Source organism: Pinus tabuliformis, chromosome X (genome assembly GCF_031772625.1).
Source record: "Pinus tabuliformis cultivar Carrire ecotype Pingquan chromosome X, CPIR1, whole genome shotgun sequence".
NCBI lineage: Eukaryota > Viridiplantae > Streptophyta > Pinopsida > Pinales > Pinaceae > Pinus > Pinus tabuliformis.
The window spans coordinates 310,984,030-311,128,208 of NC_142308.1; the positions used below are offsets into that span (position 1 = coordinate 310,984,030).

General features: G+C 38.0%; 1 protein-coding gene across 1 annotated transcript; it reads right to left on the reverse strand.

Moving 5' to 3' along the window:
• Positions 1 to 96,475: 96,475 nt before the first annotated feature.
• LOC149139662 (uncharacterized) lies at positions 96,476 to 97,225 on the reverse strand. The gene has a single exon (XM_089450790.1). It carries the CDS (start codon positions 97,223 to 97,225, stop codon positions 96,476 to 96,478), a length of 750 nt encoding a protein of 249 aa, XP_089306916.1.
• Positions 97,226 to 144,179: the final 46,954 nt, after the last annotated feature.

The following is a 144,179-nucleotide window of genomic DNA, read 5'->3' on the forward strand; positions in this document are numbered from 1 at the left end:
AAACTATCCATATGAAAATATATACAAATTACATTATACACATGAATATCCACAAACTGAAATACTGAGCATCCATAAACTTTCCATGTATGAAATAATACGAATTTTGTACATCACATGTGAATGTTCTCTATGAAATGAGTTTGAAAATATAAAAACTATCTATGATCCACTCTAAAAAATATCACTTCTAGAACTGTTATTTGTGTTCCACTGCATAGAGTGAGCATCCATAATTTGGCACTGCAATACAACACATTAAAATTAAAATTAATTAGAACATTATTTGTACACAACAAACAATATGGAAACAAATGATTTTGAAGTGTGCATTTAAATAGTCCCCTACCTATGACTCATTCGAGTGAAAATGGAAGTCAAGTGTGATGGGGGTTTGATCAATCTAGGTTTGGTGCTCCCCTACCTATGGCTGAATTCCTCCATACCCGTCATCCCACTCATGTGTCCACATAACTGTAGCATCAACACCCCTCTGCATCTGGGCCTATGTACACAATGCCAAAGAAAAATTATAATTAGTTGACGAATTAATTAGCATTCATACATGTAACTTAAAAAAAGGAAATGTTGAAATATTAGGAATAAAAAAAATCACCTCAACTGTTAGTCCATTAATGTTATGAGGTGGAGATGGAGGTGGAGGAGACTGAGCCATGGAAAAATGCACTAGAGGAGGCTTCTCAAACTGGTGAACTACCCACTCATATGACCTCAGAATCTCATCTGGGTAGTTGGGTTGTGCATGCATGTTATCATGAAATTATTAATATAAATGTAATCTAATATGAACTTATAAATACATAAGTAATGTATAATCTGACGATAAGAGTCAAAAGTTCCGTATGTATGTACTTGGATTGTGTCACGTGGGTCGTGCACCCTCCAAGTGCCATAGATGGTATCATGGCACCACCATGGCACGTACATGCATATGACAAAAGTTGGTTATGCCCTAGACTCTTGAGATATGAATCATCATGTAATGCAACTGGTGGGCCATGAGGAAATGAAGATGGTTTTCTCATATCTCCATGCAATGCGACATGTGCAATGGCCAATGTCCTATACATGATATCTATAATGGTATGCCTAATATTAGTGTGAATATGTGATGATTGCTCTAGATATGTTGGAAATACCACGCTCTAAGATCATTGTGGCAATAATCTCAGAGGTGGTGCTACATGCACAAAATCCATATGAGCCCCGACATGTTCATAACTATGTCCTAAGATGAGTCCATAAAACTTAGATCTGGTGTTGGTGTAAGTCGACATCATATATAACAAAAACTTAGCATATATATGATTTTCAGAGTAAATGGGGACCTAGTGATGGTTGGGGAACTGGCCCGAAGCTCCAATGAATCAATCATAAATAAAAGGGGCTGCATCAACATTCTTAAAATATTTTAGTGGAATCAGACCAACATGTCTAGCATGACAGTTTAGAGGGCTTTCAAACAACTCCCCATGAATATCAATGTTCTTGGTGGTATCTTTCACCACCTTCCAAGTATGTTGACCTCTAACCTCAGCATCCTAATCCTATGTATGGAATAAGAGACAAACTAAGCCTAGTAGGGGAACTAACATATGTTTTATCCATCTCTCATGTGATCCATGTTTGTTGAGCCCTAACATCCTCAACTATGATACTGGTTATAGGTTCGTTCCACAGAGGGATCGACACTTCACTTTGATCCTCGTCTTCACCCTACTAAGGGTCTGAAAATATTAAACATAATTTAATATATATAACAAATTAGAAGCATAATAACATATTCCTTAAATTCAAATACATCAATTGACGGTGATTTAAAAATTAAATAAAATTTCAAGACATAAACACATAAAGTTTAAAGAGGATTTAAAATGCAAGATGTATATCTCCAATTGGTGAAGAAGGTCCACTATCTATAGCAAGATCATCAATAGAGACAAAAACATTGCCTTTGACACTTCGACTGGTGTCAGAGGGAGGATCTATGAGTGGAACAAACACTCTAGTATGGCTACCTGATCTAGATAGACCATCTATAACAAATTCCCCAACACTTTGACGAGTTGCAATTGGGGGGATGTATGGGAGATCGCTTTGCAAATTACATATAATATATATAAACTAATCCGTGAAAAAAATGTCAACATAAAAAGAATGTTGACAAGAAAACCATTTATAAACTCAATTAGAATAATTTAGGCTAAAGTCCTAAACTAAATAGAGTGTCTTTTTTGATAAATTATCAATGGAAGTATTGAGTTCCATATAAACAAAATAAAAAAAGTGGTTGAAAATCTAACTTACACAATTTACCTTTTATAAATAATGTATTTTATTCATAGAGTAGCAATATGTAAATATATGTCAAAAATTTAAATAAACCTATTTGCAAAACTAATATAACTTCATGCCAACCAAATACTCCATAAGACAAGTTTTTATAATGTTTGATTTTGACACATGACACGTATTAGGTGCAAGCACATGAAGAAAATGTTTCTACTATGACACACATCATAATGAAACAATGTGGTACAAATTATAAAAGGGTCAAAATGCTTATATATTCACTTTAAATGCACTTTTCATCTTGGATTTATTATCAATGATGCATTGTTGAAACTCTCTCTCTCTCTCTCTCTCTCTCTCTCTCTCTCTCTCTCTCTCTCTATATATATATATATGCATGCTATGTTGCGTTATATAGTTAAATAAAAATATAGGAAGTGTAACTTACAAAATAATTACTCAACTAATAAATTTAATAAGGGAAGGAAGTAAGAGATATATAGTTGCATATCATTATATTAAATAATTCTACAAATATGAGTAATGGAAATTTTAAGGAAAACTACAGTTTATAGATCAAGTCAAGTCTTAAAAATTTGTTGAGCATCACCCATCTTATGTTATTATGAAGAGCACATTATGTTACATAGTTATAAAATTGTGTTAAATGTTTTATATATGTGTGTGTGTGAGAGAGAAAGATGTTATAGCTATAACTATGTTATATATAGTTATATAGTTATGTTACAAGCTATGTTATGTTATAGAATTATATATAGTTATAGTTATGTTATACTGTGTGTGTGTGTGTTAAATTCTATATGTTATATTTATATATATTTTAGTTATGTTATATATAACTTTATGTTTCGCTATATTATTTTTAGCTAATAAAATTTAATTAAATTAAAAAAAAAGTTCCATTTTGGACTTTTAATTTAGTTAATATTTTATTTAAGTACAACTAATTTTATAAAACAAATTACTATATATGTTATTAAAAAATATTTAAAATATAAATTTATTTAAATTTAAAATAAAAAATAAAATAAAATTTCTTATTTGATTTAATAGAGGTTCACCATGAGGAACCATATTCATTATATAAATTTAAAGCTCCTAATATATTTATTTATTGGTTATAGCTTAATTATTTTATGTTTTGAAATTTTTTTGGGCATATTTCTGGTCAAATTTGTTTGATTTTTTTTTTTAAAGCTTGGCACGACTACATCTTCATCATGTCCAATATATCACCCTAATCAGGGAGGGGATTTGAACCAAATAATTCACATCAAGGAGTGTCTTAACAAAGCACTTAATTACCATCTATCCAAGACCCAATGAACAAATTTGTTCGAAATTTAAAATTCATTTTTAATATAAAAAAATCATTTTTTTAAATTTTATTTCATGAAATTCCTAAAAAAAATTAAAATGTAAATAATTAAAATAAAGTTTTTACCATAAAAATGTTTATAATAAACATGCTACCATTACAGATAACATATACAATGAAATTAAAAAAATAAATAAAACGTAAATTATAACTTATTTTTGTGCTTTTGAAGGGTTTCCTTGGTGGTTTTGTAAGTTTTTTTTGGTCTTCAAGGTTTTCTTGGTGTTTTCTAGGTTGTTTTTTGTGGTTTTTCTAGTTTTCATGGTGTTTTTTGTGATTGTCTTTTGTAGTTTTTATATGCTAGGTTTTTTTTTCAAAATTGATTTATTTTATTTTGCATAAATCTTTTTAAATAAAAGATACAAAAATGACAAGAAATCTACCTCGACTTGAGCCTCTGGGTCGTTGGTAGGGTTGATGGGTAGCTAGATTGAGTTCCTCCATCTCATTCGAGTTTAGAAATCTTCTGTTGAACTCCTTTTTCTCTCACGGTCTGAGAAAAATGACTTGCGAAGGTTGCACATGGGATTTTTTAATAAGAAATAATGTTCAATTGAGCCATAGGATCGATAAAAAAATATAGCTCGGTTTAGCCATAAATATCGTTCAAGCCTTCAATTCGGGTTAGAAAATGACTGGATTGAGGTTTTGTTTAAATGCTCAATCAAGCTCTTTTTAAGCATCTCAACAACTTGATCGAGTGGTTAAAAATTGCTCGATCGAGTGGTTGAAAATTGCTCGATCGAGTGCTTAAAATTGCTCGATCGAGCATCCCTTTTTCACTAAAACGCGCCATCATTTTGCCAAAAGTCTAACCCAGTATATGCTATCAGCCATCATTTTCATGAATATCCTTTAGATAACATTGAAATCTCTATCATTTGTGTAGAAAATCATGCAACAAAGGATTGTCTATCCTTACTAGGACTAAAGGTAGCATTAAGAGACAAATGGAGTGAATGAGATTGCAGAGAAATTTTTTTATGTCACATCAAGAAGACCATGGAAACAATGACAACTAGATAATACCCAATATCCTAGTCAACAATTTAATTCATATCAGTAATATCCACAACAAAGTTGGAATACCCCTTTAACTTGGCAAACATGGCCACCATAAACCAAAATTCATCCTTGGATATAAGTATGGTAAGGAAACACTTATGGAGTATGCCAAATTTTCCTTAATATACATATCAATTGATGAGCCCTAGTATTGCAACAAGAATGTTGCAACTCTTGAGGCTCTCAACTTAAATTATCAACCTCGTGTTCGTACAAACTTAAGAGGTGTTGACACTGTATGTGCAACAAACACCTTCCTCTTCCTAGTCTATCTCCCTTTGATGTAAGTGAAAGAAGGAAATGAAACAACTTCAAATGAACAAATATCTAAATAAGCTACCAATCCTAAGTTGCAAATGGTAAATAACAATAACAAAATCTATTCTACGAGTAAACTACATGAAGGAAATATATTATATTTGCAAACATGTAAAGCATAATAATGACTAATCAAGTCTAATCTATCTTGCTAGAAAGGAAATGACATTTAAAGTAGATCTATTCTATTTTATAGGAAATGAAATTCCTAGAGTACTCTTGCAAAAAGGAAATCACACTTTTCATAAAGTAAATTGTGGAAAAGGAATCTAGACTAATTTTCATAAATCAACATTTAAGAAGTAAGCAAACCTCAACTTAAACAAATTGTCCTTAGATCCTTCATAGGCTATATATATACTTCTACCATGAATTTGGAGTGAATCTAGGTAAGGAAAATCTTGAAAACAAATTGCTATGGGTCTGCTACAGGACTGCTACAAGAGTGAGATAACTTGCCAAATGGCCAAGAAAATCAGATGAAAATAATATGGGTACATTTTTTTTGAATTAATATGTCCTAGGACTCCATTCCAAGTGAAATCACTTTAAAATTCCCCTGTTAACGTGTGCTAAAAAATAGTTGAAAATTACTACTCTAAAAACCATAAATTCAAGAATTAGTGAGATAGTTAGGCTATCGAATTCCTAACCTAATGAAGTGATAATTATATGGGGTAATTTTTTTATTAAATTTAATGTGTTTTTGACATAATCCAAGTGGAATAAACTCAAATGAATCTCATTAACATGTTCTAAAAAATCACAGAAAATTACTAGTATTTTACTACAAGAGGCTTCCTCAAATTCTAGATTTGTGAACTAGTAAACTATTCCAAGTAGCTCAATGATGAATATTACTTTTCAAATTTATTCTAAGGATGCATCATTCTTGTGACTATGTAAATATCTTGCAAAAAAACTCACTTCAATCATTTATCCAATGTAACGTACAACAAAAGAGGCATGAACACTAAATCCAAAAATAAGAGATGCGAGTGAATAAGACATTCAAAGAAAATAAATAAATTGTAAAATAAGGTTCTGAGGATCCTGGGATGGGAAATCCAAAGGATACTCAGAGTCCTATTTAGCAAACCAAACTTTAGAGGCTAAAAATGGCACCAAACTTCATTATTTGAATCATTCTAATTACACGCCTGTTGCAAATGAAAGTGGAGTTGCTAAACAATAAGTTTTCTCCACAAGAAGACTAAGAGATACATGCCTCTAGAGGAGAATTTGAATTGGTACTTGTACAAAGTGATGAGGAAGAATTATCCTTGAAAGGAGGTAACTTTCCCCTCCAAAATCTCTCAAAAAGTGGATCTAGTTCCCAACACTACGAATTTGCATTCAATGACAGGGAACACATTCCTAGATTTTCTTATTCAGTGGAGCTCATAAATTTGTCAATAATTTTAGGATATTTGTTCATTTATTATCCAATATTGGTCCATCCTGTAGTAGGGAGCAAGTCCCTATATCATAAGCTGCCCAATATTCTCACAATATTCTACAAAAAAAAATAATATTAGGAATAGATATGCAATTATCTATAAACCTTCCTAACGAACATATTAAAGTTAAAAATATGTCATCTAATGAAAAAATAGAGGTTTAATATGCTAAAGGATGGTCATATGGGCCTTAATTTATGTCTAATTTGGAGGCCCTTCTGTAATATCCCCAAACTCGTCAATATCCAATACCTTATCCCTAATATCCTTCTCAAACTTAACATTCTTATCCAAATCAACCTCCTCTACAAACAAAAATCCACAACCATAGTAGTTACAATTTCCTTCCATGCTAATTTCTTGGAAACATAACCAACAACTTTTACAACCCATTCCAAATACAAATAATAAAATAGCTCAACCCACTTATAACATTGCGTTACAGAATTTTCCAACTTACATGATTACCCTATATATCTAAATGGAATTCACCTTAGATTTGGTATGGTACTTAATAGGGAAACCCTTATTATCATTTAAGAGAAGAATGAAGAAGAAATTACCAATGAAATAATAATAAAACAAACTTCATCTATCCCTAAAGTAAGTCAATCCTTTACATCTAAAGATCCTCCTTTTCTAAAAATATTACATGTGGAGAAACAATTAGATGTAGAACAACAATTAATACCATCTAATTTTGATATGTTGGATGAATTAAGGAATGTTTGCATTCATATACCTTTACTTCAATCAATAAAATATATCCTTATTTATGTTAAAACAATAAAGAAATCATGTCTAAAGAAACCTGGAAGAAAAGGAAAGAACCACGAAAGTGCATCTTATTGGTAGATTAGTAGATATAATGATGGGACAAACTTATATAAAAAATATCTTGATCTATGAATTTCCATTGTAAATCTTCACATCAATAATGTTGCCACTCTGGATACACTCATAGACTTCGGAGAAAAAATAAATGTAACGACAAAAGAAATAATGAATGAACTACAATTGAACAGTCTTTGTTATATACCAAGTGTGCTACAATTGGTACATAGATATACTATTAAAGGAGAAGGTGTATTAGAAGATATTCTTGTTTCATTATAGCTATGGAAGTACCTAATTGATTCCATTATTTTAACACATAAAAGAAACTTGGAAGGTAATCCATTAATTTCAGGAAGGCCATGGTTAGCCATGACCAATTCATTTATTATTTGTCAATATGGAGGTACGACTATTTATAATGGAAGCAAAACAAACAAAATTAGATTATATCCTCTAGCAAGAACAATTAATGGATTAGAAAATAATGAATGGATTGGTGATATAAATGACAATGAAATAGTGGAACTTGTATTAACAATATCAAAAGCCATGGCTTTCAATCAAGATACTAAAGAAAGTCAAACAACAAATTTCATTAATAATTATGACTTTCCTCAATATCTTGGGGGGCAAGTTTGTTATAATCATAATGTAGAAAAGAAAATTCAAAAACCTACATAATGAAGAATCTTTTATCATGGGGTTCCATGCTATCATTTAATCCTATTATATAATATAACATTATTTCTGTAGAGGTTGCACTAGGAAAAAGTTAAATATTATTTCTAATCTGGAAAAATATCAACAATTAAAGTTAATATAAATGTTGCAAAAACATACGACTAAATTTTCATGGTAATATGTTGATATGTGAGGTATACATCCTAATACATGTATGAATCAAATTTATATACAGGAGAATGTTAAGCCTATCAAGAACCTCAAAGGTGAATGAATCCTATTTTAAGAGAAATTGTAAAGGAGGAATTACCAAAAATGTTAAATGTAGATTTATATATCCAATTTTTGATAGCGAGTGGATATAACCATTGGTAATTGTACCTAAAAAGAATGGTAAATGATGAGTTTTCATAAATTACAAAGAATTGAAAAAATATATTTTGAAAGATCATTTTTCTCTACCCTTTAATGATCAAGTTTTAGATACCTTAGCAGGAAAGAAATAATTCTCTTTTCTTGATGGTTTTAGTGGATATATCCAAGTACAAATTGTATTCGAATATCGATAAGATGACATTTACCTATCCATGGGGAACATATGCTTACATAGTATTAGCCTTTGGATTGTGTAATTCTCCTGCTACATTTCAACGAGTTGTTTTCAATATTTTCTCTGACTTGATCCATGATTGTGTACAAGTGTACATGGATGATTTTATATTTTAAGGTAATTCTCATGAAGAATCCTTATGAAATTTGGAAGAAAACTTTGCAAATTCCAAGAAACTAATATTCCCTTGTGTCATGAAAAATTCCATATATTATTAAATGAAGGAATTGTCTCGGGGTATCATATTTTAGGTGAAAATATTCAAGTTTATTAAAATATGTTGAGTTTATTTCTAAACTTTCATTACCTAAAACTAAAAAAGATGTAAGAATTTTTCTTGGACATGTTGGTTATTATAAAATATTTATAGAAAACTTTGCAAAGACAACCTTGCTAATATTTAAATTTCTTGTCAAAGATAGTGAATTTTATGGGAATCCTTCATGTCAACTTGTTTTTGATACTTTGAAACAATATATTTCTAAGACACCTATTTGAAGGAGACCAAATTGGTTTCTTCCATTTGATATTTCTACCGATGCTTCAGAGACTAGTTTAGGAGATGATTTAGGATAGAAAACGATTCAAACTCCTGATGCTATTTATTATTAAGTTAAAACTAGACTTCTATATACTTAAATTACACTGTAATAAAAAAGGATTTTCTTACATTTGTTCATGCCATTAACAATTTCAAACATTATAGTATTGGGCATGGAACCCTGGTTCATATTGTTCATTCTACTATTTGTTATCTAACAAATAAATCAATAACCAATGGTAGAATTACTAGATGACTCTTCTTATTATAGGAAATTAATATTACTATATTGGATAAACCTGGGAAAGAAAATATCGTTGTTGGTTTCCTTTCTAGGATCCAATATGAAAATAAATCATTTCTTGCAGATGAAAGCTTTGTTGATGAATATTTATTTGTAATTTCTACTAAAAATCCTTGGTACATAGATATTGCTAACTATTTGGCTAGAGGGAAGTTAACCTAATAATTGTCAATAAAGGAAAAACAAATGGTTATTAGACTGAGTGCTCCACATTGCTTGATGATGGTGAATTTTTTTGAACTAGATATGATTTAATAATCAGAAGATGTGTACGAGAAGATGAGGTAATCCATACATTAAAAGCATGCCATGATGAATCATGTAGAGGAAATTTTGTTGATAGAAAAACTTCATATAAAGCCCTTCTTTCTAGGTATTATTGACCTACCATTTTTAAGAATTGCAAAGAATACATCAAAGTATGTGACGATTGTCAATGAAGGGGTCAACTTGTTCAAATAGATGCAATGCCTCCACAAACTCAAGCACTCATAGAGCCATTTAAAAAATGGGCTCTATATTTTGTAGAACCAATTACTCTGATGTCTAAGTAGAAAAGGTATATTCTTATTTGTACTGATTACTTTACTCTAAACCTTTACTTTATGCCTTTGAAAAAATTATTGCTAATTTTCTCTTTGAGGACATATTTACTCAATTTGGTGTTCCAAGAAAGATTGTTATAGATTAAGGTGTCCAAATTACATCTAAGCTTGTCTAGAAGATTATGGAGCAATACAAGATGAAACACTAGAAGCATTCTTGATATCATCCACAAAACAATGGGTAAGAAAAATCACAAACAAATTTATTGAAGAAATTATGACCAAGATAACATAATTTCATTGTAAAGATTAGATATAAAAGGTTCTAGAATCACTTTGGGCATACTGGCTAACATGGATAAATACTACTAGACATACACCTTTTGATCTTGTATATAGAAAGAAAGTTTTGATTCCCATTTAATTCCAAATAAATACCTTCAGAACAACAATCAGATTGGGATTGGATCTCTCAAAGGCATGGAAAAAAATATTAGCTCAACTCATTGAACTGGATGAAATTCGTCAATATGAAATTTGGAGAAATAATATCATCCAATAGAAGAGGAAAAAATGGCTTAAAAAATCATCAAATTTAAGAAATTTAAACCGTGTGATTGAGCTTTATTATTTGGTTCCCCATTTAAATATTTTAGATTAAATATTCATATCCATTGGTTAATTTCATATGAAATTGAGACAATCCATGATAATGGATCAATAAAAATCAAAACTATTGATAAGGAGGGTATTTCCTTTCTTATTAATGGCCATAGATTAAAGTTATATCAAAATCTCTTAAGAAGAAAAGAATTTGTTCAAAATCTAATTCAATATTCAGGGGTGGAATTAATGAATGAGGAAACTTATTCTCCTCCTCATAATTCAATTTGAAATTTTATTCCAATAATAGAAATAAAAAATAAAGTATAGTTGTGAAAACTAGGATACAGGGACAGCTATACATGAATTATGCTTGAAATCTAGTATATGGTAGACATAATTCTCTCTCTTAATAGTTATTGTTCCAAAATCTTCTAATTCAATTTCCAACCTTCATATTCAACATATAAAATTTATTAGAACTCAAATAAATTTGCATCAATCAACAACGATATTTAGAGTATCAAAGGATAATAATATTAGAACTTAATAGTTCCTTTCAAAAAAAATTTCAGATAAATTCTTTTGTATAGGAAAGTTTCAACAACTTCCAGACTTTTTGTAGCCATGGTAAGTTTTGAAAGCTACTAAAAGTTCCTGAACATGTCATATGTCTTGAAAATCAACTTGGAGGTGGATCTCATGCACTTTGTTATGAGAATTAATTATCCTTTATCAGAAGATCCATCAAACATTTTTAGAAGATGTGAATCAATTTTATAAGAGTATCTATGCTGAAATGGCTACTCCAATAACATTCAGTAGCCTTGCTGCAAAATACAACCAACCATCAGAACTCAGCTATAGGTAATACAAAGGTGCAAAACATTTAAATGCTTTTATTAAAAGAATTATGAAATATACGAAGCATGGAAAAAATACTGGGTATAACTAAAGATTAAAGGTATAAGTTATAAATCCATACTCATGAGTTTGATAGCATGACAATTCATAATTTCCCACTTAACATTTGATCTTCCTACATCCTACACTATCCATCATATTATTATGATTCAAATTGGTGCTTGGGAGTCAATGTCACCGATTTCATTAACAACTAATAAATTCAATGATTATTGGATATGGTCTTAGTTTTCCATCATTATTCGAACTTGTTTCATCCTTATCCTATATTCAATTTTATTCCATCACTTCCTCTATACATTACCTTGCATTCTATGACAAAAGAGTTAATTTAAAGGTTGAATTCCTAGTTCTATAGGCAATAAATGGAACCTATAATGTGTAATGAACCCATTGGAATTTAATTATTTGATACCTATCCCAAATGTAAGAGAAGATTTGAGAAATTGGGTTGGATGGTGTTCTTGGAAAAAATCATGGGTATGATACTGATGTGACTAGATCATTTGCAAGGTCATTTGATGAGGTTGGGGTGCAAATTGGGGATGTCTAGTTCAATATAACAAAGTCCTTCATTGTAGAGGCCATAGGATTAAGAAAATATGGTGAAAATTGGTTCAAAAACTAAAAGATAAAGGGAAAGTTGTGGAAGAAATTTTTGGTAAACCTAGAAATGACCACAAACTAGCATAGAGACATACGAGTATCAACATTGAAAAAGAAGTGGAAAGACATCTTGGTTGTCCTTCAGAAATACATAACCTGTGAATGTATGTATGGTTTAGTTTATTTTATTGTCTCTATCTACATATACAGTTTGAGAAAGTTCATGAGATCAACTCTAGATACAAACATAGAACTATCTGAACGCAAACTACAATATTCAACCTTTTGTTTCCTACAGTTTACCTTATACTCAGAGTGATGTGTGTCATCACACCCATCTCGGCGAGATGAACTTTGTGATGTGAAATCCTGCCTGCATAGGGTCTATGCCTAGGGAGATCTTCAATCTATGGGAACATACTAATTTTGTCAACCTCTTTCCCTCTATCCAATTTTCACAGTTGTAACAGTGACTGTGGTGAGGTGGCATAATAGGCCTGACTACTCGACAGACATAACTAATGCATGGATGTATGGAAGACTACCACATGGTAGAGGGAAAGAGGTTGAAAAAAATAGTTTGTTTCCTAAGATGCAAGATTTTCCAAGGTGGAGGCCCTATGGAGGCAGGAATTTTCATCACAAAGTTATCTCGCCGAGATGGGCATGATGGAAAATGTAACTCTGAGTCTAAGCTAAATTATAGGAAATAAGAAGTCGAAAATTATAGATTGTGTTCTGATAGTTGCATGTTCGGAGATAGAGTTGCACAATGTTGACCGCCCCTTGGTATGGGTTGGTGGGCCTTGGAACATTGAATTTGCATTGTTCAATGAGGATATAGCCATGTAAATTTCACATTTAATTTGTTGGATGTTATTTGCGTTAATCTACTCTTTTTATAGATCAAATAGTGCACTACAATGTCATTTTTTGTTATGTATCTATGGATTGTGTGATGTATTTTTTGTTTTGATAGGATTTTTACATGTGAATGGAATATATTAGTTATTCTATGTTTTTCTTCTTTCATTGCTTTGTGCAGAACAATGGTGGAAGGAATATTGGCACAGAAAAATAGGCGAGAGGAACACAGACTTTACGTGTTCCATCTACTCTTTTGACAGATCGAATAGTGCACTACAATGTCATTTTTTGTTATGTACTATGGATTGTGTGATGTATTTTTTGTTTTGATAGGATTTTTACATGTGAATGGAATATATTAGTTATTCTATGTTTTTCTTCTTTCATTGCTTTGCGCAGAAAAATAGTGGAAGGAATATTGACACAGAAAAATAGGTGAGAGGAACACAGACTTTGCGTGTTCCTCGAGTTGGATTTTGGGCATCTAATGTTTTTTTTGATAGTAGTATGCATGTTGGGATGGTTGAGAATTTGTGACACCCAGTTGCTAATGTCAAAACAAGCGTTTCTGGAAACAAGTGTGTAGAAAATATTTTTGTTGTTAGAGATCGTGTGTAGAGTCCCTCTCGTTAGATAGGATAGGTCCAAGTGCATTTTGTTGGCATTATGATTCAGGTGTTGTCCTTGATGGCAAACTCATTCAGGTGATAAATCAAGAAGGACGCAGGAAATATGTTCAGAAAGTGCGTCCCCGCAGGTATACCATACAGAACCCGCGTCCAGGGACGCAGGCCAGTCGTTCAGGAGGTGCGTCCGCCCAGTGCACACATTTCAAGGCAGAGAAAAGCACGTGGGGGTTTCTTGTGTGGTATCTAGCCGACGGTTTTGTGTTTCTATGGTGTCGGCTCGTGGTTTTGTTCCATGTTTTGGGGAGAAGCTTGCCTATATAAAGCAAAGGAGTTCATTTGGATTAGGTATCATCTTGGTTGAATATCTTTTGGTGAGATCTAGTCCAGATCTATGAAGGCGAATCTTCTAATGGACTGTGATCTCTATGGCGCATGATCAGATCTGTGGATCTGAGTGTTTGGGTTGGTTCTGAAGTCCTCATATCTTTTATATCTGAAGGGACGCAGGTTCAGTGAAGGGAAAGTGCGCCGGGACGCAGTACAGTAAAGGCTCAGGTGCGTCTCTGAGGCAAAGGACGCGGCGCGACTGTGTTATTGGGTGCGTCTCTGAAGCAAAAGACGCGGCGCGATAGTGTTTCTGAGTGCGCCGGTCGCAGCAAAGCATAGAGGAACAGTGCGTCGGCACGCAGAACAGTGGAAGGTAGACTGCGTCCAGTCGCAGGTCACAGAAAGAAAATATGCGTCCCTGTCTTAAGATGATCTGTTGACTGTATATTTCTGTTCATAAGGTGTTCTGGGTTATTTCTGTAATTACTGATCTGATATCTGTAGTGGACTGTATCTGTTGTATACTTGTTGATCATTTGATTCTTCATGAAAAGAAGTAGGGGGTTGTAGCTCCCTTCCAGGAGAGACTGGAAAACGAGAGAGAGTTGTAGCTCTCTGCAGGTTGCAGCCTGCGTGCTGGTAAAGGACTGCACCAGTACAAAATCATTGTAAAAAGAATTTCTTGAAAGAAGATAGAGACATATTGCAGCAGGTGGTTTTCTCCCGCATTGGGTTTCCACCTTACATCTTGTGTTCTTTGGTGTGACTGTCTATTTTCTTTATTCATGCTCATTATTTTATGGTACTGATATGCAAGAATAATTCAAAAGATCAAATAAGGAAGATTTGGTAAATTGCTAGATAATACTGATTCACCCCCCCTCTCAGTATTATGTCCAACAATTGGTATCAGAGCCGGTCCTTCAGAAAAGCTTGATCGCTTGAAGGTAGATCGTTCATCATGAGCAACTACGAGAGAGAAGCATCAATCAGGCCACCCGTCTTCGATGGGACAAACTTCAATTATTGGAAGGTAAGAGTTACTGCATATCTTCAATCTCTTGGTACAGAAGTTTGGAACATTGTAGAATCAGGCTATGCCTTTCCTTCAGCTACTCCTACAGATCCAGCTGAGAAAAAGCGGTATGAAACAAATGCAAAAGCAGTCAGTACTCTATTAGGAAGTATATCTCAAACAGAGTTCATGAAGGTCATGCACTTCAAATCAGCAAAAGAGATATGGGACAAAATGATCACTAGCTATGAAGGAGATGAACAGGTAAAAGAAGCTAAACTTCAAACTCTCAGGATTCAATATGAGACTCTCAAGATGTATAATGATGAAAGTGTGGCTAATTATTTTCTTCGGGTAGATGAGATTGTTAATTGTATGAAAAATTTGGGTGAAGAAATAAAAGAGACTATAGTAGTTCAAAAGATTCTAAGATCTTTATCCCCCAAGTTTGAATCTAAAGTATCTGCAGTAGAAGAAAAGGAAAATCTCCGTGTTCTCACTATGTCTCAGCTGCATGGAATTCTAACTGCTTATGAAATGAGAAAGGGAGGTCCATCAGACAGAAGGGAAGCTGCTTTTAAAGCATCAGGCAAAGAAGATCACTATGAAGCAAGTCATGTTCCAGAAGAAGAGGAAGAAGAATCAAATTTTGTCAGAAATCTTCAAAGAGGTTCTGGAAGGTTCAGAGGTAAGCTACCTTTCAAATGTTTTGCTTGTGGAAGAGTAGGTCATTATGCTGCAAAATGCTCTTATAAGGATAAAGGAAAGGAACCAGTTAGATGGAACAAGAAACAAAGTGCAAATAAGAAAAGCTACTACACCCATGAAGATAGTGATGGCTTATCAAACAGTGATGAAGATGAACAAGGTAACAAATATAGATTGTTAATGGCATTTGAAGATGATGATTATGAGGATGCTGTAGATGTGGATAACCTTTATGATGAAATTACTAGACTCAAGAGATGTATAGAAGAAAAGAACATGATTATTGATACTCTACAATTTCAGATTGATGAAAAGGAAAAACATCTTGAAAAATTAGAAGGTGAAATTGTTGGTCTTAGAAAAGAAATTGAGAAAACAAAAACTATTAATCTCAAGTTTGTCAAAGGATCTGAAACTTTGAATGAGATTATCAGTGTGCAGCGGTCTCCACTAAATAAGACAGGTCTGGGCTATAATGGAGAAACTTCTCAAGTATCCACTTCAAAAAGTTATCTTGATGCAGCAAGAAGAAATGAGCAAGAGCACAAGGAAGATCATCAGGTAAAGCAGGGACAAACGTCAAACAGAAACTATCAGGGGCAATCCAGCTTAAGGGTGAACAAAAGCCACAACCAGCCACAGGTAAAATCTTCCCAATTTGGTTCAAGAATAGATGAAAATAGAAATTACAATCAGTTGGCTGGTAGATTCAATAATCGCAGAAACTTCTTCAATGGACAATGCTTTTCTTGCCATAACTTTGGTCACAAAGCAGCTCAATGTGTTGCGTATAAAACAATCATGACTAGGGAAGCTCAAAAGCAAAGAAGTATGACAGGGATTACAAAAAGGACCTATAACAATTTTTCAGCTCTTGAAAATGAAGTTGAATGCTCTATTTGCAATAATTTTGGACATGAAGATTTTGAATGCAGAAGCAGGTTTCCGGAAAGAAAGGTACAAGAACAAAAAAGGGAACAAACCTCAGGCACCAAAACATGGAAAATAAAGGAACCTCAAACAGAAAGATGTGGGATAGCATTCTATGCAGAAGGACAAGAAAATCTATGGTACATTGACAGTGGATGTTCAAAGCATATGACAGGTGATAAAGAAAAACTTGAATCTTATTCTAATTTAGAAAAGGGAAAGAAAGTCTCTTTTGGAAATGATACTCCTGCAACTATAAAAGGAAAAGGTATTGCTCCTTTAAAAGAAGATGTTAAGGCTGGAAATGTTTTGTTTGTTGATGGACTAAAGCATAATCTTCTAAGTGTAAGCCAGATGTGTGATCAAAGAACCGAGGTTATATTCAGATCAAATGGGTGTCTTGTTCGTGATCTTGATACAGGTAAAACAGTTCTCAAAGGTAAAAGAACTCCAAATAATCTATACATATTTGATGAAGGACAACAACAATGCTATCTAAGCAAGGATGAAGAGCACTGGTTATGGCATCGAAGGTTGGGACATCTAAGCTTCTCACAAATAAGGAAATCTTGCAAATATCAGGCAGTTCGCGATCTTCCAGATATCAAAATTCCTGACAACACCATATGCAGATCATGTCAGTTTGGAAAACAGACCAGAACTAACTTTCCAGAGAAAGAAGGATCAGCCAGCATGCCTCTTGAGCTAGTACATACAGATGTATGTGGACCATTCAGAAAAAGAACACCTAGAGGAGAGGAATACTTGATATTATTTATTGACGATTTCTCCAGGTTTGTTTGGTTAGGTCTTATGAAGCACAAAGATGAAGCATTCGAAAAATTCAAAACCTTCAAAGCCTTGGCTGAAAATGAATCAGGTCACAAAATTAAGTGCCTCAGATCTGACAGAGGTGGGGAATTTACTTCAAATGAATTTTTCGATTTCTGTGATGAACATGGGATAAGGAGAGAATTCTCTACAGCTAGAACGCCTCAGCAAAATGGAGTTGTTGAAAGAATGAACAGAACAATCCAACAAATGGCTCGTGCTATGCTTGATGAATCAGGAACCCCCGCAACCTTCTGGGGTGAGGCTGCACATACTGCGGTTATTATTCTCAACAAGACAAATGTCCGGGTGAACAGCACTCAAACCCCTCATGAGCTCTGGAGTGGAAAAACTCCTTCGGTAAAGCACTTCAAAATATTTGGGAGCAAATGCTATATCAAGAATACTGAGGAGCAGCTTGGCAAACTTGATCCTAGAGCAGATGAAGGCATTCTTCTTGGCTATTCTCCACATAGCAAAGCATACAAATGCTACAATAAAAGACTTGGCAGAATTGTTGACAGCATTGATGTAGTGGTTGATGAAAAGGGATATATTCCTAGGCAAATACATCGTGAAGACATCGAAGAAGATGAGAGCTACCCTCAAAGACAGAATGATGAAGAAGAAGAACCTCAAGAAGAATCTCAAGAAGAACCTCACGAAGAAGCAGAAGAACGGACAAGAATAGAAGAAAAGACTCCATCCAGATATGTTCAGAAGAACCATCCAGAATCTCAGATCATGGGACAAAAAGAAGCAGGTATACAAACTAGAAGAACAGTTGCAAAAGCTTCAAGCTATTTGGCATTACTTTCCTCCACCGAACCACAAAATGTGAAAGAGGCATGCAAAGATGAATGTTGGGTGAAAGCAATGGATGAAGAACTTGAGCAAATCGAAAAGAACAACACTTGGGAGCTGGTTCCTAGACCAAAAGATAAAAATGTTATTGGAACAAAATGGGTCTTCAAAAATAAATTGAATGAAAATGGAGAAGTAATTAGAAACAAAGCCAGACTCATCTGTAAAGGGTATGCGCAGCAAGAAGGAATAGACTTTGAAGAAACTTTTGCTCCTGTTGCAAGACTTGAGGCCATCCGAATGTTCCTTGCTCTCTCAAGTTTTCAGAACTTCAAAGTATTTCAAATGGATGTGAAATCAGCCTTTTTGAATGGAGACTTGGAAGAAGAAGTGTACATTGAACAGCCAGATGGGTTCATTCTTGGAAATGATCCAAATCTTGTATGCCGATTGAAAAAGGCTCTCTATGGTCTCAAACAAGCTCCAAGGGCTTGGTACTACCGGTTGGACAAATATCTTCATCAACAAGGTTTCTAAAAGGTTCAGCAGATAGTAATCTGTATATAAAAGTTGAAAATGACAAATTACTAATACTTGTTGTGTATGTAGATGACATTATTTTTGGCAGCAATGAAGAAGCTATGAGTCAAAGCTTTGCCTCAGTCATGCAGAAAGAATTTGAAATGTCCTTGCTAGGAGAACTGACATATTTCCTTGGTTTGCAAATCCAACAGAAGGAAGGAGGAATCTTTTTATCTCAAACCAAGTATCTCAAGCAGATTTTGAAGAAATATGGCATGGAAGATGCAAAACCAGTATGTACACCCATGGTCACAGGATGTAGTCTCAGTGCAAATGATGAATCTGCAGCAGTACATCAACCAACCTACAGATCTATGATTGGAAGTTTACTATATTTGACAGGTACCCGACCAGACATCATGCATGCAGTTGGAATAGTTGGAAGATTTCAGGCAAATCCGAAGGAGACTCATCTTCAAGCAGTGAAGAGAATTTTCAAATATCTTCAAGGGACTCAAAATTATGGCTTATGGTATCCTAGAGATACAGATCTTACTCTTCATGCCTATACAGATGCAGATTGGGCCGGAAGCGTGGATGACAGGAAAAGCACAAGTGGTGGTGCGTTCTTTATGGGTCCCAGACTGGTCTCTTGGTTCAGCAAGAAACAGAGTTCAATTGCCTTGTCTACAGCTGAAGCAGAATATGTTGCTGCTGCATCTTGTTGCACCCAACTCCTTTGGATGATCCAGAATTTGCAGGATTATCAAATCACTTGTACTCCTCCAATCCCTATCTTATGTGACAACACAAGTGCAATCAGCATCTCAAAGAATCCGGTTATGCATTCAAAAACCAAGCACATACCAATCAAGTACCATTTTCTCCGGGAACAAGTACTTGAACAGAAGGTCAAGTTGGAGTATGTTCCTTCTAAGGAACAAGTTGCTGATATTTTCACCAAACCGTTGCCCAGGGACACTTTTGAATACCTCAGGCAAAAGCTGGGGGTTGTTGATGCATCATCTTACTGTTGATCATCTTCCTATTGGTGGTATAGGCTCAGGGGGAGCACATAATGCATTGTTGGCATTATGGAGAAGGAGATCTTGGAAATAGCTGCAATATGTCTCTATCTCCTTCATGATGGATTTCTGGTTACAGATCTGGAGATGCTTGAGCATAGGGGGAGCATACCCTTTGCCCTTGATGTCAAAGGGGGAGAATGAAGCTGAAGATTTTGTGGTTGCCATCAAGTCCAAAGGGGGAGATTGTTGGCATTATGATTCAGGTGTTGTCCTTGATGGCAAACCCATTCAGGTGATAAATCAAGAAGGACGCAGGAAATATGTTCAGAAAGTGCGTCCCCGCAGGTATACCATACAGAACCCGCGTCCAGGGACGCAGGCCAGTCGTTCAGGAGGTGCGTCCGCCCAGTGCACACATTTCAAGGCAGAGAAAAGCACGTGGGGGTTTCTTGTGTGGTATCTAGCCGACGGTTTTGTGTTTCTATGGTGTCGGCTCGTGGTTTTGTTCCATGTTTTGGGGAGAAGCTTGCCTATATAAAGCAAAGGAGTTCATTTGGATTAGGTATCATCTTGGTTGAATATCTTTTGGTGAGATCTAGTCCAGATCTATGAAGGCGAATCTTCTAATGGACTGTGATCTCTATGGCGCATGATCAGATCTGTGGATCTGAGTGTTTGGGTTGGTTCTGAAGTCCTCATATCTTTTATATCTGAAGGGACGCAGGTTCAGTGAAGGGAAAGTGCGCCGGGACGCAGTACAGTAAAGGCTCAGGTGCGTCTCTGAGGCAAAGGACGCGGCGCGACTGTGTTATTGGGTGCGTCTCTGAAGCAAAAGACGCGGCGCAATAGTGTTTCTGAGTGCGCCGGTCGCAGCAAAGCATAGAGGAACAGTGCGTCGGCACGCAGAACAGTGGAAGGTAGACTGCGTCCAGTCGCAGGTCACAGAAAGAAAATATGCGTCCCTGTCTTAAGATGATCTGTTGACTGTATATTTCTGTTCATAAGGTGTTCTGGGTTATTTCTGTAATTACTGATCTGATATCTGTAGTGGACTGTATCTGTTGTATACTTGTTGATCATTTGATTCTTCATGAAAAGAAGTAGGGGGTTGTAGCTCCCTTCCAGGAGAGACTGGAAAACGAGAGAGAGTTGTAGCTCTCTGCAGGTTGCAGCCTGCGTGCTGGTAAAGGACTGCACCAGTACAAAATCATTGTAAAAAGAATTTCTTGAAAGAAGATAGAGACATATTGCAGCAGGTGGTTTTCTCCCGCATTGGGTTTCCACCTTACATCTTGTGTTCTTTGGTGTGACTGTCTATTTTCTTTATTCATGCTCATTATTTTATGGTACTGATATGCAAGAATAATTCAAAAGATCAAATAAGGAAGATTTGGTAAATTGCTAGATAATACTGATTCACCCCCCCTCTCAGTATTATTTCCAACACATTTATTTTCCTCGGTTTTGTGCATTTTGATATGTATTTGGAAATTGATATATGCATGTTTTAATTCATGTTTTTTTTTTGTAGAGTAATATTCAAGTGAATAGTGGTCAAGAAGTAAATTGAGAACCACACAAATATTTTCACTTGTTCAAGTTCATCTCTGTTGGTGTAATGGGAAATAAAATGAATGTGATTTGTCTCTTGAAGTTACTAAGTTGGCACTTTTTATATGTTTCATTTTGGCATTACGATTTACAATTTGTGTAAGCAGAATGAACCAAGATGAAACCAATATAGAGGAATGGATTCCCATGAATTTATGGAAAGAAACATTCAATCCATTGCTCAAATCTGATAGGTTCTTTTATATCATCCTCAATCTGGATTGTTGTTTCACAGAAAAAGTGGAAGTGGTCACCATCATTTGACTAGAGAGCTTATTGAGGTGCATAAAAAATTTCGGTGTAGGATTGATAACTTGTCTCTTGTGGAAATGTGTCAAGTCTATAATGAATATTATCCTGGTATACAAGTTGTGAGGTGGCATGAAGGGTCCATTTTCAAAATATGTAAGAGTGACAAAGTTTCTCACCATTTCTCTCACTTTAATAACATGGATCCTGGTGAGCAACCTGAGGTCCTAAGAGTTTGGAAGCAAGTTGAAGAAATGCTAATATTCATGACACATGCTCCTGGTGGCCAATGTTGGAATTGATTTCAACAGGGTCATGGTGTTTCTTTTCATATGTCTTATGTAAATTTGATGATGATGTGTGATGAGTGTTTGGTTGTAGTAGTGGTCAACTTGTTGTTCTTGCTAGTTGGCATTGATGTCAAATTAGTTGTGGCATGACTTAGTGGAGGTGCCTCTATAGATGTTGGAGGTAGTTGGATGATTGGATGTTTCTACTACAAGTGGTTGGATTTCTTCCACAGGTATTGGATATGCTTCTACATGTGTTGGAAGCATTAGAGTTGCTGCTAGGGAAAATTGTAAGGATCGAAATTTATCTTAAAGTTTAAAAACCTTAGCGAATTTCACTCGTCCGTAATATGCAAACTATAAAATTTTTGTTGATATATTTGTAAAAATATTCAAATTTCTAATGATTTTATATAAAGGATCTATATAATTTTGGAAAATTTTAAGTTAAAATAATTTTATATTATAAAAATTAGGTAGATCATTTTTAGAAAAAGGGGGAAATTAGCGAACCCTTTTTGGAAAAATGATGAAAAATTCACCCATCTACAAATATCAGTCCCTAGAATTTTTTATGCTTGCTACTACATGTGTTGATATGTTGTTTCATGTGTTGGAGATGTTTCTACATGTGTTGGAGACTGTTCGATGGCTGGTTGTTGTTTCTACATGTGTTGAGGTAGTTGAACAGGTTGATAGTGTTATTGCATGTTTTGGAGATGTTGGATAAGTATTGAATGAGCTAATGAAGGTCATCTAATGCATTTCATGTTGTCATGAGTTGGATGACCTTGTAATAAGACTTATACTTGTTGTCATGTAATGAAATTTCTTGTGGAAGGAGAGGATGATGTCCTTAACATCCTCCTAAATTTTGGTTCGCAGACTCTGTGAGGAAGAAGAGAAAAAGTGGACTAACATAGGATATCAATGGGCCACATACTATTAGTAATGATGGAATAAGCTTGGAGAAGTGAGTTATAACACTGTCCAGGGCTTGACGAAAAGAGTTACTCTGTTTTGAGTGAATTTCCTCTAGATTCCTCACACAAATTAGGTAAATTAAGTGTTTTGGCGATGGTTTATGTCCGAAAACTTTATGGAAAAGGTCAAGAGGACTTAAACATGTTCTATAAAGTGCTTAAAGTTGAAAATATCCATGATGAAGTGGAGTGAGTGGCTTCATCAAGTTAATGAGATGAATCTAGATCAAATTAAGCATATGAACAAAGGTTTTAGAGCTCAGTAGTTCTTAGTAATTATTGATTTGAGAACCTCAGTTCGTCCATTTATTGGAGAAGGCTCAATGATAATATAGTTGATGCTCTTGATGTGTTGAGTGAGTGCGATTTTGGAGGGTTGTGTGCAAGTTGTGAGAGTTGTGTGATGCATATTTTCTAAAGAAGTTTGCAGGTGTTGCAGCAACTAGTTGAAGTATGGTTCAGTAAGTATTTTGTGCAGTAAGGAGGTGAAATAGAGGTTGATTGCAGGAGTTTTTGGAGATTTTTTTCTCCTAGCATATTCTTCTATTTATTTTCTGTGTGTAGAAGTCATTTGAGAGTATTTTTACTTGATGCGAAGAGGATTTTAGTTGATGCTTTGATCAGATTATTTTATGCAATGTGTGATGAGATTGTGTTGCAGTTTATGGTGTGGGTTTGCTTTTTTATTGTGTTCCATGATGATAATTTTTTGTAGTGCTCATGTTTAGAATTTCTTGGCTCCAGTATGAAAATGTATGAAATGAGAACCAAATAGAGGAGTGGAGTTGGAGGACTCTAGAGAATTCAATATAAGTGAGCAGTTTTCTCAATCCAATGGTAATTTTATAGTTTAGAAGAAATTAGCAAGGCTCGTTGGTCATGGTGTCTTCTAGCAGATAAGAGTCTGTAGAGTTGATTGATAGTTCAAGAGTAACCATGCAAGCATCATTGGTCATGCTGGCTTCTAGTAGATGATAGTCCATAGATCTGCATGAGAAAGAGATCTCCATTTGATAGTAGCCAACTAAATCATGTAAATAATTTTGTTAGCATAATAAATATTTGAGTAGCGTAGCAAAAATGGGTGGTTTTTATTTCCCTAGAGAGGGTTTTCCACTAGATATACTTATGTCCATGTGTTGAATGGTTTTCATGATTTCATGTGTATGTTTGATGCTATGGTCTCTATTTCTGTGTTTTAGTTTATGCATGGTTAAAGAATAATAATTTGGAGAAACATTTATGAGTTCCTTCACTATTGATTCACCCTGCATCTCAATAGTGATCAAGTTTCCAACAATTGGTATCAGAGTGGGGCTCCCGGTCACAGATTGAGTGTTGGAGAGTGGATATGAGAGTTTTGGTAGATTTTTGCATTTTTTTTTGAAATGTATCAGCAAGGAAATCTAATGCTTCAGAATAGTAAATTTGTAACATGGAAGGTTTAATTAGAAATGTATTTATTGTATTTTGTTGAAAATATTTTGTTGTGAGTAGAATATGGAGTTAGAGATGAATTTAATGATAAAGATAAAGGTATTATTTTAAATGGGATTTCGAAATATAGCATTCTTTTTTTGAGACTGCAAAATAGATGTTGGACAGGTTGCAAAATTTGTATCTTGGAGGAAAATTGAAAATTTTAAAGATGGAGAAAAATGGAAAGGATTCAACACATATTACAATGGTAAATCAAGCCTCCTCACAAGAATAAGATGAAAGTATAAATATCTCAGAAGAAGAAGATGAAATCCCTTGTGATAGCATTGATAGATTAAGCATCAACCTTGAGAGACAAAAAAAAAGTGATCAACAATAAAGATGAAGTGCGATCAAAGATATTGGCCCTATAAGGAGAGATCAAAAGGCTCACAGCTGAAAATAAAGAACAATGCATGTTGCTACAATTTTTTAATGCTAACGAGTGTGCATTTAAGGAAGAAATTTCAAACTTGAAAACTCAACTGGAAGAAGAAAGAAAAATCCAAATTGGAATGAGGAATCAGTACAAGGAGCTGGAGGATGAGAGCCAAAAACTGAAAATTGAAGTAATTTCTACAAGAGAGGAATTAAAGAGAATAGGATCGAATGCTCAAGCAACAACAAGAAAATCTGAAATTGTTAGAGCAACCGGTAGTAGCATGAAAAGTGAGAATCGACAACCATGCAAGAAGAAGAAGAATAAGAGAAGGATTCCAAAGAATCAGAATAGAATTGGAAAATGTTATAATTGTGGAATATGTGGACATATAGCAACAATCTCTAGTAGTGGAGAGATCATTTCTTCTCATCAAAAGAGAAGCCAAAGGAAAAATAACCTGAGGCATGTATATAAATAAGATATCCATCTGTCAGGTATAATAGTCCTTTTTATGGTTATTGTTTCTCATGCAATGATTTTGGCCATAGGGCTATTGACTGCAAGGCACATACAAGGAATAGAAATCAGATCAATAAAATATATCAGCCTATTTCTCTATTCCTTGGTTACATAAGATGTTTTGTGTTTGACAATATTAGCCATAAGGCCAAGGATTGCAAGTTTCCCATGTGTTATAGGAGATCTCATAAGAGTGAGAAGAATATGCAAGGCCAAACCACATAATAAGAAGGATCAACATATGAAATTTTGGAGGAGAAAAGAGCAGTAAGGAACTCCCATTAAAAAATGGAGACCTGCATGGTCTCAGGGGGAGCATATGGTTCCAGTTTTCATTGTATGCAAATCCTTAATTATGGAACCATATCGAAAGGAGTTAATGAAGAAAAATATGCATTTTTAGAGATGCTTATATTTAGGGGAAGTTCATGAATTTGAAGTGTTAATTTCATTTCTAATCTATTCTTATTCCCAATTAGTTATCATTTTAGATAAGCCTCATATGCATTTTTGTTAGTCATGGAGAAGTTGCATGTGGGTTTCCTATTGATGTTCTTCATGTCATGATAGCCATGTAGTTGTTCCTATGCACATTCTCTAGATATGATGGAGGATCACACGTCCAAAGGAAGCATTTGTGCCTCCAAATGGATTAGGAGTTTGTTGGAATTGTGTTCATTATGGAGGAGTTTTTTATGCATATATTTGACGTTGATTTGATGCAGGATGATTATTATTGTTGCTGCCACACATTTCTAGTTGGATGATATAGTATAATTCCATGGAAAACTTGGCATGCTACTAGTGTTCTCATTGCTAGACTATAGTTATGACATGATTTATCATATTTGTATAGTTGTTATGGAGATTAGTTGGTTGTACATTGGAGTTGGCATAATCTAGAGTGTGCTCATCGTTACGCTTTCCTTATTCATCTAGAGGTATGATGCATGCTTCTAATGATATGTTTTTCATATGGATGGTTGAGTTGTTATGATTCATGCACTTTTGATGTTGGATTAAAGGTATTTTGTTGTTGCTGCATGGAGAGAGTTTGTTACTACTTATGTATGTATGATGGAGATTGATATGCTAATGTTGGTCAATGAGGACTATGGCTTTTTCTATATGTGGAAAGAGTGTAATGACTTGATGGTATGAGGTTAAGGAAATGATGAAGTTATATTTTGTTGACAATGCTTTATTTCTAGATCTTATGTTGTTGTTGTTGATATCTTATGCTATTGTTATTGTTGCTACTTGCTGATTTGTTGCTATGGATTTATGTTGACGATACTATATGTTTCCTATTCTTTAGCTTCATTGATGTTTAGTACACTGATATTGAGGATGTATATGTTTATTCTTCTATGATATATTGATAGGTTACTTCTTTCAGTTGATTTTGTTTCTAATGCCTATGGGGATCATGGTGGTTGCTAGTGGTTATCAATATTTTGCTGCAAGATCTTCATTGTTAAGATGGTGATGGCCAAGGTATTGGGTGGACATGCACTACCATATGGTTGAATAATGCTTCTATTATTGATGCTACATATGGATAATATGTTATTTCTCATGGAGGCTATGTAATTTATGTCATATCATTTTTTTGGGCATTCTTAAGGAGAGCACCCTTATGTGCAGGCCTAAAAGCCATGTATTGTCATTAGTTATGTATGGGTCAATGGGTGTCCAAGTCATGTTTCATTTGGTATATAATTGATGTAGCCCCATTACATTGGGTGCAAGATGTAAACTTGGGTCCATAGTGGCATTGGTTGGTGATAGGTATGCTTATAGAGGAGTCATTTTTCATTCCTATATATTTTTCACAACCATGTAATTGCTCCATGAAGCATTGTATATGTATTGTATTTCATTATATATCTTTGACTAAAATCAGTTGGAGTCATGCTCCATGAGGAGTAGTCTCTTGCATTTAGCAAGGATGCTTATTTCAGTAAAGAGGATGTGTTTCTATTGCAGTCGAGAGAGTGTGATTGTAGCTTTGTTACATGATTAGGGGGAGCATGTTTAGTTTCAAAGATTGAATGGCATTGACTAGAGACTTGTTGGTAGTTGGTTCCCTTGTTTTACATGCTTATCTTTGAGGACAAACTTCTTTTTTTTGCATCGATATGGTGTTGAGTATGATAGGGGCAGTATTCATCTCATCCAACACATTACTTGGCATTTCACGTTAGTGTTTGTATGAATTTGGATTGATAGAGATCAACCTCAGATGTTGGATTGAAGCTGATACCAATGCCATAGGGGGAGATTGTTGGCATTAATGCCAACAGAGTCATGGTATTGCTTGTCATATGTCTTATGTCAATTTGACGATGATGTGTAATGAATGTTTGGTTGTAGCTATGGTTAGATTGTTGGTCTTTCTGGTTGGAATTTATGTCAACTTGGTTGTGGCATGACATAGTGGAGGTGCCTCTATAGATGCTGGAGGTAGTTGGATGAATGGATGTTGCTACTATAGGTAATCAGATTACCACTAACAGTATTGGGTATGATTATACATGTGTTGGAAGCATTGGAGTTTCTGCTACATGTGTTGGAGATGTTTCTACAGGTGTTGGACACTGTTTGATGGCTAGTTGTTGCTTCTACAAGTGTTGAGGTAGATGGACAGGTTGATAGTGTTGCTATAAGTTTTGGAGATGTTGGATAAGTCCTAGATGAGTTGATGAAGGTCACCTAATATTTTTCATGTTGTCATGAGTTTGATGACCTTGTAGTAAGACATATACTTCTTTTCATTTAATGAAATTGCTTGTGGAAGGAGAGGATGATGTCCGTAGCATCCTCTTGGAGTTTGGTTGGAAGACTCTGTGAGGAAGAAGAGAAAAGGAGCTTGTTGACAGTGCTAGACCCACCAACATATTAGGGGATCTCATGGGTGAGAATTCCAAATTAGATCCCAGATCGTTATGTGTAGGAGTCCCAGCAGTGGGTCATACGGTAATGCCTTGATCACGATTTCGCACAGAGGCAAGTAAGATGTCCTCATTTGTAGCAAGAGTGTGACATATGTAGTAAGCCAAGGAAGGTACATGAGAGGTTCTAACACAAAGAGGGTGAGGTGAGTGTGCCCCTTGGAAACCTGTAATAGTACTTGGCTTAGAAGGGAACACACGAGCAAAGATGCATCATCGGTTAGAAAGCAAGATAGCTGGAAATCCAAAGTTATGTTCAAACCAACAACACATCTGCAACAAGATTCATACAATTTCATAAAAAATAGCTCACACACAAATGCATAAGTTTAATAACATACATTGCTACAACAACCAGAATAGTCAAACTACAATAACAACATATGCATGAAAACATGTTGGCTTTGTTAAATTAAGAAGTGTAAGTTCCAGTCATGCAATACATCCATGTACGCCCCTAGTACCAATAGTGGAATGTTACAATCACAACTACTTGCTCCTCCAAAGAGATATACTAGCTCTGCGCAATGGAGAAGCCAAGGCTCGCTACAATATTATCCAAGATTTCTCTAAGATACTCATATCAGAATCTTGGCTGACCAAAAGCCTCGACAATGAGTTATGAGGGACTATTTATAGCAAAGAGTGGGGTGACCCTTGACATTCCCCTTTGTCACAATTCATCTACCCTCATGACTCTTCATCTACTCTATGACTGTTACATCTAACTATTGACACTTGAACTTACACTTGACAAGATGTTACATTACAATGCACATGTACCCATGTGAGACAAAATGGCTTGAGAAATCATGCAAGGCATCACTATGACTGGGACGACCGTGGGAAGTCCAACTCTTCAACATCCTCACGATGATCAATAATAGCGTAATGATGCCAAGATCATTAATCTGCGATGGTGTCCGTGTACTCTAAGGTAACATATTTTTAGAACTTGACTCTTGCCTCCATAGCATCCAGGTACACTACTCGGGCTCCTCTGTCCAACTTGTTTGAAAGCATGTGCATCATTGTCTTCAATGGGCCGGACCAGCAACATACTTGTGCATGGTGTCTGCACTAATTGGCAAGTCTGGTCTAGTGGCTATGTGCATCAACTCATCAAAGTACGAGTCAAGCTCTAGTATGACCTGTGCCTTTGTCTTCACCTGGGTGAGAATCCCAATAGATGGGATCACATGTGTGCACACGATAACATCCATATTCTTGAATACACATGCATGGGAAGCCTGTAGACTAGTGATGAGTTATAGGAGCTCTTCATAGTTCTATATCTGACTTCAGATGCATGCCTTCAGCTCGACCGCTCTGTGTTTCATCATCTTAAGCAAGTGAAGGGGGGCTCCCTTGTATCTCATCGCCCATGTTTGTATGTAATCAACAACAACATGCACGTTCGACAAGATACGTGCTCTTCTAGTACATCGATGTTGTCATCCATTGAGATGGACAACTACCTTATGTATGGTACCAAACATGAAATACAACACCCGCATAACTGTGTCAAGGGACAATACTTCATCTAGTATTTCCTTCATGAGTTCTACTCAGGTGGACGTTGTCACCAACTCTCCTCCTTGCTTGGCTGTTTGTAGCTCCTTATCCATTCGCTTATTCTCAGTGATTAGAAAGCAAACACTTGAGCTAGTGGCTTCGGCATATGCTGGAGAAGCATCGGCCAAGGTTGCTATATGTTTGCACACGTCAAACACGATCACTCGTTCGTCGTACTATGCAGGAGATGTTTGATCTTCCAGAGTTGACACTCTACAGGATTTCACAACTTTATGTTGAGACTCATCAAATGAGATGTTATGCATATCTCCTTCCGGTTGATCTCCAAGGATCTCTATGTCTCTTTGGTCACTTGGGAATTTCTCATCTTCTAGATGTGGTGAAGCTAGTGGGTCAACCTCTTGGTGGTGAGACATGAGGTCGATGTCCTGCTCTAACTCCTACTACTCCATGTCCATATACATCTGTTCAAGCACTTGCTCTATCTCCTGAGCAAAGTCCTACTCCTGCGATAGTTCACCCTATTTGCCTGATGCCAACTGTTCTGATGAGTCCACTACCTGTACAGGTGTTATTTCATCTGTCTACAGATGATGCACCCCCTGATGTACCTATTGTTGCTGTGCTTCCCTCTCATGTTTGCACAGCTCCTATTCCTTTTGGAGCAGCTCCTTCAACTCATGCAACTCCTTCTCTATTTTCTCCATCCTTCTTTTCTCCCTCTACCTTTGCATAATTTTCTTGTCATGTTGTTGCCTCTTTGCCTCTATATTCATAGTTGCTTTCTCCACAATTGGATCTACTTGGATCTTGCAACTTTTCTCTTCCTCCATGCGATTGTCAATCTTCATCTTGCCCTTGTCATGCACTGGTATGTTCACCTCTACTATTGCTACTACTTCTGGTGCTCTCTGGTATGCTGCTTCACGTTGCCTTGCTAACCATTCCACAACGAAGCTAACCTGTTCATTGGGTTTGGAAAAATTGTAGCAATATCTCCATGGCTCCTCCTCTGCCCAATGAAATGTCTCATGGATCCAGTTGAATTATACTATCGTGCAGTGATCTTTCACAAGACAATGCGGGTCATACAGATTGTAACTTTGGAGGTCGAATGGATAATTCTTCATCTACTCTTCTTCGACATCCGCATGCTTGAAACTTTGGATCTCGCATAACCCAAAGCACAACGGAAGAGTAGTCCATGGTGCCTTCTTCTTCCGGTGTAGCCTAGCCGTCAATCCTACCGAGATTTGATATGGTACATCCTGCATGACGAGTATGTCCAAGGAAAACTTTGGTAGCACATGTGGAGGCTTCTCCATGTTGTACATCTGTATGAAGGTGCTATATGGTGAGGCATGCCAATAAGCTATGTTTATCAATGCCTCCATTGCTGCCATCAACATGGAGGGTGGACCCTATTCGAATATCATCTTGTAAACTAGGGTAAAAAAATGATCAGACAACCATGTGATAACTCCTCTGAAGTTGCATTTAGACAACATCTTACAGCAGTCTCCATCGGTGACCATGCTCACTTCAAGCCTGGAAAATCCCATCAGGCAAAAAATGCATCCAAGATGTAGGAAGGCATGTAGGCTTCTATTTTCATACCTTTGGGCGGTTTTCGATCCCTTTTTACCTGTTCCTTCAGCTGATGAGTCAATATGCTAGACCAGCTGAATGGTTTTCCCTCTCTAGTCAGTTGGTCCAATGCAATCACCCAACCTTGTGGGAAGGTTTCCATGCTTTCTTGGCCATATAGTCGACATGAAAAGATGGCCAAGTATTGATATGACTTATGTAGTATCTTCGTCTTGTAGATCTAGTTGGGTGTCATCTTGAATCTAGTCGGCTCCTTTACCTAGTTCTTCAAGATTTCTCTGGAGTGGGAACTGCTACTGGGTATGCTGAAGGGAGTCTCCATGATCGTCATAGGCTCAGATAGCTGATACATCTCATCATAATCCTGTGCCTTGAAGGTTTCAATCTTCATCTGCTAAAACTACTCAAAGTCATTGTCTCAAGATCTGTGTGTGAGATGATCTAGTATATCATGTCCGTGCATGGGAATGCAGGGTATCTGCATGCAATCCAGTAAAAGCTAGACTTGTGAATGTTCACATATACCTGGCGGTCTTCGAGGTATTCCCAAAATGTGCTTACAAATGCATCATTGACCACTTTCCATTTCAACTTGATGTCCTTGTCTAGAAACAACCTGATATCTTCATATATTGGTAGACTTGAGGACACTCGCTCGACTACTGCTCCAGTTGCACTTCCGTCAGTGTATTTTGATCTTGCTCTCTTGGAGGCCGTTGATCTTGTACTGCTAAGAGGTGGATGAACACTTGAAAGATCTGGAGACAAAGCGACATGCATGGCAAGAAATCTGTTAGTAAAAACCGAAGCAAACTTGAGGAATGACACATCACATACCTGGGGAAAGACTAGCAAGGATTGCGCAATTTCTTCTAGGAGGCTAGGAGACTAGCTGTGAAACTTGCAAAAAAAGAAGTCTGGGCTATTTGGGGAGGTTGACTAGATGTTGGATTTGCACAATACACAATCTAGACTGACTGTTGATTGCTAGAATTGTACAATGCACAATTCTAGCTGGCAATGACTACAAGCTTAGTGACTACGTTGCGCAATTTTCTGGGCTAGCAGTCAGTGTCCCTTAGAATTGTGCAGAGAAATCCTAGAGGATAGTCACTGGGTAGAAATGCGCATTTTCTGAGAGGATGATAGAGCCTTCCTTCTCTAGATTGCGTAATCCTGTCTTGGTGAGGCAGAGTTCAGGCCAAGGCTGCCGAGGCCTGCCGATGGGCAATTGGAAGAAAACGTGAAAGTGAATTCATGGTGATATTGTGTGTAAGCAAAAAAAAATGATCATGCATGCAAACAGTGAATGAACAATTTAGAAAATGGAACAACATGCATGTGGGTGAAGTGGATCACCAAATCAGCAACTGTTCATGCAAAACAATTTCATGCATGCGACATCAGTGAGATGCTAACAAAAAATGAAACAGTGCTAGTATAAACTAGTATACATGTAAACAACAACAAGCTTTCAAAGAAATCAAGAAAACAACAATCACACAAGAGAAAACACAAAAAGCGATAGAAATACTAAAAAAGACAAGTTGAGACTACTTACCCATGGATAACTGATCTAGATGTGTTGTGGGATGTCAAAGCTCCAAGATTGATTTGAAGAAATGAGCTCTAAAGTGTCGAATAAATAAGTTTGAAGCTCATGACACGCATGCCACAAATCAAGGCAAAAGCAACACTAGGGGGGAAGATTCTAAAACGATCTTTGCAAGTAACCTCTAGCTACTAAAAATAGCTCCCTGAATCATGGGATGCCTTTGCATGTTGCCATTTTATATTCCAGGAAAAAGAAATTCATGCACGCAAGTCAAGTTTCCTTGGTCCCTGGTGGAACTAGTCAACCCAACTACACATGCAAGAGCCCGCTCAACTGTTGGGAGAAAATGTGCATTTCTGGAAGGAAGCTAGGCTGGATGCCCAGAATATTTGCCCAATTTCTTGCTAGAGTAGCTGACTATTGCCCAGGATTGTACAAATTTTGGGTTGAGGAGCCTTGCTGGGAGGAATTGTGTATTTTTTTGCATGAAGCCTGATAGGAAAATTTGCGCAGTTCTAGAGCCCAACAGGCTTCCAGATAGAATTAGGAAATTTTTGGAGGGAATGCTGGTTTACCTCCATAATTGTGCAGTTTATTGAGGGAGCTACTCAGCCTGTAGCTGGACCAAGTCTAGGATAAATAGCCTGTGAGGGTAGTGCAACAAGATTTGATAGACATTTTGTCTTTGTGCAAGAAAATCACTGAAGCTTGTGTACTTGACAAAGCAAGACATGTTGCTGTGAAAGCTTGGTAAGGAGACTCCAAAACGAAGCTAAGGAATTTTTTTTGAGGGTGGTTGTAGCTGCTACAACACTTGGTGAAACATTGGTAGAACTCCAGTTCTCTGAATGGACCTTTTTCATGGAAAACAAATCTAACACCTCTGGAGGTATTATTTAGTTCTTAGTTTGTCTTGGTTTCACACTAGCCTGATTGTAAGATGTAGCACCTGCCACTCTCTTGGTCAATTGACACACATTCCAGGCCAAGGCAATAGATTTGTTTTGATTAGGTTTGAGGGGTATATTGGTGCATAAACAGTATAGTCGTCAATGTCTTAGTTTCATCTCTGGTGTTTCTCTGCTGCCAGTAGGCACAGTACCCCGGTGGAGTCACATAGGAACACAAGCATGGTTTCGCTGCCAGTGAGCTTGGTCAGTACCCCGATGGAGTTCCTTGCATCACCTCTCTGCACAGGAAGCCTTTCTCTTCTTTTGCCTTATTTATTTTTCTTTTTTCATTTTTACTTTTCATCATTTCATAATTTTGCATAGCACTTATTCATTTTAGAGGTGGAAGAGGGATCCCAACTTATTGAGAGCATAAGAGGTTGTTCCTTTACAAAAGTATTTTATTATAGACCTCTGATGTGCTTGTTAATGTTTTCCCTCTCACCTTAATCTACTTGACTGAGCTGACAAGGGTTAACCCAAAATAACCGACTAGATTAGGTGACACTAGTTAGCACGCAAGTGTCATGTTTTCACCAAGGTTCAATTCAAATAGTACGTATTTTCCATCGATGTATCATGGAATAAAAGTAACAAGTTCTTCATACAAATCCAGGATGATAGAAAACCAAGTAGTGATAGTTGTACAAGGCCTCTTGTACTTTACCCAGCTTGTTTCAAGAGTCATACATGGTTTCATGCGAAACTAACCCACAAACAAAAACAAGCAAACAAGTAATAAGCAAAGCAGAGGCAGAAGTAAATGCGAAAGTAAAGTGATAAAGCAAACAAGCAAGCAGGCAAAAAAACAAGCAAAGCAAGTAAGAAAACAAGCATGCAAGAAAACAAACTAAAAGCAAACACTACTCCTACTCCTAAGCTAATGGTGCATGGGCTTAATTATGTGAAGTGATATTTCCAATGCAGCCACCAACACATTGGTTGACCTAGTTGGTGAAGGCTTGGTCCATGCGCAACCTGGTTGTGCGAACAAAAAAAAGAAAGATATAACAATGAAGACAAACACACTTCATGTTTAAAAGTGTCCATGGGACATAAGTGAGTGCAAGTGCATGACATGTTGTCCATGGACTCGTCATAGTGTTGTGCGACACTGCATGCATCTTTGAAGCATACACATACTCTTGACTATGACATGAAAGGAAATGAAAGGAACAAAGACAACTTGTGTCGTGCACACATGCTTGCAATGTAAGATTCCTCCAATGCATGACCGATGGGATCGTGCAGTTCGAGTGGAGGAAGCATGTGTGTGAGATTGATCTTCAATGTATACGGATGATTAATGAGGAGCTATGGGTGATTGAACAATTTCCTGATCGGAAGTGAAACTAACCCCAAGAGAGAAAGGGCCTGACATAACCATTAGCTCGAGCTGAAGTGCCTCGATAGTCTTGGATGATTCGAATTCATCGTCAGATAGATCATCATAAACCAGTGTCTTTGAAAAATCGACTGTGATAAAATCATGATTGTCATTGAATATAAGAGTAAATGGATCGTGATAGCCATGATCAGAAAAATCAATGATTTCATCGCATCCTCATGATTTGATGAATCAAATAAAGGGGTATATGAAAAGCAAACAAATTCATCCTCTATGTTTCTGGAAAAGGCATATGAAAACAAAGTGGATTTTCAATGAATAACTTGTCCTATTTGTTATCAGATGATGGAATGACATCCGGTGTGTCTCGCGAGTGATCAACAATGGGTACATTCGTAGATGAAGATACAAATGTGAAATCATGGATGGAAGGTTCACCAAAGACGTCAAGGAAGAATGGAGGAGGCTTGGATAGAAGGGAGTCATCCTTTGCCAAGTATTGATGCTCAAGCTCCCAGTCATACTCTTCATGAATGATAGTGCATGTTGGTTGTGCTACACCAACTCAGTTAGTGGCTTGTCCCTCATTCACAACAAGTGTAGAGTCCGGAATGGAAGAACACAAGATAGTATCATCCAGAGGATTAACCAAGTATGAAGATCGAGGTTGTGGAACAAAATTCATATGACAACTCAATGGACTCACAACCAAATCTGCATGAAAATTAAGCGAAGTTGATTTTGGGAGAATGTGACAGTTGAATAGATGTGCGAGCATGATCTCCCACATCACTTTGTAGTGGTGGAGATGTTTGATGAGGGGACAATGACAATGACCATATCTATCTATGATTGTGTAGCTCCATCACTGAAGAATACTGAGCGAGGCTTGATTTCAAACTTCTTCTTGGCATGAGTAGATTTCTTAACACAATACTCAAATCGGTCCCAAAGATAGAAAAATTTCATCTGGCTCTTCGAAGCTTGAAACTGCAAATCACGGAAGCACTGCCAAAAATCCATTGGTGATTCATGCAGAGCCTTCCATTATTTTAATGATTTTTGGTCAATATGTTCTGGATAAAAATGATAGCAAGTGTCTTCAATGAGATCACAGAAGTGCTCAAGAGAGTGCACGTTGTCATCTAGTAGGCTGCACAACCATCGATGTGGAGATTCAAGAATTGTGTATGCAAGCAGCAAACTAGCTTGATTGTCAAAACATCCATCTTCCTCATGAAGAATGGAAAGAAAGTCATGTAAGAACTCAGGCCAGGCCACTTCACCTTCACCATCATATGTGTATGTGGACAAGTGATCGAAAAACTTCCTCGTGATGGTAACAGATTCAGAATTCGAAAAAAATCATGAAGGGAGAATAGTGCAAGACTCCATGATAGATATGCAAATGTTCAAAATAGGATGAGAGGATGTAGCTTTTCATCTGACCCTCCTTCTAGCACTAGAAATGTTGATGGTGTTGGACCTGCCAACATGTAAGGGAATCTCCCTGGTGAGAAGTCCCAATTAGACCTCAGACCGTTTGGTGTAGGAGTCCTAGCAGTGGGTCATATGGTAATGCCTTGACCATGATTTCACACAGAGGAAAGTAAGATGTCCCCATTGGTAGCAAGTGTGTGATAGTTGCAATAAGTCAAGGAAGGTGCATGAGAGGTTCTAACATAAAGAGGGTGAGGTGAGTGCACCCCTTGGAAACCTGTAATAGTACTCGTCTTGGAAGGGAACACGTGAGAAAATATTCATCACTGACTAGAAAGAAAGATAGATGGAAATCAAAAGTGATGTTCAAACCATCAACACATCCGTAACAAGATTCATACAATTGCATACAAAATAGTTCATACACAAATGTGTAAGTTAAATAACATATGTTGCTACAGTAACCAGAATATTCCAAATACAATAACAACATATGCATGAAGACATGTTGGCTCTGTTATATTAAGAAATGTATGTTCTGGTTATACAATACATCCATGTACACCCGCTAGTCCCAATAGTGGAACACTATAGCCACAATCGCCTGTTCCTCTAAAGAGATATACTAGCTCTATGCATTGGAGAAGCCAAGGCTCGTTACAATATTGTCCAAGATTTCTCTAAGATACTCCTATCGGAAGCTTGGCTAACCAAAAGCCTCTACAATTAGATATGAGGGACTATTTATATAAAAGGCTGGGGTGACCCTTGACATTCCCCTTTGTGACATTTCATCTACCCTCGTGACTCTTCATCTACTCTATGACTGTTACATCCAACTATCAACACTTGAACTTACACTTGACAAGATGTTACATTACAATGCACATGTACCCATGTGAGAGAAAATGGTTTGAGAAAGCCATGCAAGACATCACTATGACTTGAAAGGCCATGGGAAGTCCAACTATCCAACATTGTCATGATGATCAACAATAGCGTACTGATGCCAAGATCGGTAATCCTTGATGTTGTCTGTGTACTCCAAGGTGACATCTTTCTCAAACTTGACTCTTGCCTCCATAGCATCTGGGTACACTTCTCAGGCTCCTCTGTCCAACTCGTCTGAATACATACACACCATTTTCTTCAATGCGGCCTTACCAACAACATAATTGTTCATGGTGTCTGCACTGATCGACAAGTCTGGGCTGGTGGCTATGCACATCAACTTGTCAAAGTACGAGTCAAGCTCTAGTCACACTTGTGCCTTTGTCTTCGCTTGGGCAACAGTCCCAATATATGGGATTGCATGTGCATGGACCAAAACATCCATATTCTTGAATACATGTGTATGGGAAGCTTCTAGACTAGTGATGAGTTGCGGGAGCTCTTCATAGTTTTGGAATTGACTTTGGATGTGTTCCTTCAGCTCGACCGCTTTGGGCTTCATCATCTTAGGCAAGTGAAGTGGGGCTCCATTGTGTCTCATTGTCCATCTTTGTATGTAATCAACAGCAGCACGCATGTTCGACAAGACACATGCTCTTCTAGCACATCGCTGCTACTGTTCGTTGAGATGGACAATTGCCTTATGCACGGTACCAAACTTGGAATACAACACCCGCATAACTATGTTAAGGGGCAATACTTCATCTAGTATTTCCTTCTTCAGTTCTGCTCGGATGGATGCTGTCACCAAATGTCCTCCTTAGTTATCTGTAGCTCCTTAGCCATTAGCTCATTCTCAGCTATCAGAAAGCAAACACTTGAGCTAGTGGCTTCCGCATATGCTCTAGTAGCATCGGCCAATGCTGTTAGATGTTTGTGCACGTAAGACATGATCACTCATTACTCATATTGCGTAGGAGATGTATGATATTTCAAAGTTGACACTCTACGGGATTACACATTTCTCTGTTGAGACTCATCGAATGAGATGTTATCCATCTCTCCTTCTGGCTGATCTCTAAGGATCTCCATGTCTCCTTGGTCACTTGGGACTTGCTCATATTCTAGATGCGATGAAACTGGTGGGTCGACCTCTTAGTGGTGAGGCATGAGGTCGATGTCCTTCTCTAACTCTTCCTGCTCCATGTCCATATCCATGTATTAAAGCACTCACTCTATCTCTTGAGAAAATTACTTCTCCTGTGATGGTTCACCTTGTTTGCCTGATGCTAGTTGTTCTGATGAGTGCGCTACCTGTATGGGCACTATTTCGTCTGTTTGCACATGTTGCACCCCCTATTGTACTTGTTGTTGTTGTGCTTCCCTCTCATGTTTGCACAGCACCTGGTCCTTCTAGAGTTGCTCCTTCAACTCATGCAACTACTTCTCTATTTCCTCCATCCTTCTTTTCTCCCTCTGCCTTTATGTGATTCGCTTGTCGTGCTGTTACCTCTTTGCCTCTATAGCCATAGCTGCTTTCTCCACCAGTGGATCTGCTCGTAACATGCAGTGTTTCTTTTCCTCCATGCGATCGACAATCTTCCTCTTTCAATTGTTACGTACTGATAGGTTCACCTCTACTACTATTGTTGCTTGATGTTGCTTCACTAACCATTCTACAGTGAAGCCAACCTTTTCTTGGGTCTGGAGAAACTATAGAAATATCTCCATGGGTCCTCCTCCACCCAATGAAATGCCCCGTGGATCCAGTTGAATTGTACTCTCGTGCATTGATATTTCACAAGACAATGCAGGTCATAAGGATTGTAACTTCGGAGGTCGAATGGATACTTCTTCATTTGCTCTACTTTGACATTCGCATGCTTGAATCTCTAGATCTCATATAACCCAATGCACAGCGAAAGAAAGGGCCATGGTTCCTTCTTCTTCTAGTGCAGCCTAGTTGTCAATCCTGCCGAGATGTGATATGTTAATTCCTGCATGACAAGTATGTCCAAGGAAAAATTCAGTAGCACATGCGGAGGCTTCTCCGCACTGTACATCCGTATGAAGGTGTCAGATAGTGAGGCATGCCAATCAGCTATGTCTATTAGTGCCTCCAGTGCTGCCATCAACATGCGGGTGGATCCTGTTCAAATATCATCTTGTAATCTGAGGTGACGAAATGATCAGAAAACCGTGTGATAACTCCTCGGAAGCTACATTCAGACAACATCTTACAATAAGTGTTCATAGCAGTCTTTGTCGGCGACCATGCCCACTTCAAGCTCGGAAACTCCTGTCAGGCACAGACTGCATCCAAGATGTAGGCGGACATGTAGATTTCTTCTTGCATACCTTTGGGCAAATGTCTAGCCCTTTTTACTTGTTCCTTTAGATGATGAGCCAATATGTTGGACCAGTTGCATGGTTTTCCCTCTCTGGCCAGTTGGTCCAGCATGATCACCCAACTCTGTGGGAAGGTTCCATGCTTTCTTGGCCATAAAGTCAACATGCAAAGATGACCAAGTATTGATACGCCTTCTGTAGTATCTTCGTCTTATAGATCTAGTTGGGTGTCATCTTGAATCTAGCCGGCTCATTTACCCAGTTCTTCAAGATTTCTCTAGAGTCGGCACTGCTGCTAGGTATGCTGAAGGGAGTCTCCATGATGGTCATGAGCTTTGAGAGCTGATACATCTCATCATAATCTTGTTCCTTGAAGGTTGCAATCTTCCTCCCTCTGACACTACTCAAATTCATTGTCTTAGGATCTGTGTACGAGACGATCTAGTGTATCATGTCCATGCATGGGAACGTGGGGTATTTGCATGCAGTCTGGTACAAGCTGGACTTGTGAATGTTCACATATACCTGGTGATCTTTGAGGTCTTCCCCAAATTTTCCTACAAATGGATCGTTTACCTCTTTCCATTTCATCTTGATGTCCTTGTCTGGAAACAACTTGGTATCTTCATAGATCGGTAGACTTGAGGACACTCGCTCAACTGCTGGTCCAGTTACACTTTCGTCAGTGCCCTTTGATCCTACTTTCTTGGATGCCATTGATCCTTTACTACGAAGATGTAGATGAACACCTAAAAGATATAGAGACAAAGCAACATGCATGGCAAGAAATCTATCAGCGAAAACTGAAGAAAAATTGAGGAATGACATAACACATACTTGGGGAAAGACTAGCAAGGATTGCGTAATTTTTTCTAGAACACTTGGAGACTGGCTACCAGAATTGCACACAAAGTAGTCTAGGCTATCTGGGGAGGCTGACTGGCTGCTGGATTTGCGCAAGGTGCAATCCAGGCTGAGTGCTGACTGTTGGAATTGTACAATGCACAATTCTAGCTGGCAATGACTGCAAGCTCAGTGACTACATTGCGCAATTTTCCTAGCCAGTAGTCACTGTCCCTTAGAATTGATCAAAGAAAGCCCAGAGGAGAGTCACTAGGCAGGAATGCACATTTCATGAGAGGAAGACAGAGCCTTCCTTCTACGGATTGCACAATGATGTCTTGGTGAGGTAGAGTCCAGGCCAAGGCTGCCTAGACCCGCCAATGGTTAACTGAAAGAAAATGTGAAAGTGAATGCATGGTGATACCTAGTGTAAGAAGATGCAAATGATCATGCATGCAAACAATGAATGAAAGATTCAGAAAATGGAACAACATGCATGTGGGTGAAGCGGGTCGCCGAATCGGCGACCGTTCGTGAAAAACAGTTGCATGCATGCGACAGCAGTGAGATGCTAACGAAACTTGAAATGGTGCTAATACAAGCTAGTATGGATGTAAATGACAGCTAGTGTTCAAATAAATCAAGCAAACAATAGTCACACAAATGAAAACACAAAAAGCGACATAAATGCTGAAAAAGAGAAGTTGAGACTACTTACCAGTGAATAGCTAAGCCAGATATGTTGAAAAGTGATCCGGATTTAAGCAGGAACGCAACAAATTACAGAGATAACCATAAACACAGATATGCAGTGGAAATAATACTTCATTTCATTACTGTAAAATATTGAAATATGCTTACAAAAAGAAATGGGAATAAACCAGCTAGGGCGATGGTGGCTTATCTCTGAGAAGAGATGTCACGGCTACATGCCTCTGAACTATTCTGAACTGCGTTACAATGAGGCTCGAAGGCCTATTTATTGTTGAGAAACAATGGAAAACCCTTAACATTCCAAAACCTAACCCTAGAAGATGAAACGCCAAATTGTGGGCCCCGTTTGGGTAAATTGGTACATCAATTTTCCGGGGTCGTAACTTTGGCATATGATCTCCGTTTGACGTGCACAATAGCTCGTTAGAAAGATCTATCCGAGCACTACCACTTTGGGAGGCAACATGGGTCTAGTCCATGGACATATGTTGCCCCAGATTTCCCAAAAAACGTCGTTTAGGGCCTCAAAACGGCTCCGGAAGTTCAGGACCCGAAAAACTGCTAAAAATAGTAAATTGTGCTACAATTTAGGAAACTGAAAAAGCTAAAAGAGACAGTTGTGGGGGTCCAAATGGGATAGGTGGGTGGCCACCAACATCCACCTGGATCATTCCTCCCCCCTTAGAAAGAAATGGTCCCCATTGCGTTGAGTTCCTCCATCTGCTGAACTTGGTCCGTGGTGAGCTGTTCTGCAATCTCTGATGTGTTTAGAAATGGTGGGAAGCATGGTCGACGACGGTCCACATTGATCACTTGGTGCAAACGAAGGAATGGAGGAATGCTATGCTTCAAAGCATTGTTACCCGTAGCCTTGGTACTAGTGTAAGGACCATGTGGGAGTCGCCTGAGTTTCTGATGGGTTCTTGTAGGCGTTCTTTCTGCAGATGTAACCAAACTTTGTCCCCCACCTGAAACTTGTGTGGTACCCCTATGGGTGAGGAGAAGTTGTTCCTGTGTTCTATCATGACCGTATCCCTTTGCTGTTGCTGCTGCATGGAGGAACCCTTTGCGGGGGTCATGGATGTAGCAACGATCTTCCCCTTACTTTGGGAGTGAGCCAGACAGATGAATTTCCTGGTCTGGGAGATGAGCTTGCTGCCTTTCTTAGCAGTGATCAAAGATGTGGTAGTAGGTTGGGCTATCTCCGGTATCCTGTATAATGAATTATTTAAAGAAATAATGACAACACGAGGCCTTGACTCATACACAACATGTCGCCTCCACAAGTATGGTTGGCCAAATAATACATCACAAACATCCAGAAGTGTAACATCACACAATACCTCGTCTGTGAAGGGCTTGATTCTGTAGGGAAGGCGGCACTGCAGGCAAACTTTGAGATCTCGTCCTTCATGAAGCCACCCGATACTGTATAGTTGTGGGTGTGGTGTAGTCGGTAAGCCCAACCGCTTCACGATCTCTACTAAATGAGGTTCTTTTGGTTGCCACTGTTGACAATGAATTGCAGCGGCGAACCCTTCACCCACATTTGTGAGTGGAAAAGACGCTCCCCCTCTTCTGGATCTTGGTAGTGGCAACAGTGGCGCTGGGATCTGCATCAATGATCTGCTTCCCTTTGCCATTCCCCTTGTCAGGTTCTGGCTCAGGGTCAGAACATGCATCTGATTCGGAAGCCTTCAACTCGGCCACGAGTGACTGCTTGGTCCGACACTCACTTGTGTTATGAGTGGGACTCTTGTGGAACTCACACCACTTTCCTATGTCCTTCTTCAGCTTCGTGGTGTTGTTCTTTTCTTGCAGCTTCGACGGGTTATCTTGGGTCACCCCGCCTTGGCTTTGTCCTTTGGGCTTCGGATTTGTGGATCCAAAGTCTCGCTTCTTTTGTTTGAACTTTTGCTCGATTTTGACAGCATATCGATATGTTGTGCCGAGTGAGGAGATGTTCAAGAACCCCATCTCTTCTTGGATGTATCTATGTAGGCAGCTGCGGTATTTGAGTACCAGATGCAGCTCAGAATCTTTGATACCCAACTGTGTGCGAAGGGTATGAAAAATGTTTGTGAACTCTGGCACATCTTGGTCTCGTCCCTGCAGCAGTGTGGTCCATTTGATGTATTTTTCCTCATAGGTCCCGACAGGGTAGTACTGCTCCTTGATGGCATCCCGGAAGTCATTCCAAGTGGGTGCGGCTGAAAATAGTGAGCCTGTACTTTCATCCTTCTGCTCGCAGTAGGTTTCCCACCAGTCCTTGATGTGGGGGGCTACTTTGAGAAGAGCGAAAACAATCTTTTCTTGACTCGAAAATTCATGAACAGAAAAATAACCCTCTAGCAGATTTAACCATTTATCTACGGCATCTGTGTATATTTGAACCTCAAACATGGGGATTTCAAAATTAACTTGTACCTTAAAGGGCGTGGCATTTCCAGAGTAGCTGCTGGAAGCCGATGCGTCTCTTCTGGGTAGCTGCTGAAGGATTTGGGCAAAGCTGTCCATCATCGCATTCCATTGTCGCTCGAGAGCTTCTTTGAGCAAGATTTTGATAGGATCTCCTGCCCCCTCATCTTTCTTCTCATCCGCCATGGGAGGTCGTCGAGATTTGCGAGGCTAGTCTTGCAAAGGTTCGACCAGTTCAAGCCCTAACTCCTTATATCCCAACCTCGTTGGGGACATGAAAAGAAAAACAGAGAAAAAGAAGACCGCTCTGATACCACTGATCCGGATTTAAGTCAAAACGCAACAAATTACAGAGATAACCATAAACACAGAGATGCAGCGGAAATAATACTTCATTTCATTACTGTAAAATACTGAAATATGCTTACAAAAAGAAATGGGAATAAACCAGCTAGGGCGATGGTGGCTTATCTCTGAGAAGAGATGTCGTGGCTACATGCCTCTGAACTGTGTTACAATGAGGCTCGAAGGCCTATTTATTGTTGAGAAACAATGGAAAACCCTTAACATTCCAAAACCTAACCCTAGAAGATGAAACGCCAAATTGTGGGCCCTGTTTGGGTAAATTGGTACATCAATTTCCGGGGTCGTAACTTTGGCATATGATCTCCGTTTGACGCATACAATAGCTCGTTAGAAAGATCTATCCGAGCACTACCACTTTGGGAGGCAACATGGGTCCATGGACCCATGTTGCCCGAGATTTCCCAAAAAACGTCGTTTAGGGCCTCAAAACAGCTCCGGAAGTTCAGGACCTGAAAAACTGCTAAAAATAGTAAACTGTGCTACAATTTAGGAAACTAAAAAAGCTAAAAGAGACAGTTGTGGGGGTCCAAATGGGATAGGTGGGTGGCCACCAACATCCACCTGGATCAAAAAGTCCTGGATGTGGTGTGGGATGTCAGAGCTCCAATATTGATGTGAAGAAATGAGCTCTGAAGCATCGAATAAATAAGTTTGAATCTCATGACACACATGCCATAAATCTAGGGAAAAGTGATACTTGGGGGAAAGATTATAAAACAATCTTTGCATGTAACCTCTAGTTGCTAAAAATAGCTCCCTAAATCATGGGATGCATTTGCATGTTTCCTTTTGCTATTCCGCGAAAAATAAGTCATGAATGCAAGTCAAGTTTCCTTGGTCCTGGGTGGAGCTGGTCAACCCAACTACACATGCAACAGCTCGCTCAACTGCTAGGAGAAAGTGCGCATTTCTAGAAGGGAGCTAGGATGGCTTCCCTGAAGATTTGTACAATTTCTGGGCAGAGCAGCTGACCACTGCCCAAGATTACGCAAATTCTGGGCTGAGCAACCCTCCTAGGAGGAATTGTGCAATTTTCTGGATGAAGCTTGACAGCCATATTTGCACAATTCTGGAGCCCAACAGCCCGTTAGACAGAATTGTGCAATTTCTTGAGGGAAGGCTAGTTGACCTCCAAAATTGCGCAATTTCTTGAGGGAGTTTCTCAGCCTACAGCTGGACCGTCTGGGAGAAATAGCCTATGAGGGGAATGCAACAAGCTTTGATAGACAGGCTATCTTTGTGCAAGAAAATCAATGAAACTTGTCTACTTGATGAAGCAAGACATGCTTTTGTGAAAGGTTGGTAGGGAGGCTTGAAAACAAAGCTCAGGGAAAATTTTGGAGGGTGGTTGTAGCCACTACAATAGAGTTGTAACAAATGTTTTTAATGGGCCATAAATCATTATTGATGCTAGCCTAAGCTTGGAGAAGTGATTTATAATGCTTTCCAGGGCTTGGAGAAAAGCATTACTCTGTTTTGAGTGAATTTCCTCCAGATTCCTTGCTCATATTAGGTAAAGTAAGTGTTTAGTGATGGTTTGTGTCTGGAAAATTTATGGAAAAGGTCAGGAAGACTTAACCATGTTCTAGAAAGTGGTTAATGTTGAGAATATCCATGATAAGTGGAGTGAGTGGTTTGATCAAGTCAACGAGCTGAATCCAGATCAAATCAAGTGTATAAATAGAGATTGTGGAGCTCAGTAGTTCTTAGTAATTATTAAGTTTAGCACCTCAGTTCGCCCATATATTGGAGAGATCTCAATGATATTATGGTTTATTCTCTTTATGTGTTGAATGAGTGTGAGTTTGGAGGGTTGTGTGCAAGTTGTGAGATTCGTTCGATGCATATTTTCTGAAGCAATTTGCAGGTGTTGCAGTAGCTAGATGAAGTATGTATTAGCAAGTAGTTTGTGCAACAAGTAAGTAGGTGAAATAGACATTGATTGTAGGAGTTTTTGGAGATTTTTTTCTCCTAGAACATTCTTTATTTATTGTTTGTGTGAAACAACCATTTGAGAGCAGTTTTACTTGATGCAAATATGGTTTTAGTTGGTGCTTTGATCAGATTATTTTATGCAGTGTGTGGTGAGATTGTGTTGCAGTTTGTAGTGTGGATTTGGTTTTTTATTGTGTGCCTTAATGATACGTTGTTGTAGTGCTCATGTTGAGAAGTTCTCGGTTCCAGTTTGAAAATGTATGAAACGAGAACCACATAGAGGAGTTGGAGTTGGAGGACTCCAGTGAGGAGTTAGAGTTGGAGGACACTAGCTTGGAATCTCCATCTCAACTGGGTAACTTGAATTCTCTACATGTAACATTTATTTTGGGTTGATTGATAAGTTAATTGGTTGATCACTGAGTGTGGTTGAAGTTCCACTTCCACAACTTGACCTCCACTAGTTCTTCTTATAGTTAGAACTGGTTTAACTGACAATAACTCAACTTAACTAAAACAAATTGCTACAAATTAGAAATCAAACATTTATAACTAAACTCAAGCTTCCAAAAATAAAATTAACTAAGTTAACTGAGTGAAAAGTTCCATGTCACCTCAGTTAACTACCTCCAATATTTTGCTGAAATAGATATTCAAATTTTCTCTAGTTTGACCAAGGGAAAGTCAAACTGAGATTTTCTTGCTACATTTTCAACACTCCCTCTCAAAAAGAGAGAGATTATCAACCATCCCTATCTTGCACCTGTAGAACTCAAAATTCCCTCTTGACAAGGCCTTTTTCAAAAATCAGCATCTTGTCCCACTGTGTGAATGTAGTGCAACAACATAATCTGCCTCTACACACAATCTCGTAGATGGTGATACCGAATATTAATATGCTTGGATCAATCATGAAAAACATGATTTTCAGAGAGTTTTATGCAAATTTGATTATCAAATTAAATCAAAATTGGATCCATCATCTGACAAAATAAGCCAATAAGTATCTTTCTCATATCGATTGCCTCACATGTTGTTGGAATTACAGCCATGATTTATGATTCTGCCATGATGAGTGCCAAAGATCTTTGCTTCCTATTGTACCAAGAAACTGATGTAGACCCAACACTAAAAATTCCACCTGATTTACTCTTCTAGTCTAATGGACTCCCCTCCCAATATGCATTGGTGAAGCCACACAACTTCACTCCCTCTATCCATTTGTACCGATGTCCAAACTAGGTAGTTCCTCGAGGTACCATAGAACATGCTTAGTTTCCCTCCAAAATAGTTTGGTTGGTCTAACCATAGCTTGGATTAGTTAGTTGATTTCAAAGAAAATATTTGGTCATGTGTTCACAAGGTACATGAGTGAACCCACCAAATGTCGGTAAACAATCTCATCCACTTCCTCACCTAAAGTGACATCATCTTTCCTTTAGTTGGTCGCTAGAGGAGTCTCCATGGGTTTTCACCTGTCCATGTGGAACTTCTGAAGTATCTCATTGGCATAATTTCCCTCAACAACAAACAATTCCCCATCACCTTGCCATACTTCCAATCTGAGGAAGTAGTGTATGAGACCCATGTCCATCATCTCAGACTCTCTTGCAAGGTACTTCTTGCAAGATTTTATCAGCTGTTGATCACTAATCAAAATCAAGTCATCAACATATAAAAAAAATAATCAACAATTTACCTTCTACCAAAATATGATAGAGGTTGAGATAGCAATCAATCCTGGTGTACCAAGCATGGGATGCTTTTTGAGATCGTACAATGCTCGCTTGAGTCTACACACATGAGAGTCTCAATCAAAAGTCTTGAAGGCTTTTGGTTTCTCAATATACACCTCCTCCTCAACATATGTATTGAGGAATTTTGTTTTCACATCCATCTGGTGAATCTTCCACTCCATCTATGCAACTAGAGAAAGGATTGATCTGATGGATGAGTATCTTGCTACAAGAGAAAAGGTCACCTCATAGTCAATCCCCTCAACTCGAGAGTACCCCTTGGCCACAAATTTGGCCTTTTACTTTTCTATGTTTCCGTCTGCTGCATGCTTTACCTTGAAGGTTCATCTCGTACCCATAATAAATTTGTTTGTTGGTCTTGGGACCACTCCTAAACACTATTATTTACAATGGATTCGTACTAACAATGTAAACTTTGAAACGGGAACTATAAACTCAAGACGGGAACTCTGGCAAAAAAACCCCAAAAAAACATCAAAAACAGTGCCCAAAATGAAAAGTGTGTATACTGGAACGATGTTTTTATTTTTTAGGCATCAATTTTGAACATGTTTTAAAATTGGCAGTGACTACAAAATTTACTATGAAATTTTCGTGCAAAATATAGCTTCAAAATGAAAGTGATGACACTAGAACGATGATTTTTTTTTTAGGGTCAATTTTCAGTATTTAAAAAAAATGCTAATAAAACCAAATTTTTATGTGTCAAACAAAGTTGTTTATGCGGGAAAAAACACACTGATGTTTTTGGTAGAATATCATTTTTCTTTCCTAAGTATAAATTTAACATGTTTTCAACCATAACATGCTAGATACAAAAAAAATTGAAATTTTTTCAACTATAAAATAAAAAAACCATGACATTATGAACAAATTACATCACTAAACACATTCAAAAGTCATTATTTGTATATTGAATAAAACATATTTTATATCTCTAATTTAATATTGCATTGTAGATATTTTAAACAATAAAATTTATCATAACTAAGACATATAATCCAACAACATAAAAATGCCTCATAACTTCTCATTTAACACCATATGGAAAACATTAATTTTATTTGAAGATACGATGCATACATCAGTTATATAAACTGTCTTAAACAATTATTCAAAATCACTCATGTTTTCTGGCACACCATCAGAATTCACATCTTCAGATGAGTGACTGGATGCTAACGAAGATATTCCATATTCTTCTCTTTCATCAACTAGTGCCCCATCTGAGTCCACATGCATGCCCAACATTTCAGGTTTCAAAATTCTTCAAGATCTACGATTGGTTTCAGGTGACTCCCATGTCAACACTGTTCCTTCTGGTAACAACCTTTTCAGAATCTCTATCATCTTGAAGCGAAGAGTTCCTCTCTTTGTTAAATTGAAGTCATAAACAAGTATGTCTACATCCTCCAATTTTAATATGTCTGTGCGGCAGTGATTTACATTTGTACCCTTTCTTTTTCTTTTTCCGCCATTTTTTTTGTCAACTACCATCTCTGGCTTATACACACCATTAAATGGGTGTGTATTTGTGGCATACCAATGTACTTCAACACTTGTAACATCCTCATTTTATGTAAAGACCTTTATAACTTTAGCAACCCAAAATGGATAGCCATTGGGATCTCCATCTGCTAGCACTGCAATCATGCAACCCTCCTTAATATCCTGTACTGAACCCCTATAAAGGTCTTCCATGGCTTCACGTTGTGCACGAGATCTTCTGGAACCAATATACATCTCTCTTTCCTCTGCCTGTGAAGAATTAATAAAACCTTGAGATTGTTGCTGTTCAACAATGTTTACTTCCTCATGTTCATTTGACACATTATGTGGCCAAATAAATGGATTTTTCAAAGGTATATCTTCATTTATTGTTGTCGAAATGATATCACTTTGATTATTGAAAAATGACTCCCACCAAACTGAATCAGCAATGTCAAAGTACTCATATGTATATCTAATACATTTTTTAATTTCTTCCAGGCAATCAGAATAATTTATAGCCCTGTTCTGTCTATGTGCATTCTGAACTTCACCAACTGATTGTAATAACAATATTTTTGATGCAAATATTGGATGATCTGGAATGAACTTCAAAAATTGCAATCCTGATGATGGTGCCCATTCTGTAGTAGTTGAATACTTCTTGCCCCATATTAGTGTTTTCCCATCAATTTTTTTGATACGAAATTGATGTTGGAAGCTAATGTCATTAAGTTGTTCAATGCATTTCCACTCACCATATGATCCCAGAATAAACCTTTGCATGTCAATAGTTTCTTCCAACACATCAAAAGTAGGCTCTGGCATGTATGATTTCTTAATACATTCAATTAGTGATGGCAAGCTCCCAACTTCTTTCCTCCTCAACGTGACTGAAAAACGACTGAACATTTGATCAATATGGTCATGAGTGTGCCCAACAAGAAGGAAACCAACCTTTACCTTTTGAAAAATTCCCAATTCAACAAGCATGTTTGGATATCCAAAAACAACCTGATTTTTGTTTTCACGGCAAGTGTTGTCCAATTGTAGATACAAAACTTCAGGAAGATTACGAGAACAATGAGAAATCACATCATGAATTATGGTTATGGTCAGATTTGCATCATTATGAATATTTGGAGCTATGAAGTACACCCTTGGCAACATTTTCCCATTGAAGACCATACAACCGACAAAGTGAAATTGAATAAAGTTTTCCTCCTGTAAATTTTTGGGTGTGCGAACAAAATGTGGTAAAAGTGTTTTCTTTTGGTCCATACCATCAATTATCAAACCCAAATATTTATTTGGATTATCATAACACTTCTTTCGATGCTTGTACAACTTCTTCCTTTCGTTTGTTTGTTGTTCGCGATGCTCCTGATGTTGTTTGACAATTAAATCTACACAACATAAAAGAGATTCATTAAGAAATATGTTTTCGTAGTTGATGACTATACAATTTTAAAAGTTAAATTTATGAACGCTTACCTCTTTCTGAGCCTTCACATTTGTCCCTTTTTGATTTAAGAGAAGCACATGTACTGCAAATCCCCATCCTTGTCTTCTTAGGAATACGGACATTGTTGAATTCTTTCTTCCATACCTTCACAAAATATTGATATGTAATAAACTGGCCATGTCCCTCAGCACCTTCTGCATATTCTTTGTATAAGTTGTAGATTTCTCATCTTGAAAAATTATTTGGAATATGTATTGTCTCTCCATTTGGCATACACTCTCCATGCTTTGAAAAGAAATCTTTCATCCATGACATTGCAGTGTTTGATAATGGACCAAACTGTCTTTTATGATGTACTTCTGAATAAAATGTGGGATCCTTTTCCAAATTTTCTTGAATTCTCAAGAGACGAAAATTCCCAATCGAATGAAACATTTTGAAACCTTTTCTACAGATAAAAAAAGTCCCAATATGATAATGATAACCTGACAATGTAGATTGCATGCACCCAACTAAATATGAATTTTGCATGCTTTTATTCATTAACAAATATCTCTTCCTGCTTTCTAATGCAAATTTGAAATCCATATGTTTCAAGCAATCTTTTTGGCAACATTCACTTGAAATGAGAGCACTGATAGAACTTCTTCTCGTTCGATATTCTGCTCTACCCCTTGTATAACTAGAACAACTTGCATTGATACGAAAAGGTCTGCTCCTACTCCTTGATACAATGTTTCTTGGCAACATCTCCATCATTTGATCATCATTTGTATAAGGCTTTTAATCATCATTAAGAGGAATGTTATCCACACTATGATCAGCTCTGCTTTTCAAATATTGACTTGGAGGATATTCTTCATCTTCTGCTTCTTTAGTGCTACTGTCGTAGTCCTTAGAATTCGGACTAAATGGAAAATCTGACTCGATGTTTAATGGATATTCTTCCTCATATGCATTGCCAGTGCTACTCTCATAGTCCATAGAATTAGGATTACGTTGAAAATGTGACTGTTTACTTATTGAAGATGCTACATCCCGCCCTTTGTCACTACTACCTTTATACTCATTAGAATTAGGACTAAGTGCATCATCCTGTCCTTCATCACTGCTGCTCTCATAGTCCATAGAATTAGGACTTAGAGGACACAGTGACACTCCATTCTTTTGAAATTCATCATCACTCTCTTCATAACTATTTCTCTCATAGTCCACAGAATTAGGACTAAGTGGACACTGTGGTACTCCAATCTTTTGAAATTCATCATCCCACTCTTCATCACTGCTGCTCTCATGGTCCTTAGAATTTGGACTAACTGGACATCGTGACACTCCATACTTTTGAAAATCAACATCATGCTTTTCATCACTACTGCTCTCATAGTCCTTAGAATTAGGACTAAGTGGACACTTTGACACTCCATACTTTTGAAAATCAACATCATGCTTTTCATCACTGCTGCTTTCATAGTCTTTAGAATTAGGACTAAGTGGACACCGTGACACTCCATTCTTTTGAAATTTGCCATCATGCGCTTCAAAACTGTTGCTCTCATAGTCCTCAGAATTAGGACTAAGTGGACACCGTGACACTCCCTTCTTTTGAACTTCACCATTATGCTCTTCAAAACTACTGCTCTCATAGTCCTCAGAATTAGGACTAAGTGGACACCGTGACACTCCCTTCTTTTGAACTTCACCATTATGCTCTTCAAAACTGCTGCTCTCATAGTCCTCGGAATTAGGACTAAGTGGACATCGTGACACTCCATTCTTTTGTACTTCACCATCATGCTCTTCAAAACTGCTGCTCTCATAGTCCTCAGAATTAGGACTAAGTGGACACTGTGACCCTCCATTCTTTTGAACTTCACCATCATGCTCTTCAAAACTGCTGCTCTCATAGTCCTCAGAATTAGGACTAAGTGGACATCGTGACACTCCGTTCTTTTGAACTTCACCATCATGCTCTTCATCACTGCGGCTTTCATAGTCCTTAGAAGTAGGACTAAGTGGAATCTGTGACTCTTTATTTATTTGAAATTCTCCATCCCCTCTTTCATCAGTGCTGCTCTCATAGTCCTTAGAATCAGGACTATGTGGAAGAATTGACTTTCTATTCATAGTGGAAGAATTCCCGCTATGTTCATCAATATGAATAGAGTTGTTACACGATGAAGAAGTTGATGGTGTATAAATCGTAAGTTCACTATCAGAACAATCCATCCCTTTCAAATAGAAGATGTTGAATGATACAAATGGAGAGTCTCCTAAAGATATTATATAGCTTAAAGAATAAAATTTTCCCTCCAAAAAATTTCGCGAAAATATTTCCCTCCAAAAAGTCTGTTAAATTTATTTACCTTTATTACTTTGTTCTACAATTTATTGAAAAATGTAAACTAATTTTTTTTATGAAATCATAATTAAAATTGTACACTACAACTTCTACATTAATTATTATAATAGTTAAACCATATAATATTCGCTTTCCAATACTACAATATTCACTTTATAATATTTTAAAACAAATTATCCCACATTCAACCCGTTGTAAAACAAATCTATAATATTCACTTTATAATATTGTAAAACAAATTATCCCATATTAACCGTACAGTAAAACATCTCTGTAACTTCACTTACATATTAAAATTTCATTATCACTATTACTAACATCACATCCAGGCTTTCTGAAAATATTTGAAAGAGTCGTGAATTTGTGGAGCAACTAAATCGCTATCAACAACATATTCAACGAAGAATTCTCGCAATTAAAAGGTAAGTTAAATTTTTTTCCTCGAATTTTTTTATATTAAATTAGTTTAATGAAAAATCATGAGCATGGTGGACCCGGTCAACCTCATTTTCTTAACACCCGTGGGTGCGCCCCACCCCCCTCACCCACCCGCCCGCCCGGCCCCTCCTGGCACCCTAACAGCGCCCCCCCCACCCGCCCGCCCGGTACCTCCGGGCGCCCTAACAGCCCCCCGTCACCCGCCTGCCCGGCCCGGGCCCCCTCACTCGCCCGGCCCACCCACCCCGTCCCCCCTCACCCGCCCACCTGGCCCGGCCCGGGCGCCCTAACCCAACCGCCCCACCCCTCTGGGCGACCCACCCACGCCCCCCCTCACCTGCTCGCCTGCCCCGGGCACCCTCACCCGCACCTGGGCGACCCACCCACGCCCCCCCTGACCTGCCCGCCCCACCCACCCACGGGTGCCCTGACCCGCCCGTCTGGCCCGGGGGCCCTAACCCGTCCGCCCCACCCACCCGCGGGCGCCCTCACCCACCCACCCGCCCCACTCACCCGCGGGTGCCCTCACCCACCCACCCGCCCAGCCCAGGCGCCCTCACCCGCCCGCCCCACCCACCCCCGGGCGCCCTCACCCGCCCACCTGGCCTAGGTGCCCTTACCCGCCATCGCCCGCTGGCTCGCCCGCCCCACCCACCCGCCCACCTCACCCGCCTCCGCCCGCCCGCCTCACCCACCCTCCGCCCTTGACCTCACCCACCCTCCCTCAGCCCCACAAGCGGGGCTCGTGCAAGCGCCACCCATGCCGCCCGTGCCACCGCCCAGCAGGCAGGGTGATTCTGGCAATCGCCCTGCCTACCGGGTGAGGGCGTGGGCGGCTCAGGTGGCGCCTGCACGAGGGAGGGTACCCTCATGCAGGCGCCACCCAGGGCGCCCGCGCCCTCACCTGGCAGGCAGGGCGATTCCCGAAATCGCCCTACCTACTGGGCGAGGGCGCGGGCGGCCCGGGTAGCGCCTGCACGAGGGAGGGCGCCCTCATGCAGGCGCCACCCGGGCCGCCCGCGCCCTTGCCCGGCAGGCAGAGTCACCCTGCCTGCCGGTCGAGGGCACGGGAGGCCCGGGTGGCGCCTACACGAGGGAGGGCGCCCTTGTGCAGGTGCCAATCGGGCCGCTCACACCCTCGCTCGGTAGGCAGGGCGATTCCCGGAATTGCCCTGCCTGCCGGGCGAGGGCACGGGCGGCCCAGGTGGCACCTGCACGAGGGGGCGCCCTCGTGCAAGCGCCACCCGGGACGCCCGCGCCCTCGCCCTGCAGGCAAGGCGATTCTGGGAATTGCCCTGCCTGTCGGGCGAGGGCGCGGGTAGCCCGGGTGGCGCCTGCACGAGGGTGCCCAATCGCCTTGCCTGCCGGGCGATGGCACGGGCGGCTCGGGTGGCGCTTGCACGAGGGAGGGCACCCTCATGCAGGCGCCACCCGGGCCGCCCGTGCCCTCACCCAGTAGGCAGGGCGATTCCGGGAATCACCCTGCCTGCTGGGCAAGGGCGCGGGCAGCTCAGGTGGTGCCTGCACAAGGGAGGGCGCCCTCGTGCAGGTGCCACCCGGGTGGCACCTGCACGAGGGAGGGTGCCCTCGTGTAGGTGCCACCCAGGCCGCCCGCGCCCTCGCCTGGCAGGTAAGGCGACCCTGCTTGCTGGGCGAGGGTGCGGGCGGCCCGTGTGGTGCCTGCACGAGGGAGGGCGCCCTCGTGCAGGCGCCACCCGAGCCGCCCGCGCCCTCGCCCGGCAGGCAAGGCGACCCTGCCTGTCACGCCCCTACACCTACGGTAGTCTTCCAACCGCTTGTAGCAAGGTGCGCCACCACCGAACGCTTTCTTTTCACCAATACTAACATTCATGGACTACGCCTACTTTCACATTAACATACTTAGTTTGTGTTTCGCAACCAAGTAAAGCAATTATCCTTTATACTTAATGAAGCCCATACTCATTCATTATCATCATGCAATTAACCAAGGACATCAACAATTGCAACAAGTATAAAGGGGAGGGGCAACTCCCCGTAATGTGAGTCTGCCTGACAATTTTATTAAGAATATCAGATTACAATACACCAGTGTGTCTTGGCCGAACCAAGTCTCACACTTAACCAAATTTTACAATAGATAGGCAACCTGCCTTTTACAACATCTTGTGCATCTCTTGCACAAAGGACGGTGCTCACCTGAGCCACCAAGAACCCTTGCCAAGTCTTACACCAAGAATCGTACACCAGAATTCACCCAATTCATGGCACACCTTGCCAGCCATCAACTAAGACACAACCTGCGCAATCTCCAAGACTAATGCGCATGAGATATGCGCATTTCCTTCACCAAAATTGCGCACTCCTCTTGTCTTATGCGAAGATGTTATGAGCGAATGTTTGTTGTTGAAATGAGGCTCCATGCTCACTTATATATATGCATCATACGTGGGTTTTACATGGGGGTGTGCAACCCCATGGCCGACCCCACAACCACTTGTAATATGCCCATATCTCCATTAACAAGTCAGCTGCATACTTCTTTTTAACATCACATATAAATCCTTTGTTGTTCCACGCACTTCTCCTAAGTGTCACAAACTGTTCTTCTTTCGTCGCTTTTATTTTCGCATTATGTCCGCAGTCCGTCGCAACTTCCGTCGTTCGGTGCGCCCGCGCGCCCGCCCACACCCGCGTGTATGACCTCGCCCGGCGCCCGTCGCACCGCAGCTCGAAGGCCTTACATCCTCCTCCACCTGAAATTGTTGTCGTCATCGACAACATACCATCCTGGTAGCCCTCCACCAAGATCATCGCCATCCATGATGTCAAACTCTCCACATAAGGCAACATCTCTGCAACATATGTAGATCCTCATCTCCATCATGCCTCGACTTAGTGACCAACTGCCACCAAGCTCACCATACCAAGGTATGCACCTCCACGGTATGCACTCCATCAGATGTCATCTTGATCCATGATTACTGACCTCCTGTCTTCATCATGTGTCCTCATGTGAACTGCTGCCATGATACTCCAACATAATGCTAACACATCTCTGTACACTTCGCGACCCCATGTTTGAACTAGTCGGATGGCCAGTCCAACTGTCATGCTCAAACCATGAGAGTGAACATCCTCATGCCACCATCAGTTGTTCCTCAAACATCTGCCACATCCTTGACTCATCAAGAATCTATCTCCATAATCCATGCTCAGGTCCATGGAAACTCCATCCATCTCATCTGCAACATGCTGTCCATGATGTTTGGTGTCAATGTGCTATATGAAATCAGCCACATCTATCCCAACATCATCATGTGTGTGTGTGTCTCCTCCATATGAAGAGATCATCTCATCAAACCGACTCTCGATGTGCCACATCTAGGTCCATGAAGCAATCTCCATCATATCTACAATGTGTCATCCCTCAAGTCTGCCATAGAAACAAGTATGCACTTGTCTCACCTATCCATGTGCTGCTCAATCAGCTCCCATGTGCCAAAAGTAGTTGAGTCTCAGCTCAACCCATGCCCAAGTCAAGGCATCATCATCATTGTAACTTCATCACCCCAAAGTGTCTCATATCGATCCTCTACACCAAGTCACTCTTCCAAGCCATGCCCATACATGTACTTTGAAAGTATGCATCCCATACTGCATCAAAGTTTCTGACCTCAGCTCCTCAATGCATCAAATACTCTAAGTCCACCATATATGAAGTCCCTAAAAGTCACAACAATCTCATGTCATCATGAGCTCCATAAATCATCCCCAACCAACATCTAGCAAGCATACAAGTCTCGGCCCAAAGGTCCCTGCAAGATGCCTCAGCTCTCCATGTAGTAGGAATGATCCATGCCTCCAACCTGATGTTCATGACTAAGTTGTCCATGTAGTCCCACCAAGTAGACTCATCACAACCATCGGTCATCCTCACCCAAGTCTCCAATCTTCGGTTTAGTGAACTCGGTCACCTAACCATATCATCATCATTATGAGTCCCTTCCATCATAGCTCCTCCACCAAAGTGTCCACCAAGACTATCTCTTGGTCTCGGCCATGAGAAGTCCACCCAAGCATCATCATGTGTGCCCTCTAATCTATCCATGAGTCATGCCGGGCACTTAGCCAATGTGGCTAAAGCATGACCCAATCATCCGCAACGATCATCAAGTTCCACCCTTGTCAAGGGCCTTTGCACCTTCTACCATAAGGTCACAAACAACCCCAACAAGTCCTGCAACAATCAACAATCCTTGCTTCTCCATACAAGGTCTCATCATAGACATCCATGGCAAGATCCTCCATAGCATAGGCAAACTGGCTTTGCCTCTCCCTGCATATGGTCCATCCACCAAATGCCCAAATGAAACACAAGTATCAATACTTACTTCATCATCATGAGGTTCCTCCATATGAGTATCCTCATTCATCCATGTTTGCAAACTGCACGATCCTGGTCCAACTTGATCATCCTCAAGTTCATCCTCCATCATTGTCATGTCTGCAACATCTTCAAACATCACGGCTTCCTCTTCCTTGTTAGCACAATCTGCATCTTCACCTTACTCCATTTTCCAACCAAGTTGAAGAAGCTCTTCTTCAACATTCCTTTCCAAGACTTCAAGTTCCTTTCGGATCCGGGGCTTCTCTTCCTTCAACCTCTTCAACCTGTATAAGGTAAGCAAGAGCTTCCCTTCACCTTCTTCCAAACTTGCCATGCCTTGTCGTTCAGCTTGGTCCAAGCACTAAGCTTCACCTCTGCTAAACCTGCTTCCACTGTCACGAGCAACCCTGCTCAACAGCTCCAAACCGAAGTCTTGTTTTCACCTATCAAGTGTACATCAGCCCCAATGCTTCAACACTTGAACCTATTCACAAGCTTCAAACCTTCACGAGCAACCCTTGCTCACCAGCTCCAACCAAGCTCCGATACCACCTGTCACGCCCCTACACCTGCGGTAGTCTTCCAACCGCTTGTAGCAAGGTGCGCCACCACCGAACGCTTTCTTTTCACCAATACTAACATTCGTGGACTATGCCTACTTTCACATTAACATATTTAGTTTGTGTTTCGCAACCAAGTAAAGCAATTATCCTTTATACTTAATGAAGCCCATACTCATTCATTATCATCATGCAATTAACCAAGAACATCAACAATTGCAACAAGTATAAAGGGGAGGGGCAACTCCCCGTAATGTGAGTCTGCCCGACAATTTTATTAAGAATATCAGATTACAATACACCAGTGTGTCTTGGCCGAACCAAGTCTCACACTTAACCAAATTTTACAATAGATAGGCAACCTGCCTTTTACAACATCTTGTGCATCTCTTGCACAAAGGACGGTGCTCACCCGAGCCACCAAGAATCCTTGCCAAGTCTTACACCAAGAACCGTACACCAGAATTCACCCAATACATGGCACACCTTGCCAACCATCAACTAAGACACAACCTGCGCAATCTCCAAGACTAATGCGCATGAGATATGTGCATTTCCTTCACCAAAACTGCGCACTCCTCTTGTCTTATGCGAAGATGTTATGAGCGAATGTTCGTTGTTGAAATGAGGCTCCATGCTCACTTATATATATGCATCATAGTGGGTTTTACGTGGGGGTGTGTAGCCCCAGGCCGACCCCACAACCACTTGTAATATGCCCATATCTCCATTAACAAGTCGGTTGCATACTTTTTTTTAACATCGCATATAAATCCTTTGTTGTTCCATTCACTTCTCCTAAGTGTCACAAACTATTCTTCTTTCGTTGCTTTTATTGTCGCATTATGTCCGCAGTCCATCTTAACTTCCGTCGTTCGGCATGCCTGCGTGCTCGCCCACGCCCCCGCCCACGCCCGCGTGTACGACCTCGCTCGGCGCCCATTGCACCGCGGCTCGAAGGCCTTACACTACCTGCCGGGTGAGGGCGCGGGCGGCCCGGGTGGTGCATGCACGAGGGAGGGCGCCCTCGTGCAGGCGCCACCCGGGCCGCCCGCGCCCTCGCCCGGCAGGTAGGGCGACCTTGCCTGCCGGGCGAGGGCGTGGGCGGCCCGGGTGGCGCCTGCACGAGGGAGGGTGCCCTCGTGCAGGTGCCACCTAGGCCGCCCACGCCCTCGCCCGGTAGGCAGGGCGACCCTGCCTGCCGGGCGAGGGCGTGGGCAGCGTTGGTGGTGCCTGCACTTAGGCACCCGGGCGGAGGGGGGTTCGGGTGAGGGCGCCGGGCGGGTGAGGGCGCCCGAAGGGGTGGGGCAGGCGGGCAGGCGAGGGCGCCTGAAGGGGCGCGGTGGGTGGGTTGGAGCGGGTGGGTGAGGGGGTGCGGGGTGAGGGGGTGCGATAGGGAGCTCGGACAGAGGGGGGTTCAGGTGAGGCAAGCGAGTGGGTGAGGGCGCTGGGCAGGGGGCAGGCGAGGGCGCCCGAAGGGGTGAGGGCGCCAGGAGGGTTGGATCGGGTGGGTGAGGGGGTGCGGGGTAGGCGGGTTGGGGGAGAAGTAAGGAGCCCGGGCGAAGGGGTTTCGGGTGAGGCGGGCGGGTGGGTGAGGGCGTTGGGTGGACGGGCGGGCGAGGGCGCCTGAAGGGGTGAGGGCACTGGGAGGGTTGGAGTGGGCAGGTGAGGGGGTGCGGAGTGGGCGGGTTGGGGGAGAGGTAGGGAGCCCGAGCGGAGGGGGGTTCGGGTGAGGCGGGCGGGTGGGTGAGGGCGCCGGGCGGGGGGGCAGGTAAGGGCACCTGGAGGGGTGGGGCGGGCGGGCGGGCGAGGGCGCCGGGAGGGTTGGAGTGGGCGGGTGAGGGGGTGCGAGGTGGGCGGGTTCGGGAAGAGGTAGGGAGGGTGCCCGGAGGGGTGGGTGAGGGCGCCTGGGTCGGGCGGGCGGGTGGGTGGGGCGAGGTGGAGTAGGGAGAGAGTTGGGGTGGGCGGGGGGTGGGGCGGGGTGGAGTAGGGAGAGAGTTGGGGCGGGCGGGCGGGTGAGGGCACCCGGGCCGGGCAGGGTTGTGGGGGTTGGGTTGGGGCGCCCGGGCAGTGGGGTGGGTGAGGGCGCCCGGGCCGCCGGTGTGGGGGGGTTGGGATGCTTGGGGGGGTGAGTGGGTGAGGGCGCCCGTGCCGTGCGGGGGGGGGGGTGGGTGGGTGAGGGTGCCCGAGAAAAATGTTTTATTCGTGATATACTTTTTTACACTTGAATGTTAATGCATGTCCTTTTGGAATATGAGGGGCAGTGGGTGGGGCGATTGTTGATTAAAATTTATGATATATTTTCGTTGTTAATTTAAGTTAATATGTTTTTATTGTTTACTGATTTATGTGTTTCTATTTTTCAGGAAAATGGCATCAAAGAGAATTTCAGTGAATCTTTCTGGACCAAAGACTCATAAAGGTGCATCTAAAAGAAACATTGGTGAATGAACTCCACCTGAGCTCATGACTACAAATCTTTCAAGTGCCTCAAGTGATAAGAAGATTATTTCAGACTGGAAGAATTCAAAAGAGGTGAAATTTCCATCAAGAATGTGGTATGTGAAAGAAAGAGAAAGCGAAAATGTGAATATATATATATATATATATATATATATATATATATATATATATATATATATATATATATATCGAATGATAATGGAATTTTTGAGGTGATGGGAAGAGTCATAGATATGTGTTCGGTACCGGACACTGAAGTTGTTTACGTACTTACAAAAGCTCCCAAGTCACATGAAAGGGTTAAATACCAACTATCATATTCATTGTATGACACGAGAGAGGTATCTACAAAGTTGTGTAGTCAAATCGTAAATGAGATGACACAAAACATCGTGAGTATTATTATTTATATTTGTATTTTGCGTTTTTGAAAGTGTCTCACTATATTTTTTAACTTTGTTTTTTATTGACATATGATATTTTGTTTGGCAGAATTTCGTTGAAAGTTGTTAAATTAGGTTGGGAGGCATTCATTTGATTGAGAATGATATCATGAAAGTTGTCAACAGTTTTTACTCAGTGTCAGAAGAAGATATGGAAAATAGGAAAAATGAAGTAATTGATAATGCTACAAAACTACATCCAAAGAATCAGAAAAAAAGATCTCTGGTGGATAAATCTAGCAAGGGTAAACAAGTTACTTTTGAGAACGATGAAGTTGAAATTGACAATGAAACATATGTTGTCATTACTGAAGATGACATTGGAACTGAGAAGAGCCATAAAAATCCACAAGTAACAATGCCCAAGAATAACTTTGGTGGGAACGTTATGACCAAGAAAAGTAAAGTTGATGATTTTGAAGCAGTCATTACCAGCAGTGAAGAACCTAGTGAAACTTCAAAAGAAAGCAGAGAAATCATTACACCAGGAGCTGATTTAGAAGATGGCATTATCAAAACAAAACAAAATGTCATTTGAGAGAATTTGACAAAGAGAAACTTAATTGATGGTGGTCGCACATTTCAGCTTAATGTCAAGCAAACCTATAAAGCAAGTAAAGGACGATGTCAATATCAAGTTAGAAAGCCACATCATCTGCATGTTCACAACTTGAAGATATTGATGAGGTACAATCCATATGCTCATGTGGTTAGTTATGTGCTTCTTATTGATCCACTTCAAGTTCCCAACAAAGAAGCATTTGATAAGTCAAAATGTTTTGAATACAATTATTATGTGCTTGGGGGGAACCATTCTGTAGAAGCTCAAAGACAATTGATGGAGGAATATCCTAATAACCCACGTTTTGAAACAATGAAATGTATCATTTACGCTGGTTTATCTGATACAGAAGCAAAGTTAGTGGCATGGGATCATAATTCAGATAATGAATATAGGATGTCTATGACTTTCATCCAAAGGGTTAGATTTATTCATAGTGAATTTGAAGAAAAATGTGGTGGGGATAGGACAAAAGTTACTGCAGATTTCCGAAAGGAATGTTGTATGGAAATAGGATATCAAATTGAAGAGAAAACCAATTCAAAAGGTGGAAAAGGCAGCAAACATAGTGATTTATTCAGAGGTGTTGATAACATTTTCCAATTGGCATTTAGAACTGGAGATGTTTGGAGGTTGATTGATGAGATTTTTAGCATGTGGGAAGACATTGCCATTAAAAACCAGAAGGTCAAAAAGTCTAAGCCATTCATATGTGACAACAGTAAATTAGCTCCTAAAATGAAGCATCTTCCAGACGATATGACTATCACACCTTGGAGGGCGATGCAAGGAGTGAAATATGAAAAGATTGTCAAAACAATATTATCTCGTGTGAGGTTAGGGGAATTATCATTGGAGGAAATGTCTGAAGAATTTCAAAAGTAAGTTTCTTGAAATATTTTTATTTATTTCTAGATTATAATTATATTTTAAATAAAACATGTTGTTCTTGGTAGTATTTGTTATACATATCATTATATTAACTTTTTGTTACTTTATCTATGCAGTCACAAAGTTTACATGAAAATTCAAGAACAAATGGTTAGATTGTTGAATGAAGATAGTTGGGATGATGTCATACGCAACTATCCAGATTCAAGTTCTACATCAACATTAAAAGCTTTTTATCTTGCATTTAAAAAGGTATCTTGATTTATACATTCATTTTTATTCACCTGTGTACTATTTTTAATTTATAACTTACACGTATATTTGTTTATTTTATAAAAGATGAGGAAGGATGATAATGGAGTGCCAGATAGTTTCAAAACCTTTATTGAAAAAATAAAGATCGAAAGACTAAGGAAGCAACGTATTAAGGATATTCAACTTGATCCAACTCTTAATCATTTCATTTGGAATGGGCTAGACACTATTCAATATCAAGTAATACAAGGCGACTATGAAGACATTGCTAAACTCATACCTAAAAGGGATTATGCCCTAGTCATTGCAGATATTCCCCATGGTTTCAATATTCCAAACATTGACTATGATAGTGACCCTTATACTTATCAAGCTTTTAGTAAAGTGGTTGCGGGATTTGTAGAAGTCACGTCATCACCATTATGGAGATTTGTGACATTTCATTCAGACACACAATTGGCAATGATATTGTCAAGCTTCAAGGGGAAAACAAATTCAAGGATGCAGCTTACATGGTAAGACGTTTAAAATGTATATTTGATTAATGTTGAAAAATTTATTTATGTACAAGTTAATTTAACATTTACTATTTCATGTTACAGGGAAAATTCAAATCTTCTTCACAATGAAGATCAACAATTTATAAATGATTGTGAGTTCATTCATATTGATAGTTGGGCAAAAGATGATAGCCATATGTCTATGATTTTTAATCGGGTAGACAGAAAGAGTCATAGCCAAATACTGAGTTATGATGTTGTTGTGAGAAAACTAACATATGAAGACAAATAAGCAAAATGAGAGATAGTTAACATTTATCAAAAACCACAATTATTGATTAACTATCTTATAGACATTTGTTCAAATGAAGGAGATTGGGTTTTGGATTTATTTTCTAGCTCAGGTAAGTTTTATTATGTGGAATTGAATTTCAATATGTTATTTTTTTAATTAATATGTCATTGTACTAATTTATTTCATTATTTCTTTTGTGCTTGATAATTAGGTACAACACTAGCATGTTGCCTTCAAAAAGGAAGAAATTGCATTGCAATTGAAAAATATCCAGTACAGTGCAATTTCATTCAGCAAAGAATTAATGCTCTTCAATTTATTTCAGATGCAATGTAAGAAATTGGGTTGAAGAAAGGGGACTTTAGTGAATCACGTGTGGCAAAAAAGGCAAAGGAACCCAAACCACCATTACATGGAATGTTTGGAAAGACATACATTGGGAGTTTCGCAGACATCAAAGACCCATTAGAAGAGGAAAATGAGAAAAATGAAACAGAAAATATTGTGGAAGAGGACAATGATGAAACTCTAGAGGATGAAGAGTTTGGATTACGTGACATTGTTGATTAAATTTAAGTTATGCTTGTAAATCAAACTTTGCAATGTTTTGACTTTGACATTTTATGAGAAGAATAAACACTCAATTAGGGTTGTTATACGTTCAATATTGGTAATATGTATTTTTGCATTGATTTTTAAGTTAATCATTATTTTTTGAAAAAAAAGTGATTTTTATTATTTTTTTGACATGAAATTCATAGAAAAAGCTATTATTTAACCATTTTTAGTTAAAATTATCGTATAAAAATTGTGATTTTGACATGTCAATTCTAACAAAAAATTATCAAAACGTGTAGTTTTTTAGTTATATTTATGTTAAAAATTGTTATTTTTATGTCCATTGTTAAAAAATATTGTTTTTTAGAAACAATTATTTCATGTCGATTGAAAAATTAATTAAGGATGTATAAATATGTAGAATATCGAAAAGTCTAAATATCGACCTTCTAATTTAAAAATGCAAAACAGTAAAAACCTCATGAAAAAAAAATTAAAATTATAATAAAAAACAAGAAAATGTGAAGAAAACGACCACTTAAAAAATTATCAAATTTACTAAACAATTATTTACATTTTATACATTAAAAAATTTAAAGCCAAAAAACAGGGCTTTTAAAAAGGAGTGTGATGTAGAATGCTCACTTTTTTAAATCAGCATGAAAATCACTACCATTCTAAAACGTGATGTACATAAAAAAAACTAAAGTGCCAAAAACTATGGTCTAAAAAAAACATGTGTTCTGCATCACCCCTTTTCAAAATCATGTCACTTTTTTGCTATCTCTACGAAACGGATAACAGTATCAGTTCTCGTTTCAAAGTTTACATTGTTTACTCCTCCACCATTGCATCAACCCATACTAGTTGCTCTACTACTTCCTTGAAAGAACATGGATGAGTCTCTACAATATAAGCCATTATATCCATGTAGCTAGTGTACCTATTTGGCGACCTTCTTTGCCTATGCTGATTTGAAGGAGAACCCACGTTCTCCCTCACATCCTGCACAAGTCTCTCAAATTCTTTGGTCCTTTTCTTACCTTCCTTGGATGGTTCTACATGAGTGGTTGTATCCACCCGCTGCTCCTCAACTTGTGCCTTTTCCACAACATCTTGAGGCTCCTCCTTTGGTGCTAAAAGCTCATCCTCTGGTGGGATCTGAATCTCCCTCTCAAGAGAGCATTGCATGGCTTTTCCTTCATCAAATTTTACATCCCTTTGCATAACTATCATTCATCAAATTACACATGGTAGTTGTGGGGAGTTTCTATGTAACCCACAAATACCCCCAATTTTGTTGTTGTCTTTAGCTTCTTCCTTGATTCTTTGGATACTTGGCAGTAAATAAAGGCTACAAAAATCCTAAAGTGTGACACATCCTAATTCCTCCCTGAGAAAGCCTCCTCTAGTGTGATCATGCCAAGAATCTAGTGAGGACTCTTGTTCTGAAAATAGACTGTTGTGTTGCATGCTTCAGCCCATAAGTTCAGAGGTAGGGTTTGGCCATGCAACATCTCCCATGCTACTCCCACAATGCTACAGTTGTTCCTCTCAACCACCCCATTATGTTGTGGATTGTGGGGTGTTTTCAACTCTTGCCAAATGCCTCCTTTTGCATAGAAACTTTTAAACTCATTCAACCGGTACTCACATCCATTATCAGTCATGAGAGCCTTCAACTTCTTGCCCATTTATTTCTCTAACAGTTCCTTGAACTCCAAAAACTTGGAGAAAGTCTCATCCTTCTTCTGCATGAAGGAAATCCAACACTTTTGTGGGAATTCATCATTAAAAATGACAAAATATTTGTGCTTGGAGGTGGAGGCTGTTGAGAAAGGTCCAGAAACATCATAGTGGATCCTTTCAAGGACCGCATGTGCTCGATTGTCCCAATCATGGAAAGTGGCTTTTGTGTACTTCCCCAAGGTACACCCTTTGCATATCTTGTTTCTCTAGGGATCCTTTGGGGAAGCCTGTGGTTATATATTGCATGATCTTCAAAGCAACATGATTCAAATGGCCAAGTATTATATGACAAAGTTCACCAACATCGCGGCTCTACACCTTCTCTGTCTTTGTACTCAATGTAGCACAATGTTGGAAATAATACTGAGAGGGGGGGGGGTTGAATCATTATTAACAGATCAGATAAAAATTTTCAATCTCATACTCAGATTCATACACGCAGCTTCAGTTAAGCATATCAGCGTATATACGCGACTTCATTAAGGGCAACTAGCGTATATGTAGTAATCTTATGATTCAGTTAGCTTATCTTCAGTAAATGCATCAGAACATTATTAACCATATTAACAATAAACAGGTGCAGTATAACAGAACAGATCATCACACATAAGGCACACACATGAACACCATGATATAAGGTGGAAACCCAATGTGGGTGAAAACCACCTGCTGCAAGTCGTCTCTATCTTTTCTTTAATAAGAAATTTCTTTTACAATGTGCTGGTGCAGTCTTTTACCAGCACGCAGGCTACAACCTGCAGAGGGCTACAACCCTCTTAGCTCTTGTACTAGCCGATCCATTTACTAGTACGTAGGTGCCTACCTGCAGAATGCTCCAACCTTTACTTGTTTTCCAACTGCTACTGAAGGGAGCTACAACCCCCTTTATCTTGTACTGGCTGATATGTTTACCAGTACGTAGGTGCTGGCCTACGATCTACCCAGGACCACGTTTCATACATTTTCATACTGGATCCATAAGACAATCATCATTGTAGTACAACCTGCATCATTGATCACTGAAACACTGAAACACTGAAACACTGTCAACAACACAGTCACCAGAACACAGAGCAGACACAGAACTCTGCAATAACCATCAGACCCATCTGCAACTTCAAATATCAAGCTTTACAATGTACACGCTACTTGGATGAACCCAACCTACGTGTATACGCCCTTTTTCCAAGGCCAACCCGCGTACAGATCTAAAAATATTTCCTTATAACTTTGCAGCTGTACCAGACATTAATCATACTATAACACTTATAGAACATTATTTGCGTCAGTATGCAGATCTACAATAAGCATAATCAACCATATACAAATAGTTCATTTCAAACCATTTGATCCCGATCTCTCCTTAGATCTTGTTCTCCATCAACCGGTGAGATCTCTCCTTAGCTCAGATCAAGCAATGCATCATCAACCCATAACCTGCATACTGGATCTAATACTTCATCAGATATTCAAGACATTTCAGATACCTTTGCCTAATGATCTTCTTCTCCTTATATAGCCTTAGGCCTTTCTCAATACCACGGGCCAAAACCATAGAAATCCAATACCATAAACTTCAAAACTAGGGATCAACACGTCCGTCGAGACACCATGGTCCAAAACCATAGGCACAACTTCCAAGGAATAACCGCCACGGACCAAAGATAAGTTTTCCACATACACGCTCTTTTACTGAAGCCAACCTGCGTGTACACGTGACTTGGTATATAGCGAACCTGCGTATACGCGACTTGGTATATAGTGAACCTGCTTGTATACGCGACTTGGTATATAGTGAACCAGCGTGTATATATTTTTCTTCATACTTGTAGACTGATCATCAATTCGTTGCTGCTATCCTTCTACACTATGATTTGTCATCAGTGTGATTTGCCATCAAGGACAACACTTGTCTCATAATGCCAACAATCTCCCCCTTTGGACTTGATGGCAAAGCTGACTTGTTACACTTAGAACTATCATCTGATTCCTTTGAGCTGTCCTCCATCAGTCACATCTGACATCTCTTCTGAAGATTCATCCAATTATATATAAGTGAGATATTCTTCTATGAGAGGGTTTCCATGAAGTACAACACATGCATCATAATGCCAACAATCTCCCCCTTTGGACTTGATGGCAACAACACCAAATCACTCTCCCCCTTTGACATCAAGGGCAAAGGGTGGACCAAGATGTTCTCTTCCTTTGCTGAACATTTCGCTGTCCATACTCCCCCTGAGTATCTGTTAAAATCTCTGAATGATCTCCCCCTTTGTATATGCCAAAGTGTACCAATCTGTCAATGCTCCCCCTGAGTACATGCCAAGTCTCTATACTGCTGAAGTGTGATGTTCATGCTCTTCCTGACTGTAGGCAAGATCTACAAAAGATGTTCTTCAAGAAGAACATGACTCTATACATCATAAAAGATCTTCCTATCACCAAATACTCATACATACATCCATCTTTCAACTAAGTGAGGATATACAAAAATTGACTCATGCACCCAACCAAGTGGGGATACATCAAAAGTTTACATATGACAACCAATCATATTGCATCAATCATCCCAGGCATAGTGGGGAAACCAAAATAGGCCGTTACATGACCTTGACACCATGAAAGAGATACCACAAAAGAGATATATGACATAGAGACGAAAGAGCTAGACCAAGACTTATGAAAGTCATCAGCAGCATCTGATAATCACCATTCAGATCAGCAACCAAGAGATCCTTCTGTTCTCCTTTCGCCTTGAAACCAACAACAAATGTGAACTAGAACCAAAAGCTTTAAGATAATGCCAACAATGCATCATTGGAAGATTATCTGCTCCCCCTGAACCTGTGCCAGATGATCTCTATCGGACCCATATCAGACTTTCTGCAACCAACATCTGTGCCTGCTGATTTCCTTCAAAACTCCATATACGCGTCTGCATCCACATAAACAAGCGTATATACGCGGATAGGCCTTATGAAACTCGCGTACAACCATTTTCATATCAGCAACCTGTAAATGTCCTGCAGCAAGGTATGTCTGAACATAGATGTCAACTCCTCCTTTTAAACATCATCATGAAATCATTCACATTACATGTGAAACCACCATAGCCATTACATCAATGCCAAGATCTACATGATCCAAGTATCTTCATCAATCAACATATGTAAGTATCAACCTATCATCATATAGATAAGAACTCATCACCATGTCTCCAACAAAGCAACTTTGAGTAGTCATCCATGTATCAGCACTATGTATCTTGAGCTCAAGCTCATTTGACAAAACTTCTTGATATCACCAACAGCAACAATCCTTATCCACAAGAGTGCCTGCATCATAACTGTATGATCTTTATGCATATGACAACAACAGTATATGAGTGACTCATCATCAAGTGAGGAAGATGTGTATTCAAGCTTTGTACTTCTCCTTATCCTTATGAAGATCACCATGTAAGCATCATCAAAGGATCAACCATAATTCTGATCTGAACATCTACCATGTAACTTCAAGAATCATATGAGAGTTTATCATAGACAACTCACAACATCATATCATAGCAAGATATATCATTTAGCCATATAAGAATCATCACCAAGGATTATTAACCATAATGCCAACAATGAATTACTAAAGGCATATGCTCCCCCTCAACCAGTGCCATCTGTTAGATCTGATTATGCATATATCAGCAATAAGCATCAAAACATCATCATCCTCAAGTTAGGATCAAAACACTTCTAGACATCATACAAGTAACAAAACATTTCCACACATCCTCAGCAGACTGTAACCAATAGAGCAATATATCAAATCCTTTTTCTGATCCTGTCCCCACTGCTTTTCCTTAGACTGACATATACGCGACTTTGCAGTGTCTAACTCGCGTATGTACGCGACTTCCCTTTAAGGAATTTGCGTATGAGATTCAGTACGCTGAAGTTTTACACTTTCAGCTCCCCCTGAGTCTGATATGTCTGTGCTGTGCTGTGTCTCAGTACATTGTGCTGACTGTACTTCCTTCTTCCTCCATATCTTCAAGTGTGATGAGGTTTTCTCCTTTTGGTGTGATGTCCATCCTTTGTTCCTGCATTCTTTTGCTATATGTCCAAGCTTGTTACATGCATAACATCTTACATGTTTCATATTCCTCCTGTAGCAATCAGCAGCTTTGTGACCAAACATATTGCAAGAAAAACAATATCCATTAAAGTACCTTGAATGTGATGATCTTTCTACATGATGGTCTTGAACTCTTCTTCTTCCACATCTAGCTGCAACATGTCCAAGATTATGACATACATAACATTCAACATTATTCATAGGAGGAGTAAAAGATTTTCTTTGAGAAGTCTTTTTCCTTGATTGTTGATGGGGTTGACCTTTCATCTCCTTGTTGATCATTTTAGTTTTCTCTTTAGAGTTCCTTGCCTCACCTTGTGAGCTAGATTCACCTTCAACAGATTCATGAAAACCAAGACTAGTCTTGATAGCAGGAGACCTTTGACTACTAAGAATATCATCCAAGGCTTTAGTACTATCTTGAAATCTCAAAAGTTTATCCTTTTCTTCTAATTTACCTTTCAAGATATTTACCTCAACTTGAAGTTGTTCCTCCTTTTCTAGACATTGCTTCTTCATGTCTTCTCCATCTTTCCTTCCTTCTTCCAACCGATGCCTTAGTTTGAGAATCTCTTTTTCTTGTTCTTCATTCAGATCTTGCTGCATTTGACGAACTCTAAAGGCACATTCCAGTTGAGATTTTAAGCTGATATCTTCGTTTACCTGTTTTTCAATAGCTTGGAGTAGATCTTTATTCTGCTTCTTTGATTCTTCAAGATCTTCCTTTAGCGAGTGGATCGTGGCTTCAAGACTTTCATAGTAACTGGATCTATTTCTGAGTTTCTTGATGGTTGTGCTTCTTTCATTGACTTCATCCCTTAATGTTGTCACTTCACCCTGCAACTTTTGACATTGATTTTCCTTGTCCTTGAGTAACTTTCTTACCTTGTTTCCTTCCTCTGATTGAGCTTTTAGTTTGGTAACTTCTTCTTTGAAAGCACATTCCCTTTTGTTCAATAGATCTTGTTGATCTTTAATTTTGTCTGTAAGCCTTCTAAATACTGCCTCTATTTGATACTTTTCTTGCTCACCCATAAAAGCATGTTCAGTAGTTTCACTATCACTTCCATCACTTTCACAAGGAAATATAGCAGGAACATCAGAGGATAACACATTCATACCTGATAATGATTCTGAATCTGATTCTGAATCTAAAGAACTTCTTATACCTAATCCCCAATCGATTCTCCCACTGTCATAGTCCTTCTGAGATGTCTTCTTCTTATTATGAGCTTTCTTCTTAAGCTTCTTTCCCATTGTTCCACGGATCTCCTTCAAGCGATCAAGCTTCTATTAAAGGACCTGCTCTGATACCAATTGTTGGAAATAGTAGTGAGAGGGGGGGGGGGGGGTGAATCAGTATTAACAGATCAAATAAAACTTTTCAATCTCATACTCAGATTCATACACGCAGCTTCAGTTAAGGATATTAGCGTATATACGCAACTTCATTAAGGGCAACTAGCGTATATGTAGTAATCTTATGATTCAGTTAGCTTATCTTCAGTAAATGCATCAGAACATTATTAACCATATTAACAGTAAACAGGTGCAGTATAACAGAACAGATCATCACACATAAGGCACACACATGAACACCATGATATAAGGTGGAAACCCAATGTGGGTGAAAACCACCTGCTGCAAGTCGTCTCTATTTTTTCTTTAATAAGAAATTTATTTTACAATGTGCTGGTGCAGTCTTTTACGAGCACGCAGGCTACAACCTGCAGAGGGCTACAACCCTCTTAGCTCTTGTACTAGTCGATCCATTTACTAGTACGTAGGTGCCTACCTATAGAATGCTCCAACCTTTACTTGTTTTCCAACTGTTACTGAAGGGAGCTACAACCCCCTTTCTCTTGTACTGGCTGATATGTTTACCAGTATGTAGGTGCCGGCCTATGATCTACCCGGGACCACATTTCATACATTTTCATACTGGATCCATAAGACAATCACCATTGTAGTACAACCTGCATCATTGATCACTGAAACACTGAAACACTGAAACATTGTCAACAACACAGTCACCAAAACACAGAGCAGACACAGAACTCTGCAATAACCATCAGACCCATCTGCAACTTCAAATATCAAGCTTTACAATGTACACGCTACTTGGATGAACCCAACCTGCGTGTATACGCCCTTTTTCCAAGGCCAACCCGCGTACAGATCTAAAAATATTTCCTTATAACTTTGCAGCTGTACCAGACATTAATCATACTATAACACTTATAGAACATTATTTGCGTCAGTATGCAGATCTACAATAAGCATAATCAACCATATACAGATAGTTCATTTCAAACCATTTGATCCCGATCTCTCCTTAGATCTTGTTCTCCATCAACCGGTGAGATCTCTCCTTAGCTCAGATCAAGCAATGCATCATCAACCCACAACCTGCATACTGGATCTAATACTTCATCAGATATTCAAGACATTTCAGATACCTTTTCCTAATGATCTTCTTCTCCTTATATAGCCTTAGGCCTTTCTCAATACCACGGGCCAAAACCATAGAAATCCAATACCATAAACTTCAAAACTAGGGATCAACACGGCCGTCGAGACACCATGGTCCAAAACCATAGGCACAACTTCCAAGGAATAACCGCCACGGACCAAAGATAAGTTTTCCACATACACGCTCTTTTACTGAAGCCAACCTGCGTGTACACGTGACTTGGTATATAGCGAACCTGCGTATACGCGACTTGGTATATAGTGAACCTGCTTGTATACGCGACTTGGTATATAGTGAACCAGCGTGTATATATTTTTCTTCATACTTGTAGACTGATCATCAATTCCTTGCTGCTATCCTTCTACACTATGATTTGTCATCAGTGTGATTTGCCATCAAGGACAACACTTGTCTCATAATGCCAACAATCTCCCCCTTTGGACTTGATGGCAAAGCTGACTTGTTACACTTAGAACTATCATCTGATTCCTTTGAGCTGTCCTCCATCAGTCACATCCGACATCTCTTCTGAAGATTCATCCAGTTATATATAAGTGAGATATTCTTCTATGAGAGGGTTGCCATCAAGTACAACACATGCATCATAATGCCAACACACAATACTCCACATATAGCTTGTAGAGGTTCTTCACACAAGCCCTAATATTCTTCACCTATCCTATGGATATGTGTCTCAAGAATGCCTTTCCTTTACTGAATATCACATCATAACTATGATATTCCAAAACTGCAACGGAGACAAGATTCTTCTTTAGACCCGAAACAAATATCACATCCTTGAGTTTGAGAGGGGAGCCTAAATCCCTCTAAAAGGTGACTGTAACAATCTTGGTTGTGTTTCACCTTCCATCATCTCCCATATCAATGTGAATATGGATATCCTTCTCCTTGAAAGACTAAAAAAATTTATATTTCCTGTCATATGGAATGAGGCACTGCTATCCATGTACCACACTCTCCGCATCATCGTGATGGCCATGCATTCAATCAGAGTAAAATAAAGCTAGATATTTGAACACAATGCTTCATCTCCTTCTCATCCTAAGGTCTTCTTCCTTGTCTTATTTTTTGGACACTTCATGGCATAGTTCTTGAATTTGTGATAGTGAAAGGACTTGATTCTCAACAAGTATTCCTTCTTTCCCCCTTGACTAGATTCTACTTTGGATTGGGATTTCTTCCCTTTCCCTTTCTTTTCCTTTCTATCCAAGGCATAGTTTTCTTCATCCTCACCCTTGGATGAATTCTCATCTCTGGTATTCTAGCTTATTTCCCCATGTACCAAATTGGACCATAGGCATTCCCAATTTGGTAGTTTCTCCCCCCCATTCACCGAATCTTGGTAGATGTGCAAGCTCTTTAGAATTCCTAGAAGGGATAGGCTTACCAAATCATGATATGCTACAATAACACACACTTGACCTAGTTCATCACAACATTGTGTGAACCTGCTTAGGTACTATGGAATGGTCCCATTCTTCTGCATATTGATATTTCGAAGTTTTTCCTTGACCGTTAGCTTCCTATGGTCACTACTATTCTGGAATAGATTTGTCAATATTTCCCACATTTCATACAGATTCTATTTCCCAAGGAAATTTGAGACAATATGGTCTCGTACTTCCTCCAATATGATTATCCTCACCTTGGCTACACACTTATTCCATTCTTCTAGATCTTTAAGATCAGACAATGTTGGTTTTATAATATCATTATCAATCAATTCATTTAGTCCATTATCTTCCAGCACTGCCTCCATATGTTCCTTCCAAACAAAACAATTTGAGCTCCCCTTAAGGGCATACTCAAGCTTTATTCCATATAAATCATCCTTCTAGCTCTGAAGAATTGATCCTTCATATACGATCCTCCTACACTAAAAGCTTCAAAATCTATACTCTACAATGAATCTAGTGGTGATACCATGTAGAAATTAATGTGTAGATTCAAAATTTCTCATGAAATTTTCTAAATCACAATACTTGAAGCTACTCTACTGGTCTGTAGAAGGAAATTCACCATATAGAACACAAATCATAGACATGAAAGATAAAAAATCACACATGCACAAAGATTTATAAAGGGGAAACAGATTTCTCAAAACCCCTTACTATTTGTATTGCATTGATCAGAGAATAGAGATGAAATACATATACTCTCTCAAGCTTGAGAACACCCTACAAGTATATAGTCTATCCCTCTGCCTGGCTACCCAAATGTTTCCAACACTTATCCAATTTTCAAGCCCTCCAAGCTCCTATTTCCTTGCGTTGTTCCTCCAAGAAATTAGCTCCTATTATTTAGGAACTTCCCACTATTGAATTGCATAATTCCTCAGATCCTTCTGATAGAATGCACCACTTGTACACAATGGAATATGCTACAAATGATAGTACATTGCCTTGGAATATCCATCTCAACTGGGTAACTCGAATTCTCTACATGAAAAATGTATTTTAGGCTGATTGATCAATTAACTGGATGATCATTGAGTGTGGTTGAAGTTCCACTTCCACAACTTGACATCCTCTAGTTCTTTTGAAAGTTAGAACTAGTTTAACTAACAATAACTCAAATTAACTGAAATGGATTTCTACAAATTAGAAATCAAACATACTAAATTGAACTGAAGATTCCCCACTTGGAGTTAACCAGTGACAAGTGCCATGTCACCTCAGTTAACTACCTCCAAGATTTCTGTTGAAATAGAAATAGAAATTTTCTCTAGTTTGACCAAGGCAAAGTCAAATTGAGATTTTCTTACTGCATTTTCAATAGGTGGTTTACACTGCCATCCATCATCATTTCTTTCTTGCATGCATAATGAGTATAGGGAATTAAAATAAATAAGAAGATTAATTTGAAACACAGATTCTAGAAGTGATGAAGAAGTGAATGGCTAGATATTGGCAAATCCCCCATCAATGAATATAACACTAAAGGGTTTCTAGACATGGCCTTCCCAACTTTGTTTCCCACTGGTGATGACGATTGGTTGCATCCATGTATTTGCAATGTTTAAATGCATGAATATGGTTTGCATCTACTTAGGTATTGTGATCAAATATTTGGAACCCATCCTCAGTTTCGATATTTCCAGTTGAATATGGTTATGCGCCATCATAACTAGGGAAGAAATTCTTCCTTTTTCAAAAATAATATCCATGAGACTACACCTGTAACTATTCAAGAGTTGTGTCAACAACTTTGGGATCTACCTGACAATGAACTGGCTTAGAAATTAATGTGTATTGGTTGTTGTCTTAGGGGTACAAGGACATATTAGACAAAGTGTTGTTCTGAACTCACCGATATTATCGCGCAATTGTGTTGCCCAACATTTTTGTTTTATGTTGAGTGCAACTGACACTAAGTGACCTAAGTTGCACTGTCTTATGCCTTCATTGAGATGGTACCATCCAAAAAATTAACATGTGAAAAAAATTAATAATTTTATTCAGTACTTGCATATAGTTGCTACGTACATGCACCAAATATTTAATATATTTCTTGAATTGGTTCTCCAGAAATATCTTGGAGCTAAATACTTCTGCTTTACATTCGTCATTGTTACTTTTGCTGTATTTTTTATGGGTTTGGAATGATGCATTTGTTGTTTTTGTTGGTTTTTATATGCTAACTAATTTATTTTTTTGGTAGGAATGAGTGGTAGCATAGGGTTTTAGTGCACATCCATAGTTTCTTATTGCTGCTAGGAGCTCCGAATGTGGAAACATTGGATTGGATCAACCCTTTGAATGTTGATGAGGTGAAGTCCTACTTTGATAAATGTGTAATAGCTTGGAATCCACGTGACATACACCATCATAATGCCATGGTTTCATGAAGTGTTAATGATGACCCCTACCTTTTTCAAAACCTCACAGATTTTCTCATGCAATCCTAATGAATATTATGAGCATTTGGTCATCAGAATGCACAGACGCACAAAATGAAGTGTTGATTCTTGTTTATGAAAAAGTAGGTCTATCCTTGTATGCAATTACAATGCTCCATGGGAGGTTCCTAGTGAGTCTTTAATGTACATAGATGAAAAAGGGAGAAAGAAATATGAAGTAGCATGGAATGATGACCATTTGAATGTCCACAATGTGGATTTTCTAATAATGTCATGAGAAAATTTTGATTGTCAAGCAGTTTTTCTCGAAGTGCACTGTTGGAATACATTGCAAAATATGATTCGAATGAAGAAAGAAGATCCGAAACTTATCATGAAATTTTGACAAGGGTTGCAAGTGCAGGTGGATCTGACCCTCCTGCATTATTTGCATATAGAAGGTTTCTTGCAGAAATGCTTGTTGAGCGTGACATTGGTGCAGAAGAAACATGTCATATGTTACTAAAGTTGCCTCTTGTTGTGTGCAGTTACAAATTTGTTCCCTTGAATGTTCGCAAGAAAGTGTTCCAAATACTATCAGTGCAATCTCATGAAATTTCATGTGAGAACAATTTTGTCCAGCTTTATCAAAACCACCCCCATTTCCTTGAACATTTTTGTTTGATAGAAATAACGAGATCATGGAGTTATGATGCCATGCATAGGTAGGAGCCATGGATACCATGTAATGTGCATGCTCTTATTTGTTTGTGGCCATGTTTCTATGTTATTCCAAATGAGGAGTCAAGAGAATTCAAAACATTTTACTGGAGTGAGTTTCTTTTGTACAAGCAATTTCACAACATTGCTTTGGATATAAGAATTTCGAGTGAAATTATCATTGAGAATAGAAGGAGTCTAAGATATCATGCGTGTCCTGTTAATCGAGGTCCTTTGCCAAATGAGACTGATCAGGAGGATGCCGCGGACCTTTTACATGAAGATAATGTTAATAGAGATTTTGAATAACAACAAGTTCTTTCTCGGATTGTTCCTCGAAACAGTGTGACCATTTCTAATCTTGAAAATCTTCGCATAATGGATTACGATATTCATTATAATTGTTAGGAAAGAATAGTTCTAGATTAAATTGTGGAATAGGCTATTAATTTTATAACATATTCTCATTCAGTGGGTGCTGTTAATGGTATCTCAATTTGGGAGACAGTAGTGCCACCTTTATCTCTATCTGAGAAACAATGAGTTGCTTTTGAAATCATTTTATGCCACTTTGTCGATGCTAAAAACAATGATGCTTTGAAAATGATCATTCAAGGAACAACTGGAACTATGAAGTCTTCTCTTATTCATTGTATTTGTCATTCTCTTTCAAATTCTACAACGGGTGGTATAAGTCCACTATTGTTTCTTGCTCCTACTGTCATTGTTGCTTTCAATATACATGGAAAACAAATACACTTAGCTTTAAAAATTCCTATAAAAGATATGAAACCATTGAGTGGGAAATCCATGGCAATGTTTCAAGAATAAATGAGGCATATTCGTTATGTTATAATTGATGAGATGGGCTTTATAGGTCTGAGGTTATTTATACAGATAGATTCACGTTAGTGAGAAGCCTTTAATGAAAAAAAGGACTCTCCTTTTGGTGGTAGGTCGATGATTCTTGTGGGTGACCTTGGGTAGTTTCCTCCTGTCAAGGATAAACCTTTATATGTAGGCAAAAAAGCATGGAATGTGTTGTGGGAAAGCTTCAGTATTGTTTTCACTTTGAATAAAATCTTTAGGCAATAAGGACATGATCCTAGACAAGCATCTTTTCACAATATTTTAACCAATATAAAAAATGCAGAGCCTATTCTGCATTATTTCGATCTTCTCGTGTCATGTGTTGATAGTTTCCTACATCTAGAGGAAAACAATTTATTTGATTCTTGAGTTCAATTGTTTGCGATGAATAATTTTGGTAACTTTCACAATTAGAAGATGCTCAAATCATTGAATTTTTAAATTGTGAGTTGTGTTGTGGAGCAGACCAGAAGAACATAAATAGTTGACAATGGTGATGATGTGCTGAGGCATGAAGTGTTGTTATGTCGTGGAGAGTGTGATGCAATTTGTGGTTTGAAGTAGGGATGGTAAATGGTGCACCTAGATATGTTGATGATATAATCTATATTCCTGGTTCAAATTCTCCTGAACTTCCAATACTCGCTACAATTATTTTTTAGAATTGCACAGGTGTTCCATTTGATATAAATTTTCCAAAAATTGTGCCTATAACACATGTTGTTAGAGGGAATCTTAAAAATATGCCTTTAAAAATGGCGTGGGCATTCAATATACATCAATTGTAGGGGATGAATTTGCAACAAGCTATTGTTGATATAGGAGATAGAGAGGCATGGTTTGACATTCATAGCTATATCAAGAGTGAAATTGTTGGATGGTTTACTAATTTCATCACCTTTTTCTTTTCAACATTTTTCTAAAATGAAAAGTAGTGCATATGTTACAGTTAGGAAGAAAGAGGAGGAATGATTAAAGACAATATCATTCTAAAATATTTATTTTCTTTAATTAAAATATTCCATCAAAAATATAATTGCACATATTGGAAAAAAATATATTTCTCGGAAAAAACTTTCGTTCAGAAGGAGAATAATTAGGTACAATGTCATTTGAATATCAGGGTTCACTGTTGAAAAGATACGAGATCTCACAAGGCATAAAAATATCCTTAGAGATAGAAAATAAAGTAAAAGACATGCTAATAAGTGTTGAATAGAATATCATTATATACAAGCAAAGTTAGACATGAACAAAGTTAACAGATAAGTAGGAAATACATGCATTAACAAAATAATTGAAGACATGAAACTATGTGATAATTAAAATGCATTTATCTTAGGGTTTTTTTTTTACAAAAACCTTTCACTTCAACAATTGATTGGGAAATACATATTTTGTTCCAAAAATATATTTTCATGTGATGACAAAAAAAAATAACTTTAAAAGAACTTATGTTGAAAACATAAATGATTAAGTGCATTGTAGTTTCAATAAAATGGTTCACAATGAAATATATATGCAATCAAAGAACATATAACAATTTCCTTTGACCAAAAGAAATAAGTAGAAAGATATGTTGAGAAGTGTTGAACAAGATATCCTTTTATTTAGCCACATATATACACTAATAAAGTTAAAGATTGACTAGAAGAAACATTCGTTGACAGGTAAAAGTCATGACAACAAATCAATGTGGTGGCTTTGTTGGCATTGAACTCACACTTTTATTCTACATAAAATTTTCACTTGAAAATTTCATGTTGAAATACAAATCTTGTTCCAGAAATATATTTCCATGTACTACCAAAAATAAATTACATGAAAATAATTTATGTTCAAAATGAGAGTGATAACTGTTTCCTTTGAGAGGGAAAATAAAGTCTAACATATGCTGAGAAGTGTTTAAGAGAATATACTAATATTTTTCCAAAGAAAAACATGAATACAAAGTTAAGATTTGGGTAGAAGATACATGCATTAATAAATTAAAGTGATGACAAGAAAGAAATGTCATAGATCAATACATATTCAACTCTGAGTTTTGTGCTGCAAAAAGCTTTCTCTTAAAAAAATTGATTGGGAAATACAAGTCTTGTTGCAAAAATATTTTTGCATGCAATGGAGAAATAAATAACTTGAAAAGAAACTATCTTGAAAACATGAGAAATTTAGTGCACTATAGTTACAATATTGCGGTTCATTTCCAAAGAGATATGCAACTAGAGAACAAAAATTGATTTCCTTTGACAGAGGAAATAAAAAGTGTGACTTATCCAAAGCGGTGTTTAAGAGAATGTGGTGATATTCAACCATAGATAGAAATTAATAAGGTTAACAATTGAGCACGAGATACATCCATTTAAAAATGAAATAGATGAAAGGGAATCAATGTCATAGGCTAATACACATTCAACTACGAGCTTACTTTTCTAAAAAAAACTTCGACTTTAAAAATTTCTAGGGAAATACAAGAGATGCTTGAAAAATATATTGCATATAAACTTGGAAATATAGAGCTTGAAAATAAAATATGTTGAGAATGATAACAGTTTTGTGGCTATAGGTTCAATACTAAGCTTGGCTTTCAAATAAATATGAAATCATAGGGAGAAAAGAGAAATTGCTTTGAGCAATAAAATAAAGTGTGGTGGGAAACACTTATCAAATTTTGAAGCCCTACAAGCTCCTATTTCCTCACATTGTTCCTTCAAGAAATTAGCCCCTATTATTTAGGAATTTCCCACTATTGAATTGTGGAATTTCTTAGGTCCTTCCTCTAACTGCATGCACCACCTGTACTAATCAGAATATGCTACAAATGATAGTACATTGCCTTAGAATCTCCATCTCAACTGGGTAACTCAAATTATTTGCATGTAACAATTATTTTGGGTTGATTTATAAGTTAACTGGTTAATCACTAAGTGTGGTTGAAGTTCCACTTCCACAACTTGACCTCCACTACTTCTTCTCACAATTAGAACTTGTTTAACTTACAATAACTCAAATTAACTGAAATAGACTGCTACAAATTAGCAATCAAACATTTTGAATTGAACTCACGCTTCCTCAACTCAAATTAACTGAGTTAACTGAGTGAAAAGTCCCATGTCACCTCAGTTAAATACTTCCAATATTTGTGCTGAAATAAATATTCAAAGTTTCTCTAGTTTGACCAAGGAAAAATCAAACTAAGATTTGTGTGCTTCATTTTCAACACTCCCTCTCAACAAGAAAGGGATTATCAACCACCCCTATCCTGCACCTGTGTAACTCGAACCTCCCTCTTACCAAGGCCTTTGTCAAAATAACAGAAACTTGTTCCTTTGTCGGAATGTACTACATCAACACAACATTCTTTTGTACACAATCCCATAGATGGTGATACTAAATATCAATATTCTTGGATAAATCATGAAAAATAGAATTTTTAGAGAGTTTTTTGCAACTCTTATTATCACAGTAAACCACAATTAGATCCATCATCTGACCAAACAAGCCAACAAGTATCTTTTTCATCCAGATCGCCTCACATGTTGCTTGACTTGAAACAATGGCTTCTTCTTCTCCTTAGATGAGTGCCACAGATATTTGCTTCCTGTAGTACCCAGAAACCATTTCAAACCCAACACTAGCAATTCCACCTGATGTACTCTTCTGGTATGATGGACGCCCCACCGAATATGCATCATTGAATCCACATAACTTTGATCCCTCTGTCTATTTGTACCAAAGTCCAAACTAGGTAGCTCCTCTGAGGTACCATAGAAAATGCTTAGTTTCCCTCCAAAACACTTTTGTTGGACTAACCATAGCTTCAATCAACTGGTTGATTGCAAATCACATATCTGGTCATGTGTTCACAAGATACATGAGTGAACCCACCAACTGTTGGTAAACAGTCACGTCCACTTCCTCACCTAAAGTGGCATCCTCTTTCCTCCATTTCGTTTCTAGAGGAGTCTCCATGGGTTTGCACTTGTCCATTTGGAACCTCTAAAGTATCTCGTTTTCATACTTTACCTGAGAGACAAACAGCTCCCCATCACCTTGTCATACTTCCAGTCTGAGGAATTAATGCATGAGACCCATGTCTGTCATCTAAAACTCTCTTTCAAGGTCCTTCTTGCATGATCTAATTAGCTTATCATCACTAGTCAAAATTAATTCATCAACATATAAAACAATAATCAACAATTTACCTTCTACCAAAATATGATATAGGTTTGCATTTGCTTCACTTTTGGTGAAGCCTAAACTAGTGAGATAGTTATCGATCCTGGTGTACCAAGCACATGGTGCTAGGCTTGAGACCAAACAACTCTCACTTGAGTCTGCACACATGAGACTCTCGATCAAAATTCTTGAAGCCTTCTCGTTTCTCGATATACACCTCCTCCTGAACATATCCATTGATTTAGGTTGCTCTCACATCCATCTGGTGGATCTTCCACCCCATTTGCGTAGCCAGAGCAAGGATTGATCTGATGGATAAGTATCTTGTTACATGAGCAAATTTCACCTCATAGTAAAACCCCTCAACCTAAGAGTACCCCTTGGAAACAAATTTGGCCTTCTACTTTTCTATTCTTCTATCTACTACATGCTTGTTACAGGAATAATACATTCTAGGGTATGGGTTGATCACCCCAACAGAGCAAAGGGCGTACACCAGAAAGAAGCAAGAAAACAAGAAGTCCTAATGCTTAAAATACTAAATTACGAAGAAGAGATAGTACCCAAAGGTCATACATTTGAGGTCATTCCAGTAGGGTCCAAACCCTCTACTTCCTCCAATGCTTAAAAAGTTGCAACTCATTCAAGAAAACCATATATACTAGTAGTAGTTCAAAGCATGTTCATGATATAGATGTTAGATCATATAAGAATATAAATATAAAACATGAAATCATACATCATTAGATTATAACATGAATTAAAGAATTAAGATCATAACATCAGGAACAAGACAGAGCTTCTTCATTAATGACTGCAATAGAAAGTGGAAGAATACAACCTGATTCATCCACGGCTCCAAGTGAAACCTTCCTCTGGATCCGTCCAGCCCAAGCCTCAACAATCCTCTTTCAAATGCATACACATGGATGCCATATAAAGGCGATGGGCATCTCTATGAGGAAACAAGGGTTTCCTATAGCTGGGAGTGTAGGAGGAACAGGGATAAATCATACTTGATCAGTAAGTAATCGGACAAAGTGTTAATATCCTATCTTTCTCTCCCCCTAGGCCTTCCCCATGAGGTGTATTTATATCACCTCAAAACAAATGTTTTATTTGGTATACAATTAGGCCACGGGCTCCTATAGGTAGGCTTCCACTGTAACCCATAAACCCCACCCAAAAAATAGGAATTTTATTTTTTTTCATATTTTAAATCATATACACGGGTTGGGTATAGATGGACCCGTGTGTGCATGCATTTTTGGAAGGGCAGAGTCACGTATGGAATTTAAAATAATGTTTTTTAATAATTGGACCAAGTCTGAAGGGAAAGGGCTACCCAAGGCCATGACTCAAAGCATCAAGTATATAAAGGTGATAAATGATGCTATAACATATTCCCCTTAATATATGAGGTCAGAAGGGGTACATGATGGTCGAAATGTATTAAGTGTATAGAAATAATCATGTGAGGACTTGGGAGGAGATCACCATATTCCAACCTACCACACTAGTGGAAGAGATAAAAAAGAAAGCTCATGTATGAGGTGGCCATACCCATGATCAGAGATAGTAAATCAATATCTACATATCAAGTGTAGAGAAGATCCAATATATATACAAGTACAAAAGGAAACTGAGAAATACATATTGGATCATTTGATCATAGCCGCAAAAGGACATATCAAGGCCATGTCACAATATCACATATAGAAGAACTGATCAATGATACTAAAGTAGATATCTGATCACTGAAGTCACATAATTAATCCTTTAAGTACCATGTCAAAAAGTGGAATAATGATATTGCATGCAACTCGGGTGCCAACATATAAGATGTTGTTGTGATGAACTGCAACATATAAGGTGGATTGTGTCACTGGTAGCAAATTGAAGGGACTGACAAGTGAACCAAAAAATGTTGATGCAACTCAAGATCTTCATCGACCACCATGGTACATTTCTACACTATGGGAATAAATGAGCTTAATTTGACCATGTGAAAAATCGTTTGATTACCATTCATTGATGTATACCATTAACAAACACAAGACAACCCACTGAGAATGAAGATGACAATCAAGGTACCCCAGTACAATCTAAAAAGTGTGAATAAATGAGTTGAAGTCGAAAACTTGAGAGAATCTATCAATCAGGAGACATTGATGTATTCTCACTGTCGATAGCGAAGGAGTCTTCCACTAATGACTACAAACCCTAAGGTACTAAAAAAGGACTCTAGATCTTATTCCTAGAGTAATGAGAACTACTGGAAGGAAGGCATTAAGGCATCCTAAATCGATCCAGTGTGAGTGTAACCTATAGCCCAATAATGTGCACTGAATCAGATGAAGAGAAATGAAGTAACCATACTGAAGCACGTTTCTGGCGTACACAAGATTTGGCTAGTGCACAACAGAAACCCTCTGAACCAACCAATAATGAAATATGACATAGAGGAGAGGAATCCACCAATAGGGTCAAATGGAATCCAAGTTATTGCATGAATCCCAACGTGTGATAATGTAAGCTAACATCGCACACAAGGGAATGTACTCAGATAAAGACCCATGGTACTGATCAATGTTGAGCACAAGGTCCCTGATCAATGATGGAAATAAGGGTAGGGTGTTGCTCTAGACCTACTCTAAGAGCAATTTTTCAAAGTCGATAAGAGCAGACCTGCTAGCAAGAAGTCAATGGAGACCTTCTTAAAAAACACAAGAAAAGGACCAAATAGCTTATGTGATACTGAACATAACTCTAATAGACCAGGTATGGCCAATTGAAAATGAGTCAAGGGGCACCGCAGAAAGTTCGGCTTAGGTTTACTTCCATTGAACAAAAGCATGAATCAAATGTGACTGTATGGAAACATATAATAAGTTTGTATAAGTTTGTCATGCGGGAGACATAAAAAGACTCTCCATATGATTGGAAGAGATAACCAACCAGAGGAGTACTGACTCAATAACAAGGTTATGGCTCTCCTAAGTTAAACTAAAGCCCATCTTGATGGAGGAAAGACTTTCTTTGAGTGCTTTGTTCAAGGGAAACACAACTGACACTTTTTGCCATCAATTATGGATGTAAAGTTTCATTCCTGCTCCTTTTTGGAATATATAATTTTTTTGTCTTTTTCATATTTGGAAAGCCTGAAAAAGAATAAAAGCATGCCTATGGTATAGTGGAAAGAATGGGTGTCCAGATATAGATGCGCTAAATCCTGGGAGGGGAACATTCCTATGCTCAATGCAAGGTGACGAAACTGGTCAATGACACTCAAAGGAATGTTCTTTCCATAGGAAAAAGGTGTCAATTTGTAGAGGCTTATACACACGTCCAGGTGAAGTCGGCTTAAGGCCAAAAGGTACAAATAGTCAACATGCAATGCAACATTACAACTCAACATGTGGGAGCCTCTAGGGTATAAATCCAGAAAGATAGCGAAGAATAAGGAGAACAAAGCTTCATCAAAAAAGTCATGGAGAGGCTAAAGAGGACTCCCGATCCTACTCAATCTTTGCAGCATGGGAAACATATGTTAGCAAGGATCTAACTAGGAAGCCCATGTAAAGGAAGGCTCTACCATCATTTCATGATTATATAAGTCGGTGATTCAAAATGGTTTTAAGAATAATAACACAATGGGGTTGACCTTATGGCAACATATCACAGTATGGAGACTAGAATTCATAATGCAACAGAAAAAATGATCTTGCCTAACTTATATGTTAATGACGAAAATGATACCTTCCATGATGCATCAACGACCATGGAATCAAAGTGGTAGCAAGTGTCTCAGAGTCTCCAAGTTAACTTGATGAGAAATCTATCCCAACACTCAAAGCGAAAAGGCTACAAATTTTATAAACTTAAAAATATAACATAAACTTTGCAAAAGTGGGTTTTCAAAAGTTTTTGAAATCACAACTTATAAATACACCTTTTGACTCATCAAACCTCATTTTTATTTTGAACAATTGAGTGAAAGACCTCTGGAGAAAAAACTAGCAACCACAATCCACCCGATTTCTTGGCCCAAACAGGCACCAAACCTCTAGGTAATCCTCAAATTTGATTTCTCAATGAACTTTTATGCATTTCAAGTATTTTTTCAACAATTTTACCAACAATGTAAACTTTGAAACAGGAACTATAAACTAAAAACGGGAACTCTAGCCAAAAAACCTCGAAAAAACATCAAAACAGTGCTAAAAACGTAAAGTGTTGATGCTGGAATAACACCTTTTGTTTTCTTGGGTAAATTTTCAACATGTTTTAAAAATGGTGGTGAAAACCAATTTTTTGCGCAAAAATTATCCAAAAAACACCCTCAAAACGAAAAGTGTCAATGCTGGAAGAACGTTTTTTTTTCTGAAAAGTAAAATTTCAACATTTCAAAATAATGGTGTAAAATATTTTATCATGACCCCCAAAAACATTAAATTAAAAAAAGAAAATTAAAACAATGAAAGAAAAAAAAATTAAAACAATGAAAAAAAAAAAATTAAAACAATGAAAAAACACAAAACAAAAAAAAGTTAAAAAAAAAACATAAATTAAAATATATACTAAAAATAAAATAAAAATAAAAAACGAAAAAGAAAATCAAATATATAAAAAAAATTCAATCATAAAAATGTAAACAAAAAAACAAAATTAATGATAAGAATTAGAAAACTAAAAAAGAAAAAAATTATAAACAAATAAATAGTAAAAAAAATATTAAAAAAAAATGGGGAAAAAAAGTTATCTTGTAAACCATAAAAAAAAAAATTGGCAAAAGAAAAAATATATATATATGGAAAAGAAAAAAAAACATTTAAAATAATCTAAAAATTAAGTATGTAAAAATACAAAAATTAAAAAAAAATTAAGAAAAAACAAAAAAAAGTAAAAATAAAAATTAAAAGCAAACTAGATCTTAAAAAAAAAAAAAAAATTAACAAAAAAATTTAAAAAACTACTAAAATTAAGATTAAAATATTGATTAATTAAAAAACAAATATAAAAATATTTAAAAAAGACAAAAATTAAAAAATAAAAATGTTAAAATTTTTTTATCTCACAAACCATAAAAGAATTTGCAAAAAATAAAAAAATTAATATATATATCTATCTATCTATCTATATATATATATATATATATATATATATATATATATATATATATATATATATAGATAAAAGTAAGTAAAAATAGAAAAATTAAACAAAAACATTAACTAGGGCAAAAAAAAAAAAAATTAAAAGCAAACTAGTTAAAAAAAATAGAAAATTAAGGAAAAAAATTAAAAAAACTAGTAAAATTAATATTAAAAATACAAAAATAAATTGAAATTATAAAAAAAAACCAAAAAAATCTGTGTTTTTTATTTAAAAAAAAATGTAATTATTTTTATTAAACATACATATTTTAATTTAGAGAAGAATCTTCGGTGAAAATCACATAGAGATAATTTTTTGTCGACGCATTTCGAACCAACCAATGTGGTTCATCATCAGGACAAGTTGAATGAGTAGATCTTGCTATGCATTATAAATAGATCGGGCAGAATATCCAGGTAACGGCTAGATTTGACCAGGAAACGGCTAGTTAGACCAAAATATTTATTTATTTATTTATTTTTATTCAAATCAGTTAATTCGGTTATTAATTTTCTTATTAACGTAAATAGACAATTTTATAAATATATATTAAAATAAGTGAGTTAATATACTATAAACATAAAATAATCGAGTAATTAAAAATAGATAATAGTTGACTATAAACATAAGTTAATTATATTTCAAATAAAATATCAGATAAAGGGAGATTTAAATCTTAAAATAAATTAATTATAAATCAACGAGGTTATATAAATATAGAATAGTTAATTCTAAAATATATATAAATAAATAAATAAGTTTCATATTCATAGTCAAAGAATAACCTGATAAAAGTATTTACTTAATAGTTATTAAGGGTAAAAATTAGTATATTAGTTTAAAAAATAAAAATAAAAATAAATAATATATATATATATATATATATATATATATATATATATATATATATATATATATATATATATGATAATAATAATAATAATTTTAATTTAAGAATCAAAGAAGTTGAAAAAAACAATAATAATAATAATAATAATAATTAATTAATTAATTAATTAATAAATTAAAATGTTAATTTTAATGAAGAGCTTGGAAATATATATATATATATATATATATATATATATATATATATATATATTTATATTTATTTATTTTAAATTTAAGAATAAAAAAAAATAAATAAATAAATAAAATATATTAATTTTAAATTTAAGAATCAAAAAACTTGCAAAAGAAAAAAAACACTCAAGGGAGAAAACGAATAGGAGGAGATGGCTGGGACCCAGCAACTACTAATCTTCCAGCCATCCTCTATTGAGATAGGATGGTTGGATGGATAGGATTGCGAGGATTCTTAAGAAGCACAATGTCCCCGCAACCTTTAGACCTCTTAACACCATGCGTAAGTCCCTCAGATCTGTGAAGGATCCTATCGACCCCAAGGACATGAAAGGTGTTTATATTATTCCTTGTTCATGTGGGACCCCCTATATCGGTGAGACTAGTCGCTCCATTAACCAAAGGATTAGTGAGCACGTAGCGGATGTCAAGCATATGAGAACCAAGTCTCCTGCTTTAGCAAAGCATGTGGAGAAAACCAATCACCATGTCTGCATCGAAGAAGCTAGTGTGATTGCTAGAGTGTCGCAATTCCATCACCAGAAATTTAGGGAAGCCCTTGAGATTGTAAAAGGTCAAACAATCTCAATAGAGAGGATGGATGGAAGATTAGTAGTTGCTGGGTCCCAGCCATCTCCTCCTAGTCGTTTTCTCCCTTGAGTGTTTTTTTTTTTTGCAATTTCTTTGATTCTTAAATTTAAAATATATATATATATATATATATATATAGACAAGCTCTTCATTAAAATTTTATTTATTTATTATTATTTATTAATTAATTAATTTAATATTATTACTATTATTGTCTTTTTTCAACTTTTTGACTATTATTATTATTATTATTATTATTATTTCTTATATATATGTGTATATATATATATATATATATTATTATATTATTATATTATTATTTATTTATTTATTTTATTATTTTTTTATTTCTATTTTTATTTTTTATTTTTATTTTTTAAACTAATATACTAATTTTTACCCTTAATAACTATTAAGTAAATACTTTTATCAGGTTATTCTCTGAGTATGAATATGAAACTTATTTATTTATTTATATATATTTTAGAATTAACTATTCTATATTTATATAACCTCGTTGATTTATAATTAATTTATTTTAAGATTTAAATCTCCCTTTATCTGATATTTTATTTGAAATATAATTAACTTATGATTATAGTCAACTAGTTTCTATTTTTAATTACTCGATTATTTTATGTTTATAGTATATTAACTCACTTATTTTAATATATATTTATAAAATTGTCTATTTACGTTAATAAGAAAATTAATAACTGAATTAACTGATTTGAATAAAAATAAATAAATAAATATTTTGGTCTAACTAGTTGTTTCTTGGTCAAATCTAGTCGTTATCTGGATATTCTGCCCGATCTATTTATAATGCATAGCAAGATCTGCTCATTCAACTTGTCCTGACGATGAACCACACTGGTTGGTTCGAAACGCGTCGACAAAAAATTATCTCTATGTGATTTTCGCCGAAGATTCTTCTCTAAATTGATATGGATCACAGAAGCCTAAATTCAATACATAATTTATTTATAAAAAAAAAAAAAAAACTTTTTTTTTTTAAGAATTTTTATTTATTTATTTATTTTTAATCTAAAAATACAAATTATTAAACCTACATTTTATATTTAAAAAAGAAAAAAAAAAAAACTAAACCTACATTTATATTAAAAAAAAAAAATTACATTTGTTTTTTTTAAACAATCTTTTTTTTGTTAAAAAATAAATTATAATTTTTCTTTAAACAATATATTTTTTTATTATTTAAAATTACAAATCATAAAAAATATTTTAATTTTTTTTTAAACAAATTTAATTTTTTAATTTAAAATTTAAAAATTTATTAAAAAAAAAAATTAAAAGTTCATATTGTTTTTTTTTTTTAATTAAAAAAAAAGATTATGGTGGCCTTCCGCCCCACGGTCGCCCGTGGTGGCATGGCAATGGGTGAAGGGGCCAGCACGCAGGCCCTCCGCCCACGGCCATGCCACCACGGACGGGCAATTCCAGGAATCGGCCGCCCGTGGTGGCGCGGCCGTGGGCGTAGGGCTTACGTACAAGCCCCTCTGCCCACGGCCGCCCCACCACAGGCGGCCGGGGGCGGAGGGCCACCATTACTTTATTATTATCATTATTATTTAATAAAAGAAGAAAAAAAAAGAATACGGACTTTTAATTTTTTTTTTAATAATTTTTTAAATTTTAAATTAAAAAATTAAATTTGTTTTAAAAAAATTAAAATATTTTTTATGATTTGTAATTTTAAATTAAAAAAAATTGTTTAAAAAAAATTATAATCTTTTTTAATAAAAAAAAGATTGTTTAAAAAAAAATTATACTTAAAAAAAAAAGATTGTTTAAAAAAATGTAATTTATTTATTTATTTTTAAATATAAAATGTAGATTTAATAATTTGTATTTTTGAAAAAAATAAAAAATAAAAAATAAAAATTGTTTAAAAAAATTATAATTTTTTTTTAATAAAAAAACATTGTTTAAAAAAAAAAAAAATTATTTTTTTTAAATAAAATATGTATATTTAATAAAAAATAATTACATTTTTTTTCAATAAAAAATACGCATTTTTATTTTGTTTTCTTTATATAATTTGAATTTTTTTTTTTTTTTTTTAATATTTTTTTCTCGGTAAAACTATTCTATTCTATTATATTATGTACAAGAAAGCATTACAAGCAAAGAGTCAAGTTGCCCAAGGCCTACTGTGGCTCGTTGGGTTAGCATTTCACATCTCAGAGTTGGCCCTCGCAGGGGCCTCGTTTCCAGACAGAGCCTCTTCCAGATCATAACATGACATAACATTGTTCACAATCAAACAAAAATTGCCCACGCAGGGGCTTCGGAACAAAAATCCAACCCTCGCAGGGGCGTTAGAAGACTGACAGCACCCTTACAGAACCTACTGACATAACCTGTGCGTACATAAGCATGAATATAAACTGGGGAGACACAAACATAGACATATGACCTATACCAGACACAGACAGGAACGAGAGACCCATACCAGACCTGAACAAAAGTGGAGAGCGCCAGAGTGTGCCTTTGGACGCTAGTCCTCCGGCTCTTCCTCAATAATTCGGCACCATCTGTAGTGTTCGGGGAGGCCATCCCATTCTTCCCCTGCATCCCTCTTTGAAGTCGACGCCTCCTGCTCCTGAGGTCGTTTGGGAGGCTGCTCAGGTACCCCCACTGGGTCTTTCTCGACTTTTCCCGGCTGTTCGCCTGGGAGCTCTTCCTTGCTGCCCGAACCGCCTTCATCTTCCTGAAAATCCTCAGTGAATAGAACTGAGATGTGTGCATTGATGCGGGAATTGTCCCTCGAACTGCCAAGCGTGAAGATGGTAGACCCGAAAGCTGGAAGAGAGTGATGTCCAGCGCTGGTATTACCCACCTCCATGTGTTGAGTTGCCTGGATGGACGTGGCCCCTGTCCTTCTGTGACAGTAACAGCAGCAGCAGTGGTGGTGGGATTCCTCACCAGGGCGGCGAGAAGAACCTCCTCGAGCGGACCCTCTCCTGCTGAGCAACCGTTGCCTTGGTCTGACCATGTTTGCCGGGGAGCCGGTGATTTGAAGCTGAGCTGCGAATGGGCTCTTTCCCGAATTGAGTCGCCCCCCAACAACAATAAGTCCTCTCGCCACAATTCTGAGATGAAGCTCACCAAAACAAAAACAACATACAACAGAGTATACCAGCTCGCGACTTCCCTCGGCCTTCTGATAGCCTGCTGAATCCACAAGAACTGCCGCGTGAATGAGGAGATTGCCCACGGGAGCCTGAGCAGCGTGATCCTTGCTCTGAGCAGGGACCTGCAACATACTCTCCTCCATCTTAAACCGCTTGAAATTCTCTCGAAACCCGAACTCCTTAACTGCCCTCTGCATCCTACCCATTTCACCTTGCGCAGCATTGAATGCTCTGCAATCGCTTCTCCTTACTTAACTCTTCGGCGGCGAGAGGTATTAAAATTCCAGATGAACACGAGGCAGCACATGTTATACATGTGGCTCCTCGTTGCCACTCGTACAAACACCCGCATCCGGGAAGACTACATCTCTTTGGATCAAGCTTTCGCATTCCTGGAACTGGATATTGGTCGGGATGATATCCATGTTTCCGGCTAGAAAGGTCTGATCATTCTCTACTCCAATGTTGGCTAGGAGGTCAGCTATCTTGTTGCCTTCTCTTTTTGTGTGATTGAAGGAGATGGCTCTGTTATTGTGCAGATCTTGTTCAATAGCATTTAGCCTCGCTTCTAGCCTCTAACTTGTTGCCACCTTCCTAGCTTGAGAGCCGTTCTGAATGCGAGTAGCCATGTTTATGAGAATCTGGGAGTCGCCTTCTACGATCAAGGGCTGAAGGTTGAGATTCCAGGCTAGCTGGAGACCTTGCCAGAGTCCCTCTGGCTCTGCAGAGTTGTTGGTGTCCCATCCAATGTTTCCAAAGTAGATCTTTAGAGGAGTGTCTTCATGGTTCCTCAATATTCCTCCAAATCCAGCTGCTCCGGGATTGCCTTTGGAAGCCCCATCAAAGTTGAGTTTGTATGAGTAAATGGGAGGGGCGTTCTAGCGGCTATTGTCTTTGATGCTGCAATTAGATGGGCAGTGCTTGGGAGCATCTTGTGGCAGTTGCAATTGCCAGTTGTCGAGAATGCTTTTTTCATTATCTGTAGAGGGGAGATCCTCCTTTGTCCAGGCTCGCACCAACATAGTTTCTTTGAGATTCTCATGTAGTCTTTTCCAAATTTCTTCCGTAGGAGAGCATTTGTTTCTGAATATACGTTTGTTTCTTTCCTTCCAAATGCTCCATAGGACCATTCCGGGGATTATGTTCCATAGGTGGTTGAGAGTCTCACAGTTGTAGGGGTTCTTTGGCCATAGTCTTATGGAGTTGATGATGTCGTTATCCCCTCTGCATCTTTTCTGGCATCTGAAACTCACCTTTTCCCATAACTGATTGGCTAGAGGGCAAGTGTCCAGGAGGTGTTGAAGAGTTTCTTCGCTTTGAAAGCAGTTGTGATAGATAGAGGGACCATGAAAATTTCGTCTCCTTAGTTTATCCCATGTGAGAATTCTTTTATGTCCTACCAGCCAGAGAAAGTAGGAGATTTTGGGCCACGATCCGAGACCCCATATTTTGCTCCACAATGGATCTGGAGAAGTGGGGAGGTTGCAGACTAACTTGTAAGCTTCGGATGTAGTGTAGGTCCCTTTGGGTTGGTATCCCCATCTTAGGATGTCATTGCCTTCATTATGCCTTATGCTTCTCTTCCTTAACTCTTTCTCGAACTCTTCTGCCTCCTGAATATTTGCGTTGTTGAGTATTTGGTTACTCTGTCTCCATTTTCTGAATCCATGCTCCAACTCCTGCGTCCAAAATTGTTGGACTTTTACCTGCTGCTGCTCCTGCCTGACCGGTATCAGAGGTGGTTGAAGAACACTGGTGAGCTTGGGCATTTGGTTCCAGGCATCTGTCCAGAATCTTGCCGTGCGACCATTCCTGATTTCCCAGAAGCTGTGCTGCTGAATTGGCTCATGATGTTGTTTGGCCGCATTCTATATTAGCGACCCCTTTTCGGTGGGAGTAAATCTAATGAGCTCTTCTTGAGGTCTGTTGTTGGCATATTTTGCTGTCCAGATTTTTACCCAGGGCTTTTCTGGATTAGTGATCCATTGCCACCAGATCTTGGCGTTCATGATTGAATTGCTGTGCTCCGGGTCCCTCAGCCCGATGCCCCCCTTGTCTTTGGGCATGCATACAGTGGTCCATTTGACCAGCGCCCATTTGCGATTGGTTGCCGAACTGCCCCATAAAAAGTCACGCTGAAGGTTCCTTAATCTTTTTAGGACCCATTTGGGCGCGGCTAGGATAGAGAAAAGGTACAGAGGCATTGCCTGAAGGACAGATTTGATGAGCACCACCCGACTGGCTAAGTTTAGAGATCGATATGTCCAGAGGTTGAGGCGGGAATCAAGCTTCTCTAAGAGAGAGCGCCAAGCTGGATGCTTTATAGCTGAGGCAGTGAGGGGGGCTCCGAGATATTTAGAGGGGAGGGTTGCAGAGGGGAAGCCCAAAATGCGAATGACAGCAGATTTAACAGAGGGAGGAGTGTGAAAGAAGAAAATCTGCGATTTAGAGCAGTTGACATGGGTGCCAAAGGCTTCAGAGAAGTCTTTGAGAAGGGATTTTAAACGAGAGGCTTCCTGGACAGAGGGGTAGCCGAATATCATAGTGTCATCAATGAATTGCTGATGAGAGGTGGCAGGGGTATTGTGAACAGAAATACCTTTGAGCTGCTGAGAATGGAGGGCATTTTTAATGTGTCTACCAAGACCCTCAGCCATAAGCACAAAGAGGAAAGGGGATAGGGGATCCCCTTGCCTGATACCTCGAGAGGGTTTGAAGGGGCGTGAGGGGATGCCATTCACAAGGATGGAAAAGTGAGTGGAGGTGATTAGGCTCATGATCCATCGGATCCACATGGTGCAAAATCCGAAAGCTTTTAACATATGTTGAATATAAGTCCAGCTGAGTTTATCAAACGCTTTAGAGAGGTCTAGTTTGAGTATCATACCTGTTTGCTTTGAATGCTTGAGGGAGTGTATTATCTCATGCGTGAGGAGAATGCCATCCATTATCTGTCGTCCTTCCACGTACCCCGATTGTTCCGGTGAGATGAGCAGGGGTAAGAGAGGCTTGAGCCTATTGGCGATGACTTTAGATATAACTTTGTAGATGACATTACAGAGTGCTATTGGTCTGAATTTATCAGGGGTGATAGAGTCCTCCTCTTTTGGGATGAGAGTGATGAAGGTGGAGTTGAGGGAGGGAAGAAGCCAGCGCAGGGCTCTTGATTCCTCAACAATCTGCCAAACCTCTAGCTTTATCATGTCCCAGAAAGCATGAAAGAACGTGGTGGTGAATCCATCTGGACCAGGGGCCTTTCCTTCTTTGAGCTGGGATATTGCATCATCCACTTCCTGAGGGAGAATGGGGCGCATGAGAAGCTCATTATGTTCCTCCTTAATGAGCTTTGGCACATTGCTGATTATTTTCCTGATAGCCTGTTGCCGATCTTCCCTAGGCTCATTGTGGACCTATTGGAAATGACTGAGAAGTACCTCTTCGATTTCCTCATGCTTCTCTACTTTTTCCCCTTCTTGATTCTGGATGAAGGCTATGTTATTATGCATCCTTCTCTGCACCGTGGTTCTATGGAAGAATTTGGTGTTGCGCTCCCCTTCCTTCAGCCATCTGACCCTTGACTTTTGCCTCCAATAGATTTCCTCCAACTTTCTTCTATCCTCGAGCTGGCTATGGATGCACCTTTCCTGTTCCAGGGTAGCCTCCGTATGCCCTTCTGTGATAATCTTTTGTTGCAGATCCATCAGTTCCTGATTTAACTCTTGTTGCGCCTTAAAGATATTTCCAAAGGTCTCCCTATTCCATCTTTTTAGGTGATTTTTAAGAAATCTTAACTTCTGTTGGAACTGATACATTTTTTATCCTTCTGGAGGGACAAAAGATGTCCGTATGGTCTTGACAAAGTCTTTGAAGGTAGGGTGCGAGAGCCAAAAACCTTCAAAGCGGAAGGGTCTGTTTGTCAAGTCTCCTGGTCTTTGCCATTGTAGAGCAATCGGCCAGTGATCCGATCCCGTGTGTGCAAGGATAGCTGCTGAGATGTCTCCTCCAAGATGAACCGCATTGTCTGAGATGAGGAAGCGATCCAGTTTGGAAGCTATTTGTTGTTTTCCAGCTCTGCGATTTCTCCATGTGAAGGTACCATTACAGAATGGCATATCTATGAGAGATGCAGTTTGGATAAAGTCCTTGAAGCGATCAACTTCTGGTTCCATTCTAATTCTCCCTCCTATCTTCTCCTCGATTTTAGTGATCATGTTGAAATTTCCTGCAACAATCCATAATGGGTGCCTTCTGTTGTTGCTCAGAGCTGCTATTGTATCAAGGAGTGCAATTTTGCTTCCTGTATCTTGCGGGAAATAGACATTTGATAAGTTGCCATGTATGTTGGTGCCCAGTATATGAAAGGCCGCCTGTATGAGGTGATGAGATGCATGAAAGTCTGTTAGGGTAACCGCTTGGGTATTCCATGCTATAGCAAGCCCTCCTGAAGCTCCCGAGGCATCTACTGCAACTGAGCGACAACCTGGCCATGCTTTTGAGAGAATAGTGCCTAGAGTAGAACTATTGCATTTGGTTTCCTGGAGAAAACACATCTGTGGCTTTTCCATTTTTATCATGTTTTTTAACATCCTGAGTTTTCCAGGGCTGTTAAGCCTCCTTAAGTTCCATGATATAAGCTTCATGATTCAACTATTATTGGAGGGCTTGTAGTATTTTGCCAACTTAGCATATCTGCCTGAATCTACCAGGATTTTTCCAATCTCGATCGTTCGCTAGAGATCTGTTTTCCTTCCTCTCTTTTTAGTATCCTTTGGGCGTAGGCTGCCATCCCATTGACTTCCTGGTTGTATCCCTAGTTGATGTTGATGATAGGCTCGCGAGATGACCACTTCGAGCTTATTGAGTTGAGTCTCTGATATTGTATCGTATGCTCTCTTCTTGCAAGCTAGTTCTAGTTCCAGTATATCCAGGCTGTGTAGATCTATGCTTTCTGGCTCTTCTTCCATTTGTTGCACTTGACTGCTTTCTTCTATATTGATCTCTGAGTCCTGGGGGAGGTCGACCTTTCCATCGACTTCCATATCCTTGTGAATCTCTGCTGGTTCTTTCTGACTTCTGCTGAGAATAGTTGGGATGATGATGGGGGATTGAGGTTTGGGGGGGGGGATCTGAGGGAGGGGGATTGGATGAGGAAGATGGGCGAGCAGGGTTGGTCTCAGAGTTCAGGGGTTGATCTTCAGAGGATTGAGCAAGAATATCGAAGCTATTCTTAGTTACAGGTTCTTGGGGTTTGTTAGGCTGGGGTTTGATCCCACTCTGGGGATTTTTATGCGAGCGTTTTCGGCTTGGGACTTTGGTAAAGCCATCCTGGGTTGGATTTTCAGCCTGGTCAGGGGTGTTAGCTTTGGCATTTTGAGGGCAGTCTCTGAAGAGATGCCCCAGAGCATGGCACTTTCTGCACCGAAAGGGTACGTGTTCATAGTCGAGAGGCTGGATCCATTCTTCATCTCGGTGGGCTAGAGTTACCGACTCTGGTAAAGCTTCATTCAGGCGGATAAAGACACATATTCGAGCATAGGAGATGTACTTATGAGATTTGGTTTCTTCTGCCGCTCTAATGTATTCTCCCACTCCATTTCCTATGCCCTTGAGAATGTCCTCGTCCCAATATTCATCTGGAAGAGAGTACATTCTGATCCAAACCGGCGCCCAAGTGAGATCTTCTTTATCTGGGTTGAATCTTGGGATCCATTCCCTCAGATACAGTCCTACCGAGTTGAAAAAGTAAGGCCCGGCTCCTAGAATCCTATATTTGTCCTCAAGATAGAAGAATGTAGCAGTAAAGAAGCCTTTCGGCCCTAACTGCAGAGTGACATCTCCTTTGGGTTTCCACTTCACCGCAATCCAGCCGTATAAGGCTTTCTCAGTCGGCCAAAACCCTATAAACTTCCCAATGAGGGCATGATCCTTCATGAACTCTATTCTTCTGTCAATCTTGTCTCCCGGCAGCTCTATTCGTGGTCGTTCTTTGGCGACTGGTCGGCATGTTGATGAGGCTATTTTTGGGCTTTCTTCTGGAGTTTCTCTTCCTTCTTGAGTATTGCTGTCTATGTTCTTCCGATTCCCAGTCTCATTGTTATCATCTTGATGCTTTTTCCCCTTGTTTAAGATTTCCTGATCTACTAATCCAAAGATTACTGTTTGCTCAGGATCATGCTGCGAAGGGGAGGGCTCTGACGCCCTCCCCTGAGGTTGTTCCATAGCGCATCGCTAGTGTCCTGCAGCTCTGTCACACCGCAGAGATTTTCCTACAGTCCCTGCGCGTATCCGTGCAGTGCAGTCGGTGCCGTTGAAGGTTTTCGCAAACCCTAGTTCCGTTCCGCTCCCGTGTTGAGCATTCACAAAGATCTCTCCCACAACTATTCTGTTTTTTTTAATATTAATTCTATTAGTTTTTTTAATTTTTTTCGTTAATTTTATATTTTTTTTTCAAACTACTTTTTTTTTTTTTTCCTAGTTTTTGCTAGTGACTTTTTTAAATTTCTCTATTTTTACATATATATATATATATATATATATATGTATATATATATATATATATATATATATATATATATATATATATATATATATATATATATATATATATATATATATATATATATCTTTTAATTTTGTTTTTTTTTTTTTCCAAATTCTTTTATGGTTTGTGAGATAATCTTTTTTTAACATTTTTTGTTTTTTTCAATATTAATTTTACTAGTTTTTAATTTTTTTTCATTAAATATCTATTTTTTTTAAAACTAGTTTGTTTTTAATTTTGTTTTCCTAGTTTTTGCTAATTATTTTTTTAAAATTTCTCAATTTTTACTTATATATATATATTTTGTTTTTTTTTCCAAATTCTTTTATGGTTTATGAGATGATTTTCTTTTAACATTTTTTATTTTTTATTTTTGTCTTTTTTATATATATTTTTATATTTGTTTTTTAGAGACAATTATTTCATGTCAATTGAAAATTTAATTAATGATGTATAAATATGTAGAATATCGACCTTCTTCTTTAAATATGAAAATCAATAAAAACCTCACTAAAAAAAAATTAAAAATAAAAATAAAAACAAGAAAATATGAAGAAGAAGACCACTTCCAAAATTATTAAATTTACAAAATAATTATTTACATTTCATACATTAGAAAATTTAAAGTCAAAAAATAGATCTTTTAAAAAAAAGGTATGATGCAGAATAACCACCTTTTTAAATCAACATGAAAATCACTACCATTCTAAAACATAATGTACATAAAAAAAATTAAAGTGCCAAAAACTATGCTCTAAAAAAACATGTGTGTTCTACATCACCCCTTTTCAAAATCGGGTCACTTTTTTGCTATCTCTACAAAACAGGTAATAGTATCAGTTCCCATTTCAAAGTTTACATTATTTACCATAGGAATTTTGTTTTTAGACTTTTACTCTGCGCGTACACAGGTTGGGCATATCGAAGTCACATACCATTAATCCCTATATGTGACTATGTATGAAATGAACACGCATGTGTGTAGTGAAAAAATTTAAATTATGAATTTTAATGGATAAAAATGCTTGAATTTCAGGATGACTATTACATGGAAGGAAAGAGAGCACAATGCAGTGGATATTGAGGTAATGAATGATCCATTAGCAGTGGATGCATTGAGAGGGTGTGGATTGTTGAAATTTTTCAAAATGCCAAATATGAAAACCAACACAAGGTTGCTAGAGATGCTTTTGAATTACTGGAATCTATAAGAAAATGATTTTATGATTGATCAAATGCCCTTGCGAATCAAAGTAGAATACATCTACTTCATCGGTGGAATTTGTCAGAGAGGAGAGCCAGCTAATTTGCAAGGGAAGGCCCAAGGAAGCCTAAGTGTGGATGATCACATTTGCATATATTGACCCGGAAATAATGAGAAGGTAGGGACACATATCCCAATAAAAAATGTGGAAAGTCTGCCCCTTAGAATTCTCCTTTTTACCATTGTGAGGGTAGCAGGATCAACTTCATTGCACCAAGAATCACGCGTTATAATGACCCTAGCAGTCGATTTCCTTAACACAGTTTTTGATTGGTGTACAACCCTCCTAACCAATATAAAAAAACAACTTACTTCTATAAAAAAGAGTAATACGAAACATTTTGGGTATGGTACCATCCATTTCACTTTCTTCTTTCACAGGCTACCAGGACTTCAACCCAAAGTGTTGTCCACCATCAGAAACCCAAGAGATCCATGGATAGGTAGATGGTTTGGTTTGATGAAGAGACTAGGGAGTGGTGAGGTCCCTAGAATGACATTTGATGATGAGTTTTTCCTTTGGTGGGAACAACAAGTCATTTCCATCAAGGACTACCCCTATGTAGGCACGAACTTTAGAACGCATCCAAATCTAGTGCTTCCACCTGACGCTGCATGGGGTTCCATTGGTAATTTTTTTTCTAATTTTTTAAAGTTATTTGATTTTTTTGGATTTCAAAAATTATGAATTGAAATTATTTTGATGAGACAAAAATTCTTACAAAATAGGCATCGTGGAAGAGCCATGGAGAGTGTCGCCACTGAGATTGAGAGACTCCTCCATATCATACAAAGGAACTTGGAGAGATTGACTCACTAGGTACCTATGGCAGCGACAACAGATCTACTAGAGGCTATGTAAATACGCGTGGTAGGAGTACCATAGGGTTGGGTGTAGCTCTTTCGATGGGTGGCTACTACCATCGTCTTCTTCTGAGATGCACATCTGAGGCTGGACCCATAGATATAGATTAAATATGTCCAGATATTTTTGATAGACATGATTGGGCTTAAGCCCTAATTTTGTAGGAAATTTTGTCCCAATTTTGTATAATATTTTGAACATAAAACTTCTATCTATATACAAATGGTTTCATGATGTGATGACCATATATACAGATGATTTTTTATTATTTTTATTTTTAATGTGATGAATGATTAATATGCCAATCTAATGCTTGATTAGCTATGGAATCAACAAATGAGTTTTCTGATCATGGAATATGAATAAATGTGATAAAATTAAATGATATTTGTAATAAACGCACTCTCATAAATTGGTGATATAAATAAGGATCTCTCACATGATAGATGTTGTTTAACTGAGAAACCACTAGTTGTGAATCCAAGTATACTACTAACAAATCAATACCAAGAGATATTTCTTCATATAGTAAGTTAACAACAACAGTATATTCGACAACATTGTTTGAAGTAGGGCTGATACATATGCCTCTTGAAACCAACAACTAACTAGATGGATAGTAAATCACCCAAGCCGCAGAATCCAAATTCTGGGTATGTCAACTAGCACCATCGATGAACCCTAGATATACCAGATCATCCATCGATACCTGCCAAAGTAGATCAAAAATATTCATATCACTATGAAACCTATAAACATATATGCACAAATATATATACAACCAAGAAAATGCTAGGCAGAAGCCTAGGCATACTACTTTTTAAGATAGAGCCCATTTCTGGGGTCTGCAACTTGTTTCCATCAAAATCAATCAATTTGTAAGATCCTTTTTTCAAGACCTTTTTAACAATAAAAGGGTTGTACCACATGGGTTTAAACATACCTTCCCCCAAGGTGCCTTTGTCTTGGTCATAGACTAGGACAAGGTCACCTTTAGAGAAAACCCTAGGACACACAACCTTATCATATTAAAATTTCACTCTCTTTTTATGAGGTTCGTTAATTGTGGCTGCATCTCAATGCTGCTTGTCAAGAAGTTCCTAATAAACGAGGCATTCTTTAGGACTTGAAGTGTCTATAAGAAGTTCTACAGCTAATTTAAGAGAAGGAATTTGACATTCCACGGGGAATATCGATTCCAAACCTTAAACTAGTTGAAAAGGAGTGAAACCCATAGTGTTCTTAACCGACATCTGGTATGCCCAAAGTGCAAGATATAACATGATATTCCAATTGGATTGAGCATCATTAATTTTCCTTTGTAGGATAAATTTTAGGGATTTATTCACAGGTTCCACCTGACCATTGGCCTGAGGATAGTAAGGAGATAAATGCTCCTAATTGAAAGCCAACTTGAGAGCCAATTCAACCATTATCATTTCCTGGAAATGACTATCATGGTCAGTGATAATATCCTTTGGAATACCGCAATGAGAAATGAGTTGGTTGAATAGAAATAGGGTTATTGTTTCACCATCATTCACAACAGTGGGCATAGCTTCGGCCCACTTAGTAAAGTAGTCCACTGCTACAATAATATACTTATGACCCTTTGCCGAAGGTGGGTTACAAGTTGTAAAATCAATGCCCCACTTTGTGAATGGATCGATGATAATAATAGGAAGGAGCGGAGCTAGATGAGCGTGCATTTTTCGATTATAAACCTGGAAAGGATGGCATTTTTTGATTGCTTTAACACAATCTTTGAAAATCGAAGGCCAAAAATACCCTGTACACAATATTTTTTGGATATAGAAAGCCCAGATAGATGACCACCACAAGCTCCACGGTGGAAATCATTCATCACTAAATCAAATTCTTCTAAGGTTAAGTAGTGTCTAAGGATTGAATCAACCCCACAACGATATAAATTGTCAACGATAATAATATAACTTTTCGCTAAGTGACACAATTTTCTTCGCTCATCATTTGAAAAAGTGAGGGGAAACTTTGAAGTCTGAAGATATATTATAATATCTCCATACCAATGATCTTCTGAAGAAATAAGGAAAATATTTTCATCAGGAAATGATTCCTCATAAACCATTTCTTCTTAACAAGGAAACTCTGAGATTAACTATGGAAATAATAAATATTTCTTAGATTTGACTAACAAGAACTCGATATCAAATTCTTGTAAGATAACAATCCATCTATTATATTTTCTCCCAATCACTTGCCTACTAAGAACAAACTGAAATCAGTTGACAACCACTAAGATAGAAGTTTTTCAAAGTAGAATATAGTGTCGAAGTCGCTGGACAACATGAAAAATTGCTAACTCTAATTTCTCTATAGGAGAGTATCATAATTCAGGACCTACCAAGCCTCAACTCTGATAATAAATGACGTGCTTATGGAGAGCATCACCTTCCTGAATAATAACCATATCGATGGTTGATTCTACCACAACGAGATATAAGAGGAAACCCCTACTATAATCAAGTGGACTCAATAAAGGAGAAAAGGTCAATGATTTTTTCAAAGCATCAAACAAGCATTGAGAAAAATCATCCCATTGAAATGGAACACCTTTCTTCAGCAATCTCATAAATCCCTTTGTAATCTCAGCATAATTGATGATAAATCTCCTGAAGAAATTAGTTTTTCCTTGGAGACTTTGAAGTTGATGAATGGTAGATGGGGGAGGCAACTGAAGTATTACCTCAACCTTGAAAGGATCTACATGAATTCCTTCAATAGATACTATGAATCCCAATAACTGACTGGATGTGACAGTGAAAAAACATTTATTTAGATTCAACCAAATTTTATAAAAACATCATTGCTCAAAAAATTATCAAATATAATGAGGATGATCAATTATCTCTCGAGAATGAGAAGTTAGGTCATCCAAATAAGCCTCGATGATATGTTTGATATCGTGGAAAGCGTTGGACATGGCCCACTGAAAATTTGCTCCAACATTTTTAAGACCAAAAGGCATCTTTTTGTATACAAAATTACCCGAGGGGAAAATAAAAGTTGTCTTATGATGATCTTAAGGATGGATAGTAATTTGATTATAACCCAAGAAACCGTCCATGAAGGAGAAAATCTCATTTCCTGCACATATATCGATCATCTGATTAATAAAAGTTGTGGGGAAATTATCTTTTGGACAAGCCTTATTTAAATCCCTAAAGCATATTCATACGTGGATCGTTCCTTGTTTTTAATCAACGAGGACTTGATTCAAGACCCACTCAATCAACAAAACGAGGTATATGAAACCCGCCTTAAGCAGCTTCTCAACCTAGGCATTGATAGCTACCACTTTCCTAGGGTTTATTGGCTAAAGATTTTGTCGTATAGCCTTCGCATCCGTGTAACTCTTGATCTCATGTTGGACTATTGATGGATCAATTCCAGGTATTTCCTCATAATATGAAGAAAACACATTGCGAAATTATTTAAAGAGATTTGTATAGATTTGAATCTCTTTAGGGGAGCATTCAGATATAATGAAAACATTTTCAATTATATTGGGATTCCTAGAGATGTTCACCAGAATAGTTTCTGAAATGATAGACATATTACCTTCGGCAAAAATCTGTGTTGGAGCCTAAGCATTTAAAATTATGTGAACAACACCAATTGATGAAGGGCTAGAAAAAATCGATTCTACTTTATGTAAGTCTGGGAGAAAATATGACTAATGATGCAAATCATCTCATGGTCTTCCTATACCCATCATTGATTCTAGGACTGCTTCCTCATATGGTAAAAAAATATCAAGGTAGTCCATAGAAAACGTAGAGTCAAGAGTCCAAGCTGGAGCCACATCTCCATCTAGATTCTCTGGTGAAAGAGGAGTAGGATTGGAATCTGCAGTATTAACTATAAATTGATAATAAATTTCAGCTATAGACATGGGATATGCCATTCCACCCAGTTTTCCTACTTCTAATGTGGTGGTAGAAGAAGGTAAGGGCCAAGGATCCAAAAAATAATGAGTTTTGAAGAACTCTCTTTGAGAAGGGGCCTTGGATGATGAAATGGGATTTATTCAAGTAATAGGAGAAGGAAGATAAAAAGTACCCATCAATGAGGAATAAATTCTGACTCCTAAATTCTCAACAGGTTGCTTGGGATTATTCACCAAGGGAAAAGAAGAATCATAGGATGCATTGGATTATTTTGTAGAATCCTCCATATGATCAAAAGAAAAAATTCTCCCTTCATGGGGAAAGCATAGGATGCGAAGTAATGATGATACAATGGCATCCATTTCATAAATCCAATTTTGTCCCAATCGAAGATTATAATCCAAATTTGAATTGACTATTTCCACCTCGATATTGACCAACTTGCCCCCAACATAGATGGGAAAGGCTAGAATAATTCCATGTGGTCTATGAGAATAACCATTAAATGTTGTCAAGAGAATAGGTGAAGGAATATATTGAGGAGATCTGATATATTTCCAACATGCAATAGACATGACACATGTGGAAGCTCCCTCATCAACTACAGTTTGAAAGATATTGATCTTTGGATATGTAGATTTAATTTAGAAATCCATACGATGAGGTAGTCTCTTCTTAATATTTGACATGTAAAATGTAACAATAAGAGAGTTTTTTGGATCTATCACCCCGATCACAGTGGGTAGTGCACTCCTTTGTGATGGACATGATTGGAGTACCTTTAACATGGACATCGCATAAGGACTTTGAGCTAGATCTTCAATAATGGAGTAGTTCTAGGCATCCCTGGCACTAGGGTTAATCATGGAACATTTTGTAAAGCCTTTCAGCATTCGAGGTATAGAATCTATAGAAATTCTCACTATAGATCACATGATAATGCATTATACTGAAGCAAAATACTTGATCTACTTCTACAAACAAACTTGCAGAAGCTTAACCGATTTTGAGAAAGATCAAATAGAACATGTATAACAAAGAATGATAAATCAATCACACATGAACATAGAAGAATACTCTGGGGACAGCCTCAGCTCAAAATCCCGATCTCTGTATTATCATACAAGTGGAAATATGTCCAGATTACACAAAGCTTTAGCTCACAAGCTATCCATCTCTCAACACAATCCCTCAATTCAGCTCACAAACTGAACAGACACAACATATGGCTTCCCTTAGTCCTCCAAGCCTTCTATTTCCTTGCGTATCTTCTCCTTGGGTCCAATGCTACCACCTTTGTGAATTCCCACCTCACACACTCATCAAAACTCATAAATAACTGCACAATCCTCAAGGAATGAATTCCTTCTGCATGCAAGAAATATCCTCAATTGAATATTCCTACAACTGATAGTACATTGTCCCATCATCTGATCTCAACTGGGTCTCTGACTGAACTAACATGCATGAGTTATTTATGAGAGAATATTTAGTTATCTAAAGTGTAGCAATTACATGCATGCATGCATTAACTAACTGAACTCACAATTAGTTCCACAAACTATTGGAACTAATCTAATTGGACTTAACTCAGTTAATTGAGCTAACTAATTACAACTCAAAGTACAACTCATCCTGATCTCCTTAATCAATGGATAACTTCCTCAATCAAAGGGGAAATTGTTGCATGTCTTCACATTGACTTCATGTTTGATTTTCTACAACTAATTAACTCAAGATGAATTAATTAATTATTTTTCAAATAGTTGCTAAGATAAAATTCAAAGTTTAATTCTCAATTTTAGTTTAGGGACTAACTAAAATTGGAATGTATCCTAAAATTATATTTATAGCAATGTTATTTTTAGCACTTCTATATTTAGAATTTCTTGTTGCTATTTTCAACACTCCCTCTCAACAAGAAAGGGATTATCAGTTAACCCAATCCTGTCTCTATGGAACTCGAATTTGCATTTTGACAATGCCTTAGTCAAAATATATGCATCCTGCTCCTTGGTCAAAACATACAGCAACAACATGATCGTCTTCACCACACAGTCTCGAAGATGATGATACCAAATATCGATGTGCTTCGACCTATCATGAAATACTGGATTCTCATAGAGTTTGATACAACTCTGATTATTGCAATAGATCGCAGTAGCATCCATCCTCTAACCAAACAATCCAACTAGAATCTTCCACATCCAAATGGCCTCACATATTGCCTGACTAGTAGCCATGTATTCAGCCTCTGCTAAGCTATCTGTTTCTTGTTGTACCAACAAACTATAGCTGAACCAAGGTTGAAGATTCCTCTAGAAGTGATCTTCCAGTTTGATGGACTCCTTGCCCAATCAGCATCTTTGAAGCCCTAAAACTTCACTCTCTCTGTCCGTTTGTACCATAATCCATACTCAGATGAGCCTCTGAGGTATCTTAGTACATGCTTCACTGCCTTCCAAAGTAGCTTGGTAGGCGGAACCATAGCTTAACTTAGCTGGTTCACCGCAAAGCACAAATTTGGTCATGTGTTCACTAGATACATGAATGAACCCACAAGCTGCCAATAAACAGTAGCAGTGACTACCTCACCTGAAGTAGCATCCTCCTTCCTCCAGTTACCAGCTAGAGGAGTCTGCATGGGTTTTCACTTCTCCATGTTGAATTGCCTGAGTATCTCATTGGCATACTTCCCTTGAGACACAAACATTTCCCCATACTTCTGCCACACTTCCATGCTTAGAAAGTAGTGCATAAGATCCATGTCTTTCATCTCGAACTCTCTTGCAAGGTCCTCCTTCCAAGACTTGATCAACTGATCATCACCAGTCAATATGAGATCATCAACATAAAGAACAATGATCAATGGCTTACCTTCTACCATGATGTGGTAAAGGTTCGCATCTGCTTCACTCTTCATGAAGCCCAACCCAGTGAAATAGTTGTCGATCTTGGTGTACCAAGCATGAGGTGCTTGCTTCAACCCATATAAAGCTCTCTTGAGTCGGCACACATGAGACTCGCGATTAAAGGTCTCAAATCCTTACGGCTGCTCAATGTACACCTCTTCCTCAATCTTGCCATTGAGGAATGTAGTCTTCACATCCATCTTATGAATCTTCCAACCCATCTAAGCTGATAGTGCCAACATCGATATGATAGATGAGTACCTTGCTATAGGAGCAAAAGTTTCATCGTAGTCGATCCACTCAACCTGTGAGAAACCACGGGAAACAAACCTTGCCTTATGTTTCTCAACACTCCCATTAGCTGCTAGCTTTACCTTGTAAAGCCATCGGGAACTCACCACTGACTTGTCCTCAGGTGTTGAGATAGAATCCCAAACATAGTTCTAAATGATGGAGTCGTACTCCTCCACCATAGCATCAACCCAGACTAGTTGCTGCACTGCTTCCTCAAATGAAGAAGTTTCGGTCTCTACAAACTCCCCAACCAGGGCCATGTAACCAGTGTACCGCTCGGGTTAACTCCTCTGTCTGCACAGAGAAGATGGTTGTCCCACATTCTCTCTTACATCCAACATCAATCTGTCAGCTTCCCTTGAGTGTTTCCGCCCATCTTTGGAAGACTCAGCATGAGTGGATGTCTCCACTCCTGGATCCTCTGCATGTAGCTGCTCTGCATCAGGCTGAGGCTCCTCCTCCTTTGGAACTAAAAGTTCCTCCTCTGCATGCAACTCGAGCTCCCTCTCAAGGGACACTCACATGGCTTTTTTCTCATTAAATTTGAGATCTATGTGTACCACTATCCTCTGACTGGTAGGCAGGAACACTCGATAGTTTTGGGGTGTATCAGTGTACCCCACAAGTATCGCCAACTTAGCTGTTGGATCTAGCTTCTTTCGGGCATCTTTGGTCACATGGAAATAAACCAATGATCCAAAGATCCTGAAGTGACTCACATCTCGTCGCTTCCCAGAAAAGGTCTCCATTGGTGTCTTCATCCCTAGTATATGGTGCGGGCTTCTATTCTACAAGTATACTGTTGTATTGCATGCCTCAACCCACAAATGAAGTGGTAGGCTTTCGTCATGCAACAACGCTCGAGTTGCTCCCACAATCGATCTATTCTTACTTTTGGCCACCCTATTCTGCTGTGGGTTATGGGGTGCCTTCAACTCCCGTTTAATTCCTTCTGCTGCACAGAAGTCCTTAAACTATTGGAAGACATACTCTCCACCATTGTCGCTTCACAAGGCTCTTATTTCCTTTCCATATTCTTTCTCTACCAAGGCTTTGAACTCACAGAACCTCGAGAAGGTCTGATCCTTCTTCCGCATAAAGTAGATCCAACATCTATGAGAAAAATCATCAATAAAAATAACATAGTACCTTTGTTTAGTGGTGGAGGTAGTAGAGAATGGTCCACACACATCTGTGTGAACTTGCTCTAGGATTGCTCTAGCTCTACTGTCTCGATCCTAAAAGGAAGACTTTGCATACTTACCCAAGGTACAACCTTTGCATGTATCCACTTGCTCCAGTTTTCCTTTGGGTAGTTCGGTAGAAATTTGCTGCATGATCTTCAAGGCCCCATGGTGCAGGTGGCCCAATCTTCTATGCCATAGCTCGCCAACATCTTGGATTTGCACCAACTCTACTTTGGAACTCAATGCAGCACAGTGGTCTACCTCTAGCTTGTAGAGATTCTTTACTCGAATCCCAATTCTCTTGGTTTGTCTAGTGCCGATATGCCTCAGGAATACCTTTCCTTTACTAAAGACTACATCATAGCCTTTATCTACCAGCATAGTGACAGACACAAGATTCTTCTTCAGACCTGGCACATACTTTACATCAGTTAGGGTGAGAGGAGCTCCATGCTCCCTCTAAAACACAACTGTACCTTCACCTGAAACACGATACTTTCCATCATCGCCCATCTTGATGCGCATCTGGAGATCCTTCTCCTCCAAGATACTGAATATATTCTTGTCGCCTGACATGTGGAATGAGGCTCCACTGTCTAGGTACCAAACACATCCCACCATGGATGAAACCATGCATGCGATGAGAGAGAAATCCAATTCGAACTGTGAGGCTAGTGCCTCACCATCTGATCTCTTCAAGGATCCCTTCTTGGATTTCTTCTGTGGAAAATTCGTAACATAATGGCCCACCTCATGACAATGAAAGCATCACACTTTCGATTTGTCAAACTTCTTCCCACTATGGGAAGAACTTGATTTGGAATGGGATGCCTTCCCTTTCCCTTTCCTCACCTTACTCGCTAAGGCTAGATTTTCTTCATCATCTTGCTTTGATGAAGATCCATCTCTGGTGCTTCTCCTTATCTCCTCCTGCATCAGATCCAACCAAAGTCATTCCCAATCTGGCAGTCTCTCTTCCATTTACCGAGTCTTGGTAGCTATGCTAGCTCTTAGGAAAACCGAGGAGAGCAAGACTCACCATGTCATCATTGGCTGTCATGATCCCTACACTTCCAAGCTCATCCCTGCAGGTGGTGAGCTTGTTTAGATATGTAGATATTGTTTCACCCTTTTCACACTTGATTTTCCAAAGCTTATCTTTTAGTGCTATCTTCCTTTGATCGCTGCTATTCTGATATAGATCCTTCAATGCTTTCCACATTAAAAATGGTGTCTCCTTCCCATGGACGCTAGAGAAAATGTGGTCTCGAACTCCTTCTAGGAGGATTATCCTTGCTCTAGCCACACATTTCTTCCATTCTACAAATTCTTGGGCATTAGCAATTGCTACCTTGGGTACTTCTTGATCAATGAAGTCCTTCAAACTGTTTTCCTCTAATACTACTTCCATGCGATCCTTCCAAGCTATATAATTCGAGCTGCCATCAAGGGCATACTCGAGTCTCAAATCGTTGAACACCATTGGTGAGATTTGAGATGTGATAAGAATTTGAATTCTATAATCAGGAACTTCAAAATTTGAACTTCTCCCTTCTTTGTATATTGTTCTTCGCTTTGATCACCTTTGCTCCGATACCATGTAGAAATTCTCACAGTAGATCACCTGATAATGCAATATACTAAAGAAAAATACCTAATCGACTTCTACAAACAAACTTGCAGAAGCTTAATTGATTTTGAGCAAGATTAAATAGAACACATGTAACAGAGAATGAGAAATCAATCACACATGAACACAAAATAATACTCTGGGGAAAGCCTCAGCTAAAAACCCCAATCTTTGTATTATCATACAAGTGGAAATATGTCTATATTACACAAAACTTTAGCTCACAAACTATCCAGCTCTCAGTACAATCCCTCAATTCAGCTCACAGACTAAATAGACACAACATATGCCTTCCCTTAGTCCTCCAAGCCTCCTATTTCCTTGCACAGTTTCTCCTGGGGTCCAATGTTGCCACTTGTGTGAATTCCCACCTCACACACATCAAAACTCAGAAATAACTACACAATCCTCAAGGAATGAATTCCTTCTGCATGCAAGATATATCCTCAATGGAATATTCCTACAACTAATAGTACATTGTCCCATCATCTGATCTCAACTGGGTCTATGACTGAACTGACATGCATGAGTTATTTATGCGAGAATATTCTGTTATCTGAAGTGCAGCAGTTACATGCATACGTGCATTAACTAACTTAACTCACAATCAGTTCCACAAACTGTTGGAACTAATCTAACTGGAGTTAACTCAGTTAACTGAGCTAACTAATTACAACTCAAAGTAAAACTCATCCCGATCTCCTTAATCAAGGGATAACTTCCTCAATCAAAGGGGAAACTGTTGCATGTCTTCACATTGACTTCATGTTTGATTTTCTCCAACTAATTAACTCAAGATGAATTAATTAATTATTTTTCAAACAACTGCTAAGATGAAATTCGAATTTTAATTCTCAATTTTAGTTCAAGGACTAACTAAATTGGAATGTATCCCGAAATGCTATTTATAACAATGTTATTTTTAGCACTTCTATATTTATCATTCCTTGTTGCTATTTTCAACAAAATCAACTGTGGATGTATCAATATGGAGTGGCTCTGGAACATCAAGAGCGGCTTTAGCCCTAGAGGATTTTGGTTCACCATAATCATGTGATATTGTAGCAACATCAAAATGAGAAATCATCAGGTATACATTTGATGTATTTTCCCCTTCCTCTTTGCCCCCTATGGGGTTTCTAGTATTAGCATTCACACCAGCAAACATTTGCTGCCCTTGGGGAAAAGAGTTAGTTAGAATGGCCTGGGAGCTAGAAGAACCCTGCTGCACTAACAAGAACTGAGAATCCTAAATCTTAGGGAAAAGATGAGTTAAATGGTCTCCATTGCACAATTTGCAAGGAAACTTAACTTTCTTTTTGGACTCCTTTTTACCCTCCCTAGTATTATTATTGGGTCTTTTCACATTACCTTTCCTGTGCTTATCTTTCTTCTTACCACATCCCTTTTTCTTCCCATCAGATTGTTGATTTCCTTTGGGGTTAGAAGATTGCACATTGTTAATAGTTGAAGGTTGAGAAGGCATAGGCACTAACGGCGATGCTTGAATCAAAGAAGCCATTTGTAAAGAGGACTACTGCAATTGGCTTAGCAGGTTAGCCATGCTATTATCGATCAATCCAACTATCCCGTCAGCATGGGGACCATGCTTCTGTTTGGTGAAATCGATCTTGGATCAAAGAGCATCAGGAAAAATCTTTTCAAGAATCCCAAACTCCCAATATATAATTTTTAATTGTTGGGCTCTAAATATAGCCCATTCTTCGGTGAATACTCTAGAGAGCAATACATCCTTAGAAATTTTTGGTGGTAAATATTTTAAAAACCATTAGATAAGGAATTCATTAGGAATATAGGCTTTGATGAGCCTCTTCCTTCTCCGCCATTCCTAAATATGGTTAGAAATGTGAGTTTCCTTGTCGTATTGGAATCTAGCCAATAACTCAGTTCCAACATCATATTGAACGAGCAACTGGAAATGGTTCAAAAGCATAGTAGTCAATTCACCAAATGAAGGAAAGGTACCCCCATTAAGCTCTATATACCATTTCACATAATTTCCAGTTAAGGTGTGTTGAAACAATCTCAACCTGATTGAATCGTCAATTAGGGAGTTATACGAACACCATAAATGGAATTTTGTTATATGGTCAGCCAGATCCTCCCTAGAATTTCCTTCGAATTTTGGAATATCTTATTGAAGTTTGGTGGGAACCAGAGGCCAGGCGAGATTATATCGGATTAGATCATTCATTAATTATGAGAGATCTGGAAAATTTAAGGTTGCCAAGAATGGTAAGTGCAGAGGAGCTTGATAATTCCAACCACTATGAGAAGGATTCCCAACATTTTGAAAAGAATATCCTATATATGTAGAAGCACCATGTTGCCAAGGATTATTCATAGAAGAAACTGAACCACAAGGAAAACCTTGTGGTCTAGAAAAATCTGGAGTTTGACCATCTCCTACCAAAAAATTACCATAACCAGGAATATTTTCCCCAAGCGAAGTATTAAAAGGAGAGGAGAGCCCTTAGTAAGGGTCCCATGCATTGGCGAAGGGAGAATAACCTTGAAAGGTACTTACGGAGGAGTAAGGCCTATTCCCCTGTTGACCAAAAGAAAACTGATTCTTGGTTCCTAAACCACTAAAAGAAGGGTTAGTCCATCCTTGAAAAGGATTATAACTTTGACCTTGAGCGGAGAAAGGAAGAGATCCTAAAGAAGGATTAGAATGAGGTATATGATCACTTCCAAAAGGAAAACAATAAAAAGAGGCTGAACCACTAGCCATAGAAGTCATAGTTGTGGAAACAACAGATGGGATGGTTAAAGGAACCAGGGGAATTGCACTAGAAGGCATCCCAAAGGGGAAGGAACCAGTGTGGGAAGCAAAAGCTTGGGCACCTCCACTCGAATATGGAATGGAGGTAGAGAAAAATATTGTAGTACTATGAGTGATAGTAGATATAGAAATAGTACCTCCTCCTTGAACTGAAAGAGGATTATGCTCACTAGTAGCACTCATAGTCATATTCATGCTCCTAATAGTGGCCATCAAAGGAAAAGGACGATAAAAACCAAGTCTTTCCATCCTGTGAGTCGGGGTCCTAACGTATAGTAGAACATTAGGGTAATTGGGAGGAAGAGGTGAAGAAGGAGTCGTAGGGGACTCAGGAATGTCTTCATCCTCAAATTCATCTTCCGACTGGAAGAGAACTATAGAAAGTACTAGAGTGTTCCTCTCCAAATCATGACTTACACTAGTTCTACCCAATGAAACTATAGCCTGAAGTGGAGAATCAATATCCGGTATGTTTGCTGCTACTGATTGAAAATCACCAACAGAATTTCTCCTACGCCTTCTAGAAGAAGGCTCGACACTCGTAGGTGAGAACCCGCAAAGCCTCTTGGACCAATAAACTGGTCGATCAACCAGTTCTAATTATTGAGAGAACTTGTAAAGACTCAAAAAATTATAATGCTATGGCAATCTAGGAGAAAATAACACTCACTAAAATGTCCCTAAAGATACAATCAATCAAGCAAATTTTAGGGATTTTTGTTCTAGGTGATTAGGAACGGACACGAAAATACAAAAAAAATGAAGTAAAGGACCTTCCAAAGATAGTTTGGGATAATGACGGCCCAAGCCTACTAGTGAAGGTAACAGAAATAGTTACATTGACCTCCAATCAAAGGCCTTTGCTGATGCAAGTACCCAAGCTCCACAAGGCACCCTCCATAAGTACTAATGAGAGTGATACAGTGTCTACCTCAGGAACCACGGGTATTCCCCCTGCAGTCCCTATGTGGTCCCTAGCAAAGGATGTTAAGGTCACCAGTTCATATCGGCAGCCGGGCGGAACAGTCTTTGGTCAGGATCCAACACACTGAAGAGGCTGTATCTCTCTTCTCCGCCTTCACTCACCCTCATGCTTAACTCCCAAAAGAAAATAGATTTCCTAATCAACTTCACGACACTAGATTTCAATCTTTTAATCAACTTCTATGTTTAAAATTAGAGTGGCCTTGGAGAGTTAACTCTCCACTCACCTATTCCAAGGCCCTAAATGACCTAGACTAGTTGATATTACTATGAAAAATAAAATAAAAACTCTAGTTCATTTTTAAGTTTAGCGCTTGATTTTAATGGATTTTCTTAAGTTAGGGGTAAAATGGAAGTGCAAATTTATGATGTTATGGATGTAAAAGTAAATCAATAGAAAACCTGGCTACATGCATATGCAACTTTTTTTCTTCGATGAAAGATATTTCTACAAGGTTCTACGAACAAACTATGAAAGAAAAAAATATTTTTTCTTTTTCAAAACACACGCTCACACACTCAAAATCTACAAAAATACTAAAAATTATTACAGTGCAACTATCCTAATGAAAACTAAATGCTTAATGCAAGATTCTAAGGACTACTCTTAAAGAAAGAAAATGTGTTTCTCAAAATGATCAAGAGGCCAAAACTTGACAAAAGGAAGAACAAATTCAATCACAAACTTTTTCCCAAAATCAAGAAAATTCAACCTAATGAAAAGACTTCACACTTGCTCTAAATGATAAGAAGACCAAAAACAAAACCAAAAAGAAAAAGAAAGGCAACAAAATATGTTTTTATCTTTTTTCTTTTTAAGGACACAAAGAGTTCTTGAGAAAACAAAAGCTACTAAAGGCTTCAAGATCAAATTCAAGCATAAAGAACCTCAAATTTCACAAGCCACAAAAATCATAAGCATGATAAGACTTAAAGTGAAAAGAGGATATGAACTCAAACAAAATGATCTGAATAGCAACATAAAAACTACAACAAACAAGAAAAATTTCAAGAAGACCAAGAAAAATTTTCAAGATTGTAAGAAAGAATTTCTCAAAGACCAAGAAAAAACCAAAGGTGTCAACTTTAAAGAAAACAAGGAAAAGAAATGTAAGGGCTGATTTATAAGTGAATGGAAACCAATTCTCTATTCCAAAGGATTAGAACAGCCAATAATTTCACTGAGAACCCTTGAACCCAAACACAGAAACCAACACTTTACTAAAAACCAAACCCTAGGTTGACTAGGTATTTCCACAAAGAGAGATAGGAAACTTAAAATCTGTAAGAAGCAAGACTCTCCCAAACACTCAATGACTAAACATAAGCAAGAAAAATTAGGCAAAACCCTTTATTGGACCCAGCATTTGAAAAATTAGTTCAAAACCAAGCATACGTGACTGTGCAGAGATAGACCCGCATGTATACGTGATTGTTATCAAGGAAACACACATATACAAGTGTTTCTTTGGACAAAAGTGCATGTATAGGTGTCTGTGTAAACTAAAACTCACTTATATAAAAGTCAACAAAGAAAAATAAAAAATTTAGACCTGATCCAGAAGATCAGACTTTTTTCCTAGGTTACAGACAAGTCAAAGATACTGGAAAAACAAGAAACCAAACAAGAAGGCCCAGATCAAGAGAGAAACAACCCAAACTAGGAAATACTAGATGTATTCCACAGTAGAGTCACCAATTCTATTACAGGAATAATACACCCTAGGGTATGGGTTGGCCCCCCAACAGATCAAAGGGCATATACCAACAAGAAGCAATAAAACAAGAAGTCCTAATGCTTAAACTACTAAAGTAGGAAGAAGAGATAGTACCCAAAGGTCCTATGTTTTATGTCATTCCCATAGGGTCCAAACCCTTTGCTTCCTCCAATGCTTGAAAACCTACAATTCAATCAAGAAAAGCATATATACTAGCAGTCGTTCAAAGCATATTCATGATATAGATGTTAGATCATATAAGCATATAAATATAAAACATGAAATCATATATCATTAGATTATAAAATGAATTAAAGCATTAAGATCATAACATCAAGAACAAGATAGAGATTCTTTATTGATAATTGCAAAAGAATGTGGAAGAATACAACTTGATTCGTCCACGACACCAAGCGAAACCTTCCTCCGAATCCGTCCAGCCCAAAACTCAACAATCCTCTTTCAAATGCATACACATGGATGCCATATAAAGGAGATGGGCATCTCTATGAGGAAACAGGGGTTTCCTATAGCTGGGAGTGCAGGAGGCATAGGGATAAATTAGACTTGATCAGGAACTAATTTGATATAATGTCAATATCCTATCTTTCTCTACCCCTAGGCCTTCCCTGTGAGGTGTATTTATATCACCTCAAAATAGTTTTTTAAGTTGGGATATAACTAGGCCACGAGCTCCTGTAGGTAGGCTTCCGGTGTAATGAGTAAACCCCACCCAAAAAATAGGGAGTTATGTTTTCTTCATATTTTAAATCATATATACGAGTTGGGTATAGATGGAACCATGTATGCATGTGTTTTTGGAAGGACATAGTCACGTATGGAATTTAAAATAATGTTTTTTAATAATTGGACTAAGTTTTAAGTGAAAGGGCTGCCCAAGGCCATGACTCAGAGCATAAAGTATATAAAGGTGATAAATGATGCTATAACAATGCAGCAACCTTGAAGATCCATGTCGAACCTACAACTGATTTGTCTATTGGTCTTAGGACCACTTCCTCAACACTATTCTTTACAGTGGATTCATACTCCACAATTGCATCAACCCATACTAGTTTCTCTACTACTTCCTCAAAAGAGGATGGCTCAGTATCTACAGGCTTAGTCATTAGAGCAATGTAGCCAATGTGTTGGGGTCCCACCCTAACCCCCTTATTTATGTAATAGGATCGAGTCATAGTTATAGTTAGTAAAGAGTCAATAAAGCCAATATTAATAATTGTCAGTGGTTAACTCGCATTTAATGATGGGACCACAATTAGTTGCAAATGGGCCATGTTATTAGATAGATGGTATTAATAAGAACCATGGTATTGCCCCATGGTATTGCATGTATGAATCCTATATAAAGGATAGAGACTCCCTGTGAGGACCATCGTGTCTTATTTTGTAATCGAGCTCTGCTTTGTTGGAGGTTGCCCCCTCAAAGAGGTAAGTGAACATTGCTTTCTGAATAATAAAATACTTACTGTTAATTCTCACTGTTCTATGTTCTGGGTATATTCCTTCGCAGATTTGGTATTCTGGTTTCGTCTTGTAGGTTAAGAGCATAACAAGTGGTATCAGAGTGCTTTCCAAGGCCAGTGGGATCTCCTTTTTTTAGCAATTTTTTTTTTGGCTAGAGACATGTTCTGGTGTCTTTAAACCACAAGATCTATCATTGAGCACAAAAACCTATAGATTTGGGGAGGCATGCATGCAGGAAATACAAGAGGTGGTCATGCTTGTTGGACTCCCTTGTAACCCTTGTGGGTACCCCTTCGAGTAGTGGCGCATTAGACAGAACCACGCACAGACTGTCTTCCAAGTACCTTCTGGGTATATCGGAAGCCCCCTAGCTCCCTTGAAACCTCGCCATAGATAAACCGTCAGTCGTCTTGCTACTACAGTACACCAAGAACAACACTCGGAGAGATTACTCACCCGTATGATAGGGTAGTCAGGTTGTACGACTAAGGGTACTGTTGATCCTCCTTGGTTAGTGCCCTGAAAAATTGGGCCGAGTACTACTGTCATACCCTTATGTATATTGAGATCTGTAGCACCTAACACTCCTAGAGACCATAGTTCCCTTCTCTATCTCGAGATCACGCATAATCTCTGCCAGATCATATATCGTAAGTGGGGTTTTGCAGCAGCAGCAATCAGTTCTATCGTTCAGATTTATTAGAACAACCATTCAGTTCTATTAGATCCATCAAATCTGCAACAGTAATCAGTTCCGCCGTTCAGATCTATCAGATTAGCCATTCAGATTTCTCAGATCCACCATCCAGATCTCAGTAGTTTTGTGGGTTCCTATACTTGGGCACGATTTTTGCAGGACTTTTGGCAACATTGACATTTCCGGGATTCGGCCACTGCAAGTTTCCTAAGCAAGGAGTAAAACTCCGTTCAGAGTAAAAAAGAAAAAATGAGTTTGAGACCCCCCAGGATGCTTATTGGTGACTTAGCACATAAGAATCAGGACGACGAGCTGATCAAGGTGGTACCATTCAATTGCTAGTGCCAAAAAATTCAGGTGGTCCCCAATTTCAAGTAAATCAGCTTGGTGCATGGTACAAACTAGAAATCAAGCTATGGCGAATGAGAGGATGGATAGCCTTGAAGCATCCTTGAAAGAAATCCAAGCACAGCTGAAGGGAATAACTACAGCACTCTCTATGGGCAAGGCGGAAGCCTATGAGGAGGCACATATTGGCACTGAACACAGTGAGGGTGAGTCTATCTAGTCTCTTCACCTCTTTGGCCCCCACCAACAATCCCGTCTGTGACCACCCAAGCTAGACATGTATAAATTTGATGGCTCTCACCTGGCAACATGGATAGCACAAATGGAGAAATATTTCAATCTGAATTACATCCTGGATAATGCCACTCATCTTAGTGTGGGTATCATGTACTTGGACAATTAAAGATGGAAATGGTGGAAATGGCATCAATGTTGCTATGGAAGGCCCTTGACTTGGGAGACATTCAAAAAAGCTCTTATGGATCTTTTTGACCATGACTCTTCCTTTTTGGGTCGTCTCACTAAGCTCCGACAAATAGGAACAGTGGATGAATATATTATAGCCTTTGAAGCCTTAGCTTTACGCACTGGAGGTCTACAAGATGAGTTCTACACGGAATGTTTTATCAGTGGTCTTAAAGAAGCCATACAAGCCCACGTTTGACTGCACCACCCTCCCTCATGGCAAGAGGCTTGCAGGATAGCTCGTGAGTAGAACATGCGTTAGCAACCCAATTCAATCACCCAAATTTCACCACTAAGGGTCATCCCCCACAGGCTGATAGCACTACCCAAACACTCAAGGTTAAAAATAATCCCCAAGGCATAAATGCAAGGAGCCCAAATTCTTTCAAATTGATGCTACTGATCACAGTTCATAGGAGGAAAGTACCCTGCTCGCAATTTCGCTTCCCATTCTAGAATGGATTGAAGAGGCTCGCAAGGAATGGTTTTCACATCCCTGGCTCTCCCAACTCATTACTCAATTGCAGGCGGATCCAAACTCCACATAGGGCTACTCGTGGCAAGATGAGATTCTTCGCTACAAGGACAGAGTCGTCATATCACCAGCATCCACCCTTAAAAGCTACATTTTGGCAGAGTTGCACTCATCTCTCACTGCAGAACATTCAGGCTTTTAGAAGACGTATGCTCACACTCGAAGATCATTTTTTTGGAAAGGCATGAAAAAGGACATTCTTACTTTTGTAGCTGAATGTGACATCTATTAGGGTCACAAAGGAGAAACAATCAAAGCACCACGCACATTAAAACCATTACCCATCTCGGCATCCATATGGATGGAGGTTTCTATGGATTTCATTACAGCTCTTCCAAAGTCAGGAAATAAGTTAGTCATCATGGTGGTTGTGGACAGACTTTCTAAGTATGCTCATTTTTGTGCCCTACCCCACCCTTTTACACCAACTTTGGTTGCTCAATCTTTCCTGGATCAGATCTTCAAATTGCATGGCATGCCCACTTCCATTGTGTTTGATCGTGAGCCGGTCTTCACCAGTAACTTTTGGCAGGAACTCTTCCGGCTACAAGGTACCCAACTACAACTTAGTACTTCCTATCATCCACAAAATGATGGTCAAACTGAAGTAGTCAAGAAATGTCTGGAAACATACCTTAGGTGTTTCACTTCAGAAAAGCAACATCTTTGGGTACAGTGGTTACCTCTCGCTGAATGGTGGTATAACACCAACTATCATGCCACCACCAACATGACTCCATATGAAGCAGTTTATGGTCAACTCCCTCCATCCCCTACTTCTTATATCAAGGGGTGCTCGAAGGTACAAGTAGTGGATCAACTCCTACAGAACCGCACAACCATGTTGGCCCATCTTAGAGAGAATCTTCATCAAGCTCAAAACCACATGAAGCAACAGGTAGATCAACATCACTCAAAACGCCAATTTCAAGAAGGGGATTAGCTATTTTTGAGGCTGTAACCATATAAGCAAACATCACTCAAAGACAAGGGTTGTCAAAAACTCTCTCCAAAATTCTACGGACTATATCAAGTACTTCAGTGCATTGGAGAAGTGGCCTACAAGCTAGCTTTGCCACCCACTACAAAAATCCATCCAGTTTTCCATGTCTCATGCATGAAGAAAGTGATTGGGAACAAATGCAAAATTCAAACCAGTCTACCTGAACTGGATGAAGAAGGGTCAATCTGGCTCCAACTTGAACAGGTCCTGGACACACGAGAATGGCACCTGCGTGGCCGCATGATCAAGGAAGTCCTCATCAAGTGGACAGACACTTCTCTGGAAGATGCAACCTGGGAACCAACCACTATTCTTCAACACATTCCGCAGCTTCAACCTTGGACAAGGCTATTCTTATGGGGGAGGGCATTTTAGGGTCCCACCCTAACCCCCTTATTTATGTAATAGGATCGAGTCATAGTTATAGCTAGTAAAGAGTCAATAAAGCCCATATTAATAATTGTAAATGGTTAACCCGCATTTAATGATGGGACCACAATTAGTTGCAAATGGGCCATGGTATTAGATAGATGGTATTAATAAGAACCATGGTATTGCCCCATGGTATTACATGTATGAATCCTATATAAAGGATAGAGACTCCCTGCAAGGACCATTATGTCTTACTTTGTAATCGAGCTCTGCTCTATTGGAGGTTGCCCCCTCAAAGAGGCAAGTGAACATTGCTTTCTGAATAATAAAATACTTGTTGTTAATTCTCACTGTTCTATGTTTTGGGTATATTTCTTTGCATATTTGGTATTCTGGTTTCATCTTGTAGGTTAATAGCATAACACAGTGTACCTATCTGGTCACCTTCTCTTCCCACGCTGATTTGAAGAAGCACCCACATTCTCCCTCACATCCTGCACAAGTCTCTTAGCTTCTCTAGTCCTTTTCCTACCTTCTTTAGATGGTTCTGATTGAGTGGTTGTCTCCACTCTCTTCTCCTAAACTTGTGGTTTCTCCAAAACATCCTGAGGCTACTCCTTTCATGCTAAAATCTCCTGCTCTAGTGGGATCTGAAGTTCCCACTCAGGAGAGCACTGCATGTATTTTTATTGATCGAATTTTAGATACCTTCACACAATTTTCATCCTAAGGAATGGAAAGTACACATGGTAGTTGTGGGGTGTTTCTGTGTAAACCACAAATACCCCCAATTATGTTGTTTTCTATAGCCTCTTCCTTTATTCTTTGGAGACATGGCAGTAAATAGAGGCTCCAAAAATCTTAAAGTGTGACAAATCCTTCTTTCTCCGCGAGAAATCCTCCTCCAGTGTGCTCATGCCAAGAATCTAATGAGGACTCTTGTTCTACAAATAGACCGTTAGGTTGCATGATTCAACCCACAAGTGCAGACATAGGGTTTGGTCATGCAACATTACCTACGCTACTCCCACAATGCTATGGTTCTTTCTCTCAACCACCCCATTCTACTGTGGGTTGTGGGGTGTTGTCAACTCTCATCAAATGCCTTCTTTTGCATAGAAATTTTTAAACTCATTCAATAGGTACTCACCTTCATTATCACTCTTGAGAGCCTTCACCTTCTTTCCCATTTCTTTCTCTGCTAGTTCCTTGATCTCCACAAAATTGGAGAAAGTCTCATCCTTCTTTTGCATGAAGGAAATCCAACACTTCCATGAGAATTCATCAATAAAAATGATAAAATATTTGTGTCTACAAGTGGAGGTTGTTGAGAAACGTTCACAAACATCATAGTGGATCCTTTCAAGGACTACATGTACTTTGTTGTCCTGATCATGGAAAGTGGCTTTTGTGTACTTCACCAAGGTACACCCTTTGCATGTGTCATGTTTCTCTAGTGCTCCTTTAGTGAGGCCTGTGGTTATCTGTTGCATGATCTTCAATGAACCATGATTCAAATGGCAAAGTATTCTATGCCAAATTTCACAGAGATTCTCCCCCTTTGTGCTCAATGTAGCACAATCTTCCATATCTAGCCCTTAGAGGTGCTTGACACAAACCCTGATATTTTTCACCTGTCCTATGGCTATGTGTGTCATGAATGCATTTCCTTTGATGAAGATCACATCATAACCATGGTCTTCCAAAACGGCAATGGAGACAAGATTCTTCTTTAGAGTGGGAAAAAACATCACATCCTTGAGTCTGAGAGGGGAGCTTGACTCCCTCTAAAAGGTGACTGTAACAATCTTGGTCATGTTGTACCTTCCATCATATCCCATATTGATGTGCATATGGGTATCCTTATCCTCTAAATCACTGAAAAAATATCTATTTCTTGTCATATGGAATGAGGCACCGTTGTCCAAGTACCACATGCTCCCCATCATTATGCTAGCCATGCAGTCAATGAGAGTAAAATAAAGCTAGAACTGTGAATCCAATGCTTCACCTCCTACTCCTCTTGAGGTCTTATTTATTGTCTTATTATGTGGCCACTTCATGGCATAGTTCCCAAATTCATATGAAAGGACTTGATTCTGGACAAGTCTTTCTTCTTCCCTCCTTGACTATATTCTACTTTGGATTGGGATTTCTTCCCTTTCTTTGCCTTTCTATCCAAGGCACTATTCTCTTCATCCTCACCCTTGGATGAATTCTCATCTCTGGTATTCTACCTTATTTCCTCCTATACCAAATCAGACCATAGGCATTCCCAATTTGGTAGTTTCTCCCTCCTGTTCACTCAATATTGGTAGCTCTGCTAGCTCTTGGGAAGGCTTAGAAGGGATAGGCTTACCAAATCACACTCTGCTACAATAATAGACACTTGACCTAGTTCATCACAAAATTTTCTTACCTTACTCGGGTACAATGGAATAGTCTCATTTTTCTGCATCTTGATATTTCTAAGTTTGTCCTTGAGTGCCAGATTCCTTTGGTCACTATTATTCTCGAATATATATGTCAATGTTTCCCACATTTCATACAAAGTCTCTTTCCCATGGAAATTTGAGACTATATGGTCTCATATTCCATCCAATATGGTTTTCCTTGCCTTGGTTACACACTTCTTCCATTCTACTAGATCTTGAGCATTAGATGCTACTCGTTTTGGAGTACCATTATCAATCATTTCATTCAGTCCACTATATTCTAGCACTTCCTCCATGTTTTCCTTCCAAGAAACATAATTCGAGTTCCCCTCAAGGGCATACTCAAGCCTTAGTCCAAATAAATCCATCCTTCTTTCTCTGAAGAATTAATCCTTCAAATACTATCATCCTGCAATAACGACTTCAAAATATCTACTCTACAGTGAATCTAGCTTTGACACCATGTAGAAATTAATGTGTAGATTTAAAATTTATTATGAAATTTACTAAATCACAAGAATTGAAGCTACTCTACTGATCAACGGAAGGAAATTAACAATAAAGAACACAAATTATAGACATGCAAAAGGAAAAATCACACATGCACAACGATTTATAAAGGGGAAACAAATTGCTCAAAACCCCTTACTATATGTATTGCATTAATAAAAGAATAGAGATGAAATACATATGTTTTCTAAAGCCTGAGCACACCCGGTAAGTGTATAGTCTATCCCTCTACCTTGCTAACTGACTCTGTCCAACACTTATCCAATTTTCAAGCCCTCCAAGCTCCCATTCCCTTGCATTTTTCCTCCAATAATTTAGCCCCTATTATTTAGGAATTTTCCACTATTGAATTCATAATTCCTTAGGTCCTTCTGACTGCATGCACCACCTATACACATTGGAATATGCTACAACTAATAGTACATTGCCTTAGAATCTCCATATCAACTGGGTAACTCGAATTCTTTGCATACAAAAATTATTTTGGGTTGATTGTGTTAGCACTATGTAATTTTGTGAGATTGCAAAAGAAAATACGTTGGAGTTGTCCAATGAAAATGGAGTTGTGATCGGGAGCCTGAACATGTGTGCCTTTTAACCACATACGATAAATCTCCATTTGTCGTTTTCAACTTTGCACTAAAATCAAAGCTATAGTACCAAGGCCTTATTACAATTTATTTAATAACATTTAAATGATGTGATTAATTTTGATCTAAAAATACTTAATTATCCTCTAATGCTTCGTTTTGACTTGCATGCATATTTTTTTATTTTTCTTAAAGTTTTGACCTTTTTTTGGAAATAATTTACAACATGGAATATTATTTACAACATTTCAAACATAATAGTAATCAGTAATAATCAAACGATCCTCTAAAAATTATAGGACCCTATAAATTGATCAGTAATTGGGTGATCATTGAGTGTGGTTGAAGTTACAGTTCCAGAACTTGACCTCCTCTAGTACTTCTGATAGTTAGAATTAGTTTAATTGACAATAACTCAAATTAACTGAAATAGATTGCTACAAATTAGAAATCAAACATACTAAATTGAACTCAAGATTCCCCAACTCAAGTTAATTGAGCTAACTGAGTGACAAGTGCCATGTCACCTCAGTTAACTACCTCCAAGGTTTTTGCTAAAATAGAAATCCAAATTTTCTCTAGTTTGACCAAGGCAAAGTCAAACTGAGATTTTCTTACTGCATTTTCAATAGGTGGTTTAGACTGCCATCCATCGTCATTTCTTTCTCGCATGCCTAATGACTACAGGGAATCAAAATATATAAGAAGATTCATTTAAAACATAGATTCTAGAAGCGATGAAGAAGTGGAATGGCTAGATATTGGCACATCCCTCATCAATGAATATAACACTGAAGGGTTGCTAGACATGGCCTTCCCAACTTTGTTTCCCACTAGTGATGCTAATTTGTTGCATCCATGTATTTGCAATCATGAAATGCATGAATATGGTTTGCATCTACTTAGGTATTGTGATCAAAGATTTGAAACCCATCAGTGGTTTTAATATTTCCTGTTGAATATGATTATGCGTCATCGTAGCTATGGAAATACTTATTTCTTTTTGAAAAATAATATCCATGAGACTACACCTACAACTATTCAAGACTCGTGTCAACAACTTGGGGATCTACCTGACAATAAATTGGCTAATAAATTAATGTTATTTGGTTGTTTTCTTTGGGGCACAAGGGCATATTAGAAAAAGTGTTGTTATGAACTCACTAATATTGTCACGCAATTGGGTTGCCCAACTTTTATTTTTATGTTGTGTGTGGCTGACACTAAGTGGCCTACCTTTCATTGTCTTATGCCTTACAACCAAATGCTACCATCCACAAAATTAACATGTGAAAAAAAATGAGAATGCTATTTAGTACTTGCATATAGTTACTACATACATTCACCAAAGATTTAATATATTTCGGGAATTGGTTCTTGAGAAATATCTTGGAGCTAAATACTTCTGGTATAGGTTCATTGTTGTTACTTTTGTTGTATTGTTTATGGGTTTGGAACAATGCATTTGTTGTTTTTGTTGGTTTTTATATGCTAACTAAATTTATTTATTTTTTGGTAGGTATGAAAGGAAGCATAGGGGTTCAACACACATACACAGTTTCTTATGGCTGCTAGGAGCTCTGAATGTGAAAAACTGGATTGGACCAACCCTTTGAATGTTGATGAGGAGAAGTCCTACTTTGATAAATATGTAATAGCCTAGAATCCATGTGAAATACACCGGCATAATGCCATCGTTCCTCAAAGTGTTAATGATGATCTGTGCCTTTTGAAAACCTCACTCATTTTTTCATGCAATCCTAATGAATATTATGAGAATTTGGTCAACATAATGAAAAAAAACACAAAATGAAGTGTTGATTCTTGTTTACGAAAAAATGTGTTTATCCATGTATGCAGTTACAATGCTCCATGGGAGGTGTGTGCTGAGTTTGCAATGTACATAGATGAAAAAGGGAGAAATAAATATGAAGTAGCATGGAACAATGACCATTTAAATGTCCACAATGTTGATCTTCTCACAATGTTGCAAGAAAATTTTGATTGTCAAGCAGTTGTTTCTCAACATGCATTATTAAAATACTTTGTAAAATATGCTTCAAATGTAGAAAGAAGATCTAAAAGACATCATGAAATTCTGACAAGGGTTGCAAGTGCAGGTGGATCTAACCATCTTGTATTATTTTCATATAGAAGGTTCCTTTCATAAACGCTTGTTGAGTGTGACATTGGTGCACAAGAAACATGGTATATGTTACTGAATTTGCCTCTTATTATGTGCAGTTGAAAATTTGTTCCCTTGAATGTTGGAAATAAAGTGTTCCAAAGATTGTTGGTGCAATCTGATGAAATTTCATATGAGAACAATTTTGTCCAATTTTATTAAAAGTGCCCCCATTTTTTGGAACATTTGTGTTTCATAGAAACAATGAGATCATGGAGTTATGATGCCAAGTGTAGTTAGGAGTCATGGATACCACATAATGTGCATGATATTATTTGTGTATGGCCATGGTTCTTTGTTATTCCGAGTGAGGAGTAAGGAGATTTCGAAACGTTTTGCTGGAGTGAGTTGCTTTCATACAAGCCATTTCACAATAATGATTCATATATAGGAACTTCAAGTGAAATTATCATTGAGAATTGGAGGAGTCTAAGATATCATGTGTGGCATGTTAATTGCGGTCCCTTGCCAAATGAGAGTGATGAGGAGGATGTCGATCTCCTTTTTCATGAATATAATTTTAATAGAGATTATGTAGAGTGACAGGTCCTTTCCCGGATTTTTCCTCCAAATAGTGTGACCATTTCTGATCTTGACAATGTTGGCAGAATGAATTACGATATCCATGGTGAAAAATGGCAACAAGAAATTGCTAAAAATAGAAGTGCTAAAACAGCACTGCTAAAAATAGCAGTTTGGGTATCAGTGCTAGATTGGGCAATAGGGAATGAAAAATGGAAGTGCTAAAAATAGCATTCTATTTTTAGCAGTTCAGGATGGATTCCTATTTTAGTCAGTCCCTGGACTAGAAATAGGAAGTAAAATTCGAATTTGATATTAACAACAGTTTGTAAATAAATTAATTAATTCATCTTGAGTTAATTAGTTAAGGAAAATTAAACCTGAAGTCTATGTGAGGACATGTAACAGTCTATCTATTAATTGAGGAATTTATCCATTAGTTAAAGAGAGAGGGATGAGTTGTAATTAGTTGGCTTAGTTAACTGAGTCAAGTCCAATTAGATTAATTTAACAGTTTGTTAAATTAACGAGAGTTCAGTTAGTTAATGCTTGCATGCATGTAACTACTGTATTTCAGATAACTACGATTCACTCATGGATGACTCATGCATGTCAGTTCAAACAGAGACCTAGTTGAGATCAGATGGAGGGACAATGTACTATCAATTGCTAGGATATTCCTTGGTGAATATTCCTTGCATGCATAAGGAATATTTTTCCTTATGGATTGCATAGTTGGACCTGAGGTTACAACAGGTATGATGTGACCAATTCACACATGTTATGACATTGGACCCCAATCAAAACTGCACAAGGAAATAGGAGCTTGGAGGACTTGTTCAGCCTATATATGTAGGCCTAGGTAGTCCATGAGCTACATCATCAAAGTATAGAAAGAGCAGGATAGCTTTGAGCTGATTCTTTTTGTATGTTGTTGAGGATTTCCACTTGATTGACAATATAGAGATGGGGTTTTAGGCTGGTGCTTTCCCTAGGTTATACCTTCTGTGTTATGGTTGATTACTTCTCATTCTCAGTTATATCTGTTCATGTTTGATGTTGCTCATGTTCAATTAAGCTTCCACTAAGTTTATTGTAGATGTAGATCTAGTATTATGCTTTAGTACATTGCATATATTAGTTGGATCTGTAGGTGAAATTTCTACATGATATCAGTGAGCTAGCTGATTTGTAGTGAAAATTCTACATGGTATCGAAGCACAGGTGATCAATGAAGAACATTATATAAGAAGGGAGAAGTTTAAGTTTGTGTTTTCTAAATATTGAATTGAGTTCTTATCACATCTATTTCACCGATGGCGTTCTATGGTTTGAGACTCGAATATGCCCTTGATGGCAATTAGAATTATATAGACTGGAAGGATCACATGGAGGCAGTATTAGAAGATAATGGTTTAAAGGACTTCATTGATCAGGAAGTCCAGAAGCCAACTGATGCTACTCAACTAGCAGAATGGAAGAAGTGTGTGGCTAGAGCTAGGAGAATCCTCTTGGAGGGAGTTCGAGATCACATTGTCTTGAGCCTCCATGGGAAGGAGACTCCGTTTTCGACGTGGAAAACATTGAGAGATCTTTATCAGAATAACAATGATCAAAGGAAGATGGCATTGAAGGAAAAACTTCGAAAGATCAAGTGTGAAAGTGGGGACACGATCTCTATGTATCTGAACAAGCTCACCTCATGCATGGATGAGATTGGAAGTGTAGGGATCATGACCTCTGATGATGACATGGTGAGTCTTGCACTCCTTGGTCTTCCTAAGAGCCGGCATAGCTACAAGGACTCGGTTAATGGAAGAGAGAAACTGCCAGATTGGGAACGAATTTGGTCGGATTTAATGCAAGAGGAGATAAGAAGAAGCACCAGAGATGATTTTTCATCCTTGGAGGATGGAGAGAACTGTGCCTTAGCGAGTAAGGTGAAGAAGGGGAAGGAGAAGGTTTCTCTTTCCGAGTCCAGTTCTTCCCATGGTGGGAAGAAGTTTGACAAATCAAAAGTGCGGTGCTTTTGTTGTCATGAGGTGGGCCATTTTATTACAAATTGTCCATTGAGGAAATCCAAGAAGGGATCCAGTGAAGGATTTGAAGGTGAGGCACTTGCTTCACAGTTCGAGTTGGATTTCACACTCTTCGCATGCATGGTTTCATCCATGGTGGGAAGTGGTTGGTTCTTGATAGTGGAGCTTCTTTCCACATGAACAGTGACAAGAGCTTGTTTAGTACTTTGGAGGAGAATGATCTCCAGATACTCATAGTGATGGGTAATGATGAAAATTACAGTGTCTCAGGTGTAGGCACGGTTATTTTTTAGAGGGATCATGAAGCTCACCTTACCTTGACCGATGTCAAGTATGTACCAGGACTAAAGAGAAACTTGGTATCGATCGTGATGCTAGAAGATAGAGGCTATGATGTAGTCTTCAGTAAGGGAAAGGTTTTCCTTAGACACATCATCACTAGACAGGTGAAGTAGATTGGTTCACAGGTCAATAACCTGTATTCTCTTGAGGTTCAAGATGCATGCAAAGCCTTGAGTAGCAAGGCAACTGATGGAGACTTGATGGTTGAGAGGGAGAGTATATTACTTCTCAACATACAGTGCCAGAAGAAGTCTCATACGCTTGTGGAGGAGCCATGATTGGTGCAGGAGCTTCAGTAGGTTAGGGAGCAGCCACAACTAGAGAAGCTGAGAGGAGATTGAGTAGAGACATCTACTCATGCAGAGACCTCTAGTAGGGGGAAACTTCGAGCTAGGTGGGTTGAGGGATCACATGCAGTCATACATCCAGGTAGGAGGTGGGGTGATGTGGAGTGATCGTCCCAAGGAGGAGGGGCAAGATCCTTGAGGTACTCAACCTCTTTGATTCGAATTTGCTATGGGATCCCCAATGAGGAGTAGCATAATTGATTGATTTGGTAGAGACAGATGTAGATGGAGTGACAGAGAGAGCTATAGTGCAGGGACTCGCAGGACAATGCAGAGCTAGTAGGTTGTAGCAATACGATAGGCACAAGTGTGTTGCATAGTGCAGGGTAACACAGAGAGGTGTGCAACGATGCGAGATGCATGGAGATGTTGCAGTAGTGCAGAGGATAAAGAGGGAGCACTTGTCAGCAACAGGTAGAGCTTCAACATCAGAGTATGTTTCTAGCCCAACAGAGAGGTCAATTGGGAGTGTTTTTTGTTCCGAGAGTTGTTGGAAGAACCACACTTGGTAGATGTATTGCATGCAAAACATTCTGAAGGTATAGGATCGAGTTTGAGAGGAAACCTTTCTTGTTGAGAGGGAGTGTTGAAAAATGGAAACAAGAAATTGTTAAAAATAGAAGTGCTAAAAATAGCAGTTTGGGTATCAGTGCTGGATTGGGTAATAGGGAATGAAAAATGGAAGTGCTAAAAATAGAATTCTATTTTTAGTAGTTCAAGATAGATTCCTATTTTAGTCAATCCCTGGACTAGAAATAGGAAGTGAAATTCGAATTTGATATTAACAACAATTTGTAAATTAATTAATTAATTAATCTTGATTTAATTAGTTAAGGAAAATCAAACTTGAAGTCTATGTGAGGACATGCAACAGTTTATCTATTAATTGAGGAATTTATCCATCAGTTAAAGAGATAAGGACGAGTTGTAATATTGAGTTGTAAGTAGTTGGCTCAATTAACTGAGTCAAGTCCAGTTAGATTAATTTAACTGTTTGTTAAATTAATGAGAGTTCAGTTAGTTAATGCTTGCATACATGTAACTACTGTATTTCAGATAACTGAGATTCACTGATGGATAACTCATGCATGTTAGTTCAGATAGAGATCTAGTTGGATCAGATGGAGGGACAATGTACTATCAATTTCTAAGATATTCCTTGGTGAATATTCCTTGCATGCAGAAGGAATATTTTTCCTTATGGATTGTGTAGTTGGACCTGAGGTTACAACTCGTATGATGTGGCCAATTCACACATGTTATGACATTAGACCCCAATCAAAACTATGCAAGGAAATAGGAGATTGTAGGACTTGTGCAACCTATATATACAGGCCTAGGTAGTCCATGAGCTACATCATTAGAGTACAGAGAGAGCAGGATAGCTTTTGAGCTGATTCTTTTTGTATGTTGTTGAGGATTTCCACTTGATTGATAATACAGAGATGGGGTTTTAGGCTGGTGCTTTCCCCAGGTTATATCTTCTGTGTTATGGTTGATTACTTCTCATTCTCAGTTATATCTGTTCATGCTTGATGTTGCTCATGTTCAATTAAGCTTCTGCTAAGTTTATGGTAGATGTAGATCTAGTATTATGCTTTAGTACATTGCATATATCAGTTGGATCTGTAGGTGAAATTTCTACATGATATCAGTGAGCTAGCTGATTTGTAGAGAAAATTCTACAATCCATTGTAATTTGTAGGAAATAATGGTTCTAGATGAAATTGTGGAATAGGATATTCATTTTATAAAATATGCTCAGCCAGAGGGTGTTTTTAATGGCAGCTCAATTGGGGAGGCAACAATGACACCTTTATCTTTATCTGAGAAATAACGAGCTACTTTTGAAATCATTTTACGCCACTTTGTTGATGCTGAAAGCAATGATGCTTTGAAAATGATTATTCAAGGAACAACTGAAACTAGGAAGTCTTCTCTTATTCATTGTGTTTCTCATGCTGTTTCTAATTCTGCAACGGGTGGTAGAAGTCCATTGTTGTTGCTTTCTCTTACTGGCATTGTTTCTTTCAATATACATGGAAAAAAATACACTCAACTTTAAAAAATCCCATAAAAGATATGAAATCATTGAGTGGGCAAGTCATAGAAACGTTTTAAGAAGAAATGAGGCATATTCATTATTTTCTAATTGATGAGATGAGATTTATAGGTCTGAGGTTGTTTATACAAATAGATTAATGTTAGCAAGAAACCTTTATTGAAACAAAGGACTCTTCTTTTGGTGGTAGGTCGATTATTCTTATGGGTGACCTTGGGAAGCTACTTCCTATCAAGGATAAACCTTTATATGCAGGCATAACAATAGGGAAGGTGTTGTGGGAAAGATTCAATATTGTTGTCACTTTGGATAAAATCTTCAGGCAACAAGGAGATGATCCTAGAAAAGTGCCTTTTAAAAATATTTTAACCAATATCAGAAATGTAGAGTCTATTCTTTATGATTGGATTCTTCTCATGTCATGTGTTGACATTTTCCTACATCCAGAGGAAAATATTTTATTTGATTCTTCGGTTCACTTGTTTGCAACGAATAATTTGGTTAACCTGCACAATCAGAAGATGCTCAAATCATTGAATTGTCCAATTGTGAGGTGTGTTGGGGAGTGGACCAGAGGAACAAAAATAGTTGAGAACGATGATGATGTGTTGGAGCGTGAAGTGTTGTTATGTCGTGGAGAGTGTTTCATGTCGAAATGCAATTTGTTGGTTGAAGTAGGGTTGGTAAATGGTTCGCTTGGATATGTTGAGGATATCTTCTATATTCCTAGTTAAAATCAGTGTGAACTTCCAATGTTCGCTACAGTTGTTTTTTAGAAGGTGTTCCATTTAATATAAATTTTCCAAACATTATGCCTATAACACCTGTTGCCAGAGGGAATATTGAAAATATGCCTTTAAAATGGCATGGTTGTTCAATATAAATAAATTTTAGTGCATGAATTTGCAACAAGCCATTGTTGATATAGGAGATAGAGAGAGGTAGGGTTTGACATTTACAACTATAACAAGAGTGAAATTGTTGTATGGTTCACTAATTTCACCACCTTTTCTTTTCAAAAAATTTCTAAAATGAAAAATAGTGCATATGTTACATTTAGGAAGAAATAGGAGGAACAATTAAAGCCAATATCACTCTAAAATATTTGTTTTCTTTAATTAAAATATTCCATCAAAAATTTAATTGCACGTATTGGAAAAATATATCTTTCTTGGAAAAACTATTCAGAAGGAGAACAATTAGGTGCATTGTCATTTGAATATTAGGGTTCACATTCCAAAAGATATGCAATCACAAAAGGAATAAAAATATGCTTAGATAGAGAAAATAAAGTGCAAGACATGGTAACAAGTGTTGAGTAGAATATCATTATATACAAGCAATGTTAGACATGAACAAAGTTAACAAATGAGTAGGAAATACATGCACTAACAAAATAAATTGAAGACAAGAAATTTGTGATAGTTAAATATGCATTCAACTTAGGGTTTTGCTTTACAAAAACCTTTGACTTCAATAATTTATTGGGAATACAATTTTTTCAAAAAATATATTTTCATGTGATGATAGAAAAAAGTTGCCTGAAAAGAACTTATGTTGAAAACATAAATGATTAAGTGCATTGTAGTTTCAATAAAAGGGCTCAAAATGAAATATATTGCAATCAGAGAATATATAACAATTTACTTTGACAAAAAGAAATAAGAATCAAGATATGTTGAGAAGTGTTGAACATGATATCCTTTTATCAACTACATAGATACACTAATAAAGTTAAAATTTGAGTACAAGAAACATTCGTTAAGAGGTAAAAGTCATGAAAACAAATCAATGTAGTGGCTCTGTCTGCATTGAACTCACACTTTTGTTCTACATAATTTTTTCACTTGAAAATTTCATGTTGAAATAAAAATATTGTTCCAAACACATATTTCCATTTACTGCCAAAAATAAATTACACGAAAATAATTTATGTTCAGATTGAGAGTGATAACTATTTCCTTTCAGAGGGAAAAAAAAGAGTTTAGAATATGTTGAGAAGTGTTTAAGAGAATATTCTAATATTCTTCCAAAGAAAAACATGGATAAAGATAAGAGTTGGGTAGAATACACATGCATTAAGAAATTAAAGTGATGATAGGAAACCAATGTCATAGGTCAATACACATTCAACTCTAAGCTTTGTGCTGCAAAACGATTTCTCTTAAAAAAATCGATTGGGAAATACGAGTCTTGTTGCAACAATATGTTTGCATGGAATGCAAAAAAAAAAAACCTAAAAAGGAACTATCTTGAAAACATGAGAAATTTAGTACAATATAGTTACAATGTCGTAGTTCATTACCATAGAGATATGCAACTAGAGAACAAAAACCAATTTGCTTTGACAGAGGAAATAAAAGGTGTGAAATATCCTAAGAAATGTTGAAGAGAATGTGGTGATATTCAACCATAGATAAACCTGAAAAATTTAACAGTGGAGCATCAAATACATCCATTTAAAAATGAAATAGATGACAGGAAATCAATGCCATAGGCCAATACACATTCGACTAGGAGTTTACTTTTTCAAAAAAAAACTTTGACTTTAAAAATTGCTAGGGAAATACAAGAGATGTTTGAAAAATATATTTGCATGTAAGCCTAGAAATATAGAGCTTGAAAATAATGTTGAGAACGATAACATTTTAGTGTGTTATAGGTTCAATACCAAGCTTGGCTTTCAAATAAATATGCAATAACAGGAAAAAAAAGGAAATTGCTTTGAGAAATAAAATAAAGTGTGGCCTATCCAAAAAAAATGTCGAGTACAATATGCAAATGTTGAGCCAGAGATAAACTTGATTAAACTTAACAAATGTAGAGAAGGTACATCCATCACGAAATTAAAGTGATCAGAGGAAATGAATGTGATAGCACAACATGCATTCAATGCTAAGTTATTGTCTTCAAAAAGCTTTGATTTCAAAAAATACTTTGGAAAATAAAAGTATTGCACTTCATCAACATATAGATCCTTACTCCAACATAAGAGGTCATATAAATAGCAATGAATAAAAGGAAAGTTTGTTCAATTGTCTGGAATGAGAAAATATGTAAAGTTTGTCTACAAAAAGAAGAATTCATGCTCCTAAATTTTAAAGCTTCTGGAAAGTATTTTGTGTAGGACAATCATGCTGGTCATTCAACCTTCCTCCTACTCATCAAGTCTTCTTTGTCCATGATGAGAAAATGTGGTGTGTTTTCCTTGATGTAGTTAGCCCAATCTAAGTACAACTGAGAAATTGTTGAGAATTGGATAATTGAAAATGATTGATATTCACTTCTCACACAGATATGAAATTATGTACAACTCTCTTTTTTATATTTGATTGTAAATTTGGAAATCAGTTTGATTTTCTCAAAGGAAAACTGCAAAAATCTCTTAAAGTTTTTTTTATTCTAGGTTTTGAGGTTGTTTACGACTTTCTAGTCATTTGTTGCATTGTCTTTCTGTTGGAAACTAGATCATTACTGAGAGGGGGGGTAAATCAATAGTGTGAGAACTTATACAATTTTTATTTAATTATTTAATCTTTAACCATGCATGAACTGGAAATATATAAACATAGATCAGAGCATCAAAATAAACATGCAACCATAAAACGAATCAACACAATGGAGTCAAGTGTTTTTGGTGGAAAACCCATCTTGGGCAAAAAACTATCCTGCTTCTACACTACTCAATTTTTTATTAACTTATCAAGAAAATTATACATGCATCAACTCACTTTCATGAGCCGGAAGACTCGAATTCTTTCACAATGTGCTAGCACTATCAGACTGGAAATTGTTTCTCTCATGGATCTATGAACTACCATTTGCTGAAGGCCACCATGATCAATGATCCTCACCAGTTACTTCTGAACTAAAAATGACTCTACAAACTTTGATCTGCTAGTACTATCACGACCAATGAGACTCGCCTAGTTTCTAATGAACTATCCAATCACCATTGGATGGAGAAACCTCTTCCATCTGTTAGTATCAGTCTTTGCAGCCTTCCTCTAGTGATCAAACATGCTCTTACAAAGTGATTTTAAGGTGTCAAGGTCAAATTTTGTCATTTCAGTGAGTCTTCAAGTAAAATTTGGTCACTAGGTATTAGGTCTAGGGTTTGCTTTTACTCCTGTCAAAGTTGTCCAAATGTCGGTCCATGTCACCATTCAGATGAATGTACCATCATTCAAAGGGTTGTCATCATCATGTTAGGTTCCAATGGGTCATTTTATACCTTGTTCATGCTTCAGTTGCACCTAGGTAAGGTTCATTTCCCTCTCCTAGGGTTTTGAAGGTAATTTCCCTTGGATGGTCAAATCATCAGTAATACTTGTATCTTGATGTTCATACACCTTCCCCTATCCTTAATGTACCTTATTAAACACTTCCCATCACTGATATCCCCCAAATTCCTCATTTTTCCACAAACCCTAGTTTCTTGCTACAACTTGGCAATTTTCTAGGCTAGACCTATGTTTTTCCCTGTTGGACCCCTTCCCCTCACTCAATCTTTGAAATTCCACTTTCCCCTACTTCCTAACATCCCTCCCTACTTCCAAAAAATTTCTCAAGAATTTATAAGCCCCTTATCCCCTTCAATTTGCTTCATTTCGACAAATCCCCTGTTCCACACATCGAGATAGGTTTTACTTCAATGATATTTCTGAGCAAGAAAAGATGAATTTGGGAAAACTAAGAGAGGTTTTTGTCCAAAATAGGCCAAGGAAGAAAAAAATCCTTCACGTTTTACACAAGTATCATGGATTTAGAGAAATTTCAAAAGTACAGTTGCCTGAGGAGAATTGATGCACCTCTGAAGTGACCTTGGGAAAATCAAGTTTTCTCCTAGCTTGGTTGGCCAAATGACTTGCTTGATGAGTCCAATGATAACTAGACACAAAGGGATTTCCAATTAGATATCATGAGCTCAATTTTGAGTTGAGGAAGACCTTCAAAATTTGACTTCAATAGCGCTCTGCCTTGAGGCAGCCTCATTTGGCACATTTTGACCAGTCTTGGGAGATTTGATTTTTGATAGGGAAAATGAACTCCAAATTGAAAAATTCTAGTTGGGTTGGAAAGTAGACTCAATAATATTTACAACGAGCTATCCCGTGCCCAATTTAGACACCAGGAAGGCCTCGAAAAGTCTCCCGCAAAAAGCCCTACACATTGGGTCACCGGCGCGATGCATAGAGCTGGCGCGATGCATTGGGCTGCCCTCCACAGTGCAAAAAATACACTGGCGCGACGCATAGAGAAGTTGTGGTACATTGGGTTTGAGGCGTGGCGCATAGATCTGCCAAGCCCGATTCTCTCAAAAACTCCCTCAAATTGCCAAAATCACTCAACTCTTCTAGTGTGCAAGTAAGTCAAGATCTTTTCCTTGCTAGTAAAGGAGTTTTTCTTAAAGTTTATGGTGGCTGTGTAAAAGAAAATTCAAACCCTAATACCTTGCAACTTCTCAAAAGCCATTGCCTAGGGTTTGTACTTGTCATTTTTCTGCCAAGTTTGTTCTACCACTCCCTCATTTTTTCACTCCTCCATTAATTTTCTCAGCTTATCCACCCATTCCCTAACTCCCATATTCAGTCATCCCTATCCCCAATTCCCATTTTCCGAAATCCTAACTACAAATCCCCAAACCCTAATTTCCATCCCAAACCCTAAATATCATCCCCTAAACCCTTTCATTCCCTAAAATCCTGTAGCTAGCATCAAATCCTCCCCTCGTCAGTCCCACTCATCCATGGTGCTCAAAAACATGAAGGAAAAACCTGCAAGCTGCCAAGAGGAGGAAAATCAAATTGACCACTGTTATGAAACCAGCTCAAGAAAAAGATATAAAAAATAAATCAACGCCTTAAAATTCAGCCTCTTCGAGGGGGCAACCTCCTTTACATTACATAAATGAACAATTCTTGGATGATTCAAATGACAAAACCTCCTTTCTATATATAGGAGTGTAAGGAGTCACAATATAACCCAGCCGACCTAACAATAATAATATAAAGCCACAAAAATAACAATAGATGGATTCTATGGGGCACAGTAATAACAATGTGGGGAAAATAGGGGCACAACAATATTAATAAGGGGTACAACTACAATAGTAATGGAGTAATCACTAATATTATAGGGACCCAACATGCCCCTCTCCTTCAAAAAAGTGTTGTCCTCAATGCTTGAGTAGTTCTGGATGCTTCTGTATAAAATTCTCATCCTCCCATGTGGAATATTCAGCAGATAAGTTCTTCCACTTGATAAGATACTCTGAAATTGATCGATTTTGCAGCTGTCAAGTTCTTGTTTCTGTGACTGCTTCTGGTTCCAATATAATTTTTCCTTCCTCATCAAGTTCTGGCAATATTGTTTTAACTGGGAGCTTATCGCCTATAACCTTCTTTAAACATGAAACATGGAAAACTGGGTGCAATCGAGAAGCTGCAGGAAGCTCCAATTTGTATGCCATAGTACCAATCTTTTGCAACACCTTGTACGGACCATAATACTTTGGTGATAATTTATTATCCTTCTTAGCTTACTTGAGGGACATTTGCTTATATGGTTGTAGCCCTAGGAATACCCAATCACCTACATCAAAACTTCTTTCGCTGCGATGTTGATATGCCTGTTGTTTCATTCTATTCTTTGCCAACATGAGGTTATCCTTTAAGAGTTGGAGGACTTGTTGTTGATGTTCGTTGTGATGTTCCACTGCTTGAACCTTAGAATTTTCTCTTAAATATGATGTGATGGATGGTGGCTGACACCCATAAAGTGCCATAAATGGGGTCATTTTTGTTGTTGTATGGAAGGAAGTGTTATACCACCATTCAGCCAGAGGAAACCATTTGACCCATTATGTCTGTTTATCAGATACAAAGCAATGGAGATATCCTTCCAAACATTTGTTTACTATCTCAATTTGCCCATCAGATTGAGGATGATAAGATGAGATATGAGCTAACTGAGTACCAAGACAAGAAAATAATTCTATCCAAAAATTTCCAGTGAAAATGGGATCTTTGTCACTTACAATAATCTTTGGGTTTCCATGTAGCTTTTGGATTGTTTCCATAAATGCATTAGAAATGTACTGGCTTTAAATGGATGTGATAATGCACAAAAGTGTGCATACTTGGTAAGTCTGTCAACTACCACCATGTTGACACTCTTTCCCTCAGACTTGGGTAAACCTGTGATAAAAACCATTGAAACCTCCTCCCAACATTGGCTTGGAATGGATAAAGGTTGTAATAGACCCAATGTCTTAATTGTTTCAACTTTATTTTGTTGGCAAACCAAAAATTCCGCCACAAACTTTTGAATATCTAATTTAAGGCCATCCCAAAAAAATTCCTTCGTAACCCTGTGGTAAGTTTTTAAAAATCCCGAGTGCCCTCCTAAGGGAGAAGTGTGCAATTCCATAAGAATCTTTTGTTTTAGCTAGGAATTCTTACAGACGTATAAGCGATCTTTGTACCATAACGAATCATTTTTCCAGCTAAATGTATCCAATGTACTGGAATCTTGATGTAACTTTTGAATAAGTGCCCACACTTCTTCGTCATTCTTCCATTCCTCCCTTGCTTCATTTATCCAATCTGGTTGGATAATAGAAATGGCGCACAACAATGCTTCCACATCCTCATCCTTTCTTGAGAGTGCATCTGCCACCACATTTTGCTTCCCCTTTTGTAGATGATTTCAAAGTCATGACCCAACATCTTTGTGACCCACTTTTTTTTCTCTTCAGAGGATAATCTTTGTTCTAAAAAGTATTTAAGGCTATCATGATCCGTTTTTACCTTGAAGTGTCTTCCCATTAGGTAGGGTCGCCATTTCTTAAGTGCATGGAGTATTGCCAACATTTCCTTCTCATAAATAGCTTTGTGTAAAAACTTTCCCTTGATTGGACAACTTTCAAAAGCAATGGGTCTTTCATCTTGCATTAGAACAGCGCCAATTCCATTTCCTGAAGCATCACATTCCACAATAAAGGTTTTTGTGAAGTCTGGTGTAGCTAAGACAGGTGCTTGGCACATTGCCTCTTTAAGATGTTCGAAGGCCTTTGTTGCTTCTGGAGTCCATGAAAATGCATCTTTCTTCAATAGTGTTGTTAAAGGTGCTGCTATTCTCCCATAATTCTTAACAAACTTACGATAATACCCTGTCAACCCGAGAAATCCTCACAGATGCTTTATGGATGTGGGGATTTTCCATTCCTTAATGGCTTTAATTTTTCTAGGGTCTACCTTAACTCCTTCATGAGATACAATATGACCCAGATATTCCACCTCTTATACTCCAAAGAAACATTTGGATCTTTTTGCATATAATTGTTTTTCCTCTAATAGTTGTAGCACCATGTCAACATGTTCAACATGATCCTTCCAAGACTTGCTGTAGATTAGTATATCATCAAAAAATAGTAACACAAATTTTCTAAGGAATGGTTTGAAAATTGAATTCATCAAACCTTGAAATGTTTAGGGTGCATTGGTAAGTCCAAAAGGCATGACCAAAAATTCATAATGACCCTCATGAGTTCTAAATGTTGTTTTCAGAATGTCTTCAGTCTTCATTCTAATTTGATGATATCCTGAACGAAGATCCAACTTGGTGAAGTAAATTGATCCATGCAATTCATCAAGTAATTCATCAATGACAGGAATGGGAAACTTATCTTTAATAATGAGCTTGTTGAGCTCCCTATAATCCGGACACATGCGCCATGATCCATCCTTCTTGTGCACCAATACTACTGGAGCAGAGAAAGAACTTTGACTCGGTTCAATTATACTAGCCTCTAGCATTTCTGCAACCATACGTTCAATTTCACTCTTTTGGGCATAGGGATATATGTATGGCCTGATGTTTAGAGGAGCACTTCCTGGAATCAGATGAATAGCATGATCATGATCACGAATAGGTGGGAGACCTCTGGGAGTCTCAAATACCTTGGAATGATTATCCAAGACTTTTTGGAGATCTGGAGAAATAGATGATTCCAATGTGGAAACATCTAGCGAACATAATTGTGAAATTCCATGGATAGCTTGATATTATGGCACTTTCCAGAGCAATTTATTGTTCCTCCATTGCAACCATCACTTGACACTACGGTGCTGAATATAAGAAGCAATTCAATTCTTTTGCTACCCTGCAATGAATAAAATTGTGGGTACTTCCTGAATCAATCAACACTATTACCTTTTTCTTCTTGATTTGTCCTTCTATCTTGATGGTTTGAGGAGTGGTAATTCCCACCAATGCATTATAAGATATGGTCGGATTCATTTGTTCTTCATCTAGGCTTTTTTCCTGGAGTATATCCTCTTCTTTTGACCTTTCTTGCTCCTTTTCTTCTTCCTCTTCACAATCTATGTAGAATAATTTCTTCTCAGCACACTTATGACCTTTAGTGTATTTTCTATCACAACTGTAACAAAGCCCTTTTGCTCTTTTTTCTTCCAATTGTTGTGGTGTCAACCTTATAGGTTGTGGAAGACTAGCGGCAACAACACTTCCATATTTATAGTTCTGAGTGGTATGCTTCCTGGTTGCCATAATTTTGCTTTCCATTTTTCTTTCTAATCTGAATGCCTTCTCTAATGAATCAGGTTCCCAAAGGTGAACATCATGTTGGATATTATCCTTTAAAGACCCTATGAACACATCAATCCTATGCTCCTCTGGAATATTTTTTACCCTTATGTTCAATTTTTGGAACTCCTCAATGTGCTCCATTATTGAACCCTTTTGTTTGAGACTTATCAATTGGCTAAAAAAAGTGTTGCTTTTTGTATCCTCATAATGTGCTATCAATTCTTCCGTAAAAATTTCCCAAGTGATAAATTGTTTATGAGAGCAAAGCCATTGATACCATACAAACTGATTTGGTTCCAAATATAAAGTTGCAATATATACCTTTTGTGTGTTTTGCACATTATTGAGAGCGAAAAATTGCTCCATCTGTAATATCCATGTTGCGTGATCCTTGCCATCAAACTTCATCATATCTATTTTTGGAATATGGTGCATCTTCGATCCAACATTAGAGTCTATGAAATCATGATTAACATTTCCTTTGTTTGCATCATGAGTTTCCTTTCCTCCCCTTTCACCATTAGTAAGTATTTCTTGTAGAAAATTTGTCAAATCTGCCTTCAAATCTATCTTCAAATCGTCAATCTTGGCTTCCACACCCTTTATCTTAGATTCCACTCCATTTATCTTAGCTTCTGTTAGCTTTTGTGAGAGTGAAATTTGTTGCACTTGGTCTTGTAATTTTGATATATCATGTAGAATTTCTTCCTCTTCTTCATGAATCATGCTAGAGCTTTCAGATTGCTTACTAGGTGTTTGCATTTTCTTTCCTCAGGGCATCAGTTACCGATACTAATGCTCTACTATGCCCTTTTAATTCCTTCAAAATAATTTTTCAAACCAAGCTTAAGCAAAAATTTAAAAAATCTGCACACCTTTTTTCACTTTGTAGGAGCTCGATATTGCCTTTGATGTATCTCTATAATTTCAGATCATCCCATTCTGAAATTGCGACCTATGGTAGCCCTCTATGTCCTCTTTCCAATGCCTTCAGTCTGACCCCAATTGGATTCTCCAATGAAGAGCTATGCCAAATCTCCCAAAGTGACCTGATTATAGACTAATTCAGTAGAGTGAACTTGTATGACATGCCACGTGTCCCTGTTTTGACCTTTGGCTTTGGTAAATATATACAAGAAACTGCAGTCTGTCCTCTTTCTATACCTTCTTACAAAATTTCAATCCGATGCTTAGAGAGAAAGTTATGATGATTTTCCCCAGGTCACCTGTTTGGAATGTAATTCAGGAGTCTGCAAAAAGACCAACTTTCTCAGATCATATCTCCACAAATATAGCGCGAAAAACTCTGAAATTTGGACCTGAGCTTCAGTGTGATGTCTTCTCAAATGGGTTCTTTTTTTTAGCTTCTGAAACATCGCAGAAAAAAAGTTACAGCAAAAATTCCACGATGACCTGTTTGGAGCAGCCAAACCCTAGAATCCAAAGCTCTAATACCAAATGTTATGAAACCAGCTCAGGAAAAAGATAGAAAAAATAGATCAATGCCTTAAAATTCAACCTCTTCGAGGGGGAAACCTCCTTTACATTACATAAATGAACAATTCTTGGATGATTCAAATGACAAAACCTCCTTTCTATATATAGGAGTCTAAGGAGTCACAATATAACCCAGCCGACCTAACAATAATAATATAAAGCCACAAAAATAACAATAGAGGGATTCTATGGGGCATAGTAATAACAATATGGGGACAATAGGGGCACAAGAATATTAATAAGGGGTACAACTACAATAGTAATGGGGTAATCACTAGTATTATAGGGACCCAACAACCACACTTGAGCAAGAAATTCAAGATGATCATGAAACTTGGTT

What these genes read in the sequence shown, in the direction of transcription:
- LOC149139662 (XM_089450790.1), bottom strand. Translation starts at nt 97,225, where the DNA reads ATGGAAAAGCCACAGATGTGTTTTCTCCAGGAAACCAAATGCAATAGT.